Here is a 144,179-nt window from a genome sequence, read left to right as displayed (position 1 = left end):
ATAATTACTGGCAGCCAGCTGAGCATGTTTACACTGAAGAGAAGACTCATCTCACATTTCCAACCTGTCCACTTCTTCTGCACCTGTGTTGTGCAGCCTGCTGGCCTTTGTGCACTGCCTACAGTGCAGCTGCCAGGTGCAACAGCCATGTTTGTTTGTCTTCAACCCAAATGATTTATGCCTAAACTAAGGATTTGAGAGTGACTTAAACTTTTTACCAAAATAAATAATCTCACACAAAACTGCTACTTTTTCAAAGGCCATATATGCACTAATTTTGTGTAGATTTGCACATTCCAAATAAAGCATTAAATACTTCAAGCTCTAGCTTAAAAATTACAAATTATTTCATCAATGACCCTGTTACTTACTCCTGCAAAATGCTTGGCAGTATCTCCTTTCTGAGCCTTCATCCCTGAAACAGCTTTTGGACAACTCTAGGCAATTTACCTAAAGGCAAGCTGTTACCGTAAGGTGAGAGAATAGATCTCTTTTCTCTGAGCTTATTTTCCATACAACTAATTATCTAACATGCTAATTCTGTACAGATCTTTAAACTAGATCTGCAAAATCAACAGCAAAATCAAAACATCTGGTCTTGAATAAATCTCAGATACAGTAACTTAACGTATAGTCCATGAGAGATTGCCCATGATTAATATCTAATACGAAGGTCCTTGAATGCATCTAGAGGTGGTCAACAAAGCTGGTGAAAGGGCTGGAAGGAATGCCCTATGAGGAGCAGGTAAGGACTCTGGGTTTGTCTAGTTTGGAGAGGAGGCTCAGGGGCGACCTCTGCTCTATACAGCTTCCTGAGGAGGGAATGTGGAGGGGATGGTTCTGAGCTCTTCTCCCTGTTATCCATGGATAGAACATACGGGAATGGTTCAAAGCTGGACCATGGAAGGTTCAGACTGGACTTTAGGAAACACTTCTTTACCAAAAGGTTGATCAAACACTGAAACAGGCTTCCTAGAGAGGTGGTCGATGCCCTAAGCATCAGTGTTTCAGAGGCATTTGGACAATGCCCTCAACAACATGGTGTAAATTCTGGTCAGCCCTGAAGTGGTCAGGCAGTTGGATTGTTGTAGGTCCCTTCCCACTGAAAGTATTCTTTTCCATTCCGTTCCATTCCATTCCTCCCAGAATAATCAGTAAAGGATCTCAAGTCAAGTTGGGTGCAAGAACGGCCTTCTCCAGAGTGAGCACCACAGTAATTTTCTTGCTGTATTAGGCAAACTAGTTTTGCTGCATAGTTGTGAGATCTTGCAATTAGGAGACCTCTTCGTGCCACACATCAGAAAAATTTTCTCCTTCCATCACAGCAGCTCCTTCCAGTGACTCTTGTGCCACATAAACTGTTTTGACCCAATCCTACGGTCAAATGTAAGAACTGTGGATGGCTTTGGAGGATTTTATTCCCAGAAACATGACACTGTATGCAATACAGGAACCATTCCCACTCTCCTTGCAGTGTAAATTGGATGTTTAAGGTCCTCAGCCTTAAATTACACATGGAGAAATTCAGTGTTTTTTCTTTAACAAACATAATTCTATCCCCATGGACTTTCTATTGACTTAAAATGCCCATTTTTAAGATTCAGGTAAAGAGTGACTTCAGATGCCCGTAATGAATGACTTCACTAGAACAAGAAGACAGTCCCATCTGTTAACAGCATAGCTTTTTGGGAACTTTGGAAAATTAAAATCTACCACAGACACATAATTACAGTTCCTATTGACTTAGAAGAACTTACATGTATGTAGTTAAGACATCATATGGACCAAGGCACGCAGGCAGTAGCTGCTTTTTAATTGTTTACAGTTCAACCTTTTAAACAAATAACTTTGGCTTTATAAGGGGTAATTAAGGGAGTAATGAGACCGGTATTGCTTTTCCAAAGGAGGACTGTAATGGACACAATGTAAACCTGAAGAGGAATCCAAGACAGAAAACATTGCCTCACGGCCCACAGCCTTAGCCAATATGCAGGGATTTTCCTGCCTATTTCCCTTAAAAAAACAGAAGCCGACATGAGTGCTTTTATTGTAGCTGTGTCCCTTTACAGGGAAAATATGTAATAGCCTTTCATATGGGGCACACAGAGCAGAACTCAAAGCTATTGAATAAATCTGTGAACTTTTGGGCTCAGTGCTGGCAGGAAGATGCTTCAAGCAGTGAGGCAGGGAAAAGTAACAAAGGGACTTAGAAATCAAATCACAGCAAAATATTCTCTGTCCTGTTCTTAAGCTGGTCATGGAACATGAATTTGAGCATTTCTTAGAAAGACAGAGGTATACTTCAAGGGTACCTAATTCCATCATTCACTTTTTTTCCTGAAGCAAACAGATCCAAACTTTGGCTGATTGCTCACGTCCGAAAAGGTAATACTACATCAGAGACCATCTTCTTGCTGTAAAAGGTGGATGTCATTAACTATTAAAATGATTATGAACAATTCCTCTGCATAAGAAAATAGAATTTTACCTCTCTGAAAAGACTGATTGATAAACCTCTGGGTATATAGTTTGGCTGTTCTTTAAAGCCTCTTCCAATTTATGCTCAAATATTATGTTTGTTGATGAACATAAATTTCCTGGCATAGTTTGACCTAATTAAAATGTTGCATTTGATTCTTGCCAAGTATCTCTGTCAGTCTGTGAGAACAGAATCTTAATAATCACTTAGTGCACTTTCATTAAAATTGTTGCAGTATCAGTAAAAATGACAATATTGCAAATCCAAGACTTCCACTATGCCAAAACGAGGCGTTTCTTTGTTTCAGTAACAAGCATACATTAGTGCAGCAAGAAGACAAGAATTGCTTCTCAACTGTAGCGGAAGGACTTCTTTTTTTTTTAAACCAGAAGGTAACAAGTGTCATTTTGCATATATTAAGATTTAAAGAGGTATCTCTGTTACAGCCAATGAGTAACTCAAGACTTACAGAGTTGTAAAACTGTAACTTTATGCTAATTTCGATAAATTATGTATAGCCCATTTACAAATATGTTACGTGCTGTCCTTGATCCCCACATCGTGCTCGGATTGGTCTGCTGTTTATTTATCAGCTTCATTTCCATAGGCCTCATAAACTGCTAGTAGTTACAGGAAATGAGATTTGACTTATCAGCCTCATCCCCAGTTAGTCACAGCAAGGGTTTTTACATGCCATGTACCACAGAGTACTTTGTTTCATCATTATGTGAGTTTGAAAAAAGTCCGTGGAACTCCTTGATTTGAAAATGTTATTGAATAAAAAAAGGATGCAGTATAGAGCTTGTGATAATCAGAGATATTCAAAACAGACCTATCAGAATAACTATGATACATGACTTTCCCACAGACTGAAGCCCTGGATCAGATTTAATGTTTCCATGCTTGTGGCTACTCTTCTCACTGGAACTTAGTGTCAGCAGTAATAACCAGGACATTTTTCAGCCCGTGTGCATTAAGGACAACAGGGCACACTGTGCCTGGGGAGAAAGCCTGTCCAAGGCACTCCCTGGGAACTGCAGCGTGCCAGGACAAAGGGTACTGAGGAGGCAGGTCCTGTGAGGATGCTTAGTGCACACTCTGACAGCTACACCAAGGCCTGGGGACAAGGGAGCATCAGTTTCTAGATGTGGTGCCTTGGGAAACACATGGCTATTTCTTGTGAATGAATAAGTAATGTGAGGAGGTATGAGCCCTGGAAAATAGGAAAACAGGGACACAATGAACTCTCAAGGTTTCCACTGGAGTTTACAGTGTAATTGCACACACCAAACAAATGCACAAGACTCGATCCCTTCCCTTCTACTCATAGAAGTAGTCCAAATAAATGTTGTTATCACTTGCAGTTTGCCTTTCAGGTCTGTGATACATCGAGCACTTGCCTGCAAAGATGAAGTGCTCTTGCATAGCAGGTTATCACAGAGATGAAGACATCACAGCAAAGGGTAGCATGAGGAAGGAGAAATAGCTCGTACAACCCATTTATTTGAAATATTGAGCATGTTATTGTGCCTTTTTTACAGACTTACTGATATTTCCTCTGGCAAGTCACTGTTCTCGTTGGGTTTAGTCCCACAGCATTCTGAAAGGTGTAATATTTACTATTACTTTGAAGATTAAAGCAGACCATAAATGGTATTAATGGAAAGCCAACACAATCTGTTCAGGAGAAATACATAACAGTTTCCAGAACCTTTGGTGTATTTTGTAAACAAAATGCATAAAGCTAATTATGTCTGACATTAGTATAATGACACCTGATGTTTGTATAGCGCGTTTCACATTAAAGGGAATTAATCTGTTACAGCATGTTGAAGATGTAAGATTAAGAGAGATATAAATGGTTAAGAGCAATTCCTAGTAAAAGACAAGTTAATGTTGCCCAGGATAAATACCACACCATACAAGACATACAGACACATCTCTATTCTGCAAACTTTGTTTTAAACTTCCCAGACTTCAGGTGGTCCTCAGCTAAAATTGATCTTTGAAGGGAAGGGCAGGGAGATGCCCATTTGAACAACTATTTCTGAGAACTTTCTCCTTTTGAAAGCATTTTCTTGCAGGAAGTGGTTTAGTGGCAGTTTTATCCATACTGATAAGCACAGGAACAGTGGGGTAGCCAGTGTTAGAAAGCTGAAAAACTTTCTGCTAGGTTGTTCAAAATGTGCCACCTTTCAGTCATGCCGTAGCATCATATTATCCCTACCCATGGAGCAGTTCCCTCAGACTCCATACAGCCCCTTGCTCATCCACTCAGGCTGCCCACAGCACCCCAGCTCGTGCTGCCACCACTTGAAACATCTGGGCTTACACAAGCTGTAAGAAAATAGTGGAAACCTTCCTACCCTAGCCGCAGCCCTTGCTGGGGTGCTCTGTTTTGAGCTGTACTCCCCAGACCACCATCAGTGTAGAGCATCTCCCCAGCGAGCACCTTCCTCCTGCTCATCCCAGGAAGGCAGCATGCTGCAGCATGCCACAGCAGCCCGCAGCTCCCTGACACTGGCAGAAGAGGTGAATTGGTTGCAGGTAGGAGCAGACATGGAGCTCACAGCACTTCAGGTGCAGAGGTTGGCTGCAGCTCCATGGGATGCAGGAGCAACCCAGCACATCAGGGCTGCTCACCTCACACAGCTGTCCTGCTGTAACGTGTCAGTGCCTGCAAAGGTGGGCCATCCCATGGGAACAAACAGGAGCTTCACAGCTAGGTGATGAGGAAGAGCTGGCAGAGACAGGGAATGGCACAGCACTGCCATCAAGCCCCATAAAGCACACATCTGACAGCTTGGTTGTGGTGTGCAAGGACAGGGATGCACACAGGGAGGGCAAGGGGACGAGGGCTGAGGTGTTCTCTGCACTCCACAGTTGTCAGGGTATGAGCTGGTCCTTGCTCTTGGCAGCCAGCAAATCCATCTGTGCTTCAATTCGCTGCCACACAGAAACGTCCACCAATGAACAGGGTGAGATGTGCAGATCTCATCCTCCCCAGAGAGTTTACAACCAGCCAGAAGGAAAGAAAGTTCACAGGTCCAGGGCATAACTTGCTTATACTTTAGTCTGCAGATCCCAGTGATACAGTAAAACTGTTCACAGATAACACATTTTTGGTGTGTGTGGGGGCTTTGGATTGCAGGAATCACAAGAAATGTTTGCAAGACAGCTCTATCTTTATTTTTTCCATTGAATTAGGACAATCTGGATGCTAAGGCCATTTCTGTGCAGTGTTAACTCTAGCAGGTGGAACAAGCCTCACTAAAGGAATTTCAACCTTGGCTTGAGATTTAAGAAGTTAAAATGTGGCATTAGAGCTATAATGGAATTTCTAGTATTGGAAGATAACTCCTTCAGTGCTACAGAAGCACAAGGAGACAGAACTGGCTAGATGAACTACTCTCCCTAGGCTTACTTCTCCAGCTAATACAAACAACAGTTGATTGCTCATATTCTTGTCATCCAGCCACTTCATATTTTATATGTATTTAGCCTGGTTTTTAGTATGAAAATTTTTTGGTATGAAACTCTGAACCTTGTCAATAACAACTGATGGACACACATCTGTCAGATAACTCTTCACCAACGTCACACTTCTCACACTAATACTTCTCCTCCAGATTTAGATATTACTTCCTTTCTGAGACTATACTCACAGTTTCACAGGAATAGACATAAGGAATTTGGGAGGCCTAGAAAATAAATGGTTTTATTCAAAGTAGGAAGAGTAGTCTTTTCTTCATTTCCCCTCAAAGATGCACCATTAACCTGCTGATCAACAGGAGACACAGATACCCACAATGCCAGATTTTGCTTAGTGGTAAAGAAAGAAAGAGACCATTTGAGCAATGTTTAACAAATCTACTTACCTAAAGCCCATCATGGAGTAGATCCTCCATGTGCTAGGGGCATAAGCAAAGACAAATCATGTTATTTAAAGCCAAACCACACACCTCTTATTTCCACAGCCAGAAAAGGGCTGTACAGAGGATTTGTTCTAATTTACACTCCTGAGCCTTCTGAGCCTCTAGGCTTTTGAACCTAGTATCACTTAAAAAAATCTTTTCTTAAATTCTCTTTGTTTATAGATCTTGGAGGGAAGAACTGACTTATAGAGCATGTCATCACCTTAGCTGCTGTTAGAATAAACAACATCATTTAAGAGCACACTGTATCTGCTGCACGTGCAGCATGGGAGGTCGTTGTAAACCTTTATTCACTAAATGCAGTTGCATACAAAGCAGTGTGTCAAAAATGCCTGAGAAACAAAATGGGGGACGCTTCCAGTCATTACAGTAAATAATGCTTTCCTACCTGACAGCAGAGAAATTTTACTCAGTGTGTCATGCACAGCAGCTGGCACAGCCTTCATCTGGTGCCAAGTCACACAGCTTGCACCTCAGAAGGGTGTCCACCTCAGTTCAGGACTACTATTCACAGCCAAAGACACAAGCACAGAGCCAGCTAGGGCTGGCTGTGAATTGTGCAGCGGCACATCTCCTATGCTTACCAGTGGAAGCCTCTGAGAAGGAGGAAGCCCACTCCATGGCCCTTGAACACAAACCGAAAAGCTGAAACAGCTCACAGGAAAGTCCCTCCACCTTTCCTGGGAACTTGGTCAGGTTTGCTGCACAGCTTAATCCTTGCCCAGTACAGAAACACTGGGTAGGAGAACCAGCATGGCAGATCTCAGGGACCCTGGAGAAGAAGGAAGATACACCAACACCTTCCACCTCTAAGCGTCTCCAATTAACTTTGATTCAAAATGGCTTGTACAATTTATTACTTATATTTTGTCAAAGGCCAGCACAGTAAACACGAACGTGTATTCAACACTATTGTACACAAAGGTAACCAGGAACTTGGAACAGAAATTCAACATGTAAGCCACTCATCGCAGCTTGATGGAACAACATAATACCCCAGTGCCTCACCGGCCATATATCCAGGGTCTTGTCATTTGAGCGCTTCAAGAGAAATGAGAGCAGATCACTCAAGCTGCCTTTCTGAAGCATTGCCTAAAACCCCAAGGAATCAGGAAAGGAGGTTAGAGCTGGAGGCAGCTGTTTGGACCTTCCACTTCTTAGAGAATGCTAATTTGTCAAAACTCTTCATGATTCACATGTTTTATAGCGATAAAACTTCTGAAGGAAATGTTTCTTGGACTGTTGTTCAAAAAGAGGAAAGGTTTGTGGGATGTGAGCCCAGGAAGTTTAGTTTGTGAGTAACTTCCAGTCAGGCCTGACTGTACACCCTTTTCTAACCGCAGCTATTCCATGCAAACACCTGTGAACAAGGTCATTTGAACAGCAGTTGCTTGGGCCAGGAGCTACTTGGGCTCATTTTCACTCAAAAAAATATTAGAAGTTGATAACATGAGCAATTCAGCAGTGCAGCTGGCTCTGGAGCAGGGGCATCCATCTGGCAGCAGCCTGAAGACACACCTCATTTAGATAATGCCATTGCCCTTCACACAGTGAGAAGTGACCAAAATTTCCAGCAGCAATCAACATATCAAATTTTGTATGCTTAACACCAAGTACCGGCTGTCTGGTGAGTAAGAATACGAGCAAACATGATAAGGTTAGAAATGTTTAGCTTACATTCACTTAATGGTCAGAAAATGGAGAAAGCAATAGCCCTTTTACTGTTGCCCATATTGGATGTATATCACTCCTGGATGCAAAAAGAATTGAGGGCCCATGTGTGAATGAAATTTTGCATCCTAATAACAGCAAGTCAGAGCAAAGCTCAGGAAATAAACAAATAAATGAAAATCATTTATAGGCAAACAAAACATAAAGGTCATAATAAATAGAAGTTTAAAAGTTAGAAGTTCAAAGAAAAGGAGTAGATAAAAAAGATGATGGGTGTAGACAATAATTATAGTGCCACGTGAAGAATGTAGTTAAATACAAAGCTTAACATGCTTTAAAACAAAACAAATCAAAACCCAACAGCAACAAAAACACACACAAAACCCAGATAATCCCCACAAAAAACCCCAAAACAGATGTACAAATCATTTCACAGTATCACAGTATCACAGTATGTTAGAGATTGGAAGGGACCTCAAAAGATCATCTAGTCCAATCCCCCTGTCGGAGCAGGAATACCTAGATGAGGTTACAAATTCCTTAAATTTGTCTCTCCCACCGTCTCTTCTACAGACTAATTTAAGGACAACACTTTTAGGAGATGGTCCCATGAAAACATCTCTCTCGTGCTGTGCTTGCCATGTATTCCAGATATATAAGCAATCTATAAAATAATTCCACCTTTCTTTGAGGATTAATTCACATTAAAATTCCCTTTTACCTACATTACTGCTTTTACATTCATGTGATTCAGATGTTTAAACTGATTAGATCTAACAGTGTCTGTAAGAATAACAAGCAATTGCTAAGAAAAGGTAAAAAGTACTTATGGATGTGATGAATATCGTCAAAGAACTCAGAGGTCTGTAAAGTTTAACAGCATTTTTAAAAGCTGCATTTATAGTGATACAGACCAAAAGAAAGTACATGACCTTACTAATGCTTAACTTCCTCTGTTTAGAAGAGGGCAAGCTTACAGCTAGTCATAGAATTATAGAATGGTTTGGACTGGAAAGTATCTTAAAGCTCATCTGGTTCCAACCCTCTGCAATGGACAGGGACACTTCCACTAGACCAGGTTGCTCCAAGCCCCTTCCAGCCTGGCCTTGAACACTGCCAGGGATGGGGCAGCCACAGCTTCTCTGGGTAACCTGTGCCAGTGCCTCACCACCCACAAAGTAAAGAACTTCTTCCTAATACTTAATCCAGTTCTACCCTCTTTGAGTTTAAAGCCATCATTTAAGTACTGGAAATTGCCACCTAGAAACTTCCACTCCATAGAGCAGAAATAAAGGACACTGTTGTTATATAGTCACACATAATGAATATCCAGTTTAAAAGCAGGGTTTTAATTGTAAGATACAGCTACTGATCTGTAACTACTTTCCATAATACGAGCTTGCAGTCCTTATTTGAAGAGGACCTAACTACAGAGGTGCTTAGTTATGTTATCATAGTTTTCTTGAGCTGGCTCCTTGTTATCCTTTCTCTCATCCCAGGTGTAAAGACCCTGTGGCCACTGGAGCAACAGAAACAATGAGCTTCCTTTCTGGTCACTAAAAAAACAAGCTGTTTCATTCCCCTTCATAAAATGTTTTACCCAAAGTAGATTTATCTGCTTTCTGTTAACAGTAGACAGCCTGGACTACCACTGGTGTCTTCAGAGGCTAAGCTCAGTGAAATGAATGCTAGCATAATAGTCACTGTCTTGTTCTAGTCTTGAAAGAAAGAAAAAATAAATCCTTACAAATTCCTGACATCTGTATTTCACTTATCTTCACATGAGTACTCTTCTCAACCTATGGATAAGAAAGTTGTAAAAGCACTAAGCAATACACGAAGGTGCTGGAATCAGTCCATCTGCATCAGTCTGGCATCAGCCTGGGTCAGTCTACTGTCAGGTGTTGGTATTTGGCCATTTCTTCACAAAACTTCACATTCAATGTGCTCAGACCAAAAGAATTCTGGGTTTCTTATCAAGTAGGGTTTATTCTGACAATATTTACCTTCACTGCAGAAAGTCTTGGAGATACTTTGGAAGATGCAGCGATAGAAAGGCACAGCAAGAATATTTGTCATCCAGAAAGAAGAGAGAAACAATTGGGAACTGCAGAAGAGCACACGGCTGCATTGTGTGTTAAAACCACAGCACTCCTGCAAAACCAGCTTTTTTCTCTGCTAACTAAGGAGGCAGCCTACAAACATTTGTGCATTTGAATTCTTTCCCTAAAATGATTTTCTGAGCTACATCAGCACATTGTGACCCCTGCTTACTGGCAGGTTACGGCAGGGGAATAACCCTGGTGTCTTGTGCTCCCAGGAGGCAGTAATAAGCATCTTTTTTTTCCACTGGACTAGGCTGATGGGCTTGATGACGTTAGGCATAGCAGCGGTGAGTCTTCTCCTTGGGAAGATGGAGCTTCCTAAGCAAAGGCAGCAGGATAAGGCCAGAACAAAAGAGAAACAAGCCACTATGAATACAAAGGGATGATCCCTCCAGAAGAAGAAAATAGGGAGGAACAAATCCATCGTGTTTCCAGTCATGATGTAGGCTGGACTGCAGTGTGACCTTGTTGTCTACAAATGGCATTTACAGAGGTCTGAGGTATATTCATGTGCCCAGGGAAGTCAGCATTTAGATTTGTTGACCTATTGACCTATTGGTATGACCAGCTCCAGAACTGAAAGAGTGTAATAGCATCACCTAAGCAGTGTTGCAGGTAGGATATCATAATTCGGCTGGACATAGTGCCATCCTACAGCAGCAATACACTTCAGGTGCCCATACACTGTGGCCACATTAGTGTGTTGTACCACACTGACCTGTCTTAGAGAGTTCAGCTAGAATGATACACAGTGCTTTGCAAACATCAGCAGTTACCACCCGGTGAAGAAAGATTGGGTGTTGACTTCTGAGTTACACAGCTCAGGAAAGAAATGTCATGGGGTATTTAAACATACTAAATACTCAGGAATTCTAATTTATGTCCAAGTCACAAGAAGGAAGCAAGTAACAGTGCCCCAAACCTAATGGTATGCAAAGCATGACAAAGGAAAGATTCCCTGTTGCTCAACTGTTGATTGTGCATGTTACAGAAACCGCAGCCTTGCCTCTGGTGACAAACAGCATGCAAGGTATGAGGAGATTACCAGCCAACACTCTGATTGCAAGCCAAAAAAGAAAAAACAAAAAAAAAAACCAAGGGATAAATCAGATGTTTCCATTCTCAGAAAAATGGACTCCTGGACTTCCACAGAACTAGTCTTATATCTAAAGCAAGTGAGACTGTAAGAAAAATTGCTTCATGAGATTACAGTGAAAGCGCAGAGGAGCACATCTTGTCAAACATCACTGTGTGTGTCTCAGGCTCCTTGTTTGCTGACCTTGGTCTCCATGATCTGCTGAAACAGAGCGCAGACACCTCTGAGGGAGCAGAATTCAGAGGGATTAAGTGATGCTGTCACATCACTGCTAAGCAGTGGCTGAACTAGCAGGTCATATGTGATCAGGTGCAGCTTTTATCTAATGCAACTACCTTGATTTTGGATCCAAGAACACAGTTCTGCACAAAGGCACTGTATAAGAATGGATAAGCTTGGGTTGACACTACTTCAAGTCTTTCTTGTGCCATGTTCCAGTGGCTGGTGTAGACCTACCCTCTGTGAATTAGAAGCCCAAATTCCACAGATATCTAATGAGACTGGTTTTGACATTACCAAAGGCTTCATTTTACTGTGATGAACACTCCTCTTCTTGCTAAAACAGCCAAGTTACAAGCACAGATGAGGAACCCAACATCCCACATTTCAGAGTACTTCTTCAGTGTCACTTATTCTCATAGGTGGTCATGTGGTTGATCACCAACAGTTTTCATGTCTCTGAGTATAATTAAAAATATATAATAAAACAGTATAATAAGAATAACATACATATAGCATAATAAAAATAGTTCAATTTTCAAAAAAGAATAAAAATAGCAGCTAGCCTTGTAGGAAGAGAGGCATAGATGGGACTGCAGGCTGCAGGGTACAGCTCTCCACACCTCTGTTACATCGGCAATAGGATTCCAGAGTCACACTTTGCAGCTGTGCAGTTCCCATAGCAAAAGAGAGGATGCTCATAATTAGCTGACAAAAGGCTTAAACTTTGAGGTATTGGTGGTCTTAAATACTAATGTCTAGGTTCTACATATCTGCTTGCCCTTCAGCACAAAAGCCCTGCAGAATCTCCTTCTCCTTTTCCATGGGCCTATAGCCCTCCTATTCACTTGTTAAGCTTTTCACCAAATTCAGATAATAAATTTTCTCCATCATTTACAATAGTCAGGTTTGGATGGTTTTGCTAAGATCTACCTGTTTTGCTTTTGTATGTTATCCTCTGTGCTAATAGCCTTATAGCCAACAAAGCATATGGAGCTGAGCTACAGGTGAAAATAAGTAGAAGAGTGATGTTAAAGGATTACTCATTTCACAGAACAGGAGAAGAACATGAAAAAGGTCTGCCAGAATACAATTTTTACATCAGTTCTACTTTTCTTCTGTTTTGCATTATGTGAATGACCAAATGGAGGTGGCAGCGAACCACAGACAAAGCCGGAAAAAGAATCTGAGAAGTCTAGATTTTTTCCCAGCCTCTGGAAATGTCGAATTCTGCCCGCTAAGCCTCTCTTGAACATTTAACATTGCTTTGTTCCCATGAAGTATCACAGAAGACAGCTCTATGATCCAATAAAAAAATTGAGTGTTTTGTTTGAAAAGCATGTTAGCCTTTCAGATAAAGCCAGTTTAGCTGTAAACCCTCCTGTCAAAGTTTCATTTGATTATAAATTAAAAAAATCCAAACAAAAAGGTCAAGCGAACACCAGCAAACCTGAAGACTTCACTTCAGGGTTCCCAGATTCTCTCTTTGTTTCCTTTGGCTTTGTACTCATGAGTATTTGTTACTGTTTTTAGCACCAACTTCTCTGAACGTTAACAAAATAAGCAGAGTCGAATTCCTACAATGAAAGGAAAGTCAAACAGACAATACAGCACTCCAACCTAGGTCTGGGAAGACTATGGAAAGAGTAAGCCCGAGTACATGAATAACATCCCTTGTGAAGTTTGCAAGTATTATGCCTTGACCAGGCGTGTGCAGGCACAAGCTGGCACATAACAGGACCCAACTATCTTGATTCCTGCACCAGTGACCAAGAGGCTTGTTTTCTGTCAGCAGAGCAGGCTCACCACCCACTGACTTCTCAGGAAAGTGCTGAAGCTTTCTCCTTTGCAACCAAAAAGGAAACAATATCCAGAGAGATGGCTCTAGATAAAACAGCCCTTGCAAGAAACAACTTAGTGAACAATACCAAAATGAACACCAAGTTTTAAAGCTGCGTAACACCCAGAACTGCAGGTACCCACAACACTGGCCAAAGTAGCACTGCGTGCTTGGGCTGTCTAAAGAATAGGTCTTATTTTCAGATTGAGTAAGTTGAGACAGTACAAACCAGTGAGCAGTGGTTTGCATAACATGGATTGCAGGGAAAAGCAGCAAGGAAAGGGCTGCGTTTTTGTGTTCTCACGGTAGCAGCACCTTTCTCACTACAGTAGGCCTATTTAAATCACCTGGTCTATAGAAAAGCTTTCTCAATGCAAATATCAGAATCTAATGGATGTATTTTCCATTTACAGACCTGGACCTGCTCCAGAAAAACAAGAGAAAAGACTTCCCTAATAACTCAGGTAGGGAGAAGAAGCAAAGCATATTTAGGTGATTTGTCCCTTGTAGAGAAAGAAGCAACAGCACTGGCATTGGTTTATTAGTAGGTTGGAGACCGCTATCTGCTCTGCTTTCTACTCCACACCAGAGACTGCAGCTGTCATACCTTGTTGTTTAATTGTGATATTTTGTGTCAGTACCTGAGAACATGCACTATATCCTTGAAATGCTTTCTGGAAAGTGTAGAGTTCTATAAAAGAAACAACTGAGAAAAAAAATTGTATAGATATAAGAGGGAACGATTATTTATTAACCCCTTTGGTTTGCACAACTACAGCTTCTGAATTTGTCAAAATGACTTTGCACCAAACCCACAATTTTAGATTTAAGAATCAAGCTTACAGAAAATACTTACTCATGGTTTAAAGAGACCAGATGATGAGAAAGCCAATATGTCCCTGAATTAACTGTTTCCAGGGTAAATGATTGTCACAATTAAAAATGTGAACTGTATCCCAAGCTATTATCTGTCCATACTATGGATCTTGAATATTTTTCTTGATGCAGTGAAATTAAATGTCTGGTACTATTCAAGCTCTAGTTTCAGCATACTTAAAATTGTGTCTGCCAACCTGCCAGCCTGAAAACTTCACACAGGAGTTTAAATAAAGTATTTTCAGAGCAGAGCAAGTGATTTTTCCAAGATCATTTGTTACTTCAGAATCAAATGCTATGGTCAAATCCATCACAAATCCATTTTCTATTTCGTGTATTCATCCCAGTATGTTTATAATTAGAAGACAAATTTAAATGGGTTTAAATTTGCAAATAGACATTCACAGATAAGAAATATAAATTACATTATCATGTGGAAGAAAAACTGTGACCAAAATTAAAGAATCATTTATATGTCTACTTGGTTTGTTCTATGGTTTCTCCTCCTTTATTTACCTTGCACACTCCTACTACCAGACCTTTCTCAGGTCAAGTTGATTAATCCTGTCATGTACTTACACTGAAGATTACTGCAACAGGCTGAAAAGCAGTACCTGTAATAATACACCTCTTCCATAGCTGGTAAAATTGGAATTCATTCCACCATGTACACATTTGAAACTGCATCACCTGTGATGACTGACACCAGCTATGCTGCCTGTCGGTCAACAGGCTTATTTCCCAGGCAGGAAACAGCCAAATCACACAAATCTTGTTCATACTCAGCTCTGTTCATCATCCCTCAGTTATAATATCACCAGAGATGCACCAAAAGACTACATTGCTCCTACCAGAGAGACTGCAGTCCCCCTACCTGACAATTGTGTAAATCCACAGATGACAACCAAGCATCTGGATTTGTTACTATATTTGCTTTTTTATTCCTTGTTCTTTTCAGAAAGTATTTATGAAAAGGAGTTTAGCAATAACAAGCACCAGGTTATGCACACAAGAGACAAAGGGTGCAGAAGGTCCCTCTCATGCCCCTGTGCAGGAGGGTGATGTGGCTGCAGACCCATGGATGCTGCAGCTCTGCACCTACCAGCACAGCCTGAGGTGGGTACCCTAGCTGCTCTGCACAGCACCAACCAAGGACCATGCACCTCCAGATGCTGCAGTGGAAGAAACCAACAAATCCTCGGCACACACAGCAGAGCAGTCATGCCCTTTAGCCCCTGTGATGGGTGAGCATGCAAAGGGTTTGTAAAGGAGATGCCACATTGTTGGTGCTGCAGCTCCAGGCTTGTGAAAGTCTGGCTGCTCCAGAAGCAGGATTTCTCAAACTTGTTATGTCTATACTCACCAAACAAAAGGTACTGGGCCACACCTACCTCATGCGAGGTGACATTCGAATATAATGCAATACTTAATTTTGTGAAACCTGTCTAGCCAAAGTTTGCAATGACCTCAGCCTAGCTGCTGCTTCCCCACCTTCCTTTGGCACTGGTGCCTGCTTACTGTGTTGCCTGCTTTTTGCGTCACTGCCAGCCTTCTGCTTCTTCTTTTAACTCTTTTACAGTTCTGATAAAAGGTGTTTGCCTTTCTGAGTCCTCTGCCACTCTGCACCACTTTCTATTAGCAGGTCCTTGACCCTGGTTTCTTTCTCTTTACCTTCAAAATTCCTCCTAGAATCTCCAGTGCAAATCATAGTTACAGTTTCCATGCCTCTGAAGTGCTAAGGGTAGAGAAGGTCTTGAGATTATATATTTTTAAGGCAGACTTATTCACAAATAAAAATAGTGTCTTGTATTAGAGAGCTTCTCCAATGTTTTGATGACTGACTTTGGATGTGATTTCCCTAAAACTTTATATACATCAGAGCTACTACAGAGCTGAATTCATTCATGTTCAGTCTTACAAGATATACTTCAATTTTGCAGAATCATAGAATATCTCGAGTTGGAAGGAACCCCTAAAGGTCAAGTCCAATTACTCCCCAAAAACTGGGGGAGAAACATGACCTGATTGTATATGATTTGAGAAATGATATATAGCAAAGACAATTAAACAAGAAGCAGCACAAATTTTACATGTGCCAGCTTACATAGCTGTATTTTGACTTCTGAGTACTTGCTGCAGGCTTTGTATGTCTCCAGTTAATTCACTGAGAAGGGCGCTCACAAGTAACCTACAGAAACAACTGCAGCACGCTGCACTTTAAGCGTTATGAGCATGCGAATAAAAACCTATGACTGTTCCAAGACAAAACTTGGCCCTCCTGAAACAGGTGTCAAAATCTCTACTGACAACTCCACTTACCCTTCCATTGTCACGTTTAAAACCAATGCCTCAGGTGGCCTCGGTGTCATTGCCCACCACCACCACCAGGCAAGGAGTGCCATTTCACCTAACAAAGGTGTGTAGAAAGAACAGACTGGGAGAGGAAACAGATTAGAGTCTGACAAGAATTGATTATCTAATAGTGAGGAAATGCAGTCAGAGCTGGTCATCAGGGTTGGCTAGATAAGGAGATTAGGGTTTAGAAACTAATGAATTGTCTAGGATGAGCAAGAAGGGAGACAGATCAGAGGAGTACTGGTAAAGCTGGCAAAGAGGGTGAGGTAGAGCCAGGAAAGAGGGCAGCTTTGAATGGAGGGGGACATCGGAGAAAGAAATTATGCTTGAGAGGGAGGGAAATATTGGGGAAAAGGGCAGTTAGAGTGTAATAAAGAACCAGCTAAACAAGTAAAATGGGAAAGAGATATTGAAGCACTGATGGGGGACACGCCAAGGACAGCTCTAAAAGGAGAGTGGTGTTTAGGGAGGAGGAGAGGTTTGCAGGTAGGAAGCTCAAAGAACTTGGGTAACCATTTCCATAGTGAACTCAGAGGGACATCTGGGCCCGGATGGAGAAGGATACTCTAGAAGATACCCAAAGAGAGAACATGAGATGAAAAAGCAATGAGGGCACACAAGGGACAGAGCACAAGGGAAAGACATCACTAGCCCGGGGAGAGAGATGAGAAGAAGGAGCAATTAAGTTTGTGCCACCAAATACACGCTTTCCTCCAAGCCCTCGGATGCAATCCAGCACTTCGAAGCCTTTCCAGCCTCTCCCTGTGCCCAACCTACAGCACTACTTTCTATTTTAAACAGCAGCACATTTGCTGTGGATGGGAGTACCTGCAGGAATAAGGAGTGAATATCATAACATCAGGAATAAGGAGTGAATATCATGAACTCAGCAAGTTTGCCGATGACACCAAGCTGTGTGGTTCGGTTGATACGCTGGAGGGAAGGGATGCCATCCAGAGGGACCTTGACACACTTGTGAGGTGGGCTGATGCCAACCTTATGAAGTTTAACCATGCCCAGTGCAAGGTCCTACACCTGGGTCGGAGCAATCCCAGGCACGGCTACAGGTTGGGCAAAGAAGAGATTCAGAGCAGCCCTGCAGAGAAGGACTTGGGGGTATTGGTTGATGAGAAAATGAACATGAGCCAGCAGTGTGTGCTTGCAGCCCAGAAAGCCAACCGTATCCTAGGCTGCATCAAAAGGAGCGTGACCAGCAGGTCGAAGGAGGTGATCCTGCCCCTCTACTCTGCTCTCGTGAGACCTCACTTGGAGTATTGTGTGCAGTTCTGGTGTCCTCAACATAAAAAGGACATGGAACTGTTGGAACAAGTCCAGAGGAGGGCCACAAGGATGATCAGGGGACTGGAGCACCTCTCATATGAAGACAGGCTGAGAAAGTTGGGGCTGTTCAGCCTGGAGAAGAGAAGGCTGCGTGGAGACCTCATAGCAGCCTTTCAGTACCTGAAGGGGGCCTACAAGGATGCTGGGGAGGGACTCTTCATTAGGGACTGTAGTGACACGACAAGGGGTAACGGGTTCAAACTTAAACAGGGGAAGTTTAGATTGGATCAAAGGAAGAAATTCGTTACTGAGAGGGTGGTGAGGTACTGGAATGGGTTGCCCAGTGAGGTTGTGAATGCTCCATCTCTGGTGGTGTTCAAGGCCAGGTTGGATGAGGCCTTGGGTGGCATGGTTTAGTGTGGGGTGTCCCTGCCCATGGCAGGGGGGTTGGAACTAGATGATCTTAAGGTCCTTTCCAACCCTAACTATTCTATGATTCTATGTTATTAACCACCACCTAGCCCAGAAGCAGCTACTGATCTGTTACAAGAAACTTAAGGGTCTTTTTGTACAATCCTTTCTGATCTTTGAGTTCAAGTGCTGGTTGTTAACTTAAGTATAATGCTGCTTATTACACTAACACTTCTTGTAACAAGCAAGAACTTGGAAAGTCGTAAACAAGAGCCACCAACATCATCTAATGATTCATCTAGCCTTGTTAAAGAAGCTGTATAACTCATTAAGCATATTTTGGGAGTTGGTTTGTCATGAGTGATAATGCCAGAGAGTTGGCTTCCGCAATGAACATTTTTCTCGTTATTTTAATCTTACAAAAATATTAGAATTACAGAAAAGTATCATTAATCAAATCTGTTCATTAATTTCATTAGTGAATACTGCTACCAGAGTAGGAAAGCACCTCTGAATCACTGTTTATCAACAAAGATGAAGTTGGGCTCAGAAGAGATCATCCGAAACTGGACAATAAGAGATAAGGTCAATGAATTTGCTGATTGTCTTTCTGGTCTGGCCACCAGCAGTGATCGATACCTAGCTCCAGGATAATAACATACAGCAATGCAGGGGGAGGAGGATGGGGTCAACCCATTCTCAGATCAGTTTACACCAGCAGTGAAGACTGACCCCTCTGAATACATCAACCGAGTGTAGACCTATATTTCAGTAACTCTTACTTGTGCTTCAGAAAGCATGTATTGCAGGAAACTCTTTCACTTGGAGAAGAAACCATTTCACTTGCATTTGGGGGGTGGGCAAGCCTTTTTTAAGACCACACATTTTGAGGACGCTATTGTCTTGATAACGCTTGGGATATATGACTCACATCTGGCAGGTAAATAGGAACTGTGTTGACAAAGTGATTTATTTTTTTGGATGTGAATCAAGTTCTTTTTGCTATTCATATACTTACATACACATGTGCAAGTTTTCTTTGCAAAAGACAAATTGATAGCTGCACATCCAGATTATTATCTTTCAGGAAGGACAAAACCAAACTGAACTTACAGCAACCGTGAAAAAGGTGTTTACTCACTAAACTGAACTGATAGGTTTATGCCAAAATCAGATGAGGATCATGCATTCCCCTCAAAGAAGGCATTTATTATTTCAGGATGCCCTTTAAAATCGCAAGTTGCATTTCCTAACTTATCCTCATGGACTTTCCTGTACCTCCCCTATCTTCCCCAATATTTAGAATGCCTTTCCTTGTGCAAAGCCCCTCAGATGGTGGTTTAATGTTTCCCCCAGAGCAATGGGGAATCACTCTTCTATCTATTCCCTGCAGAAGAGACACTCGGTTTTGGTCTACCTCAGTTTTGTCCCTTGTGCTACGCTCTAAAACCATCTCAGGTCTTGCGTTCCCCACGCTCACTGACCATGGCCTTCTCACAGTGGGGTATGAATATGAATACATCCTTTTTTCTTTCTTTTCTCTCCAGATCTGCACCCTCCAAAGTTTGTTGGTATCACCCTGAGAGTTCTTGTCCCCTACAGCGCCAAGTGATCTTAAAGACAAAACAAACAAAGCCTTATTTAGGAAGATTTTCAGTGAGGAGACTGAAAACAGAAGTATCACAAGTGTAGAATGCAACCGGGCTGATATTTAGCCAGCTATCTTCTGAGATGGTTTTGCCTCCCTTGCCCAAGAGTTCCCAGACATATCCCACTAGCTGGAGCCGGGAACAAAAGTTTTACAGCACCTATGTATCAGCCAGGTGTGGGCCAAGTTCTGAAATTTTCTGAAGTCAGAGGGGGGAAGATTGGGTCCCAGCTTCCACTCCCTCCATCACTTTGACAATTATCATTACAGTCATGATTTTCATTTAGCACCTTCAGTGCCCTTAATACTTAAAACGCTCTTGACAATCAATTCTATGTTAGTTTTCAGTGTTCCTTTACTGTGTTTGGGGTTAACATCTTAAAAATAAGATAAACACGTTGCTAGTTTTGCTCTGTGAGCAGGAAGAAACTCCCTAGGTGACACCCTATCTCTACTTTATGACTGTTAAGTAATGCCTACACCTTATTATCACACTGAATTATCTGAAGACTGAACCCTGACCTCATCTAGAAGATATTACTGGACTTACTTAGCCTCTGTTCTGGGGTCTGATTGTCTCATTTAATGGCAAAACCCCTGATATCTTAGATACATGGCTTCACCTTACACCATTTGTACATCTCACAGCAGTTACAGATTCAAAACACCAGTAAAATTATCTGTGAATTTTTCCATGTTTAACTATCCTCTTCCAGTGGTTAAGTTTTCAAGCTTTATTTATTAAATTACAGCAATATTGTGAAAGTTGTCATAAGAAACAATTAAATAATTATTTTCCTTCAAGGGAAACTGATGGGTTAGAATGTGTATTTCCAGCAACAGATGCTTGTAACATCAAATAAAATAAATAGAAGTTAGTAGCAGAAAATTCCTAATTCTAATTCAGTTTTCTTCCTGTGACATCCCTCACTCCGGTCAAGTTCCTTCAAAGTGTGACCCAAAACTCTCATTTATTCATTCTCCTTCTATTTTGCAGTACCCTCTTCTTTGGAAACAAAGATCTTCTATGTTGTAAGCAGGACTTTGCCACCATCCCTCCTACACACTTGAAGCCCTTACTCATACTCTGGTACCAGAACTGCTGAAACCAAATCAGGTGTAAGAGGATGACCACGGAGCATTAGCCCAGACACAGGAATCTGAACAAAGTTTTGTGCTTGGGCTGTCTGACATTGACCAGAAAGTTGTTAAAACATCCTAAGAAAGGTTAGCCACTTCTAGAAGCTATTACAGAATCTAGAGAACCACAGACATGACTTTGTATTTTGTGACTGATTTATAACTAATAGCAATTTCTCTTCAGCATGCACTTGCACCTACATGTGGATGGATTAAAAAAAAATCAGTGCTAAAGAATGTTGTTAGCATCAATTTTGAATTCAACACTAGATCAACAGTGCTTAGTGACTCTGGAAAATAATCCCTATAGGGTGATTCATAAAGACTGTGGTGCTTTGGGCTCCATATTCAAAAGGGCACTGATTATTTTTGTTGGTTACAGGAGGGACTAAGTGTATAAGATTGCTGAAACACACAGAGTAAACTATACAAAACAGGCAAAGGGAGTCAAGTCTTGTGCTGACTGGCATACTAAGGATTTTAGTTTTGACTTTTATAAACTGAACTAATTTTGGTCTACCTCCCCAACTCATCTGCATGACCTTCATGCAAATACTGTGTTTCTGCTCACTCTCCTACCTTTTACTTAGCAGTGTTTGCCTCATTCATGTCTGCACTTCAGGAATGTTGCAAAGCTCAAGAACTTAAATATCTGCAGTTACATAGAAGTCTCAGGAACTGAGGATACTCACTCAAGAATGCTTATGCATCTCACTGTCTGCAGCCTCCTCTGGAGAACAGTTGTTCTCCACCTCTTCCTCTGGGACCACTTAAAGATGAATCAACTTATAACTTGACACACCTAATTATTACATGCTTCTAGCATTCAAGGTTCAGTCAGATAAAGAAGAGGGTGTAGTCTCCATGCAAACATGCTTTTCTGCTCTCAAATCAAAGGCCTTCCTTTAATTAGAGTAATCTAATTAATTTAGATCCAAATGAAGCTTCACAGGTAAAGGCAAATCCAGATGAGGCATCATAAATAAGCAATACAAATCCCCCATTCATCCTATAATGACTAGATGTTTTCAAAACAAGCCTTATAATGAGGCTGAGGTCCCCTATTGTTTCTATCAAGGAAGGAAGAAAAAGCTTCTTTAATCACCTTAGTTTGAAATATGTTTATATAGAAGATGACTAAATGAATACATATAGTAACCTAAAAAAGTTTAGAAAGCAATTAAGAGAGATTTAAAAACTAAAGAGTTAAAGCTATTAGAATGATGGGCAATCAAATCCTTCCCCTTGAAACACTTCTGGCTTTTAGCCTTCATTTCCTGGTTATGGAAAGGATGCTCATGTTTTTAATTTAGGAACTTCTAACAGAGGGAATCATTAATCCACCCCACATTTCATCACAGTCAGAAATCTATACTGTATGAGTTTACATATTAAATCCAAAATTCAGTGATACTCTGGTACTGAGTGATGGGTCAGCTGTCTAACCAAATAATTTCCCATTTGCTTTGGTTCAAACTATCTTTCAGTATGTGCTATCAATTAATCCTGGCAGGAAGAGATGGCAGAATGAGCCCAGCATTATTTTTCCAATCTTTCTTCTTTTATTCTTCCAGCTACAGTGGCAACGTAAGATGAATTACATGAAAAGAAAGCAAGCTGTAGCATAGCTGCATTTCTGCAACAAGAAAACTGGTTTGTCTCTCTTTGCAACTGACTAGTGCTTATCTCCAAGGTAGCACTGCTCAGACAGACTATGGAAACATAGAAATTGCTCTGGAAAAAAAGAGCAGACCTTGTGCCATGGCTTAGAATGCAAAGCCCTCTGGAACTGACAAAAGAAAGGAGTTGTCTGTTCTCATCTCTGAACTCTCACAGCCCACCAACTCTAGTTTATCTGTGTTAGCACATAATACACTGCTTTTTTTCAAGTTCTTTCATGAATCTTCTGAAAAGCATCTTGAGACAGTGGCCAAACAACTGAATCAAATAGAAATTTAGTGAACGTGATGCTAAGAAACGTGCACAACAATGCTGCCATTTCATCTGAATGCAGGTAAAATTATTCTTCCCTCTTGACCTGGTTAATGCAGACAAACCCCACTTTCAGTTGAAGCAATTATATGATCAGAATAGAAGGTTATAATGACCTTGGAGGAAAGTCATTAAACTTTTTCAAAAGCAAGCCAAACAGGTTTTTAGAGAGAAGTCATATTTTGGGTTTTTTTCAGCCAACCAGTTAGTGCAACAAACTTTCAGAGACTGAAGAAGCACTTTTCTTCCTTAAAGCAACTCCACTTTTTTCCAGCTGTATCTGTTGGCCTGATAAAATATATAAATTACTGCCTATAAATATTGTTTTTCAGAACATTACAGATGTATCAAAACTACAACTGACCAAGATATGTTTCTGCATTAAAGAGTCATTTTAGGACAAACTCGGAAAGAAGATTAAACCTGTATTTCTGAAGTGCCAATAACACAGCCACAACATTTCACACTGCACAAATGAAGACAGTACAGATTTAAACAGGCCAAATCAAGTTAGCAGTAAGCAAAGTACACTTCCCCAAAGCACTTCCAGGATAAACTCCAAATGGACGAAGCATGACAAGATTACTGACACCAGCTGACCTAGACACCTTTGTACCAGAAGATTCCCAAACGTCAGGATTAGGGCAACAGAGAAAGCATAAGGAGGCCTCCGGCAGGTCATTAAGCAGAAGGCACTGGAATTTGAAGCATGCATCTAATATAAAGAAAAACATTGCTTGAAGGCTCCCAAAAATAAATGTTAAAGATGAAGGCAAACAGGTATTCAATAGCAGCTTTTAAAGAACAATGAATCCTGCACATATTTTCCACTCATTTAAAACCAAATCCACCTAATCTGTATTCTCACTTTCTGCATTTGCTCTCTCTTCTTATTATTGCAAACAATTGGAATATTCTTACAAACTGGCTACAATTACTACAAAGAGATCACTTTGAACTTAGCACAGTAAATATACACACTGAAGGCAGAGTGAACCAGTGTACCCTAAACAAGCACAGGGGAAAAAGAAAAAGCAACTCTGTGTAGCCGAAGTACATATGTATAATATAAGTAATGGGCAGAGCTGGATTCTTAAGGCTTATATACACTCCAGCCACATGCTCCCCCAGATCCTAGTCTCCCCAGTAAATCTACAGAGGGTTTCTGAAATTAAACTTCACAATATAATTCCTCTTTTGCTCTCCCCATTTCACATAAAATAACAGATCTCATGGCTGCTTTTTAAACAGCTTTGTCTGCTCAAGGAGAATAATGCTTCTGTCTTTTTTTCTCCACTTGGGCTCCCCACTCTAAACCATACCTATCTATTCCCATCTGGGTCTAACAGCTGAAGGATCAGCCAAGAAGGCATGATAATATTCCTTCAGCATGACATTACAAATAATCAGACACAGGAAAGTACAGGTTTTCATCAGAAATCTTAAGTCACAAGTATGGTCTTCAGCTGAAAAGAAATGACACAAAGGTTGCATTCTCAGGAAATCTTTCCTGATCAAAGCCCAAGTTTTCAGAGGCACCTACCTGGTCTGCAGAACCTCTCGCAATCTAGTTAGTCCTGGTGAACCCAGGAATGACTAGAACCAATGTAGATTTACATCATCTAACAAAACACGAGCATTTTTTCTGCACATACTCTGTGTGCTCATTATAATGACATCAAAATGAAGGTTCGTGTTGCTCTGTTACCAAAAATAATTCCACTTGATAGAAAGATATGAAGACATGACGGCCCAAGTGAGTTGCTGTAAGATATGGTAGGGTGTGGATTTACAGCACACTAGGCATTTCATAAAGACTGGCCTTGAGCATGCGCTTATTACATGGTGCCAGTGGGCTGCCTCCACTATCACTGCACAGTAGCTAACCTCACATGTGCTACCAAAGGAGAGCTGTGTTGCTTTCACCAGCCAGTGGCTTATTTTTATAAATGCAGACACTTCCACCAGTATACTGTTTGGCACTTAATGGATTGGCACAAAGCAAGACTACATTAAGTCACTGTATATACTACAACAAGGACAACAGTCTAGATTTTCTTTTTTAATCAAGCGATCTTTTTTAATCAAGGTGTGAACCTTTTTGAGTTACCCAGAACTAAGCTAACAACAAATACCCTTGTGGGCATTCAGGAACAGTACTGGGCAGGTACTGCAAGACACCAAAAAGATGTGCTCTATTTTAATCCACATTTTTTCAGATAGGTAAGAAGCTTAAGTTAGATTTTTAAAAGAGGTGTTACATATTTGGCATTGCATTACTATTATAAACATTTGCCTACAACACTCTGAAAATAAACCTTTCATTATGCCCAGACATGATTTATAGATACACTCCTTCAAATAGAAACACCGTGTGAGTTTTAAGACAAATCCTTTCTTATGTCCAGATCTGATTTACAGTTAATTTCCTTAAAATGAAAATGCATGACGCACATTTCCATTTGCTTTCTGCCAGAAACTTCTATTTTTAGATGCAGGGCAACTTTATACTCCTTTAATACACCAACCACTCCTGTATAGCAAATCGTGTACTTTACTAACGGCTGACACGTTCCACTAGATAAATAAATTCTGCAGAATTGCTGACAATATTGTATCAACATTGGTAAGAACAGCAATGTGTCTGGACCTCCTGCTTGATGGAAGTCTGCTAAAGAAAATTTCCTCTCCTTTCCTTTCCCTTTCCTCTCCTCTCCTTTCCCTTTCCTCTCCTCTCCTTTCCCTTTCCTCTCCTCTTCCTTTCCTCTGCTTTCCTCTCCTCTCCTTTCCTTTGCTTTCCTCTCCTCTCCTTTCCTCTGCTTTCCTCTCCTCTCCTTTCCCTTTCCTCTCCTCTGCTTTCCCTTTCCTCTCCTCTTCCTTTCCTCTGCTTTCCTCTCCTCTTCCTTTCCTCTGCTTTCCTCTCCTCTTCCTTTCCTCTCCTCTCCTCTTCCTTTCCTCTCCTCTTCCTTTCCTCTGCTTTCCTCTCCTCTCCTTTCCTCTCCTCTCCTTTCCTCTCCTCTCCTTTCCTCTCCTCTCCTTTCCTCTCCTCTTTCTTTCCTCTCCTCTTTCTTTCTCTTTGTTTTTCTTTTTAAATGCCATCTTTATATGTGGAAATGAAACAGAAAAAGAAAGAGCTCTCTAGGTATAATCCATACTGGAATCAAATTGCTCTGATACAAAATGGCCTTCTGCTTCTGTCAAGTTGGGGCTGCTCTAGTCTTCACAGGCTCCCATTTTCAAGGCACAAGGTCTCATGTCACCAGCTTTGCCCAATGTTGTCTCCACCTGTGTCTCTCCCATTTCCTCACACACCTTCCACTCTCCATGCTCTGCCCAAATGACTGATGACTGACGGTTTTGGATTCTTTATCCACTCCCAACTGTGGAACTTCTTATAGTCCACCCATGCTGGTAGAAACAACCTCTCAGCCAGTATCTACCAAATATTTTCCCTCCATTAAGAGAACCCAGAAAGCTCCTGTTCCAAAAAACCCCAAATCGCTCCACTGTTAAAGATTATGGGGATATGTAGAAAACATGAAATGTTATGTACTGTGTCTTGTGTCCAATGCTTTGTCTGGCATATGTTTAGTAACATACAGACAAGACAGATAAATATTTGCTAGAGGAAAGTACTGAAATTGCTTTCTTGTTTTGCTCTTCTTTTTTTTCCCCAAATGACAAAGCTGGGTCTAGGTTTTTAATAAAAGTGGAAACACGGGGCACACATCTGATATACACATACAGGTTTTTACTTTTCTCTTCCCTATCTTAATATCAAGTCAAATGGAATTTTCCTGATTAGAAAAACAGTTTTTCTATCTATCTTGACTTTGTGATGGCCTGTCTTTTACATTTTATGAAATTATGACAACTCCAAAACCATGCATTTACCGCTCTCTTTCTGAAACTAAACAGCTTATTATCTACACAAAGTGTGGAAACACAAAGAAATAAGACTTCATTTAGTAATTTCATTCTCCAGAGTCCTCTGCAGCACAAGTAACGCAGAGTGCAGTGAAGATCATATACCTCCAGTACTGTGTTTCAGGGATCTGTAACATTCCTTGCTGCAAGCTTGGGAAAGAATCAACTTCTGGTAAGACATTTTTCTCCTATTAGCTAAATTATTTTGAGTTATTTGAAACTATGAATATTTGTCCAAATGTTTACATTACTGAGCAAATGTTAGGTAAATTCCATCCAAACAATGAAGCAACTTCCAGCAATGTGTAACAGAAATAGCACCTCCCTTACATATTTACTTTAGTAAATGTCTAAAAGCTATCCTATAATCAGTTACTGCAATGAGAAAAGAAAGACATGGAGAGGATTGCAACTCTTGGAACAAAAACTCTTTCACCATATGGTAGATAATATCTGCGTAGGAAGAGAGACTTTGTACTCACTTTCATTTCTCATGGATGTTCTCACTTATCTATTCCCTTCAACGTTTCCAAATTATTTCCTGCTTTGACAAAACAAAACTATTTTTAGAGAATTTCTCAACTCTAGAAAAAATGCTTTAAAATAACACTTGGAAAGCCTATTAGAATGAAAAAGACTTCTGCCTCCACCCCCAGTGAGTCCAACCGGCACCATGAAATATTTCCCATTCCATTTAAAAACCAAGATCCTGAAAATAATTACACTTAAAATAATGTACAATTCTGATCATTTAGGAAGTTTGTGAAAACACAAATGCAGTCTCCCTACTTCAAAATCATTATAGAACTACAAATGTTTAAAATTAAGAGTTTTATCAAGGATACAGCTGTATAAGCACATCCTTATGATTCCATGGATTAAAATTGGACAACATGAGTATGGAATATGCAGAAAAAAAATCAGAACTGTTTTATCTGTAACCAAAAGTTAACTTTAACTGAAGAACTTATTAGATTACAAAATTACTGTTATTTTTGCCATATGACATTTTCTCCATTTTCTACAGAACTAGTGCAAAAAGTGTCACCTGTGCAGCTCACAGAGCTGTTCGCAACACTGTGAATGTTTTTCCAGAACCAGTGCCTGAAATTCTTCAGACTACCTGAAAATACCTATGACTAATAATACATTCCTTCACATTTCAGAACAGACCTCCAAGTGTCATGGAGCTACAGCACCTTGTGTCAGCCACACGTTTTCAGAGAGCTTCTAGATATGTAGGAGTACCACCAAGATTTTAAATGAATGAAAGGTCTTCCTTCTCTAAATCAAATCACAAAAATATCACAGGCCTTGAACTAAAGCGTTAACAGTAACTATGGGTGGTATTTAGGAATATTACTGTAAATAACTGTGAAGTCTGCATTAGGATTAAATAATATAATGATAGACAGTGGAAGCAGCATACAAAAACTAGACCAGAAAACAGCAACCCAGCATCTTGATTGCAGAAACCAGTAGAGGATTTCCATCACTGTTCTTTCTCTGTAGGCAAACCCCAGGTCCTTGGAGAAGGCAAATCCCCACCTCTTATTAAGAGCTGTCTTGAGAAGCAGACTTTCGCTGTAGAAGTCTGTTATATTAGAGCAGCGTTTTGAAGGATAAAAGACAAGGCAGATAATGTATGGCATGATGCATATCCTGCCTCAGTTATTTCTCATCTTGCAAAACAGATAATAATACTTCCCAAATTCAGTGTGTCACAAAGTGATGGTATTTTCAGTTATTGCTGACACATAACGCTAGTAACTCAAACTAAATTTGGCAAAGCGACTGAATTTAAAACAGAAGTCTCTCTTGGGAGAGGGAGCTTCAGGAAACAATCTCACGTCCCAGTGCTGACACCTTAGTGACATAATACCATGATGAAGCTTTATTTTACTGCCAAGTCTGGTATCCTCTTGTAAATCTAATTCAAGCAAAGAGGTTGTTTTTCCTGCATGTTTACTATTGCTCTTCAAGCACAGGCAGCAGCAAAGTTCTTGCGAGCAAAGACACCTGGATCAGCTTATGCTTGAGAGAAAGTGGTGTTCTGTGTAGCACTTCGAAGCGTCTTGTTCAAGTCCCACCTCAGTCCAGTCATATTTAATTTCTCACAGTCACAGCAGTTTGCTATAAATTGAACCCCTCCAAATCTCTTTTAAAGATTGTTAAAGCTTTAAACTCTATATTAGGTTTGAAAATTAAGTCATGAAATTACCTGACAAAACACCATGCTATAAATCCAGACCTAGATCACAAATGAAAAAAACCCCACAACATTCACAGAACAGCTCCATGAAGTTGCTCTTGTAATGTACTTCAAGCATCTTCAGAAATCCAAAATCATATGACATCCAAAAATAAGAAAAAAACATTGTTGTAACTGGTAATACTCAAATCCGGGCATGCGTCTGGACATTGCAGAGCACCCATGCAGTGCTAATGGTGCAAAAGTCAAGCTGATTCAGTCTGAATGCGAATGTTCTCCTTGAAACCCCGTGGGAAGGGAGGCAAGTTCAGTTTCCACATTTAAACCTTTCTCTGATGTCAACTCAATGGCTTGTTTTAAAATATCAACATCTGAATGCAAACTTGGGCTATCTCCCCAAGGCACAAACAGGTCCCTGTTAGAAGCATTTAGAGACGCATGCAAGTGGGCTACTTTATTCGCTAAGACTGCCCTGCAGCTTCTCACATGATCAAAATATTACACTCTGGAATAGTCTGAGGATACAAGAGCTCCCTTGTGAGTTCAGGCTGCTGCCAGCATAACTCTGGAACCGCAGGGCAAAGGACAGCAGCTACAGCAAAGTTTCACCCATGAACCAGAGCTTAAGACCACACCATGTATGGTGAACAACAGGTAAACAAGAGAAATGCTAACTGAAAGATACAAGATGTTCATTTAAAATAGACTTCATCTTGCACAGCTTGGAACAGAGTATGATTTAGCAAGCAAGCAGGGCCACTTCCAGCCAGATGACTGCATTGAGAACTATTCTTCCTACATAAAATACTCCTTGCATATACTTTGTGTAGTATAAAGGGGACGCAATCACAGCAAACTGAATTAACCTGTGTTATAAATTGACACCACAATGGATCGTAATTCCAATTACAATTTTATTAATTGTAGCAAGTAGAATATGAGCAAAGACAGCGCTGGACGGCAGGGGAGTCTGCGCTCCGCCAACTACCGTACCGAGTAAATCAGACTGTCCCTTTTTATACATCCTGACTTCCGTGTTCATAGAGTGGTGGAGATACTCTGCGCATGTTCCAGCTATTACTAGGGGTTCGGAAGTCTTCCTCCTTTGTCCTATGGTTGACCCCGTCGGTTATACTTGCTTAAGAGATAAGCGGCGTCCGTTGATCTTGCTTAAGAGATAAGCGGCGTCTGTCGGCCATACCTGCTTAAGAGATAAGCGGCGTCCGTTGTTCTTGCTTAAGAGATAAGCGGCGTCGGTTGTGCTTGCTTAAGAGATTTCACATCAGTTGTTATCCGACCTTTACATTGGGTTTAGTATAAGTCTTAATAAACAATATCCTAGTCCATAGTTTCTCACAGTCCCCCCTTTTTCTTTTTATTCTATTATTGTTTATTAAAGGCTACTTTCATTCTTGGTACTGTAAGCAATTCTTCTTCCACACTCCCAACATTTATCATAACATTCACAGGGTAATATCTCACAATTACAATCATAGTTCTTCCGCGGCATAACGCATTCACAACAATCTTTTTCATCTTCATTTTCATTAATAGATACACTTTTATATTCTACCTCAGACTTCAGAATAAGTAATTTAGCTATGTCAAGCCGTTCTCTAATAAAGTTTAAGATATAGCGTATTATACAAGGTCCAAATGTAAGTCCCAGAATCAACAGAATAAGCGGTCCTGCTAAAGCAGATAATAAAGTGGTTAGCCAAGGTGAGACATTAAACCAGTTTTCATACCATGATCTGCCTACCTCACGATCTTTTTTTACGTTGATCTAACCTTTTTCGGAGTTCAGACATGGTGTCCTGGACTATTCCCGTATGGTCAGCAAAAGAACAACATTCTTCATTGAGAGCTACACATAATCCTCCTTCCTTTAAGAACAATAGATCTAATCCTCTTCTATTTTGCAGCACTACTTCTGATAAAGACTTTACTGAAGTGGCTAAATTTTGGATAGATTGTTCTATTCTTGCTAAATCCTCATCTACAGCCATCTGTAAATTTTGTAATTCCTGACCTTTTACTAGGGAGGCTATGCCTGTACCTGCTCCAACTCCGCCCGTTATCAACAGTGTAGCTAGGGTTACCACTGTAATTGGCTCTCCTTTTTGTCTATTCAGGTCTCCTTCAAAGTGGCGTAACACCTCCTCAGAGGTGTGATAGATCAGGCGAGGAACAATAATCACCTGTATGCAAAACTGAGATTGATTAAATACGTTTAAGGATAGGCAAGGCGTTATTCCGATGTCTGAACAAACCCATTTAGCTCCTGGTGTCGGAATAGCCCATTTGTCATTTTGATTCTTGTGTCTTTTTATATTGGTTAATGATTTCAATTCTGTTACAAGACAGGCTGCCACAAGGTCTTGTAGGGTGTCCATCAAAATCATGTTTTGGGGGAGTGCAGCCCGGTGGTCCCCAAGTTACATCTATATATTTATCTCCCCACGTTTTCTAATCTGAAGCAATAGTTTCACAACCCCAATAGCCACAGTAAAAATGACCTGGATAATTACAATAACTTCTGCCAGGGTTACTTGATGGACATATATAAAATGCCTTGCATTGGGCCTGAAGCTTTGCTAGATCTGGAGTAAAAACAGGGGAGTCTTGTTCTATAGGTATCAGGGAATATAGATTCACAGAGAAATTCCACTTCCCTGGTCCGATCTGAGTTTGAATTAATTTTGACTCTGGTAAATTATATAATTTCCAGGCCATAGGTTCATGAGGGTTTCCATTTGCTTGGGTTATTATCAATAACAAAACTAACGGTATACCAGGAAAAAGGGTGTCTGTCAATTTTGCCAATTTAAGTATATTTTTACCAGTCCTGGGGAAGTTAGGCCATTGCTGCTTTTGTGTCCCATTGTTCTGGTTCTTTTCTCCACAGTTTGTTCCTCCTCTGCCTCGCCCGTCGACTTGGTTGCTTCGAGCCACGGGGTGTACCATCTTCTCGGCAGCAAGGGAATTCTTCAGGAGAACAGCTGCTTCGGGCTTTCTGCCTGTTTATATAGGCTTCCCACTTTGCAGCTTTAACTAATGGGGCAAAGCAAGACAGTTAGTACTTCCCTTCTGCACTTTATAGCCAAAATTTCAGCTATAAAGGGGACTGGTTCGTTGGGGTGGTAACAATAATATTGAGGATCTATTCCTTTAGCAAAAATTTCCCACCACTTATAGGATTCCCGAATAATTTCTTGTCTAGACTCTAATTGTTTTTAATTTCCACTCAGTGAGAGTTCTTTGGATTTTCCAACACTGTATGCAAATTCCTATTGGAGGATATCCACATTCACAGTGTGTCCACCATTTATCCTGACATACCTTACACCTGAAACAAGCAAATGGATAACAGTTGCAGTTTGAATTATTACATCTAATTCGTATGTCTAAAATACATATATATTATTTGTATCAGCATATCTTCTATATTCAATATTGTGTGGTTGCATAGGTTTAACAATTTCCTTTAGCACATTTTGTACACTTCCACATATAATATACAAAGAGAGAGATAATGATTGCAACTATAAACAACAATACACACTTTATACCAAAGGGTAATGTGGCAAAATAATCAAATAAAGTTTCTATCATTGCATTATCTTTTCAGGGTTACTGCTTATCGTTTTAACACAAGCTTGGTGTCTCCAGATGAGCTGACAATCTTCCACTGTGGAGGATTTACTGGTCCCTTAACGCGACTGGCATGTATCCATCCACGCTCAGCAGTCCGGACAGCTGTTTCATCTTGTTCCTTAGCTCCCATTTGTTTTAGTTTTCCTTTTTCTGCAGATTCAAAACTCAAATTTTTATTAACAGGTACTTGTTGCATAGTCAAAATCATACTATAATTGCCTGCCACTTGTTTTGCTTCTGTATCAGCTGCGTTATTTCCCCTAATTTGATAACTTGTACCTCGTTGGTGTCCCTTTATATGTACAACTGCTATTTTATTCGGCATTTTCAATGCCCCCAGAACTCGCCGAATTAATTCCGGGTGTATCAGTTCTTTTCCCTGTGAGTTAACAAATCCTCTTTCCTCCCATATTTTCCAAAAGTGTGTACTACTCCAAACGCATAGCGTGAGTCTGTATATATAGTTCCATCCTTTCCCTTCAGTGATACTAATGCTTTCCACAATGCATACAGTTTACAGGCTTGAGCCGACCAGCTGGCACTCAGGGGGCCTGGTTCTATTGTCTTAAATTCTAAAATAATCACAGCATTCTTCTGCCAGTGGACAGGCCCAAAAGGCATCCTTTAAATCAGTCACACTATACCAGGAATTATGGGGTCCTAGCTTGCTTAGCAGTGTGTATGGATTTGCCACTACAGGGAACCGGGTGATAGTTCTTTTGTTTATTTCCCTTAAGTCATGCACGAGCTGATATTTCCCATTTGGTTTCGTTACAGGCAAAATGGGGGTGTTAAAGAGTGACATACAAGGCTCTAAGATTCCTTGTGCTAATAATCGATCAATTTCTGGTTTTAATCCTCTCTGTCCTTCTAGGGATATGGTGTATTGCTTTACCCTCACTGGTATGTGGGGTTCAGAAATTTGGATTTTAATCGGTGGGATTTCCAGTCTACTAATTGTGTCCGGAGAATACCAGACATCGGGGTTAATTTGTTTTTGATCATCCACGGTCAAAGGATAAGCAGACACTGTTAGCTCTTGATTTTTTACTTTAATTTCTAATTGCAATTCAACAATTAAATCTTGCCCCAGCAGATTAAATTCTGCTTTAGGGACGAGCAAGAGTTCACCCATTCCAAATTTATTTTCAGTTTCGAATATTACATTTTTTATTTTGCTTACTTTAAAGGGTTCTCCTTTTGCCCCAATTACTTGTACTTTTTCAGGGGAAATTTTATATCCCTCGGGTATTTTTCTAATAGTCGATTTTTCAGCCCCAGTGTCTACTAAAAAGGTGAACTCTTGTTTATGGGGACCTATTTTTAATTTTATCAAGGGCTCATGATGACTCCGGTCCCCTAAGATATAAAGCCCCTGACTTTCCTATTCCGTTTTTGATATTTCCTCATCCTTTCTCTGCAATTCTTCTTTATATGTCCCTTCTTTCCACAATTAAAACAAAATCTCTGTTCCTTCCTTACTACTATGTTCCCCTGTTTCGTTTCAGCAGATCTGTGTTTATTTGTCTGCCCTTTACGATCCTCTCTGACCGCTGCTACCATCATTTTTATCTGTCGCTTGCTGCTCTCTTCCTCTCTCCTTACATATACTTTCTGAGCTTCCCTCAATAATTCATCTAACCCTCTATTCTGCCAGTCTTCTAACTTTTCAATCTTCTTTCTGATATCCTCCCACGATTTTGCCACAAACTGAGTTTTGAGGAGCGCTTGCCCTAAAGGGTCGTCTGGATTTACCCCGGAGTACAGCTGAAGGGCTTTCCCCAGTCGTTCCAGCCACTCAGTAGGGCTTTCATCTTTCTTCTGCATTTCATTAAATGCTTTATTGATATTCTGGCCACGGGTTACTGCTTCTCTAATCCCCTGAATTACTATAGTTCTTAGGTCCTGCATATGAGTTCTATGCACCGGATCCTGATTATCCCAATTAGGTCTTTGGAGTGGCCATTTAATATCTGCTTGAGGTCCCTGAGCATGTTGAGCATCCCACAATCTCATTCCTGCTCCTCTAATCATGCCTCTTTCCTCGGTAGTAAATAATTGACCAAGGATAGATTGCATTTCATCCCAAGTATAAAGGTTTGGTCCTAAAAATTGATCTAATCTTTCTGCCACTCCGAGTGGGTCCTCAATTAGGTTTCCCATCTCGGTTCTTTTAAAATCTCGTAGGTCTGCCGAGCTTAGGGGTACAGAAATATATCCAATCACAGGTTGAGGTCCCCCCATGGGCATTTCCCTTACAGGATACATCTGAGCTGCCCCTTTTTGACTTCTAGTCACACGTCTAGGGGGAGGGGGAGACCCTTGTTCTGATTCTGGTGGGGAAGTGGGTGCTCTGGGGACCTCTAGAGGGGCTGTGGGAGCAGGAGGAGGAATATAAGGAGGGGGGGGGTTAGAAAGATTTCATCTAACTCTTCCTTCTTTTTCTTTTGTTTAGTTTTTACTTCATTCAGTGGATAAAGTCTAGCTCCTGGTCTTTTAGCCACACTTCTGCATACTGACTTTCCTCCGGGTTAAGGGGTTTTTTATTATTAACCCAGAGGTTTAATTGTTGTCTTACCCAATCCTCTTCTGACCCACAGACCGGCCAAAAGACATTTTTAGAAATCTTCTTCCCTCCCCATATCTTAGTACAATATTCTATCATTTTCTGCTTATCTTTCCCTAGGGTTCCAGGAAAATATCTCCAATTGCCTAAGATATATGCCAGAGGGGTATTCTTAGGTACAGTGGGTACCCTTCCCATGGGAGTCGAAGGCTTGCTGCCCTTCGCCCCCATCTTCTGAATTATCCACAAACACACACTCACTCTCTCCCCTTGTTCCTGGCCCAGTCCCTCGCGGGAGATGGGAAACGCAGTACTTAAGGGTCCGCACTCGCTTGGTTCAGTATGTCGAACCTCTCATTCGTTATAATTCAGGAAACCCAATCCCGCCCGAACGGTAAACCCGCGAAAAAATTCGCAATATACTTACGCGTCCTGCGTCTTCGTCCGGACTCCCGTGCACAGAATTTTTATGGGATTTTTACCGGTTTCTCCTTTGCTCATTATTCTAGAATTTAGGTTCGTCGGTAAAGGCGAGGTAGGCTGTCGGTCACGGGGCCGCGGATTGCCGTGGGGCGCCTCCCCGGAGGACAGAAGCCCACCGTTCTTTATCCGAGTCACGGCACCAGAAATTGTTATAAATTGAGACCACAATGGATCGTAATTCCAATTACAATTTTATTAATTGTAGCAAGTAGAATATGAGCAAAGACAGCGCTGGACGGCAGGGGAGTCTGCGCTCCGCCAACTACCGTACCGAGTAAATCAGACTGTCCCTTTTTATACATCCTGACTTCCGTGTTCATAGAGTGGTGGAGATACTCTGCGCATGTTCCAGCTATTACTAGGGGTTCGGAAGTCTTCCTCCTTTGTCCTATGGTTGACCCCGTCGGTTATACTTGCTTAAGAGATAAGCGGCGTCCGTTGTTCTTGCTTAAGAGATAAGCGGCGTCTGTCGGCCATACCTGCTTAAGAGATAAGCGGCGTCCGTTGTTCTTGCTTAAGAGATAAGCGGCGTCGGTTGTGCTTGCTTAAGAGATTTCACATCAGTTGTTATCCGACCTTTACATTGGGTTTAGTATAAGTCTTAATAAACAATATCCTAGTCCATAGTTTCTCACACCTGCTAGCGCTTTACAGGAAATGTCTCACTACAGATTGGACAACCCCACTCTAGGAAGTCAGGTTCAACTCAGATTACAAATCAAACACACCAGTAACTGAGCCCACGTGCTGTTGTCATGAGTACATGCATGTTAGCATGTCTGAGGGATATTATGGAATAAAAGTTAGATATAATCTCTAATGCAGACAGAAAACCTAAAAGGGAAGTCTGGATCTGTTACACAATCTTAAATCTAAAAGTCTCTAGTTGTAATACAGAAAAAGTCATAAACATTGTGGGAAAGTAGAAAGTATAAATTTCATCTACAGTTGTTCAAAACCACTCCCCCATCTCTCCCCAAATTACAATCAGCAGGGATGCACCTGTTTTGAAGTTCTGCCTTGAGACAACTCAGTTCCAACATGCCTACAGGGACTTTGTCACAGCTTCATTTGGGTAAGAGATAACTTTTGCAATCAGAGTTCTTGGTGGATTTTGTTCTGCAAAATATGTAATTGATGCTTTTGTTAATGCACTTTAACAAGTTATCTTGTATTTATTTACTGCTCCTCTTAGACTTTTCCTGACTGTAAAGACTTGTGGATTTCTGCTGATGCTAATGTTATGAAGTGAATCGGATGAGGATGTTTATTGACATCTTCTAAGCTTTACTTTTGTTGCTGTAGTATTAAGCTAGGAGGGAGGAGAAGGGAGGAGAAGAGAGGAGGGAGCACTCTCCCCTTCTTGGGAGATCTCCTTCAGCCGTGACTTTAGAATCTGACCCTGGATCAGTTTTGCTGGGGTAAGGACAGGGTGGCACAGGACTTTGGCTAGAGCTGAGATTGTGCCAGTAAAATGTCGATATACTAGAACCATGGCAGATTAGGTTGTGTCTTCACTCACTACTGAGCCATCAAGCTTCAGGTCAAGGAAGTACCAGTAATCTAGAAAGACAAAATATACTAGGGAGACAGGAAAGCAGGGACAGAGTATCTCTTCACTCTCCTCCAATTGCAATTTGCTTAAAATCCCTTACCCTTTGGTCATCTCTATTTCAGGCCTGCCTGAAAACCAACTGAAGCCAACTCAGTGTCATTCTTCCTGAACAAGCCAGTCAGGTCCCACTTTCTCTCAAACTTCAGTAACTTCAAAACTTCTCCAAAATACAGACTGCATCCTTTATAAGAGGATATCACATCTGTTATTTGGCATATGATCATTTCAATACTCCTGCCAACTACAGCAATTCTTCACATCAAAAAAAAAAAATCATCATTCTATTTTTGGAAGTATTTTAAAGTTTAATGACTAGGAAAAGGGAGAGAAATAAGACACATTGTAATTAACCACATATTTATGGATCACTAGCAGAAGTCCTCCAATGTGAACCTCCCATGTACAAACCATGTTGTCTTATTCGGGAGCACAGTATATCTATTACTGTAGATACCCCTGTAGTTGAAATAATACTCAAAATGTGTATGTCATCTGGGTGGGAAGTAATTGACAAGTGAAAGCCCAGTCACAGAGTCACTTCTGACTTCACATCAGTGTCTGCTTTTATTAGAAGGCACAGATCAATCCTGAGACTTACCTACTAAGCGAAGAGTTTCAACTCAGAACACTGGTAGAAGTGAAATGCATAGTTGGGAAAATGAAAGCCTTGTTCACATGTTACTTGTAGGCAGCATTTTAGTAACATCAGTGTCTTTTTATACAAACCAACAGAGCTGAGTGCTTCATATCTTTTTGTTACTGTAGTCTGGACATTGATACCGAGTACAAGGAACTCTTTTTATCCATGAATTGTAAGCCATATCACTGAACATGCATGAGCACAGTATGTCCCATCTCTATCATAAGTTCTGATGAGAAGCCAGACCAACAAGTAGGTCTGATTTAACTGTTCCCATAAACATAGCAGGAATGTAACGAAAAATTCCACTTTTAATTGTGTCCAGCAGCCTCCAGTGATCTTTTACAGGGATAATCAAAGATGGAATTTGGCCCACAGCAATTTGCTTTTAAGTTGCATTCAAACATCAAGATTAATAGGTACCACAGAAAAATAATCATAACCATAAACTCTGGACTGGTATTTTATGTCTTCCAAAATTATCTTGGATACATTGCTAAAAATCTTCGCATTCAGTTCTTGCTCTCCACTTTCCCCCCTTTAGACTGGCTCCATTCTTTCACTCTTTTTAAAGGACACCCGGCTACATCCACTCATCCATCCTCTTTGCTGGTATTTCCTATGTAAGCAGCACTGCAGCAGCAAAACAGGAAACGATAAACACAGGCTGTGTAAGAAGGGAAGCTGATTTCATTTTAAAACAAAACTGATTTCATTCACTCACACCCTCATATCCACATACTCACAGGCACCTAGATATGCGTGTCCAAGTTAGCCTGTGCAAAATTCAGGTGCCAGACTCCTGAATCCAGGAGATCTGTATGAAACTCCTTGTGACAACACAGAGAAAAAGTGACACCAGCCTTTGAGTTCTTACCATGTTGGGCTCCTCTGAGGTTGGCAACTGCGTACTGGTTTTGGCCAGGCCCTTTTGTACCTTTTAAGAACTGTCAATAATCAGTCTGTCCATCTTGTCCTGCCTCCAAGAGCCATCAGGATTTGCCCATTTGCTCAGGTCCTTTGCCTCCTGACCACCTGCACGTAGACACATTAGGATTTTGACGAGCTGCTAATCTAAGTGACTTCAAACGCATGCCATTCTTATAGCCCTACTGCTGCTTTTGTTCCTTCTGGTATGTCCAATCTCCAGACATTCCCATTTATGCAGGCCTTAACATATCTATTACAATTCTCCAAAATTTCAGTGATCACCAACCATGGAAGAGAACTACATAAATCCTAACCCTCCACAGAGCAAAGCAGAGAAACTGTTTCAGTGCACAGCAGAACTGCACAGTATTTTAAGAAAAGAAGTGAACTAATCAAAATTTGGCTAAGGTTATAGGCAGGTTGTCATCCACAGAACCATAAAATCAACTAGGTTGGAAAAGATCTTTAAGATCACCAGGTCCAAACATGTCATCCCTCTCAAGGGATTACTATACATTGAAAAATGTTATAGAAAATAAACTAATTTAGAAGAGACTTATTTCTAGGTATCACAAAAAAAAAAAAAAATCCATAATTCTCATCTGCTTTACTCACTAGTTCATCTTCCTGCCTTAACAAAGCTTTTCAGAAAAATAAAATAACTAAAAATTTGGGCTAGTAGTACATTGCATTTCATGCAACTGATCAAAACTGATCAAAAACTGACCAATTAAAAAATAATATACACTATCTGGAAACCACGGTTGCCCACTGATGCCTTCCTTCCTCCTCCTGCATTTCAATATTCTGAACATTAGCCAAGTACCTGAAGCATTGAGCCTAGTACAGATTAGCTGCAAGAAAGGGGACATCACAAATACCACATTTCTAAAAGAGAAAACAAAAGGCATTGTCCATTTGCTTCTAGTCTAGTAGAATTCCACCACAAAGGGGATAGGTTAATTCAACATATGGAAAGATAAAGTTTCTTGTTCTGCAGATAATTGCAACATATGAAAGCTCAGGTCTTCGTGCTATCCTCAGGAAACCGCAGGTTACTTCAACAGTCTAAAATAAATAAGTGACCAGACGAACAAATTCCTTACCTTTGCCCTTGTGGGTCTTAACTGTAGTAGCTGTTTAAGAGAATGATTTTCAGGCACCTCAGGGCAAGTCTTCATTTTCATAATGGAATTTATATATGAATTCTCTTGAGAATTACAAGATGCAAAATCAATATCTGAAGATTTCAATTTAATAATAATTAAACAAAAAAAAAATGTACTGCTAAAAATGACTGCATCTCTAAATCAGTAAAAGAATTGCTATGGTAAGAAAAGAGGGGTTTTTTTTTCAAGTTCTATTTTGAAACTTACGTCACTTTTGAAACTTAGGCCACTTTGGAAGAAGGCCTTGAGCCTTACTTTCTCAGGTGGCTAACACGCACCCTCATCTCCAGATTAGAATCAAACATTTTTCAGTTAAGCAAACAAATAATTGGTTTGTTCAAAGCAAAGTATGTTCAATGACATATTTAGAAAACAACATCAGATCCACCATGCAACAGCTTTACTGCCATGAGGCTGAATTCCTTTTGTACGACAGTAAAAGTACGGGTTTGTAAAGAGGGTCTTATTTCCTATACTAGGTCCTAAGTTGTTATTTTCTTTTTCTCATTAACAATAGGCTCACTCTAAGAGATAGGACTCCTGATGATAACTGTAAGAACTAAACCTGACAAGATTCTTTACTTTATCCTCTAGGTCAAGTACAAGAACTTCAAAAAAACATCCCAGGTCTTCTGATTCACAGGAACAGGCTGTGATTGTCCAATTAGAGCTGTAAAACTGCCAGCTAAGAGCAGTAGCCATATAATACCCCCTGGGGGAAGAATGTCAGAACTCCCACACTACATTTATATCCCATTACAACTTACTGCAGCCCTGAACTTTGCTGGCACCAATGGTCTCCAGAACGATTTGTTAGTAGCTCTATTACTTACCCTAAAGGTATAGTTGAATTTATTTTGTTTGCTTACAAGTGGGATTTCTTCTCTTCCGCTTCCAGAGATGGTGCTGTGTGGTTTTGTGGTTGTTTTGTTTGTTTGTTTGTTTGTTTTTGGTTTTTTTTTGTCTCGGTTTTGTTTTTTTTTTTTGTCTTGTTTTTTTTTCTTAGAATTCCTCCACAGTGGAATCTCCATAGAGATCCCTATGTCATTTTGCATCTGCCTCCTTGAAACTCACCCTGTGAGTTCCTTTCATCCCCTCTCCTCATTCATATGCATTCTCCTTATTGGCTATTATGAAGTGATCTCTAGTGAAGTCTTCCCCTCTCCCAAATGTTCTTCTTACTGCTACCATTGCTCCATGGCACAAGCTAAACCAGCTCTTCCCCTAAACCAGTTTGTGAAGCAAGAAATTAGTCACAACTCCAAAAGCAACAGCCAGCTTAGTGTAGTGAGAGAGATCTTCTTAGATAATACCGTAGTATATAACAAGACACAAAGACAACTCTACAGATATTAAATACAGGCCACAGAAACTTACTAAGCAATTTAAGTACTTTATATAGACGGCTTCCCCATTATGTCAAGGCTTATGTATGGGCTTAAAGCTTTTTTAAGTAGGTTTTTCAAAGCCAAGCAGCATCAGGACCAACTGCAGGTATTGTTACAAAAATATACACCCCTTCTCCCTCCTGCAAAGCAAAACAGCTAACTAAAACAAGCTTTTGTTCACTATTTCTCTCCATCTGTCCTTTTGCTCAGCTGAAGTGGTCATTTATGAAGGCAGGTGCAAGCGTGCAATGAAATACATCCATGTAAGTGGAAGACAAAAGTACCATGGCATTCTCAGGCTGTGAAGTAAAACAGCACCAAGTGTTGAGAGACCAAAGCAAAAACTCAGCAATGTGGCAAGTTTTGAAATCCTAGAGATCAGTCAGAAAAGGCATTGACAAGAGGTCTGGAAAAGGGATTATACATGGTGAACAGCAGAAAATAAAAGCAAAGCTGACCAAGATCTTTTAAAAAACTAGAAATGCCACATACAAAACAGTTAGACATTAAAAAAGAGGCATCAGCAAATGACTCTTAGAAGACCTAAAGATTAGTATGACAAACACTATATTGTGTACATACTTGATGAGAACATACAAGTTCTTTTGACTACAAAATTATCAAGGAAGAATGAGTACTCCCAGCAGAAAAAGGCTTACTAAGCCTCCAGTTAGCATTAAAAAAAAAGATGACAAAGAGATCAAAGTGGCAAGTGAAATCACTGCATCCAGACACCACCAAAATCCTGAAAAACTTCTAGATCAAGTATTTCTCACCACCCTTTTGAAAACAGATCCATAAGCACACTATAGACATATTTATTATTAGAGAAATCTGGAAGAAAATAAAAATAATTTTGACAGAAGGATCAGCAATGCAATCAGAAGCACTGACCTAAACTAGTGCATTCATATCGTGTCACTGTGAAATGTACAAAGTGCATATGCACTTATTCCAGCCAGAAACAAAACTTCCATTGATTCAAGTATATCCAAGACTGGACTAGAAAGATGCATGACCACCTTAACAAGATTTCTGAAGGGCATGCCCCTGTGGCATGGACACGCCTGCTATCAACACAAATTCAGAAACAATAGTGGGCAGGACAGATCTGATTTCTATATGCCCATGGGCTAAAACTGCTCAGCAGAAAGCACACCAGAACAATTGTTTCCAAGCACTGTAGCATGACAATTTTCAAAGTTAGGTAAGAAGCAATATTTTCCTGGAAGGACACAAGGCCAGGCTTAAGCTGAGTGCGTTTTGTTGTAGCTGCAATTTCTCATCAAAAGTAACTGCTCTACGCAGAAAGCCCACAGCACTTTTGAATGGGCATTTCTGCTCCTTCTGTCCTACAGCTTTTCATTGTGCCTTCAACCATTAGCATCTGTTAGATGAGAACACTGAACAGCAAGCAGCTGAAAAGTGAAAAAATAAGAAGCCTCTCTCAGAACTGAACAGCTTTGTTTACAAGGATCTTCCTCAAACAGTCCAAAACCTTCAGAAGTCCACTTTAAAAAGCAGTAACTTAAAAATGGCGTATTTCAAAACAAGACAAAGATGGCAAGCCTGGTATATGATCTCTCCAATGACAAATAGCAATTTCAGAAGATTTCTTTATTCATGAAGTACAGAATGGAGCATATGCATAAGACCTGGTCCTCTTCACAGATAGAAAGTTCACTTACTGTTTTGAAGGAAGATCATGCATTTAGCGACAATATTAATTTCAAGAGATGAGTTTTGAGTGAGCTAAGACTGATAGCTAATAGGGAAGAAAACATTTTAGATTACTAAACACTGTTTCTAGCCGCTACCACCTAACACTGCATCATTCCTAGAGAAATATATAAATTAGCAAGCAACATGATAATGCTGAAGCCTACGCATGACAAATAATGCTACATCAGAATAAAAAAAATATACTCTGTTGTAATTTTAAATTTTGTTGTCTAACTAGTCTTATGCTGATCTGCAAGCTTGTTGTTGGCCATACTCCTAAATTTCAGCTCTACAGGAAGCTTCTGTACCCATTACTAGAACATGAACTCTGAAAGAAAAGAATTCACTTCTGAGTTTTGTTGCTTTCACATACAAGTTCATTTTATCTTAACAGTATTCAGGACTGAACAGGTTTAACTATGAAAAACATCATTTGCTATTTCTTTTTCTCCTCATCTATAAAAAATTGTAAATGGAAAAACCTCTCAAGGAAATTTAGTTCATACCAAACATTGTGCCAGACAAAAAAGGGTCAGATAAGTGTACTCTAGAACACAGTCTTAGCCGAGAATCAACACAGAGCTCTGACGCACAACATCCTACTACAGCTACTTGAGTAGGTACAGCGTACCTCATCTCAACAGCCTGAAGTTAGGTTACTGTCCTGTCCCTTTACCAACATAAAAGCCTATGTCAAGGATCCAGACTTGATTCATGTTCTTCAGTTTCATCAGGTAGTTCTTCAGCAGATGCACCACACACATTGTCCTGGTTATTTGCAGACTGATTTAGCTCATCAGGTTCCCCAACTGCAGTCTGAGTTGCTTCTTCTTCCTCTTCTTCCTCAGCTTCTCCATCATCTTCCACATCCATCTCAAACACCCTCACATGACGGAGATTTGAACTTAGCTATGGATACATTAAGAAGTTTCCATTAATAAATATTGTTTTTTAAAAAAAGCACCAATATTATCTTAAATGTCAGCCATGAAAATGGCCTTTCTTTGAAATGGAGGTATTGAGGAAATAAGCAACTTTTTAATTGCTCTGCAGGGTGAAAAGTAAAGCAAATAGATATATCAACTTCTGTTAGTCTTCCATGCTGTGTTACAAGAGACATATGACTGTATCCCAATACACTTACAACAGATCATAAGAGAATAATCTATTTATAAATATTTTAGTACTCATTTATTATTTTATTAATTATAAAATATTATTGGTTATTTACTATACATATATGTTTTCTTTTTCTTTGCTAATTCTTACTAAATTAGTAGACACAGGTTATCACTCTGTCCAGTCATAGCATCTTTTCTTTAGCAGTTTACAAGCTGTTTCTCAGATACTGTACTTACCACACAGGAAACTTTCCTAATGCCATTTACAGAAACATACTGAGCTTTCATATTCTCAAGCACTCTCCACTGATTCTCCAAGACGACAGTACATGTGGGTATCTCACCACTTTGCTCATCCAGCCTGCACACAGTAAGAAGAAAAGCACAAAGTTAGTACATAAGAAACTATTCCAGTACTAAGACAAACCTCAGTCAGTCCAGGTTTTTTTTTTTATGTCTAAGTTTCATTATATCATATGCAACAAGCAGATTAGCATTTGAAACCATTGTAATGCTGCTATGGATATTCTAAAGAGGGGGATCCAACTGCAAAGACACAACACATTTCATCTAAGGTAAAAGATTACAGCAGGTGAGAAGGGAGTTGTAAAAGCCTGATCTTCCCACAAGTAACAGCTACAGCAGGAGGATGAGGATGGCATCCTTCAAACGTTTCCTTTGCAAGAGAAGGGGTTTCTGAACAAAGTCCTGTAGGCAATGCCTTCACTTACACAAAAGTTTAGCCTCCATGACCTTTCAAAGATGTTTTACTCCAGTTTCTTCCCACTCACAGAGCCTGTGTGAAGGGCCCCCTGCCTACTACAGTGGCCAGGATTAGTCTGAACTTACTTTTAGTATTTTCTGTTAATTTTTCAATACACAACTTCTTTGTGGCATAAAAAGAAATATTTACAGTTCAGTATGGCTCTTTGTTTTGAGGTAAAAATGTCTTTTAAGCAATCCACCAGAGAGGCATAGAGAGAAAAAAGAAAAAGCAAGTGAGGCTCAACAACTAAAAGACTGGATTCACCACTTGAACTACACTGGACTTTTTTTGGGTGTGTGTCAGTTCACTTCCCCCAGATGTTCTTCTCTCCCTAAGCCAACATAGGCAGCAGTTTCGATCTTTCAGGGCTAAGGTGACAATAGCTGTATGTGTGACTACCAGGGAAAGGATGAAGAAATATTTGTGTATCCTTATTACAAGGCAGAAGTACATGAGCAAATAGGCTGAAAACATCCTAAATTCAAGTATTCTAACCAGCAAAGTTAGCATCCTCTAAAGAAAATATTATCTCTGAATCTACAGGATGTCTTCAGTTGGTTCTCCCATTTCACAAAAGCCATATGCACACGTAGTATTCAGTTTCTAAAAGAAGCAAAACCAATCCCAACCCCCAAATACCACAAGCCAAATTTTTAGGAAGCTTCCATCTCTGCACCCCACTCCCCTGGCACAAAGCTTTTGTCTTTAAAATATTTACACACACACAAGGTATGAGCAATTGTACACAATCAGAATATTTGCTTAATCTGCTTTTCAGTTCTACATTTTCAGACTTGCTCAAAGTTTTTCAGTACCTTCTAGTAGAATCCCAGATTAATTCCCTATATTGGTCCTCATCTGTGTATACTGAAGATAAAGGCAACTGAGCCAAAACTCTCTCTTTCCCTTCTTGTTCCATGCTCTCCTTCAGAACTACAGTTACAGTTTCATCATCATAGAAGTGTGCATCTAAACAACTGTAGCATCTATAGGAAAATAATTTAGAAAGGAATAAAGTCAGAACTAAAATATTTTTAAGTTGCATAGCATTCATGTTAAAAATTATTCAGTAGCTAACAGGGAGCTTTACTGTAAATGGTAGAAAGGTCAGTCATGCAGCTAAGACACACAAACACCTCCAAAATAGAAGAATTACTAGCAATCTTATTTTGTCTCTGTTCAGGTGAAGTGTAAGGAACAGTAAACACAAAGAAAATTTAGAAACACATCTGAAGGTATTGAGGGCAATCACATCTGAACTTTCTACATGAAAAGGATGAACTTAGTTTGCCATGCCTTTTAGGATGCCTTCATTTGGGCATATCAAGTGTGTCTCCATCTTACTTAAAGAACACCACAGACAGAAGCAAAATCTGTTTCCAGCTAGCTTGCTTTCTTGTATGTGTGCTAAAAGCTCTAGTTTTCAGATAGAAAACTAAAATATACTTGATCTTGTGATGATATGCAATTTCACAAATGACTCACAATCCTGCAGCTTCATGCACCTGTGCCATCTCCTACAGCCCAACGCACCCAAGGACTACAAGGTGGTCCAGCAACTGAAGTAGTAATTGCAGGATAAAAGCCAAACGATAATGTCTCAGAAGTTAACTTAATGTGAAACAACCGAACAACAGAAAACATGGTTCTGCAAGAAAAATCAATATACTGACCTGGAGTCTGAGCTCTCATTTATACTGTTGTTCAAGAAGTTTCCAAACTCTACTGCAAGAATTCCATTACTGACAGACCTAAAACAAGAGTGTACATTATCTCAGTTGATAATTTCTTTTCCATTCATAGAGAATCAAAAATCTCTAAAGGCAACTGTCATAAGAGATGGTGTAAGCCTAGCTAAGGTGAGCACAATACAAGTCTACAACCCAAAATGATGCAACTGGTGGATGAGAACCTTTTGATTTCCTCTGCCCTCACCAAAATATGATTAATGGAGTCAAACAGGAAACTAAGTCTGGCTTGTGTGATACAGTTCTTCTCTGCTGAACTCGTTTCAACTGTCCTAGTCTCAGGACTGTTGAGTTACTTGATATTCAAATCTACAGAAAAAGAATTTAGACTGTTTTAGGTATCAATGAGGGAGGAAACAGGATAGGAACTACATCACAAAACTGTAATTTTGTCACCAGCAGCTCTCAACTGGAAACACAGAAGATAACTTCACCATGTATTTTCTTCAGCAGTAAATTCGCTTTTAGAATTCCCACCCCATTACAGTTCATTATCTCCTCAAATTAAATGGCATGGATTATAAAAATCAGTATTTCATGGAGGAGAAATTTCTGTTGTTTTCTAAACCCAGATCATTTCAGTGATCCCAATGGCAGAATGCATCTTAAACAGGTGTATCAGTACAACTAAGCAGTGACAACTGCATCTTGGACACAGAAGCTCTTGAAGGTTCACAGAACTACACCCCAAAGATGTATTTTATTTGCTGCACTACCTCCCATTTTCCCTAGAGTACTGAAAGGTGTTAGTCAAAGGTTGCAAGTGATTAATAGAAAAAAAAACAAACAAACAACATTGACAGTAAGACAAAACAACCCTGAAAGCACGATTCCCTGTAATTTTCCACAAGTTTGCATAAGTAATTCTGTGAGGAGCAAAACTAAGGGAGCTCGATTTTTTTCCTAAGCCTAAAACCATCTTGGGTCTTCTGATTAGATTTTCTGTGTCTAACACACTACAAACTCCTACTGCGGATTCCTACTGCACTTCCTAATGTCTTCCTCATTTTCTCTAGTATCCAAGAAAAATTGTATTCACGCTGCTTATTCCCTCTTTTTACAAATAAATTTGAGTAGTGATTGCCTGTGTACATAGGTACCAAACCTCACAAACCACTTTTGCTCTCTTACCTAGAAGTATCAGTATGTCTTCTCAAAATGTATATTTTAGAAATAGAATCTTCTAACATGGTGAAGAGAACGTAATGTATATTGGATGTTTTGTCATTCCACCTGTAATGTGAGGGAACGAAATGAAAATGCAGGTTAAGTTTTAATAACTGGTAAATGACACAGAACAAGGAACAGCAGCATACTTACAGAAATGGCAATTTAAATAACTGAGGTGTGGAATCTTCACTGAAAAGAAAAAAACAAACTAGTTTATTAAAAGCTGCTGTAATTTTGTGCAACTGAGCTTTAGAAACAATGCAAATAAATACCTTTGAGAAGTTTTGTAAAGAGACATGCAGAATGCTTGATGCACTGACTTTCCAATTACATCCTAACAAAAACAATGAAAATAGGCCAAAAAATGCAGTCAGTTATTCATAATTGTACACAATTTTAAAGACAAGGAAAAAAACCAAACCCAACCAAACAAAAACCAACTAATCAAAACCACCTGAGTACAACTGAAAAAATCCACCAATATTTATGCTGGAATAAACATCTCTATTGCAAACACTACTGTCACTTGATACACTAGGCATTGATTAACATCTTTGTTGGTGACATGGACTGTAGGATTGACTGTGCCCTCAGCAAGTTTGCCAACCACACCAAGCTTTGTGGTTCGGTTGATAGGCCAGAGGGAAAGGATGCCATCCAGGGGGACCTTGATACACTTGAGAGGTGGGCCAACGCAAACCTTATGAAGTTCAACAAGGCCAAGTGCAAGGTTTATGCGTGACGGTTGGAGCAATCCCAAACACAAGTCTGGGCAGAGAACAGACTGAGAGCAGGCCTGAGGAGAAAAACTTGGGGGTGTTGGTTGATGACAAGCTCAACACTGACCTGTTGTCAAGTGCTGACCTGTTGTCAGTGTTGACAAGCTCAACACTGACCTCAACAACACTAACACTTGCTCACAGCCCAGAAAACCAAATTGTATCTTGGCCTGCATCAAAAAAAGCGTGACCAGCAGGTCAAAGGAGGCAATCCTGCCCCTCTATTCTGCTCTTGTGAGACCTCACTTGAAGTACTGTATGCAGTTCTGGTGTTCTCAACATATGAAGGATGTGGACATGTTGGAGGGGGCTTTGAGCAACCTGGCCTAGTGGAAGGTGCCCCCACCCATGACAGGGGATTGAAACTAGATGATATTTAAGGTCCCTTCCAACCCAACCCATTCTATGACTCTATGATTCTTCATAATGTACAAATAAATGTATTAGTTGGCAATACATTAATCTTGTACACAGCGCATACACCAAGTTGATTAACATTCAAAACAGACCCCAACAATGTGAGAGCATAAGACATGAAACAAAAAGTCCCCTATTATGCTCTCTCTGGCCAAAGGCTTGAGACATCCTGGCAGCGATGAAGCCGAGCTGCATACTACCACCTAAGTTGCAGGCACTCAAAGGCAAAGATTAAAACTTCAGGCCTTACTAAGCATGACTACTACCTTCAGTTGACTGCTAGCCTTAGAATAAAGTTCTAATTCATATAAATTGAACTTACCGCTGGCTTTAGTAAACACTGATCAATGACCCCTTCCATTTGCCTTTTGACAAAATGCAGTGATTTCTCAGGATAGTAGGGAAACAGAAGTGGACTTTCTGTAAACAGATAAAGTTCATGTGAAAAACGCCTGTATCTCTATAAAAACCATCATACACTATTATCAAAGTGACAAACTGGAATGACCCCAGTGGAGGGTCAAAGATGGTCACAGGGCTAGAGCACATGCTTTATAAGAAGTTGAGGGAGCTGGGTTCATTCAGCCTAGAAAAGCAAGGGCTATCAAGGAGGAACCCACTGTCTCTTCAGCAGCCTAAAGGAGGTGTTACAAAAGGCATCATCTTCAAACTTGTGCAGGGAGAGGTGAACATGCAACAGCCATAAGCTCCAGCAAGGGATATTCCAATCAGACATAAGGAAAAGAGTTTTCACAATGACTGGTTAGTGCTCATGAAAGGGCAGCGTGCCCAGAGAGGTTACAGAGTCTACCCCTGCAGATGCAGAGGACCTGATTGCATAAAGCCTTGAGCAATCCACTATAGCTTCGAAATTAGCCCTTCTTTGGTTGGATTAGGTGACTGTCTAAAGTATTGCTGATTGTAAATTCTAACTCAAGTAACCAACTGGATTAGAAAACAAATTTGCAAAAAGAAGGAACTGCATTTACTCGAAAGCTAGAAACAGAGTTGTCATAAAGTATCTTGTTTAAGCAAAACTATTTCCATACTTTTTACCGTAGCCCTGATTTGGCTTCTATAGGACTGATTCATTCTTACAAAATTAACAACTTTGTAAGAAGACATTTAGCTTTGGAGATAATCTCACTATTTATTTTAGGTACATAACTTGTTTCTTTTCCAGTGTTTAGCTGGAAAAATGACACAAATTACATCAACCAATAAAATTATACAAAACATCAAAGAAAGGTAGAAGGTGTCAACAACAGAAGCATTACTTGTCCTATAAACATCTCAACACTTGCCAAATTAATACCAAGAAAACCACTTAGAATTAAATAGGCAGAAAAAGGCAGCTCTAGCAAATTCTATTACAAGACAGCTTATGCTGTATAAGTTTTACAGTCTATGGTTTCTAAAGTTAAACAAGAAATATTTTGCCATCAGCTTGTTACAGTCTCTTACTTCTTTTTCACCACTAATGAACAAAATAGCCTCAGACTCCAGTGAAAAGAGAACATGTAAGGACACTTCCTCTAGGTATGACCTAAGTATAATTATTACTTCCTTGAATGGAATTAAGATCTCCTAAACCAGGCTTCTGCTGGGATACCTTCCAAGCAACATTTCTGAGATTGGTACATAAGAAGGTAGGAAACTCCTCATACCCAGAAAATGGCTAATTGACTGGATAAGCCACTACATAAAAACTGTAAAATAACAAGGACCATATATTTTATTCTGCTCAGACGAAGACCGATGATTAACACTATAGAAATAACTCATAAGCATGAAAAAACAGATAATTCTTCTACATTGGTTACATTCTACATGTATCTTTGTTAAACTTATTCCTAAAGCACAGGTTACCTTTAAGATGAGTAGTGTTTTTAAGGAAGTTAAACCACTGGTTTCCCTCTGTATTAGGTGGTGATACAAGGTCATCATCTTCATCTTTCAAGTACTAGAAAAGAAGCATTTATATGATTGCATTTTAAGAATAAGGGACATAAGATTTCAACTCCAACATCACCCCTCACAAGTCTGTTAAACATTTCATCTTAATTTAACATTAAGTCTTTACTTAGTCTTAAGTTTAGTCTTTAAACTAAATACTCCACCCCTTCTAGAAACAGTGAGAAAAATCAACTATTGTCTGAGATCACACAGTGATAGTTCCATAGGAAACTGATTTTTGAATCAAGTTTGAGCACAAGTGTTTTGAAATACAGTGATTAATGGCATAAAGACAAATAAACACATTTAATTTTTATGTTACTATTGCTGGCTGTGAAGAAGCTTCACTTTCCCTAAAAATACAGCATGTGTAAGGTAAAACTATAGGATATGGTTTTAAACACTACTTTTCCCCTTAATAGGGGAAAATAATTAAAATACTCTCCATTACCATTACTGGAATATGCAATACAGAGCAAAAGGGACAAAGATGAAAAGTGGGCACAGCTTTAAATCTTCTTTATCTAAGGATTTTCTCATTTATTCTTCTGCCATTTACCTGGCCGACTCTCTCCACATTGAAATATTTTCCTTTACGATTGTAAAGTTCTGGTGCCTGAAAAAATAATGCAAACAAACCGATTATTTAAACCCAAAGTTAATGAGAAGTAATGTACAAAAAGATGATTGTGTAGTTTTATTAGAAGATTTTTCAGCTGGAAAAAAAACACAGTCAGATGCTGTACCTGGCAAACCAGTAACTTACCTCATTGAAGTGTTCAGTAAGAAAATCAGCAACAAACGTGATATCTTTTTGAGTCATCTAAAAGTAAAAAAAAAAAACAGTGAGAAAAGCAAAGGATAAGAAATACATTTCAATGAGCACAGAACACGCAAGGTCCCCCAGCCTGTCGTCAAAGAACACATGCTCCATGCTCCAACCTGCTTGGGAGCCCTCTGCTGAACTCACTCTAGTTTATTCATGTCTGTCTTATATAGGAGGGCCTCAAACCAGAGAAAGTATTCTAGATGCAAACTGAGGAGTGCTAAGTACGTAGGGTCCTGTCCATGCTCGTTAGTAAAGTCCTGGTTACCTGGCCACCTTTGCTGCCAGGGCACACTGCTGGCTCATGCCCCGGGTCCATCCCAGCAGAGCTGGCCCTCAGCCAGTTGAGGCTCTGCTGTGCAATTGGAGGTGGTCACTCTTACCCAGGACAGAACCTTGCATTTGTGCATTCTGTCCTTGCTTGTCCCCACCTGTGTATTCCTCCAGCCTATCCATTTCCCTCTGGAAGGCACCTCTGCCTTTGAGTGTATTAACTGGTTCACCTACTGTGATGGTGTCTGCAAACCTGATGCAGATGTATTCCACCTCCCCTGCTAGGGCACTGGCAAAGATGTTAAAATCATATTCTGATTATGTTAGTCATTCAGAGCATATAAAGAGCTGCTATACACAGAGGTCTCGAATTCATACAGCGTACTAAAAAAAGAGTAGTATTTACAATGAAAACAGAAAAAGTAATCCATGTGAGACAGCGTATTAGTGTGAATCTGCAGGCATCAACTTTCTCAAAGAAATGACAGACACTATCCTTTAAGTTTAGGAACAAAAATAAACCTTTAGCCTTGCACTCAAGGCAAGCAGAATACAGAATATGCCACCATTTATTAGAAAAAATTACTACTACCTTGTTCAGCTCTGGAAGCACATGATCTTCTGACATCCTCAACATGGCTGAGGGAAAAATTATATTCTTACTGCATTAATATTAATATGTTTTCCTAATATTCTTAATTTTCCATGGCTACGTAATAAACCACTGTTAATAAAATAGGAAAGATTAGTATGTCAGAAGCAAAAGAGTCTGGAAAAAAGAATTTGTAAAATTGAGACTGAAATTAAGCCTCACTTGCTTCACTAGCTTACAATACAAGTCTTGGCAAATATTTATCTTTAATATTTTCCAACTGCACTGTAGCCTGTACAAGACTGAGAAAATTAGAAAAGGGATTCATAAGAATGTACTCATGTACATAGAGTAGTAAAAAAGATATAAAACACATGAATAGTGTCACACCCAGAATGTGTTTTAAAATTTTAAATCAGTGAGGCTTAGATAAACAGTTCTCTGTTCAGTTTCAACACAAACAAACACTGAACATTTAAATAATGAAAGTTCTAACATTATGACAGAGAACTCTGATAGTTCTACTTTCTGAATTTTAAAAATTATAATTATTATATTCTTGCTATTAAGGGCATCCCTGGTGCTATTACATTATCTGGTAAGACTGCTTAAGTTTTTTGTAAAGTAGTTCTAAAAAGATCAATTAAACATTACAAACCTATTCATAACCACTTGACAAGAATAGGCTGGCTAACATACAGCAATTCCTGCTGACATCTTACCTACAACTACCCAGCTACAACTGGAGGTGACTACTAAGTGTATCCCGACATTCAGAGACTGTTTACATGTATGCATAACCTTACGGCTAACTAGGTCTCCACAGGAGAAAACAGCAAGTGACAGAGTAAGAAGTGTTAGACTATACTTTAAATATGGTGTAATCTATATACTAGTTTAATTTCTCCAAGTCAAGAGAAGCAAATTGCTCACAAAGCAGACAACAGTCGGGAGCATCATTACAGCATAAGTATATATTTAATACCCACTGTTCACACAGTAATTTTAATTAAGAATCATCAAATCTGTGATCTACGTATTATGCAATATTATAATTATTTGATTTAAACTTTTAGATATTCAGAAGTTTTCTATGACAGAAATAAACAGATGATCATAACTAAGGCTGGTTTAATTACTTGCCAACATTTCAATGCTTACAATACAAAACAGATACTGGATGCTTACTGTGTCATCAAGCTTACCAACATACAGCCATCTAAAAAATGCTTTGAAGTTTTTCATACTACTGTCGATAACCCTGAGTAAGAAACGAGAAAAGAAATGTCATAAGCTGCTCCAGGCTTAAGCCCCATCTTTACTACAGAAAGGTCTGCAAGCACTATCAGGGTTTTCTTTAAGTGCCCAGTGCAACCTTCTAAGTAAGACTGTTCTTGGGGTGTGAATCTTTGAAATGCAGTAAGACAAGACATAAACCCACCACCAACAGAGAAGCCTTGCTCTCCCAACCTCCTCTATTCCCAGCCGCATGCTTTTCCTTAGATACAAGACTCAATAAGCGTATTTTATAAACTCTCCAGACATTATACTTACTGAAGTAGCTCATTTGCTTTCAGAATGAAAGAACCAACAGCGGTGATAGCCTCTGCAAAAAGAGCTAACCATTATTATTAAGCTTTCAAAAGTGAAATCAGGGTTGGTAAGTAGCACACACATTACTCTACCTTCAATTCCAGATGCATCCAATCCCAGAGACTCGTATTTTTGTTTCCATAAAGCCATTCCTTTCAATTCACTCAAGTGGTATAACAGTGCCTCAGAGCCACTAGGAATGCAGAAGAAAGAATAATCATCTTTTAGCACCCTTTGGAAATTCACTGCTTCACTACATGCTATGTTTTCATCATTTACTGTGCAAAGAGGAGAGCTCTGCAGAGAGTGGTGGTCTGGAACATAAAAGTATCACTTCACAGAAAAGCAAATACTGTCCTAATGATTTCAGCCATCATGCAAAGTTGGTGTGAATATTCTGCACATGTCCTATAAGCACACCAGGCAGTGATATACAGGAGATGTGTCATGAAGATTGTTCAAAATACTTCAGTAGCTCTCCATTACCCAAAAGTAAAATAGTACATTTTGTCACAATCATGGCCTCTGCACCAGCACACCTACTTACAAAGAACACCAATATGCATACTGTTTTTCAGCAAAGCAGATAATATGCCATTTTGTCTATAATTCATTGGATATTCTGTGACTTACCTCTGCAAATGACTTATGACCAACTTTTGTATACTGGAATAGGAAGACTCTATGGACTGACCAAGTTTTTTTAAGCCCTGTTAGAAAAAGAAACACAAACACATAGTAACGTTCTGTTAGCTTAACAGAATAGTGATTAAAATATACTGAAATAATTATTGGAATATGTTAAATATTAACATACCTTTACTGTCAGTTGGTTCATTAGTAACGCCTGAAGCTCCAGACTGTACGGGGTGGGAGAGAGAACCAAATATGCATTCATTTTGTATTTCAATATCAAATGCAAATGCATACTCAGATAAAACAACAGTAACTACCTTGCTTTGCCCCATAACAACAGCTGCATAAACTCATCCTGAACAGAAGTGGTTGTATTCTTTTCCTGTCAGTCAAAATGATTGAAATAGATTGGTGAAGAGATTACATCCAGGCTACCAAATAATCTCACAAACACTTGAACTAAAGTATATTGGAAAACCCAGCCCACATCCTTGAATGCCGAAATCAAACTACTGATCTCTGGAGATTTTCTAGTATTTTAAGTTATTTTCAATTGTATTACCCAGTAAAAATTCTAAGCAGTTTGTCACCACCAATAATCTGCTCTTAAGAAAATAAAGAAATTATTTGATTCTATTATTTGATAGCCACAGTACCTGGACGAACTTTGTTAGTCGTGAGTCCATCTGCATCAGTATTTCTTCCCATGCTTCACACATGCATGTCAATGACAACTTTATATACTGTAATACAGATACAGACATCAGTGTTATTCCCTTTTTCCTCCCTTCAAAACACATGCAAGAACTGGATGTTATTATACCAAGTGAAGCTATACTGTAGATATTATATAACATTTATTATCAAATTCCAAGCTAGAGCTCTACATTTACTTAAAACCAACTTAAGCTTCCTACTAGAAAACATTTTACTAGCATTAAGAATATTGAGGCTGGTAGGAACTGTGATATTAAGAGGATGTTGTGACAACTGTACCTGTAACAAAGTTGAAATGTGAGTAAATTTCCGGGCCATTCGAGTTACCTCAGGTAAGTAACTTGATAACAGACTAGTGTCCAGCTATAACAAATGAAACAAACAACAGTTTACAGATGATTTGTCTTTCAAGAAATTTTAGATTACAGAAATTAAAAGACAGATTGCGAGAACCAGCAGAAAAACTGATATTTCTCATTTCTTAAAGTTCATTTTAAGAGAGAAATAAATTTAATTCAAAGGGGCAATATATAAAAAAACTCCTGATAAGGTTCATCATTTTGGAGTTGTAAGAGTAATAGTTTCAAGGATGATTGTTCTGGGTAGACTAGATAATCAAAAGAACTACTGATATGCCTTTGCATGCAGAATGAAGAAAATCTGAGTAACTGCAATTGAATAAATGAATGTCTAATTTAAACTAATATTTTAAAAGAATGCCTCAGATCATCAGCATCGGGCTCACTGGTGAAGCTGCAGGTTTACATGATAAATACAAAAGCTAAATTGTGAATTTCAGAAAGACTGGAACTAGTAGTTAGGGGGTTTTTTTCCCCGCAAATAATGAGAAAGCAATAAAGATACCAGAAAGTAATCAGAAAAGCAGTTTCACTTATAAAGAACGTTTTAAAGTTATTTTACTTGCCTGAAAATACGTTATCTCAGCTTCACTGTCTGAAGAGTCTCGTATCTCTGTAATAACCGACAGTGATTTCAAATCACTAGACAAACATAGTCCACGACAAGAACCTGCCACCTGAAGGATTCCAGTTTAAAAGTTAATGAAATATTGCATTTCCTCTAAGATGTATTTTTTACTGCTCTCACGCATACAAAGACAACTGTGGTCAACAACATGTAAAAACAAAGCAGAATTTTCAGCTACTGTTCAGGAGCAAAAACACTCATTACTGTGGGTTAACGCTGAACTTTGTTTCATTTGAAATAAGATGTTAAAACCACCAGGGATCTTTCCAACAACAGCCACACAACCCAATCAAGAGAAACAGCTATTCTTTTCTTTAAAACTCAGCAACCTGCTTTCATTTATATGTAAGCATACATATGTATTCTTTTTCATTCAGTTCAGTTGTAGTTTGGTGTATTATGAAACACAGATACAGAAAGGAAGGGAATGTACCCCAGTTACTGTAGCAATCTTGAACATTCCATAAGCATAAATCTCAATAAATCCACAGCTGCCACCAAGGACAAGAGCATTAAGCCTATAAAAATAGAAGAATGTGTTGATGAGCACAGTGAAACAAATTATAATGCATACAAACATAATTCTTTACACTTAAATTCCATCCCTTTACTAAAGATTCTCTAAAGAATCTCTGAACAAAAACAAACACTGTGCTAATGTCAAGAAGTTTAAAAACAAAACAAGTTTCAATGCCATTGATAAGACCTCCTCTAACATTTACAGAATGAGTAGCAACTACTAAATTCACTGACAGAATAGGGAAAAAAAAAACCAAAACAAAACACACAATATAGGCACAAGTCCTTCTTCACTGTTGTTATATTTTCCTAAAGAAAAAAAGTAGCAGTTTCTAGCAGCAGCCCACCTATCAATACAGTCTTAAGGAATAACTGGTGATAGACAAATGCCACTATTTTTCTATTTTTTTTTTAATAAGGAAGATGCTTCCCAGTGGTGAGACTGTAAAGAACAGCAAAAAAAGCAAATGGGAAAACAAGGTACTCCTCAAAAATGCACCGCAAGCATGCCACAAAACCAGTCTCAGTCTGCTAAACTACACTTTCTCCAGCTTCTCCTGTTTCCCAGTAACAGACATTTACCTTAAAGTAACCCTAATATAGCTGATTTCAGAGCTAATTTTAACTTTGTCACACTCATGCAAACTCATAGGAATTTCCCATCTGTAACAAGATTTTACCAATGTCTTTGAGACCAGCTTAAGTAACACAACACAGTCTGTAAACACAGCCCAAGAAACTTCTCCCAAGGAAAAGAATATACGGCACCAACAGCAACTGCTGATAAAGTGCCTTATAATCCCTCTAAATTGAAGAGGGAAAGTATAAACTGATAGAGGCTTTAATACATTTTTGAACTATACCTTTGTACATGGAAAAAAAGAGACATTACATATCCTTTCTCCACGACCCTTAAATACAGATTATGAATAACATAAAAGTAACCCCACTAGTATCCATTATTTTATAGCTTCAAATAAAAAACCCCAACAACAAAACAACCCTACAACCCACATACAGAATTCACCTTACATCACCCAGAAGCTTCATAATCTCATCTGACTTTTCTTCACTGAAAATACAAAATGTATGATTAGGGTTTATGTAGCTTGTCTCAATACCAGAAAACAAAATAAAACAAAAAATAGAGACATAAAATGCCAATTACTTACCTGAAAATTTTTGCAGTAGTACTGTAACTGAAAATAAAATAAATATTCTCAATAACAGTGAGCAAACCTCTAATCCAAAGTACCCATACTCAATAGAGATGAATAACCAAAACAAAGACAATAAACAACAAATTGTATCTTCCCAGACTTATTAGTATAATGCTTACTTTTTTGGTAGTGCTGGTAATTTAGGCAAAAGGAGATTTGATTCATCCTCAGCATTGTAAAAGGAAGTGAGAACACTGAAAAAGAAGTTAAGACTGTCTTTACCACCCAAGCTGTAAAAATGGGGGGCAAGAGAATTTCTAACTTCAGCATCACACTATATAGTCATTACGTCATATATATTAGTTACAAATATCAGAGGATGATTCCTTATGGAACCTTTAGTAATTTATCAAATGATCAAATTAATAAAAGAAGTCTGAAAGTCTCTTTTTTATTTCCACCAAAGAAGAATATAAAGTTTGTATCTGCTCACTCAGTAGCTTGCCATCAAATCCCTCTCTCCTGTAATACAGTTACTAAGGCTTTCTGTTTAAACCCTGTACAACTGTGCAGTATAACCCACCTATACTTTACAAAAGCTATAGGCATATTACAGTGAGAGGAAGACTACATTGCAATACTAAATACCATACCTCAGACATGCCAGAAGGATGAGATTCTGCATAAGGAGATAAGTCTATTCCCATCAGGAGAACGATTTGAGATGAAGTTATTTCCCTGACATTTTAAGACTGGCGTTTTCTGGAGGACGGTGGGATCTAACACTACCTCCCTTTTTAAAATCAATGTTTTACTTAATTACTGTCTAGTACTGCAACAAGGTGCATACCAGAGGTTTTTGTAAGACCACAGAAACAGGGACCATGAATGCCACAGAGCTCATGGTCACTAATGTCAGCCTGACTTCCTGAAGCAAGTAAACCCACAACAGAATTGCCAGTGGGGTTGAATGTAACACCAAAGGCACACTGGGAAAGATACAGCACCAAACTAAAGATCTTGAAAACACAAGTGAAGAAAGTTTTCAGTATAATACTTATTCTAACAAAATAGATTAACATTATTATTATTAGCTTAATAAATTAATTGGTATTGAAGCAAAATGGATGTACAAGCTAACACTAGATTGAGGTGGACACTCAAGATCATACTGCAATTTCTGTGTATAACTTAATGAACCATAAGACTAAGATATCAATACTAAAAATAAGTGTATGAAAAGTTTCAAGTCTAACAAAAAGGAAAATTTTAGCCACATGGTAAAAAAAAGCCAGAGCTATGTAATATAATATTATTTTATATGACTGGGACAGCTCACATGGTGGGACATGCTCACATGACTGGAACGTGGTCATAGATGGCTATGTCCTTTTCAGGAAAGACAGGCCAGCCAGGCGAGGTGGCGGAGTTGCTCTTTACGTGACAGAGCAACTACAATGTACTGAGTACTGTCCTGGCACAGATGAGGAGCAGGTTGAGAGTCTATGGGTGAGAATTAAGGGGCAGGCTGGCAGGGGTGATACTGTTGTAGGTGTCTATTACAGGCCACCAGATCAGGGTGACGAAGTTGATGAGGCCTTCTACAGGCAGCTGAGAGTGGCCTCAGAGTCACAGGCCCTGGTCGTCGTGGGGGATTTTAACTTCCCTGATGTTTGCTGGAAGGACTACTCAGCCTGCTATCCACAGTCCAGGAGGTTACTCCAGCACATTGATGATAACTTTCTGATGCAAATGGTGGAGGAACCGACTAGGAGAGGAGCACTGCTGGATCTCATCCTCATTAACAAGGAGGGTCTAGTTGAAGCAGTAAAGGTTGAGGGCTGCCTCGGTTGTAGCGACCATGAAATGGTGGAGTTTAGGATCTCGTGCGGCAGGAACAGAACAGCAAGCAGAATTGCAACCCTGGACTTCAGCAGGGCAAACTTTGGCCTTTTCAAACAATTGCTGGGGGAAATTCCATGGGCAAGGCTGCTCGAAGGTAAAGGGGCCCAAGATAGTTGGCTAGCATTCAAGGGCTGCTTCTACCAAGCTCAAGATCAAAGCATCCCGACACGTAGGAAGTCAAGGAAGGGAGCCAGGAGACCTGTGTGGTTAGACAAGGAACTGATGGGTAAGCTCAAATGGAAGAGGAGTTTACAGATCATGGAAGGAGGGGCTGGCCACTTGGGAAGAATATAAGGCTGTTGTCAGAGGATATAGGGAGGCAACTAGGAAAGCTAAGGCCTCCTTAGAATTAAACCTGGCGAGAGGGGTCAAGGACAACAGAAAGAGCTTTTTCAAATATATGGCAGATAAAACCAACACCAGAGGTAATGTAGGCCCACTGATGAATGGGGTGGGTGCCCTGGTGACAGAAGATACAGAGAAGGCAGAGTTGCTGAATGCCTTCTTTGTCTCTGTCTACTCTGCCGGAGGCAGTCCTGAGGAGCCCTGTACCCCTGAGGACCCAGACGAAGTCAAGAAATTGGAGGAGTTTGCCTTAGTTGATGAGGACTGGGTTAGGGAGCAATTAAGCAATCTGGACATCCATAAATCCATGGGTCCAGATGGGATGCACCCCCGGGTACTGAGGGAGCTGGCTGAAGTCATTGCTAGACCACTCTCCATCATCTTTGCCAAGTCTTGGGAAACGGGAGAGGTGCCTGAGGACTGGAGGAAAGCAAATGTCACTCCAGTCTTCAAAAAGGGCAAGAAGGAGGACCCGGGTAACTATAGACCGGTCAGCCTCACCTCCATCCCTGGGAAAGTGATGGAACACCTTATCCTTGGTGCCATCTCAAGGCATATGAAGGATAAGAGGATCATAAGGGGCAGTCAACATGGCTTCACCAAGGGGAAGTCATGCTTGACCAACCTCATAGCCTTTTATGAAGACATAACAAGGTGGTTGGATTATGGCAGAGCAGTAGATGTGGTCTACCTTGACTTCAGTAAAGCATTTGACACAGTCTCGGACAGCATCCTCACAGCTAAACTGAGGAAGTGTGGACTGGATGGTCGGGTGGTGAGGTGGACTGCAAACTGGCTGAAGGAAAGAAGCCAGAGAGTTGTGGTCAATGGGACGGAGTCTAGTTGGAGGCCTGTATCTGGTGGAGTGCCTCAAGGGTCAGTATTATTCAATATAGATTCATAGAATAGTTAGGGTTGGAAAGGACCTTAAGTCCTGTTCCAACCCCCCTGCCATGGACAGGGACACCCCACACTAAACCACGTCACCCAAGGTCTCATCCAACCTGGCCTTGAACACTGCCAAGGATGGAGCATTCACAACCTCCCTGGGAAACCCATTCCAGTACCTCACCACCCTCTCAGTAAAGAATTTCTTCCTTTGATCCAATCTAAACTTCTCCTGTTTAAGTTTGAACCCATTATCCCTTGTCCTGTCACTACAGTTCCTAATGAATAGTCCATCCCCAGCATCCTTGTAGGCCCCCTTCAGATACTGGAAGGCTGCTATGAGGTCTCCACGCAGCCTTCTCCTCTCCAGGCTGAACAGCCCCGACCCTCTCAGCCTGTCTTCATACGGGAGGTGCTCCAGTCCTCTGATCATCCTCGTGGCCCTCCTCTGGACTTGTTCCAACAGTTCCATGTCCTTTTTATGTTGAGGACACCAGAACTGCACACAATACTCCAAGTGAGGTCTCACGAGAGCAGAGTAGAGGGGCAGGATCACCTCCTTCGACCTGCTGGTCACGCTCCTTTTGATGCAGCCCAGGATACAGTTGGCTTTCTGGGCTGCGAGTGCACACCGAAGCCGGCTCATGTTCATTTTCTCATCGACCAACACCCCCAAGTCCTTCTCTGCAGGGCTGCTCTGAATCTCTTCTTTGCCCAACCTGTAGCTGTGCCTGGGATTGCTCCGACCCAGGTGTAGGACCTTGCACTTGGCATGGTTAAACTTCATCAGGTTGGCTTCAGCCCACCTCACAAGCGTATCGAGGTCCCTCTGGATGGCATCCCTTCCCTCCGGCGTATCAACCGAACCACACAGCTTGGTGTCATCGGCAAACTTGCTGAGGGCGCACTCAATCCCACTGTCCATGTCACCGACAAAGATGTTGAACAAGACCAGTCCCAACACCGATTCCTGAGGGACACCACTCGTTACTGGTCTCCAGCCGGACATTGAGCCATTGACCACAACTCTTTGTGTGCGGCCATCCAGCCAGTTCTTTATTCATCAAGTGGTCCACCCATCAAATTGATTTCTCTCCAATTTAGAGACAAGGATGTCATGTGGGACAGTGTCAAACACTTTGCACAAGTCCAGGTAGATGATGTCAACTGCTCTACCCCATCTCCATCAGTTTCGTAGCCCCATCATAGAAGGCCTCCCAGTTGGTCAGGCAGGATTTCCCTAGTGCAGCCATGCTGGCTGTCACCAACCACCTCCTTGTTTTTCATATGCCTTAGCATGCCTTCCAGGAGAATCTGCTCCAAGAGTTTGCCAGGCACAGAGGTGACACTGACTGGTCTGTAATTCCCCGGGTCATCCATTTTCCCCTTCTTGAAAATGGGGGTTATATTTCTCTTTTTCCAGTCGTCGGGAACTTCACCTGACTGCCATGATTTTTCAAATATGATGGCCAGTGGCTTAGCAACTTCATCCGCCAGCTCTTTCAGGACCCGCGGATGGATTTCGTCAGGTCCCATGGACTTGTGTACGTTTAGGTTTTTAAGATGGTCTCAAACCAGATCCTCTCCTACAGTGGGTTGTCAATGACCTGGATGAGGGAATTGAGTGTACTATCTGCAAGTTTGCTGATGACACTAAGCTGGGAGGAGTGGCTGACACGCTCAAAGTGGCTGTGCTGCCATCCAGCGAGACCTGGACTGGCTGGAGAGTTGGACTGTGAAAAATGGGATGAAATATAACAAGGGGAAGTGTAGAGTGTTACATCTGGGTAGGAACAACCCCAGGTTCCAGTACAGGTTGGGGAATAACCTATTAGAGAGCAGTGAAGGGGAAAGGGACCTGGGGGTCCTGGGGGATAGGAGGATGACCATGAGCCAACACTGTGCCCTTGTGGCCAGGAAGGCCAATGGCATCCTGGGGTGTATTAGAAGGGGAGTGGTCAATAGGTCGAGAGAGGTCCTCCTTCCCCTCTACTCTGCCCTGGTGAGACCGCATCTGGAATATTGTGTCCAGTTCTGGGCCCCTCAGTTCAAGAAGGACAGGGAACTGCTGAGAGTTGGAGAGTCCAACGCAGGGCAACTAAGATGATTAAGGGAGTGGAGCATCTCCCTTATGAGGAAAGGCTGAGGGAGCTGGGTCTCTATAGTTTGGAAAAGAGGAGACTGAGGGGTGACCTCATTAACGTTTATAAATATATAAAGGGGGAGTGTCACGAGGATGGAGCCAGGCTCTTCTCGGTGACAACCAATGGTAAGACAAGGGGTAGTGGGCTCAAACTGGAACACAAGAGGTTCCACTTAAATTTGAGAAGAAACTTCTTCTCAGTGAGGGTGACGGAATACTGGAACAGGCTGCCCAGGGGGTTGTGGAGCCTCCTTCTCTGGAGACATTCAAAACCCACCTGGACACCTTCCTGTGTAAACTCACCTAGGTGTTCCTGCTCCAGCAGGGGGACTGGACTAGATGATCTTTTGAGGTCCCTTCCAATTCCTAATATTATGTAACTTTCTGTAACTGACTGCTTGTAATGTTCCAAGCATAAACTATTAGCAAGATGGCACTACATAGCCCATAATCTACTTCCAGGGTTTTTCAGACTCACCTGCTTTCCTCAGTTACTTCCATCCAATGCATGTATGTAATAGATGAGTCCACAGAGAAAGAGTGCAAGCTTTCAGGTTTTTCTACATCACACAGAATAATCCGCTTGGTATCAGTAAGGCCAAAAGCCAGAACTAGAGAAAGACAAGTAAAATGTATAAATTACCAATGTGCAAAATTTAGTACTTTATACTGAACTAGAAAATGAAGCGTCTTCAAAGCCAACTTATGGGCAGAATTTTGTCTATGTACAGTCCTTCCAAACTCTCATTTGAAATCTACTTACTAGAATGGAAGTTTGAACTCCTATCATATTTTAGGTGATAAATTTAAGTCAAAGGCCCGATTTCACAATTATCTATCTACATGTTGAACTGAACATGCTTGTAACACTTCTAACAGCAGTTCTGACACAGCAGAGGCTTCAGTTTTTTGCAAATTTGAGGCCATAATTACATATAAAGACTGTCCACCAAGAAGGTCTGGGTTTTATTACAACAGAATAAAATTTTAAGACTTGCTAAGCAACTTGTGCATCACTTCTTCTTAACATTATTCATTCATAAAGCATATGGCAGGCATAAGTTTCTGTGCTTGCTTCCTTGTTATCACAGACAACCAGCTTAAAAAGAAGTTTCTTAAACTCCACATACTCCGTCATAAAATAATATGAGTAGTTTTCACCCACATGTCACAGAAGATTGTTCCCATTCTCCCACCAATAATGTGTCAAAAAAAACCCCAAGATTTCCTCCTAACAATTTTAACATTATTTCTGTTGATAAGGAAAGGGCTTTTTTATTTTTTCTTCTTCTGGTTTATTTTTAGAGCAATTTTAGCCTCAGCAGCTCAGCCTATGTTAAATAAGCTGAGCTCTCCAGTCAATCCTGACCAGCCTCTTGGTTTCCCAATAAATTTTGTACTACATACAAAAATAATCTGCTTAGCTAGGAATTTGAAGTTTTCCTCCTCCTTGAAAGCAGTATTTTGGACATAAATCCACCTTACAAATCTGTTTTGCAATTGATTTCAACAGTGTAAACCTGTTACTTTGAATAAACGGACATAAAATTAAGCCACCATTCTCTTCAAACACAAGTTTACTTAGAAATTTCCTTCACAGATAGGAGGCATCATCACCACAACTTTCACTGATTTCCAAAGGGATTTTTATTGCACCATATCACCTCATATACTTGACATTACTTTTGCCATCTGGTCTCCAAGCAAGAGCAGTCACTTCTTTTCCTGTATTTTCATTTGGAGGCAAACTCCACACTCGTTGAAAGTTTGCAAGCCGATGGAGTAAAACCTACAAAGTAAACACATTCAAGACAAGACTAGTCCACATTCTCCCATTAATATCAGTCTGTAAATCAGTTCAAGCTGCACTTCTTTTACCACTTTTAATACCTGTGGCTTAAATATTGTGTGCTCCTCTAGTAGATTCACTCGTATGTGGTGTTGGAGGGCAGTATACTGTTTACAGCAACAGAGAGAAACAAGCTGTACCTTGTATAAGCCTGTAGCCAACAGGGGTTATCCATACCTCCCTAGCCGAGCACAATTGAAAGCACACCCTCGTCTTTATGCATGAACAGCAGTTCCAGGGGGGAAAAAGAATAAATATAACTGAAAATAGATTTAATCTAAATAGGAAATTTCGTGTGCCTTAAAACCCCAATGCTGCAGACAATGAGAGCATCCGCGAATTTGTTTGGAAATAAGGAAGCAAAAAAGGAAGGTGCAGTAAGTATCAAGAAGCTTGATAAAAAATCTGCTATTCCCAGGCACCTGGCTTATCCCCCAGCACTATGCCACAGCAAACCACAAAGGCACAGCAGAGGCAGCTCTTTCCTCCTCATCCCCCCCTTCAGTGCCTCCCTTCAGCCCGGTTGCTCCGCACTCACCTCACCCGCTTTATTGGCCAAGGCGATGAGGTCCCTTTTGGGGGACCAGGCCATGAAGACCACCTCCTGCGGCAGCTGTTTCTCCCCGACCTGCCGGAAGGCGGGCATTGCGGCGGGGCGCTCCGGCTGGCCACCAGCCGTGCTCCAACCGCCTACCGAGTCCTTTCCACTCCACCAGGAGCCTCTGACCCCGCAAAGCCGCCGGCCTCCCGGCTTCCGGAGGCGGTACTTCCCGCCACGGCGCGGATTGGGCCTGGTTACCCTCAGCAGCGCAGGGCGGTGCTTCCCGTCCAGCCCTCACGGCCGAGGCACCCGCCTGCCGCATGCTCCTCGCCGTTCCCTCGCTTATCGGGGCCGAGGGTAGGGCCCGCGGTGGTGAGGGCCCCATGGAAGGGCGACGGAGGGGTTCCAGGCGGGCCCGGGCCCAGCCAGGTTTGGCTGTGTGGTGGAAGCCCAGCCTGTCCTCCCTACAGTGCAAAGCAACACTGCTCTGACTTCAACTAACAGCACAGGAGGTTCATCCCCTCCTACTGCAACACAAAACCTCGTTTTTCTTATGCTTACACCCAAAATAGGCTGCACTGACACCCAGTCCAATAATTTTTACAACATCCCCTACCTTTGCCAGCAGTGACACCCCCCAACACCTCACCACTCAGCGAACCCCTCCCCTTAACTTCAGATTCCCGCTCAATCATTCAGCTAACCCACAACATACAAATTTATTACACAAACACAGGGTAAGTGTACAGGTTACTTAGCGCTTTTTTTTTTTTTTTTTTTTTGATGCCAGTAATGACATACAATGAAAGAGTTGTCACTTTTAATTGAATCAGGTTTTATTTTGGATGTTAATATTAACATTATTTGAAAATGGAATCAAAGGCTGGCCATAATAAAAAATAACTATGTATCAGCAAGCAAAGTCAGGCTTTTTTTTTTTTTTTTTTAATTTTATTTTTTACTTTTTTCCTGGAGAATATGGCATGCTTCACAGCGTATTTACCCTCTCCAGAGTTCTCTGCTTTTGCTTTTTTGTCAGCTCTGCAAAGCAAAAAAAGAACATACAGATTAAAACGGAGAACATACGTCTACATTTGCTAGCATTTTAAATAATCTGTCCATGGACGTATATGACCCCAGAAGTTCATAAACTCACAAAAAGTACAAGGCACATTACATCTCACAATGTTATGACATCTAATCCTCCTAAAACTGTCCATTTTACTGCCATTCATTATTTTTCATTTATGTATTTAATCAGCATTTTACCTCTAAGCCAATGTAAAAACAGTAAGAAATGCCACTCACCAATATAAAAAAGCAGATACAGACTTTCATACTCAATATGTAATGCACAGATACATAACAGAAAGGCTTAGAAAAAAGTACAGAGTGCTTAACAACTTTATGAAGACATCTGCAAATAATACAGGACCTAAATCTAAGTAGCAAGTGGATTGTTTTCAGCCTCTGAGCTTCCTTTCCCCTTTTGAGTTAGTTCCATCTGAAGACCATCACACACTATTTTTTTTTGGTCTTTTGATACATACAAGTGTGTGCTTGTGTATGTTACAGAGGCACAATCATGGCAGAATAAAAGCATTTAATGTGACCCTCATTAATATAGATTTTATATGGTGGAGATTTAGACTGTACAACAGAGAGCACCTGAAATATCAGAAAAAAAAAAAAAAAACCCAAAAAGATGCCACAACAAAGCAAAGAGACAGGAAGCAATAAAAAGAGCACAGTAGCGACTCTTTTCTCTGCCCTTTCATGAGGAATCTAATGAAGGGGATAAAAGTGTTTCATTACTCTAATTTTGAATCTTCTTGACAGAGTTATCCCATGCACCATACACCAAATTTGGGATCCGTATACATCAGCTTTGGAAGAAAAGCCACAGTTAAGGAATTGGGAGACACAGTAAGTGACTTGCCTTTTATCATATCCTCCTTTCAGTATATACACCTCAGAGATACGGCAAATGGGTAATGGTGAAAGCTGCCATCAGCACCCAAAGGCGAAAGTCATCTCTCTCTTGATCATTTCCATGAAACAGGATCTAATCTCATTTGAATGCTATCTTTTATTATATTAATGCAGTACCACACTTACTGGCAAGCTCTTCTGGTGCGGGGAAGACTGGGACAGGTACTGCGTTTGTGACCTGCCTTGCCACAAACAAAACAACCAGCATCAGTCTTCTCACAAGTGTGGCTTTGAAGAGCACAGTAGTTGCAATTGTTGCAGTGAAACCAAGCTGCAAAGTAAAGTAACATGATTTTCAGAATAATCATTCTGAAACTAAGCTTTAGACATAGGCTATGTTGCCAGGTTTTTAATTCTATTTTAGTTTTACAGAGATGGATGCAGTCAGTTTCTGGTCCCTTATCACATTTTGTAAGGCAGCCAGGTAGACAGATACACTGTATGACTATTTCAATATAACTGAGTTATTTTGCCATTAGAACTATTACCCTGTATGCAATCTTAACTGAAAAAAAAAAAAAAAAATCCAGATGTTAAAATGGACTTACATGTTGCAATTTCTGTATCAGTAACAAAAATGATTGCTTCAGCTACTTAAACACAGCTATAAATACAACTGTATGTAATTTGATCATGCCCTCTCAAACTTTTTAATAGTTGCCTATTTGTTTATGAAATTCTAATGGAAAAGTGGACAACATCAGGAAACAAAAAAAAATCAAAATATTTAAGTTTTCCCATAACAAGTATGAATGGGATTTAGTACAGCTTGACAAAAAATTTATCACATTCCCACATGGTACAAGTATACCTTAGTTACCAAGTGGCAGCTTGTGTGAAATTGAGATTTTTCCTTTACTCTGTGTCTTCTGAGAAATTACATCTTATTTCTTTTACAGACTATTTTCTGGTTTGCAATCTCAGTTTCTTTGGTCTATAGCTTAAACAAGAAGTGTACTTTTATTAAGAAAAGTATTTTTCTATACTTACAGGGTTTTACACATTTTTTGCAAAGAGCACAATGTTTCCATCGTCTACCATCCTACAAAAGATTAATAAATGCATTATTTCTTTGTTTGTTTGTTTAAAAAAACCCCACTGACTGTAGCTTAAAACTGAACTACTGATCTGATTTACAGAAACAGGTCCTCTGCAGGAAGGACTGTAACTTGGAAACAACAGTCCTGAGAAGCTGTGACAACTGCAGCACTTTGAAATTAACAAGTTCCACAACTTCCAAAACATAAGAAATGTATGTGTCAACAGACCACTGATGAATAAGGTATGGTGTAAGTCCCAAACTTTTCCTGTTCTCTTTCCAACACAAAGGAACTGGGGAAAGAGAAATTAATTCCCAGTGGACTATGAATGATGTCCTGTGAAGTCAGTAAGTCTAGGAAACTGAACTGTTTGGGGTTTCCCAAGGAAGTCAGAATCAGAGTAAGTTTTTACCAGAGCAAATATAACAGAAGTTATTATTTGACTACTGCTAAAACAGCCATACAGAAAGAAGTCAAAATACCTACCTTTGATGTACATGAATTGCATACCTCACAGTGCTGGTTACCAGAACTAACATAGCGCTGACATATAGCGCAAAACCTGAAAAAACAAAATTTAAATGTACTGGTCCACTAATTGCTAACAAAGCAATAAAAATTAATTTTATACAAGCTCAACAATAAATATAAAGACTACAGAATCATTTTGCTAAATTAAAGATGATGTTTTTGATGCATAAAATCACCACTTCGGCCATTTAAACGCAGTACATCCAAATAATAAAATTCAGGTGTTTGAATCCACATTAGCCACACTATTAGCAGTAAATCAAACCAAATCTATTCCTTTGTCCTTGACGCTTCTCTAAATGTTCATTTTATTAACTTCTGTCTCAACTAAGCTGATAATCAGGCACGGCTCTAATACCTCTTGTAGGTGTACACAAAATTTCCTACAGACAAGCTGAGGAATCTCATCATTCCACACTTGAAAATGTAAACTTCTTTTTAGGTTCCCAGCTCTCCTACATGCTGTTTACAGAAAATGCAACCTTAAAAATGAGAGACAGAAATGTGCTGTTCAGCCTGACATCCAAAAGTCAGGCAAGAAAATACTGAACAGTACTATGTCACTTGAGTGTTAATACAGCTTACCTATAACCCTCTTCCACAGGAAGTACAATCTTACTTGGGGCGAGGTTTGTGAAGATACGGACAGGAGACTGTCTACGACCTGTCTTGCCATGTTTATAAAGTGCATGATTATCATAGTCTACCTAGAAATAGAAAACCACAGAGTCTTAAAGTGAATGCTAAGCACAGGCAGAACTATTTACATATTTATTATATGTGCCTAATGAAATTTTCATTTTTATATAAAATACTCTAACCCCAAATTAATTACAAGTATTTTGTCTCATTTACTTTTAAATTTGTGCAAACATAGTATCAGGCCAGATTCAAGAAACTAAGTTCCCAGTACTACAATAATCCTGTTCTACCTTTTTACTCTTTTGCATGGAGTATCTAAGATAACACTGGAGATGTTCTATGAAAGAGCAACCCATTTAAGAACATGGAACTATACTGTTTGGTCACTCTGTCAATACCAGCTGACCTGCATCTCACCGGATCTAAGAATAATAACAAAGTTGCAAATTCAATCAGCACTGCTTTTTCCAGCACAAAAATTCTCACCTCTTAACATCAGGCAAGAATGTGGAGTCTAGCCTAGCAGGAGTTTCCAATTTTTTTCCACAAATTTCCATTCTACAAGATACAGTATGTTGTTCGGAACACCCATATCAGATTTTACATAGCGTTGTTATATGAGAAAACAAAACTCTAACATCATGAATACCCATGGCTGAGCTCTCAGAAGTCACCGATGTGCACACTCTTATACAGCTAACGGACACAATACTGGAGAAGCTGATGCCAGATTACTGCTTTAGCACCGACAACTTGATTTATTATGTAATTCCAAAAATTTCCATTGTTGTGTTTCTACTCTGGTCCTGGCAGTTTTGGAGACCTTATTTATTTATTTACTTTATTTATTATTTATTTATTTATTTATTTATTTATTTATTTATTTATTTATCTTTTTTTACCAGGGATGGGCATTAACCACCAAGCTACTGACGTTTCAACAGCTGGGAAAAATGAAACACTCCTCTTCAAGCTACCACTCACTTCTGAAATATGCACCTGTCAAAATTAGTGCAAATTCTGTCACACTGAAAACACTGCAGAAGAAATGAGTTAATGGACAGATGACAGGTAAGTTAAAGGTACCTAATAAACTGTAGGAGGGGAACAAAAATTATCAGATGTATGACTAATAAAAATACAGAATCTGGACTTCACATGATGAGAACCACAGGGTTTGCAGTGCCTCCAACGCTGTCAAAACTAAAGTCCAAGAAGGTGGCCCATCTACAGACAAGTGCTACCACTTGTATCTGCTTTCATCTCCTGTTCACAATGCACATGTCTGAAATCTGGCAGATTCACTGAGTTCAGTCATACCTGGTAATCCATCATACTAAAGCTTGGGAAGAACTCCAGGATACGAGACTCAAAGAAGTATGGAAATATCCAGAACACGGGCATCTCTTGGTTGTTATGACCTAGTAATGAAAAGACTTAGATGTACATTAAAGAAAAATGAGGTACATGAAGCATTTTTCATGCTTCATGTATATTCTGAATATGCATAAAAAAATATTCTGAATACATGTATGTCATGCTGGGCATAAGAACTAGTTCCTTCAGGCCACAGACAGTTTTGGCATGTTTTATGTATGTGGAGCTGCAAGCTCCACTTCACCAATTCCAACCCCCCTAGGTTGGTAAGAAATGGTATTGGTTTGATAGCAGCTTCTTCTCTACCTTTAAAGTCCATTTTAATTGCTAAGTAGATTTATAAAAAAAAGTTGGTTTTTAAGACAGACTTAAAAAATTTGGTATTATTAAACTGTAAGTATCAGGAGAGTAAGTTAGATTTATAGTAGTTCATCTTTAGAAACTATAACATGAGTGTGTTCACATTCATCTGAGCAGCAAGAATCAGAGACTTTTAAATAGGCACTTTTTCTTACAGCGATGTTACAGCTCAAGCCACCTATCTGGCTGTAATACCTACCTCCTTTTTCTGTCTCCTTCCACATTGCCATCAGTTTTTTAAAACTAGAAGCCAGTGCTTCCACTAACCCCCCAAATGGGGGATCAGTCACCATAATGACTCTTTCACCATTGTCTTGATACAAGAATTTCCTACAAGTTTCACATGCAGCCTGTAAGAAATAGAGGTTAATTTCCAGAAATATAGATTCAAGAACTGTAACAGTATTGTCTTTAGCAATAAAATGATTATTTTAGAAAGGTCAACTTTAACGACAGAAGTTATTTCCTCTTGTAGTATGAAAAAAATAACCCAAACAAAAAACTATACTTGAAGCACTGAAAACAAGCGCCCTGTTCAGCTAGAGATAATGTAACATGGGCAGATGCAATTCAAGCTTCCTAAGGTAGTCTTCCTCCTAAGGGTATTAAATTTAACTTGGAAAAAAGATGCTATAGCAAAAAAGCAACTTTCAGGCTTAAAACATATTTTATTCATACCCTTTAAGTTGTTTTATTTGGTAAAGCATTATCAATGCAATGGGAACAATTCAGTTCACTGAAAACCGATTCAATCCATACTGCTTATGAAAACTGTTCAAATTTTAGCAATCCAGCCTGGACTCTTATTATGCAAGTAAAAGTAAAAAGCTATGTCTTTGCTGCCATTTCACAGTGTGAAATAGATATTCTCTCATCTATTCCAAACCCAGACTTCTAACATCAATATGCATTCAAGAGGGCTGCAGTTCGGTCTCTGAATACACTGCAATAAAGTGTCATTACAGGTGTCACCTTTTCACACCTCGAAAAGAACAGCAGTGTTTATGATGCAGAGGAGCAGAGCCTTTTGCTTTAATGGAAAAGCATAAAACTTGAGTATAGTAACGGATTAAAAACCATCAAAAGTAAGGCTTTCAGACCAAATTCCCATTTAAACCTAGGTGATTATTTTTCTTCTCACGATCCCATTCAAAATTAGCTTCTGGAATGGAAAAGATCTTAAAATTATCTACGTAGTATGAAAAGTATTGCAATAAATAAGTTTATGCAAATCAGTGGTGGCTTACTAATAATGGCAGAGGAAGAACAAAGAGTGACTATACTATAGGGATAAATGTTTGAAATTAACATTTGGCATTGAATTACACTGTGACTGTACAAAGCTACAATAAATGTCTACTACAACTGCAGGTTTTCTAATAAAGTCAAAATTAAGCACATAATGAAACATTCAAATAGCATCAAGAAGCACAGCATTTTCTTTAACCATTATACTAATTCAATTTCATTTTATGACAACAAGGTTAACCTTTTGACCTTGCTTGCCTTGAATAAAGCAGAAAAACCTCCTTTTTCCTCCCACTTCAATTACCAGTGAACAAGACTTATGGTATCCATTGGGCTTATAAGGGCTGTTGCAGCAACAGAAGAACAGTACTAATGAATACAACTCACACCAAACTGTCATGTTAATAAAAGCAGCAGTTATAATGTGTAAGTAACATTAGTTAGCATAAATTCAACAGGTAACTTTATCTTTGCATCAAGTCAGAAAGAATTACTGAAGAGGCACTGTTATTCTTCGATTTCCAGTACTGTTGACCATTTTTATCTCACAATAACTGTTTTCCTTTAGTCTAGCCATGACTTTATTACAAAATTCCGCATCAACAACACGTACTTGTTTACAAAGCACTCAAGAAATACCTGGCCTTACCTCTCCACCAAAAAAATAATGATTGAACATGTTGTAGTGGCAGAATTCATCCTCTGTGTAAAACTGTGAATACCTGTAAAACAAGTTTTAATGGCAGTAGCAAAATATAACCAACTTCTTGTCTGCACTTAGGGGCATTTACATTGAAAACAAGACCTTAAGAAAAACAACAACTGGGCTCTGATTACTGATAACACATACCAATACTGGGAATTATTATGTATTATTACTTTTCTCATAAACTGGATGTTATTTGTGTATGTGTGTAAGAACGGACATGCAGAGACAGGAAAGGGAAACCAAGCACCAATTTATCTTTTAAAGCAGCAGGAACACAAACCTTGCACATACTCTTCAGACAGACAGACATTTGTCAAAACCTACCTGAAATCAATATCTAGCAGAAGGCTTCTAACTCTGAAACCTTCTTCTCGTGATGCTTTTGACTGGATCATTTCATGAAGCCTGAAGTACAATTGGAGCAAAGAAATTTAACACATAATCAGTGGCTTCAAAAATTATCTTGCAAGGCAAGAATGTCTGGTATTTTACTAAGCCTAAAACCAAACAGATAAGAGAGAATGGAGTAATCTGAATTTGGATGATTCTGTGTGGCTAATATTCAAAGTTAGAAAAATTAGTCTTAAAAGATGAAAAGTCAGTGAAGCCTACGGGATCACCATGAACAAACAAACAAAACCCCCAAACATAATCAAAGAAATTCACTGTCACTTCTGTAAGAAACAACACAGAACATTTAAAGTGTGTGTGTTATTTGCAGAGTAGCTATAGTCTTCTGTATCTTATGAGCTCAAAGCAAGATCCCACTAGACGCTTAGATAATTACAACCAATTTAAGCACAGAGACCTCTCATGATGGCACAATCCTGGATGATTTAAATGTTAATAACCTGCACGGCTTTGAGGGAAATATATTATTTGAAAGCGTAACAATTCTCACTAGCGTAACAATTCTCACTGACGTACCTGGGTGTTCCAACAGAGAGCACTCGTCTGAATCCTAAATCAGTAATAAGATCCAGTAGGAACTGACAACTTCTGTCTGCAAATAAGTACTGTGCATTTGTTTTTTTATTCTCAAGCGGATATAGAAGTTGACTGGGGCTTTTTAACTGGGCAGTGGAGATATCACACAGGAACTGGTGAGCTGAATGTTTTTCCCATTCAGCTGGCAATAGCAATTGCTGGCATTCCTGGCAAAACCTCCTCTTTGATAACGGCAACACAACAAAATCCTTGTACCTTTAAGACAATAGGCAACAAACACATGAACGGGGCTATGAAAGAGGGTTCATTTTTTGAGTTCAGACATTTAAAGAGGCAATGTAGCATAAGCCACTCTTTCAAAAAACTCCACTACCTACATGTGAATGAAGTCGTATTTATGAAAAGATAGTCAAAGGACACTTTAAAAAGCTTATAATATGTGAGCCAAATATATTGAGAGTGCCCACAAAATAACTGGATTAGAAAGTAAAGACTCCATATCAACTGCCAGCAAGCTGTCCTGTATGTTTATACACAGAACTAGGATGTCATTTGTCACTGTATTACCTTTGCTTCTTTTCACAATGTTAAGCCTGTTACTTTTGCACCCTAAAGTCAGGAATAATTTTTTGAACTGAAGCTGCTACCAACCTGTTGTTAGCACATTATGAGCACTAATGTAAAAAGAGCTACATATGCAAAAAAAAAAAAAAAAAGAAAAAAAGACACATACAGTTCCTGGATTGAAAATACCATGCTCTAATTACAGATTTCATGCTATTTCCCTCTTGCAAGTCAACTAATTCTTATTTTTCCAAATCCCTCTGGCATGTTTTCATATTTTAAAGATTCCTGAAATACTATCTCTGCATTCAAAGTACCTAAACCTGTATTACTTGATTTTTACTGAAGAAAATAGCCATTAACAATACCTTTCCACATTCTGTCTGTGTGTAAAAAAAGGCTGGCGATTTCTATTGTATTCTTCACGTGCTGCAAGCCTAGTTTCTGACACCTGTAAAATTTATGTTTATAAAACATTACAAAACAAACAGATATTGCTCTGTATTAAATCTCAGTTATTAAACAAAAAGGGTGCATCAAAGGTCTCATGTTTTAGTTACTCTGCATAGCAAAATTATCACATTGTTCGGGTTGTTGCAGAAGAACAAGCATGACTGCAGCACAGAGGAATGCTGCAAAACACTACGAGTCTCTCATTGTGAATTTAAACCGTAAAAAAATAGAAACATTCAATTCTTCTACCACATGTGATACTCGGGGGGAAAACTCCAAACTTGGTTATGATGAAGACAGAAAGAGGTATACTCTTCATTAATGCATGCCAGCAGTTGCACTGTCTATGAAGAGCTATGATCTGATCCTGAACAACTGATGACAACAGAAATATTGCTCAAGTCTTTCATGTGTGATTATTTTAAGAGCATAACAGCTCTTGAGTCTTCTACTTTGTTCCCACAAAACATACTTAATAGTTTCACAGTTAACAGTGTTTCAAGACATCTATGCAAAACTTAAGGAACTGATTTCTTTAATGGGGGAGGGCATGAAAATTCAATAGAATGAAAGACACCATTATACCAGTAACATTCAAAATACTATTTAAATCTACACAAGCAAGTGATTAACTACCTCATTTTCTCTTTATATAACTTTTCAGTAGCAATCAGCACAGCAATGAGCTGCTAATGAACACAATTAAAACTCCAGCCTGACAAGCTGCTGAGAATAACCGCAACACAAGAAACATTTAGGAAACAGAAAAAGTAACACAAAATGCAGCAGACAAAAACCACAGCAAGCTCTCCGTGAATACATATCAATCCCTGTTTTGTTAACGTACAATTATCTGCTCAAAGTGTTGTAGATAAATTGCTGCAGATGTTCTACTGAGCATCATGCTAATCCCCACCATCTATTTTACATATCCCATTGCTTGCCTGTATCCACCAGATTTCCTGTCTTAATTGTGGAAGATGAGGACATTTTGAGATCAAAACTACCCTATTTTGTTCAACACTGGATGGCATTTACAAACATCATAACTTGAATACACAAGTGTTTTGGCAATACAGCAACAAATGCCAGATTTGCTCACAAATTATTTAAATTTTCTTTTAAATAGAAAGATCATCCCCAATATTTACCATAGTCTTAAAGAGCGCTCTCTTACCTTCTCATCTTCCCACTGGAAAAAGTTACAATCTTTTCTATCCCTACAGGCTGAACAAGCATAAAACCTTCTTCCTTCCTCTCCTCCTTGGTTGGTCTTTACAAACAGAAGAGCAGGACCTGAAGGACAAACATCATCATACATGACACACCGGACACCAACAGATGTGTTTTAATACTTCCCTGTAAGTGTCAAGCTTCCAGAACACGTTAACACAACTCCTGGCGGGGGGCCGGGAAAGCGGGGATGAACAGAGACGCTGTGGGAGGTGTCAACCTCCCGCCGGGAACCGCGGCCACCCCAAGCCCGGCTTGTCAGAGATCCCCCCTGCCGCTCACCGTGCGGGCAGCGGGGCGCCCCGGGCACCAGCCCAAGCAGGGCTAACCCGCCGGAACCCAGCCCGCGCACAGCCTCCGCACCGCCTGCTTCGCCAGCCGCCATGGCACCGCCTGCTTCCCGGCAGCCCTCGCCACCGACAAACTAAGGGAGGACAAGGCAGTCAAAGCTGCGGCTCCCCCCAGCGGCGCGGCGGCCCCAGCACCGAGGGAGAACACGCTTCTTAACATGGAACCCCAAAACAGGGTCTACTGATAGACCACCACCGACAGCCGAGCCCAAACCCCGTGCGGTTTAGACCGTGACATTTATTTTCTTCAGTGGGTATGTCTGGTACATAAACACCATCTTAAATTTTTTGAATAAACTGTTTGGATAAAAACAATCATGGAATGTTTATAAAGGTGATCATTTCAACCCAATTTTGAACTCCACCATACAGTGAGCTTTACATTTAAGGCTTAAACATTTCAGTTAGTCATGCAAAGTGCTGACATGCTACATTAACATTTACATCCACTCAAAAATTATATAAAATACAAGCATTTTATTATTTTTGTCCACCGTATTGCTTAGAATTACAAAATACAGCAATGACTGAAATACTGAAGGTTCCATAAAAGCAGCATTTTTTATTCTTTTCTTTTCCTGGTCTTAACTGTCCAGAAAATTACTAAAATAAAAACACTTTCCATGTTACATAAGCCACAGATCTTGAAACATGACAATCAAGTTTTAAACCACATAACTTATGCATAAAAGCATATGGCAAATGGCAGATGTGCATGACATTGCTAAGGGCACAATAAGAACTCTCTGTGCTCTATGTATCACAGTTTTTGTCCTTTTGTTTTCTCCAGTAAAAAACAAAAACAACTGTGTGTTTACATATAAATCTAGAAGGCAGACTGGCTTCGTGCTGAACACATCAGTGCTCCCATCATTCATAGTGCAGAACCACTTTGGTGACTACTGATGAACACAGTTATAGGCATATGGCAAAGCAAACCTGCAACAACATGCTGCAATTCCTTTGCTGTGAGTGATCTATAAAGAAATATCACAGTTTTCCCTAATGTGCTTAAATACACTAGTTCTAAAAGCTACAGGTGAAATTTCAACCTCTGAAACGTACACTCAGTTTATTCCATCACTCGGAGCTGTGTGTACATAACTCAGGCTGAACTTTGCTGTAATTCAACTGTTTAGCTATTTTTGGTCCCAACGTGCAGAAAACCTACTTGAAGCATTTTTTTCCCCCTTCTCCCTCCCCCTTTTTTTTATTTAAAGTGCATGACTTCTCAAGTAACTAGCCTACAAAAATCTAACAGCTTAAAATACCAGCAAGAAATTCCAGGGAAAAGCATTTGCACAATCAAAGATTGCACAATCAAACATTCTGCAATTTTTAAAGACCATATAAAAGAAGTCAATAGTGTATAGATTCTCACATTTATATGAAACAAAAAGAATTCCTGTTGTATTCAAAAGTAGTTTCTCAGCATATGCAAACTGTGTATCTTCCCTTATTCAGAATACATTAATTTAGCCTATAAAAATACAGTATGGACAAGTTCTTCTCATCCCCGACATAAGAATTCACAATTTTGACACAAAAATTGTAAACTTTTATTACATTCAAAATACATTTCTTAAGTCTTCAAAATTTAAGTTCTGAGGTGGTAGCAGTCAGAGCTCTTGGCATACAGCAGAAGTATATTATTGCAGAGCTTTTATACACAGAAGTAGCTTTCTGAACTTGAGAAACTTACTCTTCCCACATGTTTCTGTTGCTACCAGGAGGAAAAGAAAGGCTTCCTGCTATGAAAGGTCTGTGTGAATGCATTACTCAGCTGAACAATTCGGCCCTGACCTCCAGTGCTACTTCGCTCCACAATCACGCGTGGCATCTGAACAAGCTGAATGGGACTCTTTTCATCCTTTAATGCCTGAGTAAGATTTAATATCTAAAAGAGCAAAAGCATACAAATAAAACTGTGGTTAATGGGTTTATGAATTTTAGATGTAACTGAAATAAATTCTGTCCCTACAGATGTGATGTCAAATTATTTTTTAAAGATACTCTACTGCAAGAAGAAATAAGTTATTTGTTTGGTAACATTATAGCACCCCACCACTAACCACTCTTCTGGTCTTTTCTTGACTATTTCATGCAATGTCCTCTGAAATGCTGTAAAATGTTAAGAGACAAAAATCTGAGAGCATTTTCAATTTAGCACATCTTAGGCGCACTGCATACTTAATTAAAAAAAAAAAAAAGCTACAAGAAAGCAATCAACACGTATTTAACATAGGATCTACCAGGAGTTGTAGTGACAAGTTATTTTCGTATCAGAAGATATGAACCAATATCATTAACCCACACCAGAACCAGTGCTAAGACCTTAGCTCCCAGAGGATGTTATCTCCTTCCAAAACCTCAGTGCTCATGAACTGCCCTGGTAATTTACGCCACATTCAATGTTAACCTGTTGAAAACTGAGGCAAGCGTTCAATTTGCAGCAATTCAATTTCCAGCAATTCCCTACACAAAAGTACAATTTCCAACAATTCAAACCTGGCTGCATGTAAACAAGTGTGACCAGCAGGAAGTGATTCTCCTGCTCTGCTCTCCTGAGACCCCCACCTTAAGTACTGTGTGCAGCTCTGGAGCCCCAACACAAGAGGTTTGTGGACCCTGTTGGAGTGAGTCCAAAGGAGGGCCATGAAGATGCTCAGAGGGCTGGAGCACCAGTCATATGAAGACAGGCTGAGAGTTCGGCTTGTTCAGCCTGGAGAAGAGAAGCCTCTGGGGAGACCTTACAGGAGCCTCCAGTGTGTAAAGGGGGCCTACAAGAAATCTGGAGAGCGACTTTTCACAAGGGCATGTAGCAATAGGACGAGGGAAAAGGGATTAAGCTGAAAGAGAGAAGATTTAGACTGGATATGAGGAAGAAGTTCTATATCGCAAGGGTGGTGAGACACTGGAACAGGTTGCCCAGGGAAGCTGTGGATGCTCCATCCCTGGAAGCATCCAAGGCAAGGTTGGATAGGGCTTTGAGCAATCTCTGCCCATGGAGATGGAGATTGGAACTGGCTGATCTTTAAGGTCCCTTCCAACCCAAACCATTCTATCATTCTATGAATTTAGTTCTGGTGACACACTTCAATTACCCGTAATATCATATTTTTTTCCTGCACAATGCCCTTTTCTTCCTTGTGAACTTACTGATCCCCTGCTCATCCTGCACTTCCATGGCTGAAGAACCCTGATAGTCTTTTGCATGGTTTACTGCAGCTCAGCTCTTCCAGCAATTCCACTGGACATTTACATTTTCTAAGTTTTAAGGCAATCCCCTTTGTAGATCTGCATTACCTGGCTTCTTAGTCTTTATATTCTTGAGGGAACTGCTTATCCTGGGTTTGAAACCCTTCCCAGTATTTCACACACACACACACTTCACAAAAATATGCTAACTACTTTTGGTATCTTAAAGCTCTCACCCCTAACATGCAAGATGCGTTTCTCTTCAGCCTCTATCCACTAGACTCTTAATTTTCAAATTCTCAAAGTTTTTATTTTAAAGGATGCATGTACAGATGTTTTGGCTACCCTGCAAATTCATCTTAACTCTTCTATAAGGCCCTTGTAGCACGCTTTGGCTTTACACCAAAAGCAAGTCTAAAAATCAGTGCTAAAACGCACAATTTGCTGATGTATTTCCAGACACATCCAAGAATAAGTCATTATCCTTATTTCTTCCCTAAACCCATGCCTGAAAACCTGATATCTCCCACAGTGAAACCCATTCTCATACAGCTAGAGAAACATTTAAAATAAATTAAAATTTCTGCTGAAATTCACTTCAGGGAAAGGGTGTGAAGAAAATGTCCAGTTGCAGCCTTTATAATAGGAAATTTATTTAGACAACCTTAGCTAGATCTCTCTCAGTTACATAGATGAGTCTTTTCCTTAAGCTTCTCATTAACTAACAGATTACCTGTAGCCAATTGCCTCATCACAAAAAAGCTACTTAACACAGATTAAGATGGATGAATCCTTCAGAAGTAACCTTTCAGCGACTGCAGAAACTTCTCAGAAATGTTTTCAGAAATAATTCCTGTAAATTAATTCAGGTAAGGATTGCTGGCTTTTAGCCAGCACACCTAATAAGCTGCTCTAGGAAGTATGAATATTGGGGTTTAAACTATTCATCTTGAATTTATGAACACAGAAATCAGTTTCAATAAAATCAGTGCAAATGGGACTATTAATTTATCTAGCCCAATTCCCTTGCGTGTTCATAAATCACTATTTTAAGCCTATAATGAGCAAAATAACCTGTTCTTAGCTAAAGCTTGTTTTTCATTATCTCACACCAGTCTTAAATTTTAAAACAGCAAAGAAGATGGTAAAACTCTTGCTTCACTGTGGGGAAAAAAAAAACCCAAACAAACCAACCCAAAACAACAAACCAAAGCTTAATCATCATCAACTTTCAAATCTGAAAATGGCTGGATTGGTTCCAAGTCTGGCTCTGATATTTGCTAGGATGAAGAAATTTTATTACCTAATATTGCTTTCTTGTGAGAAGCATTTCACTAATCAAGTTAAGTCTCCAAAATAAAGTCAGTAACATAATGAAATTACCCACCAAACCTTCTATTCGAGTTTATGACTCTTCTCCAGTGTTTCATTTTTTAAATACCTTCTATGAACATACAAGTATTATGTGAACAAACTCTAACAAGAAATTTAGTATTCTCAGATGAAAATACCTTTAAGTGTCTTCCAATTCAATAGGAGTCAGTTTTTGTAGCTCTAAAAGAAACAGCTGACAAACACTGGCAAATTAAATACATACATGAAAATGTAAAAAAGCAGTCTTACCTGCCCCCTCATAACAGACATTTGGTTTTCAAAAGTAGCCTTGTCAAATCCTTTATCAGTCTTTAATAAAGAAAATAGTTATTATAAGAAATGACCCATTTATTTCTAGCTATATATTCAGTATGCAAATTCGGCAACTTAATGCATGCATAGTCATGCTTACCGATATCATCATAAATTTTGGAAGCTTTAAATAGTCATAGTATGACACACAAAAAGGTCTATTTACTGCAGCAAGTTTACATATGTGGAAATGAAGGATGTTCCATATCATAAAGTACATCCGTAGATATATTTTATCAGTAGATACTACTTTAGAACATTGATAGGTATGCCTAATACCATCACATCATGTTATACTGCTCTTTCTCTCACCTTTACTGACAAAAGAATACTTCCTCCTTCAGATTTATTAAATAATCAACTTCCACTGGGTTTAACAGACAACTCAAAGTCACTTTGAATATAACTGAGTCAAAGACCAAACAATGCAAGCGTGTTTCAGGATCTAGTTTTAACACTACAGCTGCATTTTCATTAGAAGTTTAAGATTTCCATTTCTTTCCATCCTGATCATTTGGATTATTTCACCTGAACATCCAACAGAATTGTTTACAGAATGTTTCAGAGAAGGACACTTCTTTACATCTCAATATTGTAGCACAGTTTCAGTATCTTTAAGGTAAGTTCAACTTACTTTAAACAGGGTCAAGATTTCAGCACCAATTTCACACACACTATATATATCTCTATCTAAAATTAAGTCTATGAAAGGTATGCAGGTCTTCAAGGTAAATACATGATTTCCTCAGGTTGCTACAGTTTATCTTCAGTTATACACACCACACAGGTATGTTAAATTGAGTTTTTACACAGGCCTGCACTATAAAAGTTAACTAGCTTTAACTGATCATGTGAAACTTAGGTATTTAAAAGGAAATTATGTTTTCAAATGAGCTACTATCAATTAGCCACGTTAGTGATAGTATCCTCTTTATCATATATTCCCTTTCTACCCTGCCAGTGTTAAAGCTAAAAGAGAACAGTATCATGACATACAGAAGTTAAACTCATCTAACTGTTCCATTAAATGTATTAGCTATTGCAGTAATGCTTAATTCAAAGAAGCATCCAATTCACCTTAAATAGTTCATAAAGATCTTCACAAAGATCCTGTACAAAGTTCATATCAGAAATGCGAGGAAGAACTAGGTCTCTGGTCTCCTGGGAGAAAGGAACTTTTGCCTGAGAAAGCCAAGCCCAGTGAAAGGGATCTAATGCAGAAAAACAGTACACAAGGATTAACAACAGGCAAAAGACATTCTCAAGTGCTTATCACTGACACAGTAATACTCTGCTGCCTACTAATTTCTCAGTAACACATCATTTTTCTCAGCACTGTTACCCCATATACCTCTTTTGGCTACAGTTACAAAAACAGCTTTACAGCTACTGAGTCTTTTACCTAAAAAGTGAAAATAATATTTTAAGTAACAAATATTTAGTTGAAGCAGTAAGTAAAATATGTATATAAATACTGTAAGCACCAGTAGGGGCCTTCTCCTAGTTTAGTAATGCAGTTTCCTTTGGAGTAAAATAATGGCTGCAATCAAATAGAAATCTTTCAGATGTTTGACTCTATTGAAGAATTAACAAAAAAGTAGCTACTATTTTTTAACTTTTTTTTTTTCTTAAAATGCCTTCTAAGCATGCTGAGAGAAAACACTCTTAACGTCTCCCGTAATTGCTATTAAACAGTTTTTTCAAGAGATATTGTAAGATTATTACCAGATGCTATACAAGACACCAAACAGTATCAGTTACAGGAACTCAGGGACATCACCAGCAGCAGGCCACCCACTGAAGTTTCCTAACAGTGTTCACAGCCCTTTGCATCTGACAGTCCAGACAATTTTCCACTCAGCACAGTCTGTTTGTGTAGTTCGTCTCTCACATTTCTCTACAACACTATGAGAGACTACACAGGTGGCCTCACAGAAGTCAAGGAAAATCAGTATTCACTGCCTCATCCACTGAGCTAGTCAGCATTAAAAGCTGTCTCATCAGTTAAGCACAGTTTGTCCTTGCTCGTTTCCCAATCACCTCCTTGTTCTTCATGTGCTTATACATGGCTTCCAGGAGGATTCATTCTACAGTCTTCATGGGGACTGTGGTTAGGCTGGCTACCCTATGATTCCTTGTATTCTACATCTTGCCCTTCTTGAAGATGCATGTGATACATTTTTCTACTCATCAACAACCTCCCACATTAACCACAGTCTTTCCTGAGTGCTGAGAGAACAGCCCCACATCACACAGCTCCCACTGTGTTTTCAATGCACCCTATCTACTCCTATAGACTTCTTTCTGTATGCCTGTTTTGCTTAAGTGCTCCCTTTCTTCCGCTTTGCATAACTGTCATTCCCAGAGGCTCTGCTTATGAGCTCTGAGACCCAAGAGCCAAAAGATCAAATCCTATAGGTGAGAAATGAGAAAAAGTAAACAGTAACTTGTTCCTTCTTATGCCTTTTGCCTTTAAGTCTTTGCTGCACTTCAGTCCCGCTCTCACTTTTAACTTACTTAGCCCTTCTGCTCTTTATTTCCTCTGCTAGCTTTATACAGCTGAGCTCTGACTTTCCAGATTCCATCCTTGCACTACAACAACCCAAGCAAAAAAGAAATAACTTAATTTGGAAGTTACTCTCCCAATAGGAAGATGACTGAAGAATGCAATACTTACATGCCCTCCACTCATCAGGATGCTTAAAAGGAAATGCTAAACCATTGTCAATTGCAGCAATTTTAATAGTAGATTCCTTAGTTACAGTCCATTGGCTATCCTATAGAAGGAATATTTCAAAAACAAGTGATACCTATGTGCTTACGAAAATAGTGAAATACATTAAAAACACTAAATAATATACTATTCCCACACTTAAAGTCAACTAAAACAACATACAGGAGTACCCAAATCAACTCCAGCATGTGTAATTCTTACTTTATCACCATTAAAAAGGAGCCCTTCCCCCAAATACAAGACAAGCATATAAACAGCCAAAGAAATGTGCTTGAGCAACAGTGGGCAGTTTCATTATTACTATAGCCCAAGCTGGCGAAGACAAAATATAGAACAATAAAAATACCTTCTAGCACTCTTTTATCCAGACTGATCCAAATACCTTTTCCATTTACTTCACCTAGAATAATTTGCAATTATATTTCTTGAGGCCATACACCAGAATTAAAGCCATGCACTTAATCCCCTGCAAGACCAAGCTACGAAACTAAACAATTTAAGCAATATAACTTTCAGAGTACAATTTTCTTACCTTATCTGACAGATCAAGTCCATCATGTTGTTTTTCATACCTGACTAACCAGTTATCGTTACCTCTGTCTTTAAACAGGAAAATGCATGTCACAACATGTCATCTATAAAGAAATCATCATCTAAAGTGATATAAAATGACTAATATTGTAAATTTACCAAGAATTTACCAAAAGAGTCAGGCAAAACTGTTCAAAGAATTTTCTCCATCGCAGTATGTTTAGGTTTACTGAAATGTATGAGGCAACTGAATTACTGGAAAGACCAAAAATCTACCAAGTGTTCTTAGGTATTTATTACTGCTTTAATCTCCCCAGCTGGCTGAATATACAGCAAAACACCAGGTAAGCTAAAAGAAACTATTTTCAACCATTTTATGCAGAAAAGACTGGCTGTAGTTTGCACTTCTCCTGGGGAAAAACTGTCAGCAGCAGTACCACTATGACTTAATTTCAAAGCTTATTTTACTGCTGACAGGGGAAAAGAGAGGCCCTGCAAAATCATATACAGTGTGATGTTTAATTACATGGAGAAAACAGATTCTTCAAAGATTGGGAGCAGGGAAAGGAGGGGAACGAAGAGCTTTTCAGAAGCTGAAAATGGCTGCACCATTTACACAAAATTGAGACACAGGAGGCTTTGACAAGGTGTTTCAGATAGAAAATGACTGCATGGATTTGTAGGTCATCTTGAGGCACTCCCCTAACTTTAGTTAAACATCAGAAGTTTTTCATGTTCTATCATCATTAAATATAGTAGATAAAGGTAAAACCATTCACATAGTGATATTCTGCATTTTGAGTATTTTCCTTACAATTTTAAGAACATCACAGGACACAGTAATTGTTTGGGAACATTGGGTTCTATTTGATAAAGCTGACAGACCATAGCTGTGGCTAGAAAGTATTAAGTACTTATGAAACTTTTGTTTGTTTCTAAAAAGTCACAGGTTAAGTGACTTATTTTCAGCTGGATTCCTTTATAAGTGAATTTAAGAAAAATTAACTAGAGCCAATATATGTCTGAAGAAGAGTAAAGATGCCCACCTCAGACAAAGCAGCAAAGGAGTATATTTTAAATATGCCTTTGAAACCCCTACGTAGGCAACAAACAAATCCTAGCTTCTGAGTGAAAGAAACAACAATGCAGGAGAACCAAGATTCACACACCACAGTTGTACTTCAATGCTTAGTCACAATGAATATGAACTATTTTGTACTGATGCAAAACTGTGCTGTTCTCAACTCCAGCTTAGCATAAAAGGAATGGTAGTCATGGCTTGTCCTATGGTTCCTGAAACCTCACCATCCCTTACCCTAATCAGGGGAAACAGACAGTTAGTTAATAGCCCACTTACAGAATTAAAGCATAATGGAAGTATTTGTTCTTGAATTCTTTCATTGCTTAAAAATATCAAATAACAGCCAAAAAGGGTTATTTGGATTTTGCAATATTTAATGCTTGAATCTGAAGTAATTTGTTTTTAAGTTTTAAATGCAACATTCTGGCCTTCAATCGTGAGAAAAACACCTGAAATACATTAAAAGCATTCAGCAGCAGCTTGCAGCCAGCACTGCTTACCATTTCTGCCTCACAGAAGTAGATTAAGTATCAAGACATTAACAAATACCTGTATTTCTGATGACATAATCCAAAATAACCAATCTTTCAAACTGTGACTGAAATTCTTTCCTTGTATTCTCAGGTAAAGGATCAGTTTCAAACTTCCTGAGCCAGTAGTCAGCTTCCTTATATCCTTCAACAAACAGCTGGAAGGAGCCAACCTGAAACATTAAGTAACTGTATTTGGAAAATGCACTTGGCTAGGTCACATAACTAATTTTAACAGAAAAACTTATTATGTACTTTCAAAGTACACAGGAAATATGGCATAAAAAAGATTACTAAGTGGTTTTTCTTTCATTCCCAAATTCTAAAAAAAGGAAGGGTCAAATCATGAACACTTTTCTGTTTAGTTTTGGGGGAGAGGGAATCTTTGGTTGCGATTGTTTCGGGTTTTTTTAGTATTTGTTTAAGCATTCTCTGAGTTTACCAGAAATCAAACGTAGCCAAGCGGCTCAGCATAAGTGAACACTTAGTATTATGAGTAATATTTGAAACAGAGAAAAAGAAGTAACATAGAATCACAGAATGGTTTGGGTTGGAAAGGACCTTAGGATCATCTAGTTCCTACCCCCCTGCCATGGACAGGGATGCCTCGCACCATATCATGTTGTCCAAGGCTCTTCTGTCCAACCTGGCCTTGAACACTGCCAGGGATGGAGCATTTGCCACTTCTCTGGGCAACCCACTCCAGTGCCTCACCACCCTCACAGTAAAGAACTTCTTTGTATCTAACCTGAACTTCCCCTGTTGAAGTTTAAACCCATTCCCCCTTGTCTTATCACTACAGTCCCTGATGAAAAGTCCCTCTCCAGAATCTTTGTAGGCCCCCTTCAAATATTGGAAGGCTGCTATGAGGTCTCCAGGTAGCCTTCTCATCTATTTTTTTAATTCGTTCAACAGCCTATAGGAAACTCACACACACACAAAAAAAAAAAATATATAGCACCTCTCATATGAAGACAGGCTGAGAAAGTTGGGGCTGTTCAGCCTGGAGAAGAAAAGGCTGTGTGGAGACCTCATAGCAGCCTTCCAGTATCTGAAAGGGGCTTATAAGGATGCTGGGGAGGGACTATTCATTAGGGACTGTAGTGACAGGACGAGGGGTAACGGGTTAAAACTTAAACAGGGGAAGTTTAGATTGGATATAAGGAAGAAATTCTTTACTGTGAGGGTGGTGAGGCACTGGAATGGGTTGCCCAGGGAGGTTGTGAATGCTCCATCCTTGGCGGTGTTCAAGGCCAGGCTGGATGAGGCCTTGGGTGGCATGGTTTAGTGTGGGGTGTCCCTGCCCATGGCAGGGGGGTTGGAACTAGATGATCTTAAGGTCCTTTCCAACCCTAACTATTCTATGATCCTATGCAAAGTTCCTGTTTCCTTGATGAGAAAAGCAGCATTAACCATTTTTGCAAAACAAACACTTCTTGCATGAAAATGGCTGAAATACATTTCTCAGAAGAGTCCAAGGAAGAAAACTACAGATGGCATCGGCTCTGTATGTGTGGGCAACAGGTAAGATCCTCAAGATTAAAATCCAAACGAAGACTTATATTCAAGAAGTAAAATGCAAATAGATGCACATGTGCAGAGACATAGATAAACACAGAACATGTGGAATAGCCATGCTGATACAAGCTTGCATAACATATGTCACATAGATCAAAACTGCTGAGAACTGATACAGTGAATTACCCAAGCTGTATATAACCTGTGTTTTTCAAGTTTAGGAGAACACCATTGTGGTGGTATTTGGGGGATAAAATAAGGCTTGTTAGCCAAGAAAGAGGTGGGGTTTTAGTCACTGGAGTACCGCACATAAGATGAAAGCAAGGCAGGATGAACAGTAAGACACCTAAAATAATAAAACAAATAGAAAGTAAAAAAAAAAACCCACAAGTGTTTAAGAAAAATTATATAACTAGATAAATTACAGGGGAGAAAATGTGACAATATTAAAAAAAAATGACACTGAAATGAACTAAACAGTTAAGAAAAGGAAAAGGCCAAAACAGTGAGAGATGCACAACACTAACATGTTACTCCTCCAGCAGAAAGCTAGGCTACAAACTGAAACAAAAAGTGGCAGGATTATTAAAGTAGTTCAAATGAAGGAACAATGAGTGGACAGATTCTGCATATGAACAGTCATATTTATCAAACTTCAGTCATCCAGAGATAGTTTCAACAAGCAACAAGGTTTTTCTTCTACAGTTGAAGTTTACAAATATTTTTTTTTTTTTTTTAATTGAGAGGTTTGTGTAAGAATCAGCAAATGCACAAATTACTTTTTCCCATCTTACCTTAGGAGGTAGTCCAATTCGATTAAATTTTTTAGCAACTTTTGGCACTTTCTCTAAAGCGTATTTTTTTCCTCTTGACTTCGCACGATCTATTGCACTGTAATTAAAGGTCTCACTGACAAGCCAGACAACCTTAAAATATGAAAGTTAAAAACACAGCTCAGAATTCCTTATTATTTCAATTATAAATTTACAATTAAATTTATGCTTAGGTATCAAAACAGCAAAAAGGAAGCATCAGGCATTTTCAACAGGAAGTTTATGTAAAGTAGTAAATATTCACCTCTTCACGTACCTCAAAAGAAAAATGGGAATCTTTATATGCCAATTTTGGCAATTTTGTCTCTCACCAAAAGACAAGGAAATGAAAGTGTCAGGAAATGGTAGAAACTGAAGTGGTTCCAAAGAAGAAATTCAATTCAGATCTAAAACTTAAACTTTAAACCAAAAATCACAGTCACTATGTCTATAACAAACAACTGTGCCTTCAGGTTTGTAACAGTTTATGCATGACTTGGGGATAATGATATACAAGGATGTCTCCACAAGTACAGTCCAGAGACTGACAAATCTGCCACTATTATTTTTCATTTAATAATTTATGCATTTTAACTTTTACCTTGGTTTTAGGTACAACTCCTAGTCCCAGCTTGTCATCCACAAGATAGGCACCAGCTTCAGAGAGGTATCCCTGATTTGGAACGAGGCAGCCTCTGCCAAAGCAGCAAGGACAACAAACTTTGTGAAAATATTTGGTCCATTTTGGATTTAGATGTCCATAAGGCTCTTCAGATTTTGGTTTGAACACTCCAATAATTTTCTACAATAAGTAATATAAAATGAAAACATGAATACTTTGAGTTGCAAAAGATTAAAATCATTTTGAAAATTAGTTATTTGAAAGTATTGGTTAGATACTATACATTGCATTTTACAGCTGATCTTTTTGGATGATGAAATACTAAAACTAACAAACTGATATTCCAAATAAATTTACTGTAGAATGCTTGTCTAGAAGAAATTCAAAATAAGCTATTCATAAGAGAAAAATCAAACCCAGCTAACATTTACTAGCTTTTCAAAATTAATGAGGACTGCATTTTAGAATCACTTGGTTTCTATTCTAAGTTTTCTAATAAGGAGGTTTTAAAAGTAGCTTTAAAATTCATTTTCAGCCCACCATTATACTTCAGACAAGAGATATAATGGTTCCAGAAAAGTGATAAACATACAGAATGCTAATAATCCAACATTACCCTTTTTCTATCTAGTTTATTTATTGCTTTAAGTTTGAATGGATCAAAATGCATCAAAATGAAAAACTGCATTCTGCAATTCCAAGAAGTGGTGCCGTTTACCACTGCTACAGAATCCTCAACTGAGAGCTGACAACGGTTCACACTGTCAGCCACCATTTACATTGGAGACATGTAGCAAAGCTTAAAAGTACTCAGAATACTATCTCCAATTTGGGGCACTATGCTTCAAGAAGTCTGTTAATGAACTGGAGAAAGTTGAAAAAAAAAAAAAGAGAATAAACACAAGAAAAAGTGAATAATGAAAGACTGTATGAACAGGGATTGTTTAGCCTCAGAGAAAATGGGGCAAAAGGAACTACACAATTGGTTACTATAGAGAAAAAAGGAACAGCAGTTACTGTTAATGAGCCGAGAAACGATAGGCTTGAATCACAGCAGATGAATTACAAAGAAAAAATCCTTTGGAACCTTAAAAGCAGCTCAAGACCAGAACAGACTGCCAGGTTCAAGAGTCTCCAAAACAGGATGCCACTAACAACTGGTTAGACAGCTATTCATCAGGAATCATGTTAGAACAATCCTGCTTCTCATCACAGGCACTAAATAGATGATTTCTCAAGATGCCTTTCTTACACGTGATTCCATATTTGTTAACCTCAAAACACAGATTGTTACCACAATAAAATATATAACTTTCCATTGTCTGTGATAAACTTCAGCCTACTGCATAAAGTCCATGTAATGAGTCTTCCCTAGCTCAAGTGAAGTGCTGTATTTTTCATTCCTTCTCACAGAATCATAGCAAGTAAATAAAATTCTAATAAATATCTAAGAACAACTATTTAAGAAGCACTTTCACACATTAGTACTTTCCTGAATCCTTATCAAAATAGGGAATATCTCAATAAGCTAAAAATTGCCTGCCGTGCACCAACACTCATACCTAATTTACACTCAAGTCATGAACGATTTTGCTGGCAGTCAGAAACTAGCATTCTGCTTCAGTAACTGCCAATTCAGCCAGATTAGGGAGAGGACGCAAGTAGGTGACCTTCAAGCTTCCAAGTAGGTGACCTTCAAGCTTCTGGAGAACTTTCACCCACTGTCCAAGACAATCCAACTATTCCAAGATTGTCCAGGAGAAACCAAATACAGATAACTTACTTCACGCAGTTTGTAAAGAGATTATACAAGACACCAGGCATTAGTAGCATCACCTGTCTTGTCCCATCAACTACCAGGAAAAAAAAGTTACAATCCATTACTATTTCATTCATCCTAGAAAATAAATTTCCTATCAGCAGGAGAAAAACAAATTGACAAAAATTCTCTTGTTTTTGGTATGCTGTTAGCTGTGATTCTAAAGTTACATTCAAAATCATAAGCAAGTTCTATGCAACTGCACATACACAATTCAATTCAGACCTACACGAAAAGTACAATGGATATCTTATGCAACATGAAAGCCAGGATGTTCTCTTGCCCTACTTTTTTTTCTTTTTTACATCACACCACTTTGGAAGCGGCACTCACTTTGTACATTGGTTAGCCCAAAATTCTCACATTAGGTTTAGAGTTCTTAAAAAGTTACTTATTTTTTTCCTATTGGAATCACAGGTATCTGACTGCTCAGAACAAATCCAGCAGCTTTTCATTTCCCAGAAATGTCATGGTGTATTAGTATTATATTTTAATATCACTGTATTATTAATGCCAAGCCATTAACTGTTTCTTTTCTTTGGATAATACTTCCTACAAACTGTCCATTTGAGAAAAGAGCTTATCTCCTTACATTGCTTGCCCAGGCTATACTGTACTATAGTATCAAATCTAGATATGGTTTTTAAGTTTTCACTGAAATTAGAACCTTGCTAAATTTTGCAGCACCACTGCTGTCGAGGACCAGAGTAGAACTAGAAAGCTCAATTTGCAGACAAGGCCAGTCTTAATTTCGCAGGACTCCATTAGCATTACCAATCAGCCAATAGCTAAACTGTCAAAAACATGTCGCAGAACAGTTTGTAACAGACACAATGTCTTTTGCTTTCCTGGTTACACAATGAAGAGAAAATGCAGAAATATTCAACACTTCAGCAATAGTACTGCTTAAGTACTGAACTGCTTTTTATCAGTATACAACTATGGCAATAAGCACAAAAAGTTAATTTTTATTGGGCAATTTTAATCTTTCTGATAGATCCAAATCAGCAAATAAGATGACCTGGCAGTAGCAGGCTGTTTTACCTATAACTTGGCATTAGTGTGGGTAAACACTTCAGAAGTTAACCAGCAAAAAGGCTTAGCATGTCTCTAATAATCTCCTCCTCATGCCGGGAAAGAGCTTACGCAAGAAATTCAGGAGAAAGCAAGCCACAAAACTGGTCTTAAGTAGAATGATGCAATACTCTGTCCAACAGGCTGTGAAATCCATCCTACACATGGGAGCTGCACTATTGACAAAATAAGTTTTATCAGACCTTTAATGTGGAAAACAAATTTAGATAAGCTCTAAATTTAGTAACAGAACAAAAGCAAAATTCAGAGTCAGCTAAGAACTCAGTATCATTATTCTCAGTCCCATGATGGCAAACACCTTCATGTATTTTGCAATGAATTTTTTCTTGAACCCACAAAAAAAAAGGAGTTTCAATCTTCCTTTCTCCTAAACCCTTACATTCAAATCAATGATCTGCATAAAGGCGGAGTGCAAGTCACTATCAGAAACTTAACTACGAACAAAAACACCACCTCACGCAAAACAGAAGTAAAACCAACAAAAAATTCACCACATAAGAAACAAGCAAATAAGGTGCTCCATCCAAAATACTGTAGTTGCAAAAATGGTGTGCAAGTAACTTTTCATTAGTCCCAGGGTGCAATGAGTCTCCCAGGCATTTGCTTGTTGCCAAAAAAATCTGCAAAATCAGTCTGGAAAGGCTTCAGACAAAATAGATTTGCACATATTGAAATCAAGAACAAGTATGGCTTTTTTTGTAGTAACTAACTTTCTAAGAATAAGAGACCCTGATTGCACAGCATTAAGAAAAACTCCTTCCAAAAAAACCACTTGACTACTTTTAAAGCATTTGAGCATAACATTGTAGAGTACCCTTTAGACGTTTCATGCCTTAGATTTTTGAAAAAGTATTCATTTAAACCAGTACTCTGTTACTCAGATTTTTTTCTACTGCATATTAAATATCCTAATTTAAAGTACATCTTTAAAAACACTATAAAGTTTGAACATCTATACATAAGCATAAACCCTGAAAACCTACAAAGAACTAAACTACTGGAGTAGGGAAGTGACTTTAAGTTTAAAAAGTCTGCGGACACTCTGAACAGGTTTTCACATTAACAGCCTTAGATGTGACAGCAAGAATCTCAAAAAGCAATCAGAGAAAGATTATTTTCTATTACCAGTTTGAAAGAGATACACCTTCCTTCCCAACCTACTTTGGCTCTCCTCCACTAGAATGAAGTGGGTAATTACTAACAAATATTCCTGGAACACCACAGGATGAACTGTGATGTGCAGCTCTTAGAAGATTCTGAAGGGATAGCTCTGCCTCTTTCCATTTTAGAAATAAATTAATAAATTAATATATTTATTTGTATTGAGTCAGGCAGCTATTCTAAAAATCACTCATTCAATAAAGTATAAAAAATATCAACAGAAAAGCAGCATTAAAACAAAATAAGCACCCATGAAAATTAACTGACAAAACAGTAATACATTCTGTAATGATCGGTAATAAAAATAAAAGCTAAACAAAACCCATAATACTTGCTAAACAAATGGGAAATTACCATTTTGAGGATGTTGGGAGGAACAACAGTCTTGAATATGTTCCAAAAACCTAGGCGCTCGAAGTGTTAAGACTTCTATGTCAAATATAACTAGGGTCTTCAGGATTAACAAACACCTACAACTACCTAAGACCAGAAAACTGCTGACTGACTTTAAATATCAGGTATGACAAATTAACAAAGGTGTGGAAGTTTGCAGTCTTCTGGAATAGGTTGCTGAACAGACAAAGAACTTCTAATTTAAAGAAAACAATGTGCAAGTATGTCTTTAACTAAACAATGCTAACCAAATTTTACTTTCCAAGCAAGATATTCAGGTAACTGCTTCTCCTCTGTCTCAGGGTAACCTTAGGGTTACTTCTTTGAGGATCACAATTCAAGGTAGCATTTACCACTAAAGAAGGGGAAAACAAAGCTTCCAGTTATGATTCAGCAGACAAGTACAAAGGTAGATTTGTTTATATTGCTTTTCTTGCCCATCAACCAATTATACTGCAGGAAGAAGACATGACCTAAATAAAAGACTATCAAAACAACAAGAGAGATAAAAATATAGAAGGCTTGGCTAAAGAAACCTAAACAGTACCCAAATCAGAAGCTCTGTTGGGTGAAAAATGAATTAAACATAGAAGGCACAAAATGTTAGATTCTGCAGAAGGGAATTCCTGAATTGTTTTCAGATGTTAAGGAGGCCCTTTTATTTTCTCCATATTCCTTTGGTGCAGATAATTCAAAACATGGTAAACAGCAACAGAGATACAGCTCTTGCATTTTTGGCTTAGCTTATGCTGCAAGACATAATTCGAAATTTAAGTATTACTTGCATGGATTTTTCACAACATAGATTTTGGCATACCATAAATTATTAAACAACAAAATGAATTTCCATTTAAATAGAACTTTAAAATTTCCATTTTAAACTCACTGCTGATAGAGTCTCTGACTTTGCAATAACATGCTCACCCCTTTTGGATCCTTGGCAAAGTAACTCCCGCTGGATCCTTGAGAGATTCTTTCTGGAAAAACTCCACACTCTATAGCTTGTTCTGCTCTCAGAATAATCTCTGCAAATTCTGGATCATCTAAAAATATATTCATATCAGCACTATGTCCTGTATGCCCTGAAAAAAAAAAAAAAAGCAATCTTAAATGTAATTTGAATTAACAGCCTAAGTACATACACTGAAAAGCTCACAGCCTTGCCTGCTAAGCTGGTCATTTGTATAGATCACAGCCCACTGGATCAGAATCTGTTAGACTACTTTGCCAATACTTCTGCAATAAACTACAGTTTAATTTTAAGACTTTTACTGGGTCTGTCAGGGAGAATCAGTAAATTGCATTTCATAGAGTAAGAGGGAAAGGGTTCTAGGACTTCCCTGACAGTACTTAAGTGAGCTAGGGAAATAAAGCAATAAAGAAAAACAAAACAAAACAACAAAACCCAACCCACAATAACTCTTATTTTTATGGACTTTTACCTCTTGAATCAGTGGCTCTTATTCTATAATAAAGCCTCAACTACCTCTACAGAAGAAACATTGCACCACACAGCTGAGCTGCAACTATTACATCTTTTTGTCAGTGAAAGCAAAATCAGAGTTATGCATTATATTGTTACCAAACAAAATGCAACACTCATATTAAATTGCTCTGCACATTAATCTACCAGATGAAGAGGATCTACACGTGAACTTCCTATCACAGGGACTGAAGCTGTCCATGCAGAAGACAAATGAGAGGTCAGGTTTTAATTTCTAGGCATTCATTCCATAATCTAAACCCGTAAGAAGTCTCACTGCCTTGAGGAAATTCTTCAGCTGTGTCTTCTCTAATGTAAGAGATGACTGCAAGAAAAACATATTTCATTAAAAAATTAAATTCAAATCAAAGAAACCACGTTATGCTGTATGCTCAAGGGAAGGAAAAATAATTTGGGAAACTTATTTCAGTATTGCTACTGTGCTGCTAGAAAGCCTTCTGTTGCTACAGTGACGTGACCGTATGAAAACACACAGGCTTAAAACAAGAAACTTTTTCAAACTGCCCGGTTCCCTTTCAGTTTATCAACACTAGCCAGAGGAAAATGAGCCATTTTCATTGAAGCTAGTATTTGCTGAATGTGACAGGGTTTTCTACGTTGGTTTCTTCTTCAAAAATTACTTTAATCAAGTTTTTCACTATGAAACCATATTATGGTCACAACTCATTCCCCATAGAGACTCTAAAAACAGTTAGAACTAACCAAACTTTTTCTTGCAACCACTCTTGCGAGCTACTTTTCTCCTTAAACTCTCACCCAGGAAATCAGAGCTCACACACACAGAGTCTAACTACCAAGCTCAGTGACTTTCTCAGATTCATTTGAACAAGGACTAAGGTTGTGAAGCTGCTATACATAGATGTATAAGGAATGTATACAGGAATGATGAGATTGTGCGAACAAAGATACAAATACTACCATCCATGTATACACCTCAACCTGTTCTTCTGTCAGGTTAACATGACATCAGCTAAACAAATACACTCTGCAAGAGTAACATGTATGAACTCTTCCACTACTAAACTAGCTTTATACTATTTAACATTAACATGATTAAAGGTAGTCATTTCAACCAGTTCCATCTCTTTCTATACAGAGTCTCATACTCTGACCACAATTCCATTAGGAAAACCCTCTCTGTGTTGCAATAAAATGCATTAATATCTGTTGCATGCTTGTTCCACCTGACACACGAAACAATCCTTCAAGTGCTAGACACACAGAAAAGGTAACGACAAGGAAACAAGAGCAGGATGAGATGCTGCAATCAATCACAATTCTGAGATTTTCTTACGGTCCTGGGGCAGATCCCAAGTGTTACTGTGTTCACGACCCTCAATGCCCCAGTGGGGCAAGACCCAGGCCTCTAGTCTCCATTCTGAAGCATTAACTACTGTTTTGCCAGAAGCACTGTCTCATTAACACATCTTGCATCTTGTGGGAACAAGACAAGAACTCCAAAATTATAACAGCACGTTTGCATTACAGGTCTGGTCTACACTTGGAATCACTGGGGTTTTTTCTTATGGTTAATCACAGTACATTAGCAAAAGCTTTCTGTGGCTACACATAAAAGTTACTAACATAGCTTTTGTTGCTCAAATTGATGGGTGTTGTGTTCACATTTTTTTTTTTTAGTATCTTATTGCAAAAGTAACGATTTTTACCAGTCTCTGACAAGAAATCCTACAGTATAATTGCAACAGCAAACACTATTATGTGATAGAAGTCCATAGATTTCCATTACTGAACCTTTCCCAGATGAACATCTCTTTACAAAGTTGCACAGGATCAGAAAGCTTGTAAGTCTAAAGAAAAAAGGTAAGCAATAAATATTGCATAGTTTACCATATATGTATCTAGTTATACAGTTATATATATGTTTATAATGAATACTATATAGTTTATATTTAGAATCAGACAATAGCCACACTTACGCTTCTTTTCAAATTGATAACTGAATTTTTGCATTTCTAATTTTTCAAATCATATTTTTCTCTAAGACTGGATTTCAAAACATAGAAAGCAGATCTTTGTCTATGAACACCAAAAATATGACAGAAGAGTCCACATGTAAAACTCTTAATACATGTGAAAAAATGGCTGGAGCAAGAAATGGCTGGAGAGAAGTAAAATTTTCTCACAGGATAAGAAGATGAGGGTCACAAGCAAGTAATTGCTAGGACAGTTGAGACAAACAGAAAAGCTGGCAGAGTTTGCCAAGCGTTCAGAAAGCAACAGCTGGAGTCATCACAGAACACAGTCTGTAAAACATGCAAAGCCGTAAGATTCAAAAACTGTGACAGAAACAAAGCAAAACCCAACGAAACAGAAGACAGAGAACAAGGAAAGTAACATCGGAGACACTCATGAATATGTAAATGATTTCGTGCAGCCCTGCGCATAAAACATTAGAATTTCGAGCCCTTCACAGGACTTTTTCTCTTCGAAGGCTGTTAGTCTGCGAGCCCGTGAGCTGAGCAAGGTACCTCGCACCTTGCCGAGCCTCTGGGCTGCAGACAAAAGCTAGCAACAAGCTTTCTGTGAGGCAGGGACACCTCAAGCAGGCATCGGGAGCGGCACTTCAGGCGTACTTTAGTCCTACAGGTAGTTTCCCAGTCTGGCCAGCAGGACAGCGCACAGGCACTCTCCTACTGGCGCACCTCTGTAGCTCTCTCCCCGCGCTCAGCCCGGCCCGGCCCGGCGGGGCGGCGGCGGCCCTGGGCCGTACCTGCGGCGGCGCGAGACTCCTTATCCCAGGCGGCACCCGCTCGGCGACCGCGGCCAGCGCCCGACGCCCGCAGGAGAGGCTCGTCCTCTCCATCGCCCTCGGGCCCCGAGTCCTCCTCACCCTCCTCCTCGAGCCCGAGCTCCCCACACAGCCTCACAGCCGCGCCGGGGGCAGCTTTCACCACCTGCGGCCCCCGCCATGGTGGCCCTGCCTGAGGCAGCGGCTCTGCGAGGAGCAACAGCCGCTCATCAGGCTCTCCGGCACCCAACTCCGCCATGGGCCGAGTGCGGTGGGAAGCGCCACCGGGCAAACTCAGGCCCCTCCACCGCAGCCCATGGCGCGCCCAGGCAGCACAGCTTGCTCCACGCCTCTCCTCGGCGCCCTGCGCATGCGCGGAGAGCAGCTGCCCGCCCCTGGCGCCGCTACCTGCCTTAAAGGGGCCGCGGCCCCAGAGCGCCCGCTGGGCGTCATAGCGCCCCGGCGCCGTTCAGGGGAGCTCGTCTGTACAGGCAGCGCTTTACAGCGTGCTGTGGAGCGACCAGAGAGGGTTCCAGAGCCTCCTCCAGGCTAGCTGCGGGGCATGTCAGTTTGTAAAGTGGAGGTCCCGTTGCCGGCCCCGGCCGGCTGCACCAGTTGTACCAGTCTGCGGATAGCTGAAGGCAGCCTGAGTGACCTGCTCAGTGGTATTCCGGGAATAAGCACAGCTACAGGCCTCCATGCTTGCACTGTTGTCATTGCTAGTCATTTAACAGAACCCTCCACCCCCTCCGCCCCGCGAAGCTTGGGTTACTTCCGCAGCCGAAACATGCTTATCCCCTGGCCGCCACTTCCACTAGCCAGCTGCAATCCCTTCCCGTGCTTTAAAGGGCATTGTTCTACACCATCACGGTAACTCCCACAATGAACCAACATAAGTAAAACCAACAGGAACACACTGCCATTATGTCCCATGTTCCCACAACCATCCTTTTGTTTTTAACGGGAAGAAAGAGAATACAACTACAACCCCAACACACTGCACCAGACTTTGGCAGGGATGCCTTCTTTCCACCCCTCTCTACAGGATAGGGTGTTTCTTTAGTGTGGTACTCAGAGATTCTGGTGAAATATGGGAGAAAGACACACGTATGAAGCACTTGCGTAGAATTGGGATTCTGGATTATACTAGGAACAAATCAGTTCCCAGCTAAAATAGCAATTGCACATATTTATTATTCATTATTCTCATAATTATTCATGATATAAGGATTCATTCTGTACATAACTTGGATCACAGGAGGAAAATTGCTTTGCTTGGTTACTGACAAAATAAAACCTTACTGAAATGCTTGACTTGTGTTTGTTTTGCCTTGGGTTACCTGTCTGCCAGTGGACTTTGGAACTAAGTTGAGTGTCATTTATTTATGTAACTATGAATATCTGTAACATTTGATAAAAATCTGTTCACACTCACATTTCTGTTTCCTTTCTATTAAAAGCAAACATATTCAGTCAACTGTGACTCCAGATGAATAGTCATTTAATGCCTAGTGAGAAGTGTATAGAGGTTATAGCAACGGGATGTCATTTTTCTCTACAGAAGATTGTATGGATATTAATTCCTGTGTGAAGCAAACAAAAAGATCAGACTAAGATAGGAGAAGCCTGACGTTCTTCCCAGCAGAGCATTAAGGAAGGCTGCTTCTCCCTTTAGCTACATTAGTTACAGTGAGTCGTGGCTGTTTCAGTTAACGTTCTGTTCATGAGTTTAGAAACAACCCATGGGTTTCTGGAAAGTCTGAAAGCTCTTTCTTTTGAAAAAGCTAAGCAAGAGATAATTCATTAGTTATTTCTTCTGGTTTAGGGATCATCTACACATGCTAGTGCATGTCTAAACACAGTCAACTTAGTTTTCATCTTCTACTGCAATGAAAATTCTGTAACAGGCTCACAGGTCTTGATCTAACAAATTCTTAATGCTGTCTCAGTCTTCAGTAGTACAGAGTTCAAACACTACGACAACACATAATTAAACACAATACACATCACCATCACAGTTATTAACAAACTATCAACTGTAATTCTGAGTAGCTAATACTCTCAATTAGCCACCTGGATTAAAATTACTTACAATAAAATCATGCAAATAAGTTAGATCGTTTTCCTCATGGTAACACATCTGTCTCTATTTTTCTAATCCACACAGCATACTTTGTCATCTGATTATAATATATACCTGAGCACTATGGCAAAACTGGAGTGAGAAAACAGGGAGGAAATAAAAGGAACACATCCATGCTCAACCCCGCACTTTCAGCTTTAGGTGAGTGCCCTCTTGTGATAGTTAAAGAACAAGTTGAATAGCTGCTCGGTATTTCTAAAGGGGCAGCAACACAGCACTTCCTAACAATCCGGAGGCAGCAGGACTACAGGGACTAAGAACGAGGAGAACTGGACTTGCAAAACTCTTCTCCATTCAAAAGGACTAAGAAACCGTGTTAATTATAATCTGAACCAACAGTTCTAACAGGTGTGTAAGATTACTCTGTCAGAACGCTGGAAAGATCCTAATCAGGCTAATTAAATTTACAAAAGCAGGACCATCACTATGTACTTTTCTCATGCTAATTAGCCACCTGAGCTTGAAACTGTAAAACAGAAGAATCAGATAAGCCTTCATAAACAAATTCAGTTGACCAGCTGCAGGCTGGTTGAAACCAAACATTGGAACAAGCATATTGTGTACTTAACGCACCTTTTTACACGCTTGCTACTGGTTATTTTAGGAAGGCAAACGGCAACCTGCTAGCCCCCACTACTGCCTGAGTGCAAAGAACAGGGGAGGCAACCACTCCAGCGCCCCAGGTGAGCTTCCACCTGATGAGGCTTCACTGGGAATTCCTTATAAAGGTGCAATGCCTATCCCTGATGTCCTGATGGCATAAGTGCCTTTTCCCAAGAAAAGACAAGGGGGGGAGATGGGCCTAAAAAAGTAAGCAAATTAATCCACCCACAGTACCATGCTTTTCTCCCTGTAATGCAGTTTTCAGCCCCGGCAGTCAGGCTTGGCTGCAGATTGCCATTGTTTGACGAAGACAATCCCACAAAACCACCTTTGCCGTCAGAAACGTTGTGAGGAGCAGAAAAGGCTCTTATCCTGACAGGAACTTTCAAGGGACGAATGTGGCTGTCCTCAACAGCCTAATACTGAACAGAGGGGTGGAGAGAAAACCCACCCACGAGCAGGCTCTTCACAACCAAGAACTCCGGTTTCTGGTGGCTGCCCCCTCTCGTGCCCCCTCACGGACACAGGAGCCTTCGCTGCCTGTGGAGGACCAGCCTCGAAAGCTGAAAATGGAAGCACCCAGCTGCGGCTCCTGGCAAAGACCACCGCGTCCCGCGCAGCCCCTGCCCCGGCAGGAGGGGGGCGGCCCGGCGCTCCACCTAGCGGCCGAGGCTGCTGTTGACCGCGCTGGGCGGAGACGGCCCCGGCAGGAACTGCCCCCAGCGTTGCTGGGCGGGCGCGGCCCAGCCCGGCCCCCGTGAGGAAAGGCGCTTCTTGCCCTTCTCGGCCGCGCATGCGCAACACCCAAACGGCCCTTATCCGGCGGGAACTGAGGGACCGGCAGCCCTGCAGACAGCGCCGCGTCGTGCCGGCGCTGAGCGGGAGAGGTGGCAGGAGCCGGTGCCGCCGGGAGCCGCGCTGCCCCCCGCCCCTCCCTCTCTCAGCCATGAACGCGGAGAACTTCCTCGCCAGCGAGCGGCTGGTGACGGCGGCCTATGTGCGCCAGGGGGCGCAGGGCCGCCGCGCGCACGAGCTGCGACTGCGGGCCCTGCTGGAGCAGGTAACGGGGTCGGGCAGTCCCCCGTCGGGCGGCGGGGCGCTGAGTCAGGGAGGGCAGCACCCGCCTGACACGGGGCTCCGTGGGGGAGCTGATCCTGCTTCTTCTCCGCCCGGTTCAGGCATGCCCAGAGCGTCCTGCACAGCCCCGTGAGCTCGGAGGGGTGCCGGTCCCCGCGGGCACACGTCAGGCTGTTCTGTCCCTGCTGCCCCCACGCTGGTGTGACGGGCCTCTGACCCGCCGTGCCGGTGGGCAGGGACATGGCCCAGGCGAGGAGTGTCGGGAGAGCTGGGCGCCCTTTACTCGGTGGCAGAGACCTGGCGGAGCCCCCGGGTCAAAGTCCGCGACTGGGACAAAAAATGCGGCCTCAGAGCGTGCGTGTGCGAAAGGCAAAGAGCTACAAACGGTTTTTAAAACGGTGAGGTACAAACATACTGATACATGATATGCATAATTATACTTGTGCCAAAACAGTCTAATTTTTGGTCTCCAATGTTTAGAAATAATCAGTGAATTCTTAAATGTTTAAGCTCTTGAACGATAAGTCACATCATCCGCTGCATCACACCACACTTAACTTTAAAACACACTTTAGAAACTAGGAAGTTTTACTGAATTCATATTAGTGTTATTAGAGCATGTAAGAAAAGCCTGTGAACTATTTAACTGCTATAGTAATGCATCATGGGTATATGGGTAACTTTTCTCTGAGGGTCTTTTCTGCAGTTTGCAAAGATGAGATTGCAGTTCTTAACACAGTAAAGAGCATGTGTCTGGTTGCAGGTTTTGATGTATTATGTTAAGTGCTTTCCTTGCCTATTAGATGGTAAGGGTTTGTTCAACCTGGAGAAGAGAAGGCTCCAGGAAGACCTTAGAGCAGCTTCCAGTGCCCAAAGGAGGCCTACAAGAAATCTGGAGAGGGACTTTTTACAAGGGCATGTAGTGACAATTCAAGGAGGAATCGTGTTAAATTGAAATAGAGATTTAGATTAGACATTAGGAAGAAGTTTTTTACTGTGAGGGTGGCGAGCCACTGAACAGGTTGCCCAGAGAAGCTGTGGCTGCCTGAGAAGTGTTCAAGGCCAAATTGTGGATAGGGCTTTGAGCAACATGGTCTAGTGGAAGGCATCCATGCCTGCGGCAGAGGAGTTGGAACTGGATGATCAAGGTCCCTTCCAACCCAAACAGTTCTATGATTCTGTAACTACAAAGGAGAATATGCAGATAGGAAGATGTGTTGGAAGTGAAGCTGTATTTCCCATCTGCTCATAATACTTTTGGTTCTATAATACCCAGTTACCTCCCTTTCATCCATTTTTCTCTGTTGAATTCCTGTAGTAGTAGATTCTTATCTCAAGAATACATCAAATAATGTATAGTCTTCTAGGAGTGATTAACGTGTATGTGCTGCAGTGGTTTTATGTGTACCTTAAAGAACACTTGAAAGTGAAAAATATCCTGACTGTTTTAAATATCAGGATATGCTAGTGTAATTGCACTTAATATATGGAAAAATCATTGCTAACTTTTCTTTGAATACAGGTTTGTAACATTAGATAATATAAAACAGCGTAACAAAAATACAAACTGCTGTTCAGCGTGGGAAAAAAGGGTAATGTTAATCAAACAAGTTGCATAAAGCTTTGTTCATGTTTAATTTCCATGTTTCCAAGTTACCTGTATGTTGTTGTTATTAAGGGAAAATGCCCTGAAGATGGATGGGATGAAAGCACCATTGAACTGTTTCTTCATGAACTTGCTATAATGGACAGCAATAACTTCCTGGGCAATTGTGGTGTGGGTGAGAGGGAAGGAAGAGTGGCGTCAGGACTCGTTGCCCGAAGGCATTACAGGTACAAGTTTTTCTCAATTTGAATTATTCAGATTTATTATTAATGCTTTCAAATGGCATATTTTATTGTGTCTTGTAATCTGAGACCTTGGTAGCATTTTAGAAAAACAGTTCAATGCAGTACTGAATTGATACAACCTTCTGTATTAAATTTTCATTAATAACTCACTGGGAAGTCTTGAATAAAATGAAAATGTTTTGTCAGGGTTATGTCCTGTATGCTGCACTGGTGGAAGTTTCAGACATTGAGTTGACTGTGTGTAGGAAAGCAGTTTTAAAACAATCTATGCATTACTTGCTGTTTATTAATGCTGTGCAGTTTTCATGTGTATATTATCCAAAACTACTGTCCACTGTAGTTGTAAAGTATCAGACATTCCTAGTGAACAGCTATTTGTATTTGGTTTATTCATTAATGTCTTTATAGTATGATTAACTGATAATGCACATGAAAACCCAGTCCAATCTATAATAGATTTTATATGAAGTAAGGAGATCTATACAGACAAGAAATGCTTTTAATAGCTTGTAGCCCTTCTGATACTTGATGGGTAAGGTGCTGTAATTCTAGAGGCTCTGCCTTAGTTTATTTATTAATATACTTTTGTGTGTGTGTGTGTAGAGTGTGCTGAGTACCTTGCTGTGGTGTTTTATATAACAGGAATAAAACAAAGTGAAATTTCCTGCAGTGTTTCTTCTTGAAAGATTGACACAAATGGATATTAAGAGACCAGAAATTTTAGTAAGCTTTTACCCAAGGAAGGGCATAGAGCCGTCCTCCCCTCCACTTATTTCTGAAATAAGTTTTACAGGTAATTTTGAAAGTGATGGAGGTAGGAGGAGATGGTTCTCAGGCTTTCTTTTCAGCTTAATTTTAAGTGCTAGTCTTAGGGAGGATTGCTTCTTAGGAAAGATTATGCATGTGCAGGAAAGAAAAAGTGGTAGTATGGGAAAGCTATTAAGAACAAAACAGCAGAAATGAAAAAATATTTTTGATTGAGGATTATGAGCAAGTTTCAATTTATTATCAAGCTATTGATTTCAACCTATAGCTTGAAATGGGGAAAAAAAAAAAAGTCTAATCTTTAAAACTGCTCCAAGTTCTAAGTTCCATACACTCATCATACTGCATTTTAGTCTATTCCCAAGACAAAAACAGAATTAAAGCAATAAATAGATGTGTATTGTTACTAGCTTACTTGAGCAGCTGCTCTGTTTTAGCCATAGGTAAAGTTAGTTCTGTAAGTGTAGATTTTGTAAACAATTTCAGGATGCTCCACTCTGGAAGGTGCTAAATAATATCCAGCATTTCTAAACACAGTTTACACACATAATTTGTAAACAAACTGCAGAGAGAGAGGTGGTATTGCATGATACATAATGTTGACTAGTAGAATGAAATAGAGGAAGTTGAAGATGGAGAAGAAGATGGGCAAAGTGATACATTAACCTTTCTTTCAGGACATTTTGTTGCAGCATATGTTATTTCTTTGCCCTATGGAGATGGAGCAGTTGTCAGGGGAGTATCTGTATAATACCACTATGCCTGTGGTATGCTACACTAGAGGCAACTGATTTTTGTTTTCCTTGGAGTTGTGTGTCTGAACATGTCAACATTTATAATGCTTATTCAGCAGATATCGAAGAACTGCTGAGGTGTACTTAAAAGGAAGCCTGCCAGATGCTAAAGGTGTTGCTGCTATGGGTCTTCTTACAGTTTTTACTTGCATATTGGAACAGTGGTAATCTACTGTTAACAAAAACAAAACCAAAAAACCAAACCCCAAAAAACACACCTAAAAAGATTTCATACAAATATATATTGTTCGTTATAGTTGAACTCATTATGGCAGATACAGATGCTGCATTGGATACAACATTTTCCACAATTGCTTATCAAATTAAATTATTTTCAATCAGCAAGAATTGCTGCTTTGGGATGTGAAAAAAACTTGATGTATGTTTTCAGTCTTTTTTTTTTTTTTTTTTTTTGTAGGTTGATCCATGGAATTGGAAGGTCAGGTGATATTTCTGCAGTGCAGCCTAAAGCTGCAGGGTCCAGCCTTTTGAACAAACTTACCAATTCGTTAGTTCTGGATATTATAAAACTGGCTGGTAGGTGTAAATCTGAAAATCTCTCTCATTTGGTCGGGCATGTCGTGAGTTCTTCGTATTAATTGCCAACTTGCTTTTTTACGTGCAGGTGTCCGGACAGTGACCAGTTGCTTTGTGGTTCCTATGGCAACTGGCATGAGTCTAACTCTGTGTTTTTTAACGTTGCGGCACAAGAGACCAAAGGCAAAGTACATTATCTGGCCACGTATAGACCAAAAATCTTGCTTTAAATCAATGATAACTGCAGGTAAGAAGGACCTGACTGATTACGCAGTGTGTTCCTTCGTCTAGCAGAGGTATCAATTCATATGCTTGCACTAAGATCCAGGGCATACCTAATGCGTAGTAGTTCTACGTGCTTTATTTCTACATTCCTGATTTCTAACATGTGATCACATGTATGGGTTGTCTTCCTAATGCCTTGAAAAATGTAGGTATACAGAGGTGTATGACGTAGTCAATAGAGAGCACAGAACTAAGGAATTTCCAGATCACTCTCAGACTTAGATGCCTAATTTGCTGTTCTGAGAATTATGTCAAACAAAGGCTTATGGCTCAAATCTCTTAAATTTATGCAAAAAATCTTTGTGTCCTAGTAGTTGTGATCAGAAGGTGACAAGCTGTCTGATTAGCACATTATTTTCTTTCAGAACATAGGAAGTATTAGCTGCTCCATTTGGTTTTAATATTTCAGCATCATTCAGCTTACTTAGTACATGGGCTTGTTGCCTTTCTTAGCTCAAACTTTAATTTCTCTCGAATGGAGTTCCTTATTTACTAGTCTGTAAGTAAACTAAGGGTTGAAGTGTGTTCCTCCACTGGAGCAGTCCTCTTCTGCAGACAGATGCTTGGGATCAAGGAAAGGGCAGTAAGAGAGACTATAATTTTCCATCTCAGTGCACATACCTGCAAGTGGTGGCATAGATTCTGGTCCTAATTCCTAGGACACTTTTATTCTTTGCAAGAAAGAATAATTACATAAAAATGACTAAACAGTTGGAAGCAGAGCCTGGATTCTGTCCAGGTAATATGCAGAGGTGTGTAAAAGGAATTGGATCAGAACAAATAGAACATGTCTATAAGAAAAACGGGAGTGTTGTTGGAGTATTATGCTCAATTTAGAACATCAAGCTAAGGAAATTGCATTTATAATGAAGAAGGTTCTGAAGAAATAAAATCGATCTGTGATTTTTCTGAAGAATAAAGACAGCTATCGCAGAATTAATTAAAAGAATTATCAACCAAAAATAAGAGAGAAGCAGGTCTCAGAAATCTAACAACTAAGTATTAAATGGTATCTCTGTCTTCCACATCACTAAATGAAAACCAGACTAGGGCTAACAATGTCAGTAAATCATTCTAGTCTAAGTTCTTCTATAGGGTTTGAGCCTTACCTGTCAGCTTTAAAGCGTAGTGTCAAGCCATGAAGGAAAAATTGACACAGCTGCTGCTATGTTACAGTACTTTGAAAATCACTCTTTACCCCCACCTCCTTCTCCTTGACTTTCATCAGTAAACTGAATATCTGTCTGATTTTTAAGAAAGTAATAGTAATAGTGACTTCATGTTCTGGTATGCCATGCCCATGCCACACCTGTTTGGGGAAGAGAATCTATGGTTTCCAGTGTTTTATTCTGTAAACAAAACCTTTGTGATTTATTTATTTGTAAGCTAGAAATTTGAGCAACTACCATGACAGGCTTCTCTCTTTAAGAAAGAAAACTCTGTAAGCGGTAGGTTAGGTCAGCCATGTGTTTGCCTAGCTGGATCTTGAAAATCTTTGAAAATGGAGGTTCCCTAACCTCTCTGGATAGCAGTTCCAGTGCTGTGCTATTCTCTGAATGCAAAGTGGTTTTTCTTGCTGTTTATTCTGAACATCTGAAGCCAAAGTTTGTTGCTACTGCATCTTACTATATCCTACCAAAGAGAGTTTGGCTGTCTTGTCTTAGTAATTCCATTTTAGATTGTTGGGGGCTGCTATGAGATAATTATCCTTAGCCTCTTCAGCCTTGAAAAGTCTAGCTCTTACAGCCTTTCTTGTTGTGTGCACTATACTGCACCTTGGTAGCCCTTTGATGCACCCTGTCTGGTTTTTCAACATCTTTCCTGAGCAGCTCTTCCAAACCTGTAAACACTCCAGTATTCAGAAGAAGCGGGTAACTTCCTTTTTTCAACTGTTTCTCCTTGTGTCCTTGAGAAACAACCTCACAAGGTTCTGCTGTTGTACATCTTAAATACAAACTTAGACCAGAAACTGAAAAAATATGAAAGACCTGGGAAATAGCTTGGATTTTGAAATGAAAAAGTTCTCTTTTGAAACGAGGTCACATGGAACTTTCTATCTTTTAAGAAGTAATTTGGAAGTTTATCAGTTGTGTAAGGCAGAGGCATATGATGAAAGCCAATTCGGAATGACTATTGCATTGCTACATCTAATGGCATCCTATTTCGTTATGCTGATGTTTGAAAAGAATGCCACTCAACCACTTTCTTTGTAATTGGGAGGGAAGAAGTTAATGTCTTTAAAAGAATCTTCAAACCTGTTGCTGTTGCATGCAACAGGTTCTGTATCTATGTAATACAGGTTCTGTATCTATATTCTTAATCCAAGTCTGAAAGAATTTGTTAAAACAACAGAAGCAAGAAGATTTATCAGATTTATACTGAAACTAAAACCCCACAGTTAGTCAGATTTCATGATCCACATTCAGATCTTGGTTTTTTTGCTCAGGTTTTGAGCCTGTGGTTATAGAAAATGTATTAGAAGGCGATGAGCTACGGACAGACATTGAAGCAGTGGAGGCTAAAATCAAGGCTCTTGGTGCTGAAAATATTCTTTGTGTGCATTCTACGACATCTTGCTTTGCTCCAAGGGTACCTGATAGGTAAGTAGTCTTCGAAAGAAGTTATTTTCTCCAGTTACAAAAAAAACCCCAAACAAACAAACAAAAAAACCCACAACCAACCAAGCCCAACAAAACCTCCATGTTTTGAATGTCCATTTTCCTAACATCGGTCAATTACCACCAGCAATTAGTTGAAGATACTTTACTCCCCTTGATTAAGGAAAGTGGCAGGTTGAAACAATGTTCCACTTTCAGAAAAGTGTATTAAGAGAGTGAGAATAATGCAGAAGGTTTCCTTCTGTCATATAACTGAGGTTAATGGTGATCTGTTGTGGTGAAATGAATATCATTTTGACAGTAGTTTTCTTGTCATTTCATGGAAGTAGTAAAAGTAGACTTCCATAGAAACATAGCCCAGGAAATGTAGTTCCAAACTAATGCCATGTTTTAATACTACTGTTGCCTTTTTTACTCATCTCCTTTAGCCAGTTGTGAATTTTCAGAGGCTGTTAAACCAATTGAAAAGAAAAAAAAGCTATAGCTAAATTTTGAATCTTTGCCTGCGTTATTCTGTCTTCTATTACACTGATGTTTATAGGGCTTATTAACTGATACAATGAAAAACTTGGAAGTATCTAGGGCAGATATGCTGTGTGAGTGTAACATGATTTACCCTGCTGTAACTTGCCATGTTTTGAACGTTTGCTGCCTGATTGCATGATGCTACTTCTTATAATTTCCAGCTGTTAAATCGCCATTAAAAGAAGCTTAAAATACATTACATTCTTTACTAATACAATCATACAATCATAGAATGGTTTGGGTTGGAAAGGACCTTCAAGATCATTAGTTCCAACCCTCCTACCATGCCTGGGGCCACCTTCCACTAGACCAGGTTGCTCAAAGGCTTGTCCAATTTGGCTTTAAACACTGCCAAGGATGGCGCAGCCACAGCTTCTGTGAGCAACCTGTTCTAGCGTCTCACCACCCTCATAGTAAAGAACTTCTATATCTAAACTAAATCTACACCCTTTCAGTTTAATGCCATGCTCCCTTGTCCTGTCACTACATGCCCTTGTAGAAAGTCCCTCGCCAGCATTCTTGTTGGCCCCTGTTAGGTACCGACAGACTGCTGTCAGATCTCCCCAGATGCTTCTCTTCTCCAGGATGAGCAAGCCCAACTCTCTCAGCCTGTATTTATAGGAGAGGTGCACCAGCCCTCTGAGCATCTCCATAGCCCTCCTCTGGAATCGCTTCAGCAGCTCCACATCCTTCTTATGTTGGGGGCCTCAGAGCTGAAAACAGTGCTCCAGGTCAGGTTTTACAAGAGCAGAGTAGAGGGGCAGAATCACCTCCCTCGACCTGCTGGTCACGCTTTGGTGCAGCCCAGCATATGGTTGGCTTTCTGAGCTGCAAGCTCACATTGCTAGGTCATGTTGGGCTTCTCATCCACTAACGCCCCGAAGTCCTCCTCCTCAGGGCTACTCTCAATCTATTCTCCTTCCAGCCTGTATCTGTGCTTGAGATTTCCCCAACCTCCATGCAGGACCTTGCACTTCACTTTGTTGAACTTCATGAGGTTGGCATTGACCCATGTTTCCAGCCTGTCAAGGTCCCTCTGGATGGAATCTCTTCCCTCCTGAGCACCACGCAGCTTGATGTCTTTGGCAAACTTGCTGAGGGTGCACTCAATCCCACTGTCCATGTTGCTGACAAAAACCTTGAACAGCACCAGTCCCAATACTGATCCCTGAGGAACACCACTCATCACTGGTCTCTGGAGACACATTGAGCCATTGCCTGCAACTCAGATGTGTCCAGTATGTGTCCATATATGTAACTTCCGTAGTTGCTATGAAGTTGTCATTCGAGCACTTGCTGAAGCCGAGATGAACATATGGTTATGAATGAGAAATAGAGTATCTGAGACATTATTTCAGCTTGTAGTTTGATTACGTTGTAGTTTGGTTATGAAATACTTGAAAAACTTCTCAATCTGAAAATGATGTGTTGGAGTAGGGATGTCTGAAGTACTTGGTATATTGAGTCATTTATCCAAAAAGGAGCACCATTGTTGCTCACAAAACCTCCTTTCTCCATGTAATGAAGAAGTATAAAGAAGCAAAGTCCTTAAGTTTTACAATTAATAGGCATATTTTTATGGGCCTGTATGTAGTACACTGAAATATGAGGTATTAGTAAAAAGTCTTTCTTTTTACATGATTTTAAATATGGTGTCTCAGTAGTTCAGCTGGTTTGAATTTATCACAAAATTGAAAAGACTCAGAGTTCCTCTGCAGTGCATGCTTTTTGTTAATTGCTTTGTTATCTGGAAAATTTAGTTGAACATTTGCAAGTGTAAGAAAGAAGCATTATTGACTCTGAAACATGGCAAGTAAAGGTATGTTTCACTCTGTTTTCCTACCTTTAAAAAAGCTCAGTATTTATCATAGGCTAACCCAGTTTCTGGAGGCAAGTTAAAACCATATAATTCTGTCAGAATACTATGAACATTGCTTGAGGCTGACTTGCAGATTTATTGGCTAACTTAAATCACAGCTATCAAAATTGAATGGTCTATTTTATAGCTTGGGTAAATGAGTGTTTTCGTTATCTGCTTCCCTTTTTTTGACATGCAGTTGTTTTGTCCTCTGCAACTAAGAGATGAATTATTAGGTACAGGCCCTATGTTATGATATACCACAGATATAGGAGGATTTGAATGCACTTTCTGTTTAAAGGATACTGTCAACTATTGAAGGCCATAATATTCATCTTCCTTAAGGAAGGAAAATCCCATACAGCACTTCTGGAGGCTACAATTTTAAACATCTGATTTTAGATATCTTGCATTTGTAAGGCTTTGTTTAGTTGTGGTGGTGTTTTAAAATTTTAAGTGGTTTAGGATTGTTTAAAGGTCAGGGTAAGAGTTTAATGCCTGTATACCTATACCTTTCCTTTCAAGTATTGTTTAACTTTATGGAAATTATTCACCAGTGCATAAACCCCATTTGAGAGGCATCAGTTCTCACAGTCTTTTACCAGCTGCTGCTGTAGAGTTGTTTCTAAAACTACTGTATTTGTCTTTTTCAGTTAGTTTATGTGCTTAGCAGTACCTGTATCTTGTTGCTTTCATTAATATTAGAAGAAAAAGCAAAGATTTCATAAACAGGAGAGAAAGAAAGAACAAATTGGAAAATATTTGTGTAAGTCCTATTAGTGACTTTTAAGAGCTTGAGTGGTAGCCAAATTTACATTAATGCTTTGTTTTTCTGCTATGATTAGCAGCTCTTTTAATGGTTCATTTTAAGCCTTGGAAGCAGACAAGTGCTGTGCATGATCGTTTGGTTCCCTTACATAATCCATATTTGTTTGAAACTAGCACACTCATCCCGTGCTGTAACATGGATCTAATTGTTCAGTATAATATCTTTAGGAAAAAGAAAGAGACTTTTCTGCTAGCAGTACTTGAAGAAGCTAGTTTAGCTTACTGCTCCTGTAAGTCTCAGAAAGTGAGAAAGACAAACACCTATAGCAGGACACCCTCTGTGTTTCCAGTTTGGTGAAATGCTCCTCTTGCACTTGAAAAGAAGTCTGTAAGAGGGGAGCTGTTTTCCTTTGAGTCTGTGGAAGATGAGCAATGAGTCTGATTAAAATCAGCAGATCAGAAGGCAAAAACTTTGCCCTCTTTAGTGTTAGCGTTTCCTGAAGTATTCTGGTAACATTACATCGTTCAGGATGTTGATAAATGTGAAAAATTATTTGACGTACAGCTGTTGACAAATATCTCTCTCAACTATAGAAGATCAATGCATACATTATACTACGTGTGTTTCCTAATCATTAAATACTTGTGATTTCTTTAGGGATAATACAGTGGTGGTGATTTTTTCCTAAGGATTGAGGTTCAGAAAATTTAATCTAAAGTTTGCAGCTGAATTTTGCATTACAAGATGACACTAGGCAGTGTAATAGAAATAGAATGCAAAGGAATGTTACCTCCTGGAAAATGTTTTCATACACTGTCACTTTTTTTTATGAATGTTAGTAAATTACAGTGAAAGGCTGTACAGAAGGAGATAGAGTAAAAATGCATAGGAAGTTCAGAGTTTCCTGATTATTTTTTTTAATATTACCTTTATCATCACTTTAAATTTTTATATATTACCTTATTTTTTTCAAATAGATTTAATTTCTAAAATAGATTCACAAATTTGAGGAATATCAGGAGGGGTTGTTGGGTTTTTATTTTTTTGGTGTTATTTTTTTCTAATAGAGCGTGATGGGACTGCTTCAAAAAAGTGTACAAAGTATATGTATGTTTAAAATGCTGACGGCTCTTACCCAAAATTACCTATGCACCCACATAAATCCCAGTTTGACTGAAAAATCAATCTAGGCTGAGTTTACTGTTATTTCAGGGATTTCTAAAGGCAAGTGAAGAGTAAACAGAATAAAGTTTTAGTTTGTTGATCTCCACATTCAGACATTTTAGGGCTTTCCATTCCTTTCAAGAATATCTATTAATCAGTTTATCTGAAATGTGCAAGCGAAGTTTCAGCCAAAGGTTGAAATATTAGTTCTTTGAAATAAACAGAAACAGGTAAAACTTCCTGTTATGTGATGATTTTGATTCCCAAGACACATCTTGAAATTTCCCTTAGGTCATTTTCAAGTAGAGTATTAGAAGAAAATTAGACAAAAAAGTGTGAATAGCTAAAGTTCTATTAGTTATCATTAAAGTAGTATAAAAAATGCTTATACCTGAAACACTGATTTGGGATCTATTTCTTGGTTTCCAGACAAAACTTTCAGTGAAGCATGGAAAATTTCAGGTCTGGTCAACAGTTTGTAGTACATGTAAAAGCTAACAGAATTTTCTTCAGAACATTTATAGCTTAAAGTATGTGCTAATGTTAAAAATGTTAAAAAAAATGTTAAAGCACTATCAAGTGCTGCCTTGAGGTACTAATAAAGAAAGTTTCTTTTCTCATTCTGACCTCTTTGTAGACCTTTCTGTTTTTTAATGGTCTGATCTGTAACGTGAGTTACAATTATCAATGCTTCTCTAAAGTACAATTTTATGCTCATAGACTGGAGGAACTGGCTGTGATTTGTGCTAATTATGACATTCCTCATATTGTCAACAATGCGTATGGAGTTCAGTCTTCAAAATGTATGCATCTTATCCAGCAGGTAGGAGCTGTGTATTTCCAATAGCGGGGGTTTTTTTGGGTGTGTTTTTTTTTTTTTTTTTTTTATGACAAGTATAAGTAAATTTGGCTGTAGACAACACTAGCAAATTTTATCGGATGTTTCACAGCTTTGAGACTAATCACATGTGTGTGGTATTTGGACAACTTTTTAGGAGAGCAGAGCAGAGGGAAATGGAACTTTAAAATAGCATTTGTTATTTCTGTTATGTGCATTTATGCAATAAATGCAAATTTATTTAGGTTTTGTTTATGTTCGTCTTTCATAGTTTCTTAAAATACTTCCTAAACTTAATTACAAAATAAAGTAAGAGATCATACTTGAATAGGGATTAAGCCTTCAGCAGAATGTGAGGCACAGTTTCTATTGAAAATACAAGATTCTACAGCAACACTTTATAGATGACGTCATTTCAAATGTTGGCACAGAGAACAGCTGAGGAAACTGGGTTAAGCTCAGTGTTATGCTCGAAAACATTTAATTTCTGCTGCTCTTCATTTTGAAGATGAGGTCACTTAATATCTGACATCAGCCATGAAACAGAATTTTTGCATTTTTCTTCATTGCAGTGTACATGCACTGTTTTTTCAGTATTTCTCTTTTCTCTTGGTGCCCATAACAAAAGAATAGGGGGTAATTTTTTAACAGAATACAGGATTGTATTTAGCTTGCACAGGTTTAGTGAAGTTTTAACATAAAGGGGGCTGTGGAATTGCTGAGGTTTACTGCATGAAATGTACCTAGTGATAATTTTACAGACTATGAAGCTACAAATGGAACCATTACCGTGTGGTTTTCTGGGGTTTGGGGTTTGTTTTCTTGGCTTCTTAATCGGTTATTTAGGGGTTTTTTGTTTGTTCTTTGGTTATGCAAATGTATACATTTGAGCTTTGATTTGGTTTACATTTATTTACAAAATTGTATTTCTTGCCATGGAAAATGTACTGTCTATGAGGAAGTAGTTATTAATGAATATGTAAGGATATGTACATGCTGAGCACAGTGTCAACAGAACATGCAAGAATATCACAGGGAAGAGCTTTTGAGACAATTTCATCTGTCATGCTTTTCTTCTGGTAGTCTCCTGTCAATTAAATCAAATGATAGCTGCTGGCATTCTTCTTCCCAGCAAAAAGCCGACAAACTCAGAATGCTTCTTCATATCTCCCAAGCACTAAAAAAAAACAGAGAAATAATAAGAGGTTTAGATGGATTTGCTTTTATCACTCTTTTTGCCATAGGTATGAATTCTGTTTTATTTCTTGGGTTTAGTTTGTAGTACTTTAATATGTATCTATTTGCATATACTTTAATATGTATGTTCTTTAATATGCTTTTCAGGTTCTGTTATGCTGCATACTTTTTAATTGTAGATTCTGCAGTACATCTTCAATTTGAGTAATATGCTACTGTGAACTGTGCGTTTTTTCCTTTAAGAATATGTGAGGGGCTAGGTATAAAGAAGTTTTCTTTTCTGGGAAGTGGGAAAACCTGCTGTAGGAAGTTATCTGGATCTTGATTTTGCAAGCAGCCTTATTAGGAGTGCTGTCACAGCCCGCTTGGTTTAATGTAAATTTATACACATATCAAGAAAAATCTCCTTCCTTGTTAATGAAGCATTAACCTGTATCCCTTTACTGTGAGAATCTGTGAAATATTTTGAGTTGTACAGTTTTAACTGTACAAGTCCCATTAAATTCCAAGGGTTTTCTTTTTGGTTGCTGAAAATAAACTACACTTAGACTTGCAGGAAGTAAAATCAATATTTTAAATCACAGCAGAATAACAATTTATAAGGTACTATGTATATGAAGACAATGGTAATAATAGTGAGCAATGCTAAGAAAAGGTAATATTAAGATTCTTAATTTTTCATCACAAATACAGTATGTGAGAGTGTTTTGGGACTTGTGTTTACTTTAGTTACATTGCTGCTGTGTAGTTATGATGCTGTTGCTTTTCCTGTTTCCTAATGTATGCTGTGGATTTTATTTTTCTCTTTCTCCTTTTTGATGAAGGGTGCTCGAGTAGGCAGAATAGATGCTTTTGTTCAGAGCTTGGACAAAAATTTTATGGTTCCAGTAGGTGGTGCTATCATTGCTGGCTTCAATGAATCCTTCATTCAGGAGATCAGCAAAATGTATCCAGGTAACTAGTTCATGAGTTGATTTCATCCATACAAAATAACTGTTGAAAACTTGATTATCAGCTTGCTTTCACGTCAAATTTATTTCTGCTAATTTAATCTGTTTATTGTTTCGGTTTGGTTGGTTTGTTTTTTTTCCAGGAAGAGCATCTGCAACTCCTTCTTTAGATGTCCTCATTACACTTCTGTCTCTAGGTGCCAGTGGCTACAAACAGTTACTGAAAGAGAGAAAGGTAAGGTTTTTGGCAAGTAGCACATTCTTGGAGTCAGCTGTTAACAAAGTCTTGCTGCAGAACTGCTTTGTGTAGTAAATTCAGTTTCTGTCTCAACAGACATTGAACTTCTGAGCTCACAGCTCTGAATCTGGAAAGGCAGTATGATAAAATGACTTCTTGTGTAAATAGTGCTCATGAGTATGCATAATTTCCGTGTTGTTTTCCAAACCAGAAAGCGAAACTGAGGTTCTGCACTATCTTGTACAGTATTCATACTTGTTGTTTTAAAGTGTGATTAATACAGTAGAATTTCGCCCACAAAAACTTTATCTGAGAAGTACTGTGGTGTGTTATCATGATCACACTGCTTCCACAACTAAAGCATGAGATTAGACACTCAGAAGTAAACCAGGGGTCTCTGCTCTTCTTCATTTGGCCCTATTGTGCCTTTGTGCTACAATAGTGTTTAATTAAATGCTTGTGTACTACATTCTCTGGAGAGTCACAGCTTCTGGCTAGGTTATAAACACTGTGCATGCCACAAAAAGACAAAAATACTGTCATTTAGAGTGTTCATCTAGGTACAGAGTTAGGTTTCTTCTTTGCCTGTCACAGGCTTGTGTTTTATATTGGGTCTAACTGCATTGCACAAACAGGTGGTGGTCTAAGCTTGGAAACTACATCTTCAGTTGTCCTTAATTCCGGACAGATACACCTGATTTTGCTATCTTTATGTACTATTACAGAATATGTGATATTATATAAATAGAATACATTCTGTAGAGAGAAATGCTGAGAGTTAAGTACTGTTAATAGTAAAATCATGCATTATCTGTTCAATTATTTTATTTAGAAACTAAGTTTCAATTGTTTCCTACTGACTGCTTGCTGATGTGTCTGATTACCTGGCAAGGCAGTAGTACTGGATGCTCTGACTTGTTTCTAGCTACTTGTAGATGGATCCAGAAATTCTGTGCTGGAACTGAAATCCCATGGGAATAACTAGACTATAGCAAAAACAAACCTGCTTTAATGGCCTTACAACAACTAAGAAGCTATCTGTACAACTAAATGCCTTATGAAACACTAAAAGCAGTTGCCACTTTTGCCACTATAGCAATACAGTTTCTAACATTTTATTCCCTACTATTGTATATATTGCCATGTATGGTTTGTGTCTTCATTAAAATCGAATTGTATTTTTCCCCCCTTCACTCTCATCTACAAAAGAATCCCAAGTGAATTGACCATGTTTTCTGCAAAGCTGATTTTGCTGTTAGATTTATGCTGGTAGCAGAGATATAATGGACAGTATACATACTCTCTAAGTCATAAATCATAATTATTTTGTAAATAAAATGTCCTAATAAATAGCTGCATATATTGAATCATGTAATTTTCTTGGAAGTAGAAGTCTTAAGTGAATAAAGCATTATATTTTTACAACTCCAGGTCTTTTTATTTCAAATGTGAGTATACTCTATAAACACAGCCTTATTTGTGACATAAATATGTTTCTTTTATTTGATTTGCTGTAGAAATAGAAACCTTTTTTTTTTTTTTTTTTTTTTTTTTTTTGCTTAAATCTGTTTGTTCCCGAGTTATAAAAACGTAATAGTGGTAGTTTATTGCCTGTGCTGTGTGAAAGCAATGGCAGAGCTATTAGGCTCCCAGCAGGAGCTATTTATAGCTTGACATTGAGTACTCCTTTCTATATCGGTGCAGCTGCACCTACTCACACAAAAAGCTATAAAAAAACTTCAAGGTCTTGCTTTTTTCTTTTTACCATATCCTTGCTGACATGGGTGTTACTTCAGGTTATTTGAGCTTAAGCTAGAGAGAGCAGAATATTGCTGAGAAGAGTTTAATCTTGCACAACGAAGAAAAGAGAGAGCCTGCACAGTTTTTCTTTTACACAGATGAATGGTTTAATACAGGCAGGGAAGATATCATACAAGGGAGAGGAGCATGTACATGGAATAGGATTTTCTGACAAGCTGGCTGTTGTGGGGTGTGCAGTTGTCCAAGAGCATGAGATTGTATGTTGCGATATGAAGGAGTAAAATGGTGCAATGGATCTGAGGAACCAGAGCAGGAAAGTAACACACATACTGTCCAGGTGTCTGAATAAAGGTGGCCATATATAAAAGCATAATAAGGAATGTTTTCAACAGTTGTATTTAGCCTTGCTGTTTCCAGAGAAAGGATGGAAAGCAACCACCAACAGTAATATTTTCTCACTTACTCTAAATTTTCAGCATTCCTTTTTATAGAACAATGTTTTTCTGATCTCAGTAGGAAATTCTAGGTCCTTCGGTAATGCAGATAATGACCGCTGATTCATAGTCAAATATGTTAATATCTTTGCTTTTAAAGAACTCATAATATTATGGAAATGTTACGGTTTTGTAGCAACAACTTTGATTTCCTCCGTACAAGGCATGTCGTGTCCCATATTCTGCATGCCTGAGTCTTAAAACTCTGTTTTTGAGCATGTATGTGTGTGACAGAACCAGGCCACACGTAGCAGATACAGTGGTTACACTGCACTGCATAAACACTAGACTTCAATTGCTACATCAGAATTGCTGGAGAGCAAGGACAAGGACAGGGTTTATGTTCAGGACCCTACGTATCAGGTTTGATACCTGTAATTATTTTCCAATGTGGTTTATCATTGTTGTAATTATTCTGATAGGAATAAATTACTTGTACAGTTCAGTGTGAGTTTATATTGCTGCTCTATTTATGATTGAAGAATAAGAGAAAAGCTATTTAATGCTGGATATTAAAAATGTAAGATTTTAAATATTTTTACAAGATGGACATTTGTTACTCCTCTTTGTCTAGTCAGTTTGCTATGCTGTAGTTTGTCAGATGTGGGAATATTGCAGGATTCTCCTTGTGTGAAATACGTGGAACCATATTCAAATTTTAAAGTGGCTGAAGGCAAGGTAGTTTAACTGAATGTAACCATTATCTTAAATGGTGTTGTGTAGTTAAACAAGTGCCAAGTGTGAATGGAAGCTTCAAGGAGGCCTGCATACCTGAGGTGTGCATTGGAGAGGTATGACCCCTAAGGAGCCTGATCTCAAGGTCTTGCAGGTGCTGACGAAAAAATATGTTGATTGGTGTTCTTAAAGACCTTTAGGAGGAAAAAAATGTGTGGTGATTGTCAGCATTAGTGTTACCATATCAGGTTGCCAAGACTTACTGAGCAGTTTCTGTTAGATTACTTATATAAGATACAAAGATTTAAAGGTTCCATAATTAATTTTGTATTTTAAAAACTTTCCAGTATGTTATAAATTCAGAACAAAATCATTGATCTTGCAATGCAAAAGAATCTCAGTATGAGGGTATGTGGTATTTGTAGGTTTCACACACGTGCACGTATGGTGTGTATCATATGTTTGGCTGCATTTAAAGAAGGTAAGCCTTCTACGGGGGCTTTCTGGGGCATGTACTAACAGGTCTCCATGCTCAGCACTGCAGCCTCTCTTTGCATGAGGTGGTGTGGTCTGATCAGCTCACAGGTCAGATGCAGCTGGCCAGTCTGGTACGCAAAGCAGAAGAAAGGTTATGATGGCTGCATTATAAACAGCTGCTGAAGTAAACTAATTTAAGATGGGACCAGATCAGTCTCAGGTACAGCATATGTGAGTTGACAGTCTGCATCTATTGTGCAGAGGTAGTTAAATTGCTCTTCTGCAGTGTTGTCCTCAGCACCATATGCAGCTGTATGGCTGTTCTTGGAGGACAACTGTTTTCAGGTGAGAGTGAACAGGAGGGAAGGTGGAATGTTACAGGCTCACAGTGTAAGCAAGCAGGGTGCTTAGAACCAGGTAGGATAGTTTCAACCATGCACAGAAAGCTTTCTGGCCTTCACCAGTTCTCTGTCACCTGATATGGGACTAATGGCGTATTTAGTATCCCTGTGTCCTACTTTATCTCTGGAGTTACTGGCTTTTTCTGTAGTGATTTCCCTCTAGTTATTTTCGTTTGGAAGAACAATGCCTATCCATGAACGAATGAATAATGAATACTCACCCATAGCTAATGTATGTTCTATTAAAAAATAGCTTTATAATGTAAATGCATTATGATACAAATATTTTTAGTAATTGGTATAAAAGTTCTTGAAAATATTTTTGTAATTATATAATTTTGTAGATTCTTATAACTTTATGTATTATTATATATTATGTGGAAGTAAGCCATTTTGTCCCAATAATTGAGTCATTTGGTATGTCTGATGAACACACCGTTGTTGACTTGTTCTTTGTATTTTTTGAGGTCATTTATTGGTTTAAGTGCTAGAAGGGCCAGAAAAAGTGCAAGACATTTTCATATAGTTCAGCATTCATTTCACTAGCCTGGTGAGGTTGCTTTGCGATAAGTTTTTTAGGGGAAAGAGTGAATTAAATCATGAAACTTAACTGACATTTAGTGCTTGGGTTGTTCAATGCAAGTTTAGCACGATAGTTAGCTTCATTGGAGAAAACTTGAGTGCCTACCACAGAAAATCAATTATGTAGGAGTTCATTTGTATGTAATTGCTGAGGGTGCTTTTACATTTTCCACGTAACAGAAATACTTTGTAATAGAGGTTGGTTATGGATTTGACCTCACAAAAATATATTGCTTTTTTTCCTTTTTTTATTTAAAGGCCATTAATCTATTTTGCAACAAACTGCTTAACTTCTGAAACTATGAAATATCTAGAGGGCTTCCAATCCAAAGGTGCAAAATAATATCTTTCATAAAAACAAGAAGTTTTGAATTTGTGTTCAGGTAGTTTCAATCAAACCAATTAGAATACATAGTTGGATGTTTTGGGGGTTTTTTTGGTCATCATTCCATTTTCCCTTGTTTTAACAAATTTCTGTGTTTGTAAAGGCTTATCTACTAACTTAGATATTTAATCTTAATACATTTATACCGTGGGTAACTGGTTGTAGAGACTTGCAGTTCTTTTGGTAATAAATACTGTAAGAAATGCAACTGAGAATTCCCTAGGTACAACACACAAAAATTAATTATTTGGGATTTTTTTTTCTGGTACAGATTTTTCTCAGTACTAATTTCACAAATAATATCTCCATAGTAGACACATTTTATGTATATTTCCATAATGCTTTGCTTCAGTTGTAGAATAGCCAGCAGAGGGAGCACAAATTAATGTATGATTTGGATTTTTAAAAAATACTAATAAAATGGATAATAAATTGGTGATGCTTATTGTGGAAAGCAAATAACAGGAGAGTAATGTGTTTATATTCAGTGGGGGACCAGAAGGGAGGCAAAAGTGTGAACATGTAAAACAAATATTTTTCAACTTCTGCTAGTGAACTGTAAATAAACTCTGATGAATTGAAGCCTCAAAAATCACTTGATCTACAAACACCTCTGAAAAATGATCTTCGTAAATTTCAAATTCTGAAAATTAACCATAGATGCCTCTCAAAATTTTTGTTGCTGCTCCAAGTATTACAGAAGCGTTACACTCATGTTGATAGTGGAATCAACAGCCTGATTCAGTTAGGCTGTAAGATGGTACTTTTACCTCTCTGGCTGGATTCATCCTATGGTGTTAGGAAGAACAAGGCAGGAGCTGTGTTCATTTGATCACACATGAAGTGAGACTGGGTTCACTGCAGTGGATGAAGAAGAGCAGCTGTAACATTCTTCTAACTTACCTACCGCAAAACTCATTTGGTTTCGTAAGACCTTTGGGAGGTTCTGCTCAGAAATATACTTTTGATCACAAGCTCTAATTTGTATCTGTCAGAGTCCACAGGTCAGAACAGGATAATGGTCTACAAACAGAATAGGCAAGTCTATTTATATAATGACAGATCACTTGTCCAGAAATTGATGAGAATGCTTAAATGGTCAGTCATATTGAAGCAGATGAGCAGCACAATCTTTATGGCCAGAAAGAGGAAAAAATCTTGTGTTCAGTATCTTTTAAAAAGACTACCCAGTATCTGCATCGTTTTTGCTAGCTTTTATGAGAGTCTAAGTATTAAGAAGGATAGAAAAGAAGCCAAAGAATGCAATAAGAAGAATAGTGCTTATTCTCACTCTGTCCGTAAGTGTTTTGAGCTGATATGTGAAAAGGAAGATACTAAACTGAGAAAGACCATCAGCAATTATCATAGATTACCACTGGGGAACAGGGAGGAAATAAAAGGCTGCTTCTCTTACTTCATCTGTATTTTATGTGCAGCATGACTTGTATCTGAGCCAAAACGTTTATGAATCTCAGCTTTATGACACTTTCACAACAAAGGCGCAGTCTAATCAAGTGATAGCAGAAATTCAGGTATCTCCATTCTTTTAGTAGGCCTGAGCAGAAGGGGCTGGTTCCAGAAAGGACTGGCTAGACAACAGAACTGACTATTCAGGAGAGTACATATTGTGTGAAACGAAATACCTTCAAATGTGTTCTCATAGCCTTCCCCGTAAGAGACTGTATTGCCATTCTCATACAGAAAAAGAAATCCATGCACTAGTGGCAATTGTGATTGTGTGATACGTGGTAACAACGTGCACTGTTTTTAGTCTGGAATGTATTAGTAGAGAGAAAAGTATGGCAATTTGCCATAATGTGGTCATCTGTTCATTCTCTATGGCTCAAGGGGCTGGGGTGGGGGAAGCCCTTGCAAGGGTGTGGAGGCTAAGACCTGCTGTGCAGTGGCAGTCTCTTGAAGATTTTACCTGCGTGGGTTTCAGGGCTGCAGAGAGAATGACTGATATCTCAAGCACATAGATTAGACCAGATACAGAGCTTTGGAAGCAGCTTGAGGGGGAAAAACAGTGTTAAGAAAATGGAGCTGTTCCTTTATAGAATGATTTCAGAGAATTGTCTGGCCCACTTGGTACACATGAAAAGAGCATCAGCTGTACACCTGTAGGATATAATGGAGACTTAACAGTTTTGTGAAATAGGAACTATTTTCTCTGTTTGATATCTAATAATGAAAATACTGCATCTTTTTTTTCAGGAGATGTTTTCCTATCTTTCAAGCGAGCTGAAGAAGCTGGCAGATAACCACAATGAGAGACTGTTAGATACACCACGTAATCCCATTTCCTTAGGTAATTGCTGGGTTTTATCTTTTACAAAAATTCCAATATGCTGTGCATTCATAATGCATTTTTGCATACAGTTTATATATATTAAGCATAGTTCACTGCACTCCATTGAATTGTTCTTAGACTGATACGAAATCATTGAACCCAATAAGGTAACCTACTATAAAAGTAGAGTAGTGACTTGGGCCCTGTATTATTTTACTCCTGTCCAACATACTTATTTATTGTAATCAAGGCAGGCAGAAGATGTTAGTATGTAGTAATACTTTATGGAAAAGTAGATTTAAAAATAAATTAGGGTATAATTATTTTACCAATCATCTTATAGTGCTGTAAAACAGATTATGGAATTCCTACTCAAGGTATTTGTTCTAATCAAAAATTCTGCTGAACACCAAAGTAATATTGCCTACCTGTGCAGCATCTGCCTTACATACAGGCAGTGTAACCAAAGAAGTAATCTATGACAGCTTGTGGGAAAATTAAAAATGATGAAATGTAGCATTTGTATTTCTTTTTGTATCTGAACACAGATATTTGGCTAGATTTTTATTGTTGGAAAACAGCTTGTCCTCTGTGGTTCTTTGGAGAAAATAAGCTTTGTAGTAGTTTTAACCTGACCTTTTGTTATTTTAGCCATGTCACTGAAAAATCTAGATGAAAATAATGATGCTGCTGTTACCCAGCTTGGATCTATGCTTTTCACAAGACAAGTTTCTGGAGCAAGGTGAGGATGCTATGAATTTGAAAAAATTGAGGGGTTGAATTAGCATATATTTCCTGAAATCCTATAATACTTGTTTTGTACCAATTCTGTCATGATTACTGATTACTGTTTGACAATAACCAGTCACAGAGTAATAACACTCTTCTTCGTCACTGTTACCTACTAGTAATGTCTACCTGCCTGAGTTAGCAGCAAGGGCTCCTTTGTTAGCTTTGGTAGGCTAAATAGGTAATCTATGCCCATTTAATTTAGTGTCATTATTCCCTAGTACCCCTTGGTTTCGTTTAGTTTCCAGCTGTTGTCTGATCTTACAGTTAAGTTGTAAGCTACTTAGGGAAGATCTTTGTTTTGTTTATTGCAGCACAAATTCGGTTGTGCTGGAAGCTGGGGAATAAGCTTTTAATACCCTACATAGCTTTTTGTCATAAGGGAGAAAATCCTGCTTTCTGTAACTAACTGTGTTTAAAAAGAAAAATAAATAAAAAAAGTCTACAACCTGAGCCAATCTGAGATGAAATTATTCTTAGAGACCCTGGTACATGGAAATGCAAGCCAAATAATTTTTAATGGTTTTAGTTTAAGCCTTTTAGAAGAAGAGAATGATTTAAAATTTGTTTTGGCAGGATTCCTTAATCTGAGTATTACTGCTGCCATGCTAACTTCTGCCATAGACTTAATGTCATTTTTCTGTAGCAGAGCTGTTTCCACATCAGAAGGTATGCTTCATTAGCTTGGATTATTCCACTTCCTGCACAAATGAATGACAGTAAATCTATATGTACTGTAGTTAGATGCTCTTTTTAATTTGCCTGTCTTAACTGTGCCTTGTTCTGCAATTTAAGCCATCTTTGGCTGAAATGATTCAAGAAATTCAATTTTGGAAGTTAAAACTCTCCAATTCTTGGTTAATATAAATAAGAGTTTCAGGTTGTTCCTTTTTTGATGTAAACCAAATAATTCTTTTGTAGTATATACAGTTTGACCTGGCATTTCAACAGATTTTAAATGTTGTGCTGAATGTCAGTGGTAGGAATATCCACTCCCTGCTTTGGTAGCACACAGGTTTTTGTGTAACCTGTGGGCAGAGCACTTGGACAGAGGAAGGATCTGCTAATCCTAGGGGTATTTGTCTGAATGCAGTTTCTTTTATGAACTGCAGGGAATGTCTCTGTAGAGGTAGTAAATTCTTATCAATTGATTGTTGTTAACTTCTTGTGTAAGCTTTAACTATAGCCACAAGGCAAGTTGTTCCTTTAACAAGTAAGGATGTGGAATAGTGTCTTGATTTATCAGGAAATGGATATATAATGGAAGTGCTGAGAAACAGGCTGTAATAGGTAGAGGCTCTTAGTATGAGGATGGTAAAAGCAGTGGCAAAAAGTATCTGCTACAAGGGAAGGAATGAATATGAGGTTAACATCATAGGCTGGGGAAAAAGATCCAATAGAGAGGAAGGAGTGGATGAAGTTGGGATCCTGAGCGCTCTGAATCACTTGAACTCAGACATTTTGGACTGCCAAGCAGATGTCTGCACTAAAGCTGCTGTCAGTATGGTGATCTCAAGGAGCTCAAAGTCACCAGGTTGCCTAAGGAGCAGTGAACTGATGCAAGTGAGAGACAAGAGTGGGTCAGATGGTTAGAGCTTGTTATGGAATAGGAAAGTTTGCTGCAGGTGTGTCTTACCCGTCTACACTGGGAAGTTCATAAATACCAGTACCAAAAGACCTTAATTTAACTGAAAAGGGGAAGATGCATGCACATATGCATACAGACTTGAGCTAAGTCAGGATCTACTACTACTGTCAATTCACAGTGATGCTTGTGCACTAATTTGTAGAATGCCTGATGTAAGCCTGCTTACATTGATATGTTTAGAGTTAACAGATATTACACTGTATAGGAACTTGTGAAAATGTGTCCATCATAGTGTATCACATAAGCTATCCAAGGCATCTTCAACTGAATCACATTTTTGTTTGTTTCAGGGTTGTTCCCTGTGGGTCTGTACAAACAGTGAACAACTACACTTTTAAAGGCTTTATGTCACATGCAAATGACTATCCCTGTGCTTACCTCAATGCTGCCTCAGCAATTGGAATAAAAAAGCAAGATGTAGATGTATTCCTAAAAAGACTCGACAAGTGTTTGAAGACTTCTAGAAAAGAAGGAAAGAAAGAAAACACTGTAAATGAAACAAGTAATTCTGATACAGGCACAGAACAACTTGAAGAGTAGAAGATACTGATTTAGTAACACAGGAAAATGTGCTCTTGTTTGAAGCATGTCAGGTTTGTAATGGGTGAGCATTGTGAATCTGCAGTGCAGAAAATTTATTCCTGATCTGAAAACAGCAACAACAAAAAGTTGGGTGAATCTCAGCTTTAAAAAAAAGGAGGTGATTCTCTAAGACAGAGGGTCAGACGCAAGTGTTTTGCAGCATATGAATGCGCTTAGTATCTGCCAAAGTAAAGCATTACATTCATAAAGACCTTGAGCTGACCCTTCAGTCTGTGAGTGACTGGACCAGTGTTCAGCAAATCACAGAATGCTTATTTACATGTTTTTGATTAACAAGATTTTCTGTAGCAATTGTTGAATTCCTTCCTAGGTGTGGACCATCCAGCAAGAAACATTTCATTGCTCTCAAAATATCTTAGTTTTGCATCAGCACATTTACTAAGTTTCATTTTTCAGACTTACTCAAGTGTTGGGATAGTCCTTAATGAATACCGTGTTACAACTGCTTGAGGAAGTGATGGAGTTGGAATAGTAGTGTTTTTCAGGTGTTCTCACCTCATGAACTACCTAGAACAAAACAGCCTTCAGTGGCAAAGAAAAACCTAGAATGCCTCATATCCTGTCAGCACTCAGCTCTTGGAAGCATTTGCATAGTTCAACAACCCACAGGAATTCTGATAATGAAAGCAAGGTGGTGTGGAGTGGAGAGGTGCAGGTTTGGGGTTTTTTTATCTCTTTATTTTTTTCTATTTCATCTTTTCTTTGGTAGGGTGATCAGGTCAGAGACCCACTGAAAAGCAGGAATGCCTTGTGGGATTAATACAGCTGTTTCAAGAGCCAGTGATATCTGAGGGTATTTCGGCATTTTCAGTCCATCGTTGTTAAAATTTATAGACTTCACTTCTGAAGTGCCTCATGCCATTTGGCACTGTTGCGCCTGTGTCTGTGTGCGGTTGCTGATTTCAATTAATTAAGCAAACAATAGATTCAGAGACTGTTCCTGAAACAAAGGTTCCATATCACTGGGGTGACAGTGCTGTAGCTTGCAAAACTAGTAAAACTAGTTATTCTTAAATGCAGTTACTACGTTGTATGTAATTTTTGTCATTTTCTGTTCAAAGTGACCCTCATGTTCAAAAACATTTCCTTTGTCTGTAATATAGTGATACTTGGGATACCACAGTTAATAAGTTCTAAATGTCAGGAAGTACTCACATTACTTTGTTTGGTGGGATCTGAGACATGTATCCTTCAGAGCCCTCTCTGTAAATTGCTTGATCAAAATCTTGGTGCTCTTAAAAGGATTGTATGTCCAGCATGTTCAAAGGAATTGACACAGGAGGTGATGTTAATATGCAGAAGTTAATGGTATGCTAATTGTCATGAAGGTGCTCTCACTTAGTGAGGTCCATTGTATCTTAAGCTTAAATTGAGCTGCTGGTTCTACGTGGTTATTGCTACAGTTACACATTAGATTGCTTAAGCTTGTGAAGGTATGGCTCCCCGGACTACAGTCACAGTTGTTATTTGCTGTGCAAACACATCCTAGGAGAAATGTAATATAACTTGGCCACCGAGTCCTTGTGGCTATAAGGAGGTGTAAATAAATGTATTTTTCTTTTCTTTCTCCCTTTCACTCTTCCTCCCACCCTTTTTCTGTTCAATTTGAGATCATGTTATACCTCAGCTTTTCCAGTCAGTAAAACTCTTGCACAAGCTTGAGAGCCAAAACTGTGCAGCTCACTGCCTCAGTATTCAGTACACTGGAGTAGCCAGTGAAAACCACAAAGCCTTAGTGATACCTTTCTTCCTGGTTTTTGATATTGCTGTTCTGTGCTTAAATGAGTAGAAATTACTGATCTAGATGACTAGTCCCAGAAAGCAAACATTAGAACTGTTGTTACAAGAGTTTAGGGAGGTGCACAGTAGCAGCTAAAATAAGCATTTGATTAATGATATCCAGAAAACAAATAAAGAAAAACAGCAGTTACCTTCTCTGAGAGGAACAAACCTCTCCCTTTTGCGGTCTCGTTATAAGCTGTCTGCTGCAAATAATCCACTCACTTCTACTATAGATTGAACTGCTTTCTCAGGTAGTGATTTCTGGTCTTTGAAATGTTTCTCATTTAAAATCAAAGCTGAAAATTTCAACAAATCTCTATAAACAAGTATCCAGAAAAAGAATTAAGTGGTTTGTTTTGATTTTGACCTTTTAAACCTTTTTGTTATTTAAATAATCTAAGATGATTATTTTAATGTAAGTCAATTTGTGTGTCATTAAATTTCTTCACAAATCTTAGTCACCTGAAGTCAGGAAATTGAAAGTATTTTTGGAAATGTGCCCCACCATAGTGTATAAACTCTTGAACTAAATATTTGTGTTTATATTACTTTGGTAAGCTGTTGTACCGGTTTGCAGTTTTGTTTGCTTGCTTTGTCCCTGTAAATGACTTCAGTTTTAATTAATACTCATTTTTTAGAGACAGAAGCAGTATATAATGTCACTATAAATATAATGAAATTTTAATTCAAATGGCAATATACTTTTAAATAAATGGAGAAGACCTGGTTATTTATGGCATATTTGAAACAGGAGATTCAGTACATGCTAAAAATATTTTTCAAGGAAAAGCATATATCACTTACTCTCAATTCACCAGTAGCTGTAATAAAGTAGTGAAATAACACTGGAACATGCAGCCATGAGCAGAGTTTTTGTTTCCTTTGTGTAACATATACAGGGAGATTTCATGACTCTGCCAGGTCTCTCTCACTAAAAGTAATACTGTGAAAGATGGTAGTAACATGGGGATAGGTTTGCCAAACTATGTAGAGTAAAACAAATATATTAACAGTATTTGCCTTCTATGAAGATCCTTCAAAGGTTGTGCAGTGAAGTAAGAAACCTGTTAATTAACTGTGCAGCCGTTTTCCTGATCTCTACACAGGCATGTGTCAATAAAGGCTTCCATGTACTTCAATGTCCATGAGCCAACTTGCTGTCTCCAGCTTCCATATTACTAGTGAGACACCTAGGAAAGCTCCCTGGGCTTCAGAACATGGTTGGGGTTCACACAGCAAGAATCTCTAGTGTTAACACCAAGAACAGATGCCCATTCAGTAGAGCTATCTCACAGCTACAATTCATATAGCTACCTATCTGTCATCTTCTAGGTCACAGCATGTGCTTACCAGCTATGAAATAGGAATGGGCAGGCACTTGAAATACTCCAGAAGAGCTGAGGATTCAGAAAGATAAGTTTAGGGGGTTACCATTCTTGCTACCTAGTCTGCTGTTCCAAGTTACTGCCCTGTAGCAGAGGTGGCAAAGTTAATAGATACTGAAATGGGGGTGTCTGAGCATTGCAAGCATGAGAAGTAATGGCTGAAGAGCTAGCACATCTCCCATTCTGCTTCTGCAGAACATACATTCTACAGCTACTTGCTTACTGAAGACAGTAACCTTTGACAGTGGGGCAGGGTGTGAATAGGCAAGGACCCCTCAAACTGCTGTAGTCTGCATCATCAAAGTGACTTTCCCCTCTCATGGTGCCTGTAACTGTTCTGTGAGATGCTTTCCTTTCCCTTGATATTGCATCTTATGCTGTCTGGATCTATATAGGTGGAAGAAATGAAGGAGCAGATGGATGTGCCTTATAAAAATAGCACTGGAATAATATAGTGCAGGCAAACTGACACAGAATGACCCATCTCACAGGCCAACTCTTGGTTTACTTCTTTCGTAGTATCTAAGATAATGAACAAAATGCAGGGCTGTTTGAGCAATAATACTGCCTATCACACTTTGTGCGTAACGATTGCCTAAGATACAAAGCAAATAAAATCTACCAGATGCAGCAAATTCTCTGGAGCCTAAGAAAGCAAAAATCAAATGTTGCAAATGTAAATGCTGGCATTGCAGCTTAATACACATATAAACTGAGCAATCTATATTGTGCGATCATCATTTTTTCAGAAAGGCTGGAGCCCAGAGACTAGCAAATGTTCCCATCTGCAGTGTATCAGCAGTTCTCAGTCTTCAGCTGCTGTATAGATAATAATTCTAATTGAAGAATCATTACATGAATCCATATGTGAATGATAGATAGGCTATAGCCTTTTGTTCATGATGCTTTAAAAATTGAGTTGCTGTTTTCACTTTTATAAGGGGTGATTAGGTTGCTTTTTTTTGTTTCCTTTTTCTAAGTGCAACATTTTAATCAACCTGGCCTGATAGGGTTTGGAATCTGAAGAAAAACCTATTTCTGTAGCTGGCGGTTTTCTTAAACAATAGCTATTTAAAGGCTTGAATTGGTTACGAAGTGACTCTCCACAGAGAGAACCTTTGTTCAAATGTTTTTAATTCTGAAACCAGCTTGGAAAAATGTGCTCTCTGTGCTCTGTAATAAATTTTTTAATGTATACTTTTTTCCCTCAAAGATAACAGCGTACACTTTACTGCAGCCTAATAATTCTTTTTAAAAATAATAGTTAAAAAGGCATTTGCTCTGTTACTCATCAAGCATCTGTCGCATCAAAGAGCTACTAATATATTTATCTTGGTGGATAAGCTTCAGTGTTCTGGACCAAGTTCAGTGTAAGTGGACCAAGCTTTCAATACTCCTCTGAGGATCCTAAAGTCAAGTTCAGGATCTAATTAAGATCGGTGTGATAATTATATCTGCTGCTGAACAGGAGTCTTTCATCATAGCAATAAAGAATTTCAATGAAATTCTTTGCCGTGGCATCGAAGCTGATCCAGTTCAGAAGCTGAATTGCTTCCTTAGTGTGGATGGTGAAATTTAATTTGCCTTTAGATGCTGGATTCAAATCCGATCTGAGTGAGCTATAGCAAAATTGTAACTGCTTGGGGTTTGACCTAGTGTGAATAGAAAGAACGCGCTATTTTCAGCTGAATGAGACCGTTCCTATTAGCTGTTCTCAAATTGCCACAAACATTAGGCCACTTACTACTGCCTGGGGGGGAGGTTGGTCTTGTACAAATAACATGGCAGCAACAGAGATGTGTGTGTTATTAATCTTCTAGCCATCCCAAGCAGGAACATACCACTTCATTGGGAATTACTCATGAACACGTAGTGGTTTTACTGATCACTCCAAAAGCTGCTTCTTGGGTGCACTGGAGCATGTGGCCAAAAGACAGGGGAAAGGAACAAGGCCTCCAACATTTTGGAAGGTTTCTAGATCGGTTATGTGTGTTTGGCTTTTGCTATGTATAAAGCTCATATTGCTGTGTAAACTCTAGAACAAAATCTTTGCAGCCATTCTCATCACTTACCTAAAATGTTTCTGAACTGAATTTATGCAGTGGCACCTCTGCAGCCCCTGGGACAGAGTGTGCTGCTCATGCACTGCAGCTAATGGACCATGAATGCATTCGTGAGCTCTGGCTGCAGGAGGAGAATTTGGTGCCCAAGCAGGGGAAGTGTTCCCTCTTTGCTGTGGTAGTCAGCTGCCAAGCAGATGTGACAAGTAGAACTAGTTTGCAGACACAAATGCTGCTGAGCTGTTAATCCTGTAACTAGGATTCTCAAGTCTGAGAAACTGCAGAACTAAGAGTGCTTAATTTGGTCTGTAATATGTCAAACGAGGAATGTAGCTATTGAGGAAAGAAGAATCCGTCAAACATAACTAAATAGAAGCGTCTTCTAAAATATCTGCAACATATTCTGTAGACTCTTGATTAAAGAGTCTATACAATAAGTAAGATTACTACTAGTCTTATTGTCATCTTCTGGATCCCTCTGTAATGAAGCTACAATGCATATTCTGGCTTCACATTCTACACAGCATCTATTTCAATAGCAGGGGAATTGCAAATGGCTTAGTGGGTGGAGGAGCATGGGGTACAGTTAAAAATATGTCTTTAAATGGAAGGTGAGGAAAGTGTCTAGGAAGTTTACAAACATAGAAATCGCCTGAAATGCTTGCCATGCAGCTGAGGTGGTCCTGAGTCTCCAGCAGGCACATAGTAAAAAATCTTGACCTTCTGTACAGTGCAGGCACCAGAGAATACTGTCAAAATACAGCTCTCATTTTATGCAGTAGTAGCCTGCCCTCTAATAGTATTCATTTCCAGTATTCTGTTCTCCCCTCACCCCACTGAGTAATTTTGGGTGGTTCTTTCAGCAGCCTCTGCTGTACTAGTGCATCTGAAGAAGGGTGAGTAGGGGGAAGGATGCTACCAGTGTATTGCTGTACCAGCAATGCAGAACTGCACATGCAAGAAGTCATCTGGAGCACAGAAAGGCAGCAGGTGCAAGTGCACATGCCACAGGTGGTTTTTATTGAAGGGTTTATCATCAGTAAATGGATTTGAATATAAAACCATTTTTCAATTATGATGTAACCGATGCTGTTAAAACTCAAGCGTATATTCCATGCACAAACAGTTACACTCTGGTTTTCTCTTTGGTTTTGTTTCTAAAAATTCCAGCTGAATGTTAAGTCTCCGCAGAGCAGCCCTTCAGGTTTCAGAAAAGACTCACCATGTTGGTCTTCCAGCAGTAGGTGGTTTTGTCAGGCCCCTCTCTGAAGGCATGCTTGGGCATTTCAGCCTCACTGGCTCCAAGGCCTTTTGAAATGAGATATTTCTCAGTGACTGTATCTTCAGAAACAATCTGTTGTGGCTGCTGGAGGTCTTTGCAGGCTACATGCACTCTTCACGGTGCCTCGTGGTGACTTCAAGCAATGACTTCTGGATTCACGCGCTCATTTTCAGGTAAATAGTTTTTGCCCTCTGCTTTGCACTGAGATGGGCAGCACTAGCACTTTATTGCTCGCACACTTTTATCGCTATTAAAAGTTGTGGTAAGTGAAACACTGCTTCTGCCTTCAGCAAGGCTGTAAGGCATGTGTGGGTTTGCTGACGGAGTGGAGTGGGGCTGCGGGTTTCAGCTCCAGTGGTGCTGTGCCCTGTGCTCCCAATAATGAAATGCTGTTGCTTGGCCAAGTGAGACGGGCTGTGTGGCCGTCCTGCAGGTGTAAGCTAGGCAGAAGTGACCTGTGCAGCTGGCCAGGGGTGATTCAGTCTGCTGATCCAGGAGGATGTTGTGTTTTCCTTTGCTAGATGCAATGGCTCTGCAGCAAGCTTGGGAAGAGGCAATAACAATGTGTTTCTGTCACAGAAGCAAGTAGCTGTGACTCACAAGGCTCCTGGGGCACCACTTAGCGCAGTTAAAAGATGCTATTTTCACTTAGTCTCTATATAACTGCATTCTGAGTCTCCCTGTTCACTTTGTTCATGCATAAGCCACTCTTCCTGCATTTCCAGGCCCTGATTTTCCCCTACCTTGCAATTTGTGTAGATTTTTGCATCTGTGCAAGTGGTGGTAAAACTCAGCTCTTTCCGTGCGAGAGTATTTAGCATATATGCTGCATTTACTTGGCACAAGCATAGGAGGCCATAGCAGGAGCAAGGCAGTGGGGAATCAAGCCAGTTGTTTACATCTTCCTTCAAAGTACTGGTAGGTCAAACATCCTTCTCGTGTCCACAATGCTCTGCCATTAACAGCTATTCGTGTTAGCGCATCATATTTTCTCCCTTTGAGGCTGAGCACGTTATCTCTACAACACTCCAGCACTTTGCTGGGAACATGCCACAGTTGTGTTTTCAGAGTATTTTGTTAATGCCAGTGACCTTGGTGGTGTGACCACAACACCTGCTTTACCTGATAACATCATTAATTTTTTTCTCTGCAGCCTTTGTGTTGAGCATAAGCAAATCTTCATTTGTACCTGGAAAACATTACCCCAGCATCAGCTTATGGAGCACTGACCTGTATCTCCTGGTATTTTTTAAGGTGTTAAGTAGGCAATTAGAAGAAATCACTTCAATAAAAGCAGAATGAACACAAGCCTCTCATTAGCTGCAATGGAGCAAGACCTATTGGAATCAATTGCGTGGCTTTTCAGCTGTTACTCTGCTGCAGCAGCAGCTGTCTCTCAGTCGAGGTGACAGCAGAGCTGATCTATACTTTTCTCTGAGCTGCAGAGATAAGCTGTACATGCACAATGACTGTGTTCCCAAAATAAACACGTTGGGAAAAGCAGGGTATTTTTTTAATGATAAATCTTTTCACCCTTCTAACAGTTCCTTCTTCCTTCTTTGTTAGCTTACCAAATTTTTTATTTGGAGGGGCTGTGTGTTTTCCTGCTTTTTACCTTACAGCTTCGGTTTTCTGCATGCTGCTTCTTCATATTTCTGCAGCTGCATCCCACCTTCTGCATCCCACCTTCTGCATCCCACCTTTGGTGAGGTAGGCCCATCGCAGAGAAGGCTCGGGTGCTGCTGCCTCCTAAGCCAGTGTGACCATGGCTGGCAGTGCCACAGGTGCAGTTGGGAGCTGCAAAGTGCTCATTGGAATTGTTTGGAGAAGGTTTAAATGGGTCTGAAACCCGTGTGGAGTAGAGGAGTTGTAGCTCCAGAGCCTGTGAAGGGGCTAGCCTGACTTCAGGCCTTACCCCAGTCCTGTGTGCAGGAAGGACTCCACAGGTTTTGTATTTGGTTTTGCTCCTTTATTGCTCAGGTGTGAGGTTTTTTAAATGATAAGGTGGCTTCAACTTTGCCCTCCTCACTGTTTGCTCCAGTTTTGTTGTTCCTCTGCAGCAGTGTTGACATTTGCGTGTACAGGGTGGTCCTGCAGCTCTTGTCTCTCTTCCTTACCCCTATGCTGGATGCAGACAACAGAATTCCTTGGCAGAAATCCTGTGCTATGGGTCTTGCTACATGGTCGTGTGCACAACTACATCCTGGCTGTGTGTCCTGCGTGACAAATCTGTTCAGGCTGCTTTGCTCTCCAGTCACACTGGGGTTGAGGTTGTTGCTGGTTTTCTGCCTTACTCTACAGTAACAGGCATTTGCATTTAGGACTCTGTGAGTCTTGGATGACCTCATTTCCTCAGTAAAATATAGCAGTGTAAGCACTGTGTTGTGAAAGTGCAGGGGCTGATGGAGGCTCAGACAATTGATCATGTCACTGGTCCAGACTAAAAGCATATACGTCATGAGGGACTTGATCCAAGGCCTTCCAAAAAGACCAGCAGAAACTAGCAGCTGGCATAAAAAGGGGAAAAGATGATCCCAGAGAAACCTTTACATGTATAAAAAAAACCCCAAAAAAACGCAAAACCCTAAATATTTTAATTAAAAATTCAATTTCAGTCTTTATTTTATGGTCTTGGTTGTACAACACTTATGTGTATTTTTCAGTTTTGCCTGAGTTCTACAAAGCCTGAAATGGAAAGCATGGATTTCTCCATCATTCTGCAAGGTGGAAGTTAAGTAAGTAGCCTTCCCATTTCATGGGTAAGAAAGTAAAGATGGATCACTGCCGAGAGCCAATTGCCTTTCATGTAGCTGTGCTGGTGAAAGCTGGTTCTACCCTTTGGTTCTGTCTCAGAAAGCTCAAAGTAGCAGGTCACAGTCTGATGCCCAGTACAGATAGCTCAGGACACATGCTGTCCCTGTCCTTGCATCTCCTTCTTTAAGGTGAAGATTACTTCAACTATTCCATTTTTAACTGTTCTCTGCTTAAACAAGGAGAAATACATTTTTGCCTGAATAAGGTTTCCTGAAGGATTCACGAGACCAAACACCACATCATGGCATATAGAGGGGGAAAATCAGCAGCTCCCACTTTCCAGGCTAGTGGTTTTGACTAGCTAGTTCCTTCAATAATTTCAAAGGGCCTAAGATAACAGGAGCTTAGAAAATACAAAGATCTCTGATTTCCTTCCAGAAGTACAGTGGTGGAGCAGAGATGTAACACTGAGCTGTCACTGTCTCTATAGCTCTCAGGTCACTGAATATGCACTGCCAGAAAATGGCAGTTTTCAGGCTTGTCAACAGATATTTTTCTTAAGTATTTGAAGTATCCCAGCATTAGCAGTTGCACACACTTGTGCTCTGCCAATCCTACCTTTGAAGTGTATGGTTTTAGGAAAGTTTAATACCACCTGCTTAAAGTTAAGCAAACAAATTATCCACATGCAATGGAAGTCTGGTCATATTATAAAACATTTTTTTCTAAGGTGTTATTTACAGCTTTCCAGAAAACAATGTGTCTAAAATAAGGTTTTGACAGCAAAAAATTCAGCACTGTCAGTTAGTTGGAAACATTAATTCTCTTTCTGGTTCTATCTCAGATCTTCCTTGAATTTTAAGGCATAGTGAATGCAGAACAATGGCAGCATACGCTGCATCTATGCACAGAGATCTGGTTTGTTTTCCGATGAGGTTATAATTTCTGTCCAAACTTAGGGGATTGCTGAGCTCTGCTTTCAATTTTACTGCAAAGTCTCAACAATAAAATAAATAGAAAGCATGCAAAAAAACCTTAAAAATAAAGGCAAAGCAGAACAAAACCAGTCATTTCTAAAGCATGTTTAAAAACCCACACCAAACTAATAATTTAATTTAAACTGTTCTCGTATTAAAAAAGGTGCCATAAATCCTGGTCACCTAAGCCTCACTTAACCCATACCTACTCAAAGCTTCCCTTATGATTTCACTTTACGTGGATGCTTTCAGTACCTTTCCAAGATTTTTGTGGAATCAAGATCATTTCAATAGTTAACAGAAATAACAGCTGCAGTCAGAAATTAAGTTGCATTTCCTTCTCAGTACCATGCACGTGCTGTAGGCAGAGTGTCGTGGTTTAAACCCAGGCCGTAAATTAGAACCACGCAGTCTACTTCCCCCCCCACCTTTCTTCCCCCCACTCCTGGAGGGACAGGGAGGAGAATCGAAAGAATGCAGCTCCCACGGGTTGAGATAAGAACAGTTTAATAACTAAGGTATAACACAAACCACTACTGCTACCACCAATAATAATAATGATAAAGGAAATAACAAGGGAAGAGAATACAACCGCTCACCAACCGGTACCTCACCCCCACCCCGCAGCGTTCCAGCCCTTCCGGGCGACTCTCAGTTCTACATCCTGGGCATGACGTGCTGTGGTATGGAATACCTCTTTGGCTAGTTTGGGTCAGGTGTCCTGTCCCTGCTTCCTCCCGGCTTCTCCTCCTCCCTGGCAGAGCATGAGACTCACGAAGTCCTTGGTCAGTCTAAACATCGGTGTTATCAGCTCTGTTCCCAGGCTGAAAGTCAAAAACACAGTGCTGCAACAGCTACTAAGAAGGAGAAAAACTGACTGCTGCTACTGAACCCAGGACAGCAGAGACATGAGCCCACTCATGTGTTTCAGGCTAACTCATGTTTGTGTGAGGGCTGGACCATCAGTTGGTTATGGATTGGTAACACAAAGGTGGGGCAAGCACAGGAAGAGCCCAGCAGAATTGTTCCCTCTTCCCATGCCCTTCATTTAAGCAATTGTTAAGTGCAATAAAGATAACCAAGGCATGAGGTAAAACAGTGCTGTTCAGGAACACCTTTTAACAAATCCAATTAGATGTTAATAGAGCTTGCAGGATCAGGGCCTAATTCAACCAGCAAATGAACTTCAGGGAATGCTAAGGCTCTCACTGGTACTTGGCATCAGCCTGCACAATGACCACAGGTCCTGATGGACCTTAATCAAGTGCCCCCACATAGGGTTTTCCCACTAATGCCTGAACTGCAGACAAGTCTGGTTGCTCTGAGTGCAGGTCTCTAGCTAACAGGCTAGTCATAAAAGAAAAATTTAAAAAAACCCAAAACCCAACAACAAACCCAAACAAAAAAATAAAATAAAAGAAGATGGGTGTAGGGCAACAACCATATTGTTCCACGTCAAAGTCTTATGTGCCATTATAGAAATCCCTTGGCTGTTGGTAACCATTCAGTAACCATTCCTGTATCAATGACAAGTGCTAACTAAAAGCCCCCAGACCAACCCAAGAAGTCCTAGCTTGTTTCTAAGCAGCTCTGAAGAGTGCCGATGCTATGATGGATGGCCCCTAACTTTGAAATATTCTTTCCCGAAAAGCACGAGACTGCCAGTATATGTCAGCTTTACTTGCACAGGTCAGCAAATATAATAGGCAAATACACAGAGCAAAATACATTTTGATTGATTAGACGGGCTTTCGAGAGGAGGCACCAAGTTCTTTATTACAGATATTTATCTTGCAGTCTTTTCCACTCTGCTGCTTGTTACTGCATATGGAGTTTTTTCCATGTATTTTTAAATACTGGTAAGTGTGAGAGACAAGGGAAAGGCTTTTCAGTGGATTTTCTCTTATTTTAAGTGAAATGAGGTCAGATATAATGCTGGCCTGATCATACCTTGTCAAGCTCAAACTTGTGTATTTCCCAAGTACTTAGGGCATTATTGAGAATCAACCTAAATTATGTCACAACAAGTACAACTAAGAATCCTGTCTTTATAAATATTTCAAGTGTCCGTTATGAAAACAAACATCATAGTAGCAATAATGGCTTTTCTCTTTCATGTGCAGAAGCATACTTTGGAATACGCCAGCATTTTCCCATCTAAAATGGCCATCGATAGGTGGTGCTATTTCCAAATTCAATGCCAGGTTCTTCCCATTTGCTCCTCAAATTCTCCTGCCTGCCTCATCTTCCTGGCAGATCTTCCTCAAAGCCTATTCGTGATAAATATGCAGTTCCCAACAGACTAATCTCATCTTTTCATATTCCTTCTTTGCTGCTATGACCTTTAGTTGCTCTTGCATGCTAGTCTTTGGGTTTTCCCCATGCTCCAGTTGGTTGCAGCCAACTGTCAAGCAGGAACTTCTGGGAACATGATTCCCACACCTGGAGCTTTGGCTGCACTCCCGAAGAGCTTACCTTTGTCTTTGTTTAAAGTTCTTTCATCCTGACTGTATTTTTCCATTCTTTCTTGAAAAGGGTCTTAGCATTGCTGTGAAACACATGAATCATTTTCACTCAAATTCATCTTTAATACAGGTTGGTTTTTTTAATTCTGCTTTTGAAAGTAAAAGGGAAAATGTAAAGAAATTAAAAGGTCATATCAATATAAAGCAAAGTCAGTCGAATGGTATAGCATAACTCTGGTGACTTCAGTCTTCTGTGTTAATCAAGAGTATTCTCTTAGCTCATTGATACAGAATTCAAACTGTTTTCTGTTTTCAGTGACTGTCTAGTTCAGAGCAATACCCTGTTACTCCAGCTAGTAGATACTGTAGTGCTAATTCTCCTGGTGCAGGTCAGAACATTGGATTTGCACTCATGGGAGAACCAAGCTCACTGCTGTTCAGCTGTCACCATTGCAGGTTACATTGTCCTGAGCCCTGTGCCAGAGCCAAGACGTGCTGGGTCAGAGACGGACTGCGTGAACAAAGCCTCCACACCGGAGATCAACGTGCCTCCTTTTGTAGCTGTGATACTCAGGGCATATATTTGCATTTGTAATGGATTTCTTAAGCCCCTTTCATCCAGTGCTGCCTATAAAAACCAATAGGCTTGACACTGAGGATACGCTAACTGGGGTACTTCTGGGTTGTGTCTGGAGTGTGGCATAACCTGTACGAGGAGGAAAGCTGCCATCTCCAGCACCTCTGTGGTACAGTATGGCTAATCCACATCCCTCAGCTCCCTCTTCATTCGTGCTAGAGGGTATGTCTAGGCCAGAACACTTTTAGTAAGAGACTGCCTCCTTGGAGTCTAATTTCCTAATAGTCAGAAACAAAAGAAAACATGAGTATCTCCAACATGATGCTGTGCAATCTAACCCCTTAAAATGGCATCCTCAGCCCCCAGAGTGTTTGTAAGGAAGCTGTTGGAAGTCCATTTGACCTAAAGAGTATAGAAGCTCTGAGCCCTGTACCACGGACCTGAGTGTTTCACTTGGAGGTACGGACTGGACCTTGGCTGGGGCAGCTAGACCACTCACTTGATGAGCACTGGCATCCTCAGAGCACTGACCCTTCCCTCCTGGGCTATGAGGCCATAGGCTGTCAACCTATTTGTTCCTTCTGCTCAGTTTAATGAACAATGAGTGGATTTTTTTTTGTTTGTTTTTCTCCTTGGCACACCTGGAAGGATGAAGTACATCCCTCTTCCTCCTCCTCCAGAGGAAGACGCTGTAAGCCTCTGGGTATGACTCTTTCCCCAAGGCTTAGAGAATCCCCTTGGGGAAAGACTGAAAATAGATTTGTCATTTCCTAGACAAATGATGATCAGAAATCTGTTGTGGGAAGGTAGAAGGTGGTGCTTGTAATGATATTTTAAAATTGTTACTAGCTGTAACTGCATTTCATTGAAGGCCTTGGTCCTATGGTATAAGATGATCTAAGAAAGAACAGTGGTTCAAGGTTTTCATAGGGACAGAGACAAATAAACAACAATTTAAGTATGCCTGATCTTGAGCCCTAAGTCTGGGCAGTTTTGGCCATGGGCAACTTTTGAACTTAGGACCTACCAGGGTTAGTGAATGACCAAGCTGTTCGAGAGAAGGCCACCTTGCTACTGATGCAGGTGATGCTCAGATTCCCAAGCTATGCAGCCAGTGTTTGACTTCAGGCGAGGCACAAGAAGGGATGCCTCAATCATTTAATCTCACTCCTCTACATCAGGTTTTCTTCTTTTATTTCCCTCCAGTCCACCCTGAATTAGCTGTTGTTACCGATCCCTCCTCCTGCCTGTGGGAGGAAATAGTCTTGTGCCCCCTGCATGTGGCCTTCCAGGTCCATCTGATACTTTACTGAAGTTTCAGTGTTCTGCACCTAGACCTTGTTCAGAGAGCTATTAGATTACTTTCCCAGCCTGCCTTTTCTTCTTGAACTGAAAGGTACAACTCCTAAACTGCAGCTTCCAACTTGTGTGCATTGCTCCAGATAAGATCTTGCTGACCCTGTAAGAGACTTCATAATAAAAGAAATTATTTTGTTACATGAGTATGATTTATGAGTATTGAAATGTAAACAAGGATCCTAGCAAGGGAAATTGAAATCTGATATGAGGAATAGAAATGTTTGGGTACACAAATTGGAAGCACTGACGTCTGTGTTACAGCTCTGGAGAAACCGGATCAGGTTAACCATACGATCTAAAACATAATGGAGCATGTGCATTAATTTTAAAGACCTCAGTGAATTAGTAAGTGTCTTGAAGGGTGAAACAGATATCCTGGGCTTGACTATTAATCTGTGTCCAATAGGTTTTGCACTAATCTAGCTGTGCTATAGACGTTGGTGAAGCAGCCATCTTTCACTTAGTATCAGCGCCAGCCACAATATATGGCATATCTAAATTCACTGAAGAAACTGAATCATCTGGGAAAAGGAACTTCTCTGATCCTTGACTACAGATGTAAGGGAAGAGAAAAACAGAACTCAGCAGAAAGTCAGATCTACTCTAAATAAGTGTGATCCTGAGAAAAAGCCCGGAGAGGCAGGTTTGGAAATACATTGCCGGGACAGACGTGGTAGAAGCACAGAAACTGTCTTTGTTTTCTTAATCCCTTCAATGCCCGAAGGATCAGGGCTCTGAATTTTTGTAAGAAACAGCATTGCACTGATTTCTCCTAAGCAGAGTAACTTGCAAGACCTCCACATTTTTGGCCAGAGTCTTGGATTTGCTGGTTTTCAGCTGCTTCAGTTTTTTAAACATTTTATAACTGCATCCTTTTTCCCCAGTTTATTCCAGAAAACAGATTCAAGAAAATACCTCATCAAACTACATGCAGCCAACAGCACCTCATGGCTCCTGCTGCACAGCTTCCAGTGCTGTTCCAGCCTTCTGTTTGCTGTTTGTAAATCACTGGCATGGACGGACCACTACATGTTTAGTTACTTATTTAGCCTTGGTAGAGGTTGGAGAGAACGAAGCTTAAAATAGAGATGTGCAAAAGATTGCTGAGTACCATTAAATTTAATATCTTTTCTACTAATAGATAAGACAATTTCTGTCAAAAATATTTTTGCTCGGTGGTAGGTGATGACAACAAAAAGATGTTTTTATGTCTTGTTTCCCAGTTCAGATGCTTTCTTAGTCATTGGTCTATTTCTTTGTATTGGATGGTTCCAATATTTTCTCCTTTTTTGTGTTTCTGAATGTTCCTGATAAAAAATCCACCAATAAAAGATCAATAAAAAAGATAAATTCACACTTCCTCTGTGATTTTATCATGTATTTTTCTTGCATTCCCAAATCCCTACCGCCAAAATCCACAAATAGGAAATAATTATTTAAGCCAAGGGTTCACAGCAGAAGGTGCAGCTGATGGTATCTCCCAACCTCCATTCACATCCCTGCCAAATGGGAATAAGCCAAATTTGGAATCAGCTACATAGGTGATTATTTTCTAAGCTTCTTGCAAAAATTGAGATATATTTTGTTACTTTACTGTGGAATGACTAAACAACCATATTTTTGCTCCCGTCCATAAGTGTTATTGCACAGCCTTAATGTTACTCATAAAACTATATGAGCCACACACACAAGGAGGGCTGAGTATACATAACAAAATCAGAGCCTTAAAATGTCACTTTAAAAATAGTTCTCTGTTCCTACCTATTCTTTCAAAGACAGAGGGCAGGCTGCTCTGTGAGGTGGATGGCAGAGGCAGTGGCATGGGTGCTGTGTTTGGTGTCTTGGGGAGGGAATGGATGAGCAAGTGCCAGCAGCAACACCAGACACTGACAGGCAATGTGGGCTTGGCTTGACCTGCTTCTTCCTCTGCCAGTGTAGCTGATTTGACAAGAGCGTGGTGCACAAGAGTGCTTTAAGAGGCCATCACAGTCACCTCCTTGATTCGCTTGAACACAGCTGAAGCATTTTGGCCAAACTGTGCCAGTATGCACTG

The 144,179-nt window shown here is 39.5% G+C and overlaps 4 protein-coding genes across 7 annotated transcripts; 1 reads left to right on the top strand and 3 right to left on the bottom strand.

Moving 5' to 3' along the window:
• Positions 1 to 43,184: 43,184 nt before the first annotated feature.
• On the bottom strand, positions 43,185 to 66,473 carry ANAPC4 (anaphase promoting complex subunit 4). Its single transcript, XM_080622366.1, has 28 exons — positions 66,286 to 66,473; positions 65,582 to 65,687; positions 64,377 to 64,509; positions 58,797 to 58,871; positions 58,630 to 58,656; positions 58,485 to 58,529; positions 57,372 to 57,456; positions 56,877 to 56,987; positions 56,231 to 56,314; positions 55,891 to 55,977; positions 55,552 to 55,616; positions 55,416 to 55,458; positions 55,232 to 55,308; positions 54,691 to 54,791; positions 54,560 to 54,611; positions 54,211 to 54,266; positions 53,006 to 53,052; positions 52,081 to 52,137; positions 51,874 to 51,930; positions 51,228 to 51,321; positions 49,681 to 49,778; positions 48,435 to 48,496; positions 48,313 to 48,351; positions 48,124 to 48,225; positions 46,918 to 46,995; positions 46,060 to 46,230; positions 44,716 to 44,839; positions 43,185 to 44,266 (listed from the first exon to the last, which is right to left on the bottom strand). The coding sequence occupies exons 1-28, from the start codon at positions 66,391 to 66,393 to the stop codon at positions 44,051 to 44,053; spliced, it is 2,400 nt and encodes a 799-aa protein (XP_080478492.1). The 5' UTR covers positions 66,394 to 66,473; the 3' UTR covers positions 43,185 to 44,050.
• Positions 66,474 to 66,791: 318 nt separating this feature from the next.
• On the bottom strand, positions 66,792 to 77,784 carry ZCCHC4 (zinc finger CCHC-type containing 4). Its single transcript, XM_080618954.1, has 13 exons — positions 77,668 to 77,784; positions 77,330 to 77,448; positions 76,068 to 76,150; positions 75,115 to 75,390; positions 74,512 to 74,592; positions 74,128 to 74,200; positions 72,430 to 72,580; positions 71,814 to 71,914; positions 70,437 to 70,558; positions 69,807 to 69,882; positions 69,271 to 69,322; positions 68,407 to 68,551; positions 66,792 to 67,329 (listed from the first exon to the last, which is right to left on the bottom strand). The coding sequence occupies exons 1-13, from the start codon at positions 77,768 to 77,770 to the stop codon at positions 67,212 to 67,214; spliced, it is 1,500 nt and encodes a 499-aa protein (XP_080475080.1). The 5' UTR covers positions 77,771 to 77,784; the 3' UTR covers positions 66,792 to 67,211.
• A 604-nt stretch (positions 77,785 to 78,388) lies between these two features.
• PI4K2B (phosphatidylinositol 4-kinase type 2 beta) lies at positions 78,389 to 99,462 on the bottom strand. 2 transcript variants are annotated; one of them, XM_080618971.1, is made up of 10 exons: positions 99,151 to 99,462; positions 95,840 to 95,997; positions 90,427 to 90,627; positions 89,808 to 89,939; positions 87,515 to 87,668; positions 85,886 to 85,953; positions 85,297 to 85,396; positions 83,697 to 83,830; positions 82,557 to 82,616; positions 78,389 to 79,632 (listed from the first exon to the last, which is right to left on the bottom strand). In XM_080618971.1, exons 1-10 carry the CDS (start codon positions 99,425 to 99,427, stop codon positions 79,459 to 79,461), a joined length of 1,458 nt encoding a protein of 485 aa, XP_080475097.1. In that variant the 5' UTR covers positions 99,428 to 99,462; the 3' UTR covers positions 78,389 to 79,458. The 2 variants fall into 2 exon arrangements, with proteins under 2 accessions (XP_080475097.1, XP_080475098.1); XM_080618972.1 differs by having other exon boundaries at positions 95,840 to 95,988.
• Positions 99,463 to 102,778: 3,316 nt separating this feature from the next.
• Positions 102,779 to 143,441, top strand: SEPSECS (Sep (O-phosphoserine) tRNA:Sec (selenocysteine) tRNA synthase). 3 transcript variants are annotated; one of them, XR_013957661.1, is made up of 14 exons: positions 102,779 to 102,974; positions 104,670 to 104,824; positions 106,820 to 106,938; positions 107,027 to 107,185; positions 109,670 to 109,823; positions 114,878 to 114,980; positions 117,017 to 117,146; positions 117,286 to 117,377; positions 124,370 to 124,463; positions 125,097 to 125,187; positions 127,173 to 127,475; positions 133,883 to 134,167; positions 136,658 to 136,729; positions 143,011 to 143,441. XR_013957661.1 is itself a non-coding variant. In XM_080625523.1 (11 exons), exons 1-11 carry the CDS (start codon positions 102,861 to 102,863, stop codon positions 127,420 to 127,422), a joined length of 1,461 nt encoding a protein of 486 aa, XP_080481649.1. In that variant the 5' UTR covers positions 102,779 to 102,860; the 3' UTR covers positions 127,423 to 130,230. The 3 variants fall into 3 exon arrangements, 1 of the variants encoding a protein (XP_080481649.1); XR_013957662.1 differs by having other exon boundaries at positions 140,632 to 143,441; XM_080625523.1 differs by lacking the exons at positions 133,883 to 134,167; positions 136,658 to 136,729; positions 143,011 to 143,441 and having other exon boundaries at positions 127,173 to 130,230.
• Positions 143,442 to 144,179: the final 738 nt, after the last annotated feature.

The sequence above is a fragment of the Psittacula echo genome, assembly GCF_963264785.1.
Source record: "Psittacula echo genome assembly, chromosome: 1".
Classification (NCBI taxonomy): Eukaryota; Metazoa; Chordata; class Aves; order Psittaciformes; family Psittacidae; genus Psittacula; species Psittacula echo.
Note: the sequence above shows the minus strand (reverse complement) of the source record. Positions and strands in the feature narration are given on the sequence as shown.

Excerpts from the sequence above, each read along its gene's own strand:
- SEPSECS (XM_080625523.1), top strand. The coding sequence starts at position 102,861 with ATGAACGCGGAGAACTTCCTCGCCAGCGAGCGGCTGGTGACGGCGGCC. Across the intron at positions 106,939-107,026 it reads GGATATTATAAAACTGGCTG|GTGTCCGGACAGTGACCAGT; the intron begins GTAGGTGTAAAT and ends TTTTACGTGCAG. Across the intron at positions 114,981-117,016 it reads GTATGCATCTTATCCAGCAG|GGTGCTCGAGTAGGCAGAAT; the intron begins GTAGGAGCTGTG and ends TTTTTGATGAAG.
- PI4K2B (XM_080618971.1), bottom strand. The coding sequence starts at position 99,427 with ATGGCGGAGTTGGGTGCCGGAGAGCCTGATGAGCGGCTGTTGCTCCTC. Across the intron at positions 95,998-99,150 it reads GGAGTCTCGCGCCGCCGCAG|GGCATACAGGACATAGTGCT; the intron begins GTACGGCCCAGG and ends TTTTTTTTTCAG. Across the intron at positions 90,628-95,839 it reads TTGCCAAGGATCCAAAAGGG|AAAATTATTGGAGTGTTCAA; the intron begins GTGAGCATGTTA and ends TACTTATTGTAG.
- ANAPC4 (XM_080622366.1), bottom strand. The coding sequence starts at position 66,393 with ATGCCCGCCTTCCGGCAGGTCGGGGAGAAACAGCTGCCGCAGGAGGTG. Across the intron at positions 55,617-55,890 it reads GACTAACAAAGTTCGTCCAG|GAAAAGAATACAACCACTTC; the intron begins GTACTGTGGCTA and ends TTTGACTGACAG. Across the intron at positions 48,226-48,312 it reads TTATTTAAATTGCCATTTCT|GTGGAATGACAAAACATCCA; the intron begins GTAAGTATGCTG and ends CTCACATTACAG.
- ZCCHC4 (XM_080618954.1), bottom strand. The coding sequence starts at position 77,770 with ATGGCGGCTGGCGAAGCAGGCGGTGCGGAGGCTGTGCGCGGGCTGGGT. Across the intron at positions 69,883-70,436 it reads CCTGTGGAAGAGGGTTATAG|GTTTTGCGCTATATGTCAGC; the intron begins GTAAGCTGTATT and ends TTGTTTTTTCAG. Across the intron at positions 68,552-69,270 it reads CAAAAAATGTGTAAAACCCT|CTTGGTTTCACTGCAACAAT; the intron begins GTAAGTATAGAA and ends TTTACTTTGCAG.